Here is a 131,723-nt window from a genome sequence, read left to right on the forward strand (position 1 = left end):
AGACCAGGCTGACCTCAAACTCAGAGTTCCACCTGCCTCTGCCTCCCAAATGCCGGGACTAATGGTGTGTACCACCACCCCCTGGCCAGAAGCCATGTTTTAAGAACATTTTCTCTATATTTGGGCTGTTCAGCTGCCAAGTGCTATGCCTGAGGTGCCCTGTGACTCCTCAACCACACACACTGGAGCAGTCATGGCCTCATTTCCATTCATCTGGTGCTGAACCCCAGGAGTGGCATAAATGAGCCCCCTTCCAAGGGGCGTGGCCTCTCTGAACCAAGCTGCCGGTTTGGCTCTTTGAGGTATGCATGGATCATTTGTTTCTGCTGGCTCCTGACACCACCATATTTGATTCCAAATTCTAGAGTTTACCTCTTCAGCCGCTTCTTCCCTCCACCTGCTCGGATCTGCTTCTGTCTGTCCTCACCTACTTGATGATTCAGCTCTTACGTAGAAGAATAGACCTACTTTACTATATATGCAACTTGAATCCAACTCTTCTTTAGGAAAATAGAGGTTTTTAAATAGCAACCATGTGACTTGCCCCAATTGTAACTGATGACCTCATTAGCATGGAAGTAACTATGTGTTCCATTCTAATAAGTCACAATTAAACCCTTCTCCTCCAGCATACCTTGGAGCAGCCATGTCCTCACTCTCACTCACTGGGAACATATGTGTTAGTGTGGGGACTTCCCTCAGTCTTTTTGGGGTTGCACAGGCTCCAACATATGTAGCTTCAAACCAGTGAAGGCAGCCTCTCCTGGCCAACCTGGGTGTTTAAGATCACCCCCTCCCATGGCGGACAATGGGCTTCGCTTTCTACGTGACATGGCTGCACTTTGATCCTTCTATCTTCTTTCTTCAGCTGGCTGTGGTGGTGAATGGCTATAATTTCTAAAAGGTGGAGCCAGGACGATCAGACTTCAAGATCATCCTCAGCTACATAGTGAGATAGCCTGGGCTATCTCAGATCCTGTTTCAAAGTAAAAACTGAGCTTTAAAATGAAAACAAAAGCCCGCCCTTCACTCTTCCTTGTCTGTTTGCTCACTGCTCAGTCCCAGCACATTCTGAACAATTCCTCATTTCCATCAGGCAGGCTTCTTATTCTTGTCAGCGTTGGATTTACTGGGCCTGAGCTGGGGCCAGCTGGTGGCTATCAGGCAGTTCAGATTCTCTTTAAGCCAAACTCTGAATAAACCAGGCATAAATCATGCTTTAAAAAACAAAAAAAAGAATGGATAAAGCTAACACAACCTACTAATTTTCCAATTTTGATGTATAAACTAAGATAAGTCAGGACTAGATGGAATTGACCTGACTCAGACAAGGGGCCGTGACTTCTTGTTTTGCTTTTCTAATCCAGCATCAATTCCATGTGGTATCATTTAAATAGAATCCCGACACAGATGCTTGTGACAAAATTGCTAAAGAAAGCTGGAATCACAGATCATCTATAACCAATTTCAACAAAGACGATAAAAACACACTAGCTGGGAAGGTTTACCCCGGCAAGGGAAGGAACCCATGTGAAGATGGGTGATCGGGAGGTTGGCAGGAAGGACACGAGATCGACTCAGCTGATAATGTCTTGGCTGCATTCCCAGTTCTGTCCCTTATTCCTCTTGACCTGAGGCCAGTTGTTTTGGCTCATCTGGCTGGCTCCTGTTTCCTCATCCCCAAATGACCTGTGATGCTCACCGAATGGGTGTTGTGAAAATGGGGTGCAAGTGGTTTGGATACTTGAAAATACAACAGAGAGTTCCGATGATAAGAGAGAACAGTCTTCACGGATGACGAAAGACGGAAGGCATGTAGAGATCAGGACAAAATTTGGGTCAAATGCTCAGCTAGGGGTTTTCTTTAATTTTTTATTAGACATATTATTTTCATACTCATTGTAGGGGTGGCTTTAGTGTGATCAAGTTTGTCAACATAATATTTATTTTAAAATTCCTATCTCGAAAAATCCAAAAAAAAAATTCTCCAATATAACTTAAACATTAAAGGAATCAATATCTTTTTTTTAACTCAGCAGAATTCTGATTGTATTTATAAGGAATAGTTTATTTAAAAGAAGGTTCGGTACTACAACATATGCATGAATAATTTTATGACTCATGCTAGTGTCTAACTTTCATATCATTTATATGTAATTATATAAAAATTATGTAAACCATTTAGTTGTCTAAAGCATAATTTATCAACCTAATAATATTTCTGAGCTGAGTCTGAAAGACCCCAGTAGGGACCTTCCCTCAGGTGGAGACCCCCGGACCCAAAGACCAGGCCGAGACCACGGGTCGGATGCAAACTGCAAGAGGTTTATTAGGTAGACACAGGTACCTGCGGGCAGCAAAGTCTTTCGGAGGACTTGCGCGCCTGCAGACTGGGAGGAGGACTTTTTATAGGAAAGAGGGCAGCAAAAGCAAGTTTTACAGAAGCAGAAGCGTGGTTATCGGAATGAGGAGGGGGGGGCATGAATGTTTTTTCCTCTCCCAGCATGGATGTCTGGCAGCAGACATCCTGTTCTTATCTTATAGATATCCTACTTTGCAGTCATCCTGCTTTGTAGATGTCCTATCTTATAGATATCCTGTTTTCCTCTCACGAGAGCAGGCTAGCTGCTGATCCCGAGAATCTTTCAAGCAAAGAGGACGTTCTCCCGGGAGCCTGCTAGCTGCAGGTTCTGAGGAGGGGGTCTGTAGGGTCTTTCAAGTCTCAGATTGGAAGTCCATGTATTGAAAAGGTAAAATACTATATATTAATATGATTATAAAACTAAAATTAAGTTTATCTATGGTATATGCATGTGTGTGTATTTGGCATGTGTGTGCAAAGTGTGAGCACTTGTGTGTGGAGGCAAAATGTCTTCCTCTCTACCTATACACTTTATTTTTTGAGGCAGGGTCTCTCACTGAACCTGAAGTTCCCCCTGATGCAGCTAGACTAACTGTCCAGTAAATTCCAGTGATTCTCCTGTCCTCATTTCCCCAGGATTAAGATTTTAGGTGAGTCTCACCATGCACAGCTTTTTACTTGTGAGCTGGGATCAGAACTCAGGTCCTCATGCTTGAGCAAACTTAACTATAACTCTAGCCCCATAATATCCCATTTAGCCAGTGATTACAATATGGAAGTTTGAAGCCTTAGCAATGATTAAAAATGAGACGATACCTTTGTTTGTTTGTTTGTTTGTGGAGACAGGATCTTGTTAGGTTAGCTTGGCTGGCCGGATTTTTACTCTGTAGCCACAGTTAGTCTCAAACCTGCAATGTTTCTCAGCTCAGCCTTCCCAGTGCTGGGATTACGGGTGTGTAGCACTGCACATGGTCAAAGTGAGATTCTAAATTCTGATTCTATTTCCCTTTTCCCCCTCTGTCACATAAAATCCTTTTTACCAAGCTCATAAATCTGAGACAGCTGGTGGACACTGCTCATTCTTGCTCAGCATATGCCAGAAAAAAGTCTTCTATCTCGAGCGACAGTTTATCCTTCCATCCTTCCTTTTGGTGACAGTCTTGCTCTGTAATCCACAGCTCCCTCAAACTCTCTATCCACCTGCCTTAGCCTCCCAAATTCTGGGATTACAGGCATTGTAAAAACCATCAATTATGACTTAATTTATTCAGTCGGATATCTAAAATTTCAAGTGTGGGGCCTCCAACAAACAGACATAATAAAAAAAAATCACTACACACCTAGTAATAAGGCTAGAAGCTCGTCATTAAATAGAAGTTCTTTCTGTGTCATTCTCTCATAGGTTTAAGCTCCGTTCCCCACTGCTGAGAAGCACCAAACAGCTCAGATTTCTGCAGTCTCCTTTGTTGTGGCGTTTACCTGGCCCCCAGGGAAGTATCAGTTGCTAACCCAGGCTCAGTTAGCATTTCACAGGCTCCAAGCATTCTGTCTAGTCTGTTTTAGAAATCAGCTGAGCAGAGCGTTTAAAGTGCAGCTCAGTGGGATTATCTGCCTAGATGCCTCTAGGCTTAATCTTTGGCTTGGAAGTTGGGTAGGGAGTGGGGTAGGGGATCACTGAGAGCCTTGGGCTCTTAAGATCTCTTAAGATCACCAGAGACAAGAAACTTACTGTAGGAAATTTGGTGTTTAAACAGAGAGATAAGCTTTCTTGTCCCTTGGGAGACTGATCAAAAGGAGAGAAACTTTAAATTTAAAAAAAAAAGTTTTTATTTTTGTGTTTTGTGACAGGGCTTGTCTGTGTAACAGCCCTGACTGTCTGTCCTCGTCGTAGACCAAGCTGGCCTTGAACTCACAGAGATCCACTTGCGTGAAAAGGAGAGTTTGTAAAAGAGTAAATCCAACAAAGATCCTACCAGTGCTCAACACGGACTAGGCTTTCCTGTGCCCTTTGCCCTTTATAGGTCTCTACTCTTTTAATAAAGCCCCCACATACATGGGTTTGCTGCTGTAGCTGCAGAGGTGTGGTTTATTCCAGAAGAGTCAGGCTTTTTTTTTTTTTTTTTTTTTTTGGTTTTTCGAGACAGGGTTTCTCTGTGGCTTTGGAGCCTGTCCTGGAACTAGCTCTGTAGACCAGGCTAGTCTCGAACTCACAGAGATCCACCTGCCTCTGCCTCCCGAGTGCTGGGATTAAAGGCCTGTGCCACCATCGCCTGGCAAGAGTCAGGCTTTTTAATTTTTTTAAAGTTCTGTATATGCATGTGCATGTTTGTATATGCCTACAGGTTCACATTCATGCGTGCGTGCGTGTGTGTGCGTGTGTGTGTATGCGCAAGTGGAGGGCAGAGATTGACGCTGGGGGGTCTTCCTTGGTTTTGAGAAGTGGTCTGGGGCAAGAGTACTCTTTCACTGAATCCAGAACTCACCAATCACCTAATACTGGTGGGTCAGTGAGCGTGTGGGTTCTACCTGCGTCTAACCTCCAGGTGATGAGATTTAAAGCGGGAGATGACAAGAGCACACACAACTGTTGCAACCATTGTTAAGTCAGAGTCTGGGCCCTGGCAGTCTTAACAAACCAGGACCAAGCACCTGCCCCCAACAGGACTTTTTTTTTTTTTAAAGATTTATTTATTTATTATGTATACAACATTCCTTCCATGTATTCCTGCATGCCAGAAGAGGGCACCAGAGCTCATTACAGATGGTTGTGAGCCACCATGTGGTTGCTGGGAATTGAACTCAGGACCTCTGGAAGAGCAGTCAGTCCTCTTAACCTCTGAGCCATCTCTCCAGCCTCCCCAACAGGACTTTATACAGAGAAGAAACCGTGACACACGAAGAACCGTGTTTATTCAGCGTGGCCACACTGGGAAAAGGAACAACGAGATCCGGTGACCTACTCACCCCAAGTTTACCTTCAGGCCTGACTTGAGGTTTAGGTTTAAATGCAGGGCAAGGGATATGCCTAAGCAGTCCTGGGTAGACTGTGGCCCCTTCCATCACTGATTAGCTGGCTCTCTCCTACAAAGTGGTCTGAGTTGTCGGAGCTGCCTGAAACCTCCGTTGGCTAGCACCAGGCGTCAGCCTTTCCCTTCCCTTGTCTGAGACTATGGAGAAATTCCAGTTTCTTGAATACCATTGTTTTTTAATAGTTTGATGGCTAAAAGAAGGAACATATATTTATCCCTTTGGAATCTATCTTCAGTCCTGCCAGGATGGTTTATATAGTCATGATTAACTGATCAGCTGAAAAGAAACACCTGCACACGATTTGCTAGGAATATGTGATGTAGGTGAGGAGCCCGAGTAATGTAGCAAGAAGCATTCAGACAAAGGGTAACCCCGCACCTAGCAGGTGTATTAATGGAGTGGACGGCGTCGTTAGGGCTTGGGCTGTGGTGTTCGTGGGCCTATTGGCTGTCTTCACCTTCATTGGGAAGGCTGGTCAAGGCTTAACGGATACACATAGGCCCACATCTCATCCGCCAGTTCATAAATCTGGGAGGGAAATGTTCCTCCTTAGTCTTTCTCCCAAAGGTCCTTGTTTCCCACGAACACCGTCTTTGGTGCAGAGCGCATCCCACGCAGGGGACGCAGTCCTTGCCTTATGCTGGGTCCACCAGGGACAGTGACTCGGGAGGGAGGGCCGGGGTGGGGACTCTGGCACTGAGTGCCAGCACCAATCAGGACGCGCGGCGCTCCAGGGGCGAGGGCTCTTGGTTCCCCTGCTCCGCGCGCAGCGCCGCCTGGCGAGTTGTGCACCGGCGGGCGGAGCCTGCAGGGGTCTCGGGGCGCACAGGGCTGTCGGGATTGTCCTCGTGGGTGTCCGCGGTCCGCGATCGCCGCGCGTCTGTCACCTCTTTCCTTCACCCTCCGGGCCCCGGGCGCTCGCATCCGCCGGGTAGTCCGGGGTCTGTGCGGGGGCGGCGGCGCCTCTCCCTCAGGCTCCGCGGCGGGAATGCGACTGCCGTGGCCAGCTGGGCAGCGGGCGGCGGCAGCAAGCGGAGCCCGGGCGCATTCGCCGCTGGCCGGGACGCCGCCCTGGCCTGCGCTCGACTCCCGAGGCCGCCGCTGCGCTCCCTGGCTCGGCGCGGAATGAGGTGCAGGCCGCGCGCCGGCGAGCGCCCCGCTCCGCAGCCCCCAGGTTTCCCGCGGCCGCCCGCGCCCTGCGTGCCCCGGCGCCCACGCTAGAGCTCCGCACTGGCTGCACTCGCCCGGGCGCAGGCCCGCAGAAGTACGCGACCCGGCCCGGGTCCCGATCGCGGGGACTCGCCTTTTGGACGCCGCCCGGGCTGCGGGGACCCCGGCACGCTGCATTTTGCGGGCCGCGCTCCGCAGCGTTCTAACCAGCCTGGCCCGCGGCTTTGGCCTCTACGGTGCCCGGTCCCCCGGCCTCCCTCCACCTTTACCCGCATCCTCCCTCCACCCTCCCCGCTGCTCCGCCACCTCCCATTCATTGCATCCGTTTCCCCTTCCCGGCTCGGTTCCTACCCTCCCCCTCAAAAGCCTTCCCGGCCGGACCCCGCTACCCATTTGGGTTTCTCGGTACATTCATGGAAGTTTAGGGCCTGGACCGTGGCCCCGAGTCCGCCCTGAGAGCGCAGCCCGCGCTGCTGGCAGGACAGAGGAAGATGTCTGCGCTCAAGCGGATGATGCGGGTCTCCAATCGTTCCCTGATCGCCTTTATCTTCTTCTTCTCCCTCTCCACGTCCTGTCTCTACTTCATCTATGTAGCTCCAGGCATAGGTAAGCACCCGGACACACCCTCACCACCTATGGTCAGAAGGAAGGTAACTGGGGTGTTGAGGAGTTTGGAAGCTGAACAAAGCATCTGATTTGACTTATTTCAAAACTGTCGGAGAAACTGCTTGACTATGTTAGCTTGATTAATCAACGTTTAAAAGAGCTTAAAAGATAGCATTCAGTGGATGTAGGGAATAAGGGCCTGAGAGTTGGGGGTAATGGTGGGGGTGGGGTGTCTCTTGTCTCTTTCTTCAGTATTCATGATAACTTTGTCTATCAGATAAGTTCAGTGTTTAAATATAGTTTTATTCAGACATCGTTTTCTCCAGATGTAATAACAGGTTGTGAAAATCTGATGGGGAAACAGGAACTGTGAGGAAGGTCAGGAGTGTGTGCATGCCTAGGTCAACAAATCTTTGCTCCGTACTTGAGACATTTTAGGGGCTGAGTTATTGAAACAGAGCTCTGTTATGTGTATCTTGTCGACTTGAGTCTTCTTGTCAGTCAGCCTCTGTTTAACCTGTTAGGATTCCTGCTCAGACAAAATAATGATTAAAATAATTATGCAAGACAATTTGTGGGCTTAAATTGTTAACTTCCTGTTAGTTGCTTTTGACTTTTGGTCCCCAATTCACTTTTGCATGATCTTGGCTTCTTTGAAATAATATCCCAATTCCTCATTTCTCCTGCTGTTGGCAAGGGGTCCACATGGCCTTGTTTCAGTGAAGGAAAACGTCTATGAATTTATGTGGCTGTTAAAACACATCCTATTCTCTAAACCTGGCTGAGCTTTCTTGTCCTTCAGTAATGCTGAGTGACGTGTTAACAGTGCACCTTCTTTCATTTCTATTAGATATTCAGTTGTCTTTTCTGAGTCAGTATTTCTCCCCTGAGTTAGCTAAAAATGTCATCATGTCTTTCAGACAGGAAAAACACCTGCAGAATTTTGAAGTGAAATTCTTATCCTTGCAGAGGTGTGTGTGTGTATGGGTATGTGGGTGTGTGTCTGTGTGTGTATATGCGTGTATGCATGTGTGTATATACCTGTGTGTATGTGGGGGGGGCATTTTGTAGGGGGGTATGTGGGTGTGTGTATGTGTGTGTATGCATGTATGTGTGTATGCATGTGTGTGTATATGCGTGTGTGTGCATGTGTGTGGGGGGTATGTGTGTGTATACCTGTGTGCATGCATATGTGGGGCATATGTGTGTGTGTATGTGTGTGTATACCTGTGTGTATGCGTGTGTGGGGCATATGTGTGTGTGAGGGGTGTGTGTGTATGCATGTGTGTGTATATGCATGTGGGGGGTATGTGTGTGTGTATGTGTGTGTATGTATATGAGTGTGTGCATGTGTGTGTGGGGGTGTGTGTATACCTGTGTGTATGCATATGTGGGGCATATGTGTGTGTGTGCATGTGTGTGGGCGTGTGTGATAGATGATGCTGAGGAGTGTAGGGAAGAGACTGTAGCCTCATCCAGACTGATTTCTCATGAAAATATTTATTACTGTATAACCTTTTCCTTATTGGATTTAATTAGAAGGTATACAGTCAGATAATGATGCTGGGAAAATCTTTGATTTATCATTGTCAACTAGAAGTTTAGGGTAAAGTTTGAAGGAGCATGAATGTTTTAACAATTTGGTCTTTTAGTTTGTGTTTTTCTTTAGGCAAACAAGAAACAACAACAACAAAATTCTCTTGAAACTTTTGATACCTATGGCAGCAATTCACATTTTAGCCTGGATTAAGAATTGGGCAAAATTTCATACAGCTGGGAAATAAGCTATATAAGATTATTTTTTTATTGGCCTTAACTTGGATGTTTTGAATCTCTTTCATTAAGAAGTCTTTATTAATTCTGCCACACCAACTAGTTTGTAGATGTCAATTTTTTTTTTTCGGTTTTTTGAAACAGGGTTTCTCTGTAGCTTTGGAGCCTGTCCTGAAACTAGTTCTTGTAGACCAGGCTGGCTTTGAACTCACAAAGATCCACCTGCCTCTGCCTCCTGAGTCCTGGGATTAAAGGCATGCGCCACTACCACCTGGCAATTTTTTTTTTTTTTACTATCTTTTCTGTCATTTAGTAGATTGGATATTATTTAGGACATTTAGGAAAAGGTTATAAACAAGAAAATTCTTTCTTGCCATCTTAGACATACAAATTATTTACTTCTATAGAAACATTTTACTTTTTTATAATTACTCAAAACTTGGACCTCTTTGGAGAATATCATTTTTATAAGAATATTTTTTCCAATGTAATATTTTTATTCATTATTTGGGAATGTCACATAGTGCACCCTAATCACACTCACTTCCCATAAGAAATAATTTAAAAAATCTCTTTATTGTGTTTGTATATATTGTACAGGTGTGAGCGTGCAGGTGCTATGGCGTGTATGCAAAGGTCAGAGTACAACTTGTAGTCGTCTTTCCGTCCACTGTGTGGGTTCTGGAGACCAAGTGCAAGTGGTCAGGGATGGCAGCATGCAGCCTTACCTGTTTAGCCGTCTTGCTGGTCCCTGACAAGATTTGATTTTTTAGACTGGATTGCTGTATGTAGCCCTGGCTGGCCTGGAACTCTCTATGTAGATATAAATGCTGAGATTAACGGCATACAGTACCACACCCAGCAATGCATTTTTTGAATTTATAACTTTGGAAGTCCTTTGCTCTCTTGTTCCCCTTGGGACGCTGGGGATGGGTGGTACTCAGGGCTGCGTGTGTGCAAGGAAAGTACCGTGTAACCGAGCTAACTCTGGGTCCCGTTTCTTCATACATTGGATAACATGCTAAAAAGTCAAGCAAAGGAAATCTGAATGCCAGCTTTATACTGCTCATATGCCCTCTAGTTGTTCAAATTCAGGTGATGTGAAAGCCTGGAACATTTTTCTCATTTGAGTGTGTGCCATAGAGCAACCGATGATTAATGTCGTAAAAACTTGTCTTGGAAGCAAGTAGGTCATTGTGGTGGTTTGAAAGAAAATGGCCCCAAAGGGAGTGGCACTATTAGGAGGTGTGGCCTTGTTGGAGGAAGTGTGTGTCCTGTGGGGACGAGCTCTGAGGTCTCTTTGCTCAAGCTTTCCTCAGTGTGACTTTCAGTTGACTTCCTGTTGCCTGCAAGCTATTCCTCCAGCATCACATTTTCCAACATGCCACCATGATGATAATGGACTGAACCTCTGAAACTGTAAACTAACACCTCAATTAATGTTTTCCCAAGAGTTGCCACCATGGTCATTGTGTCTCTTCACAGCAATAAAAAACCCTAACTAAGACAGAAGTAATAATTTAAATTACTCTATTTTGAGAACCTTGTAATTAAAAATGTTAACAGTGAAGCCAGGAAGAAAAGTAAGTTAACCAAACATAAATGCTATGAATTTGTTAGACCAGTGTCTGCCCCCCCATACTCTTGTGATATGGGGGTGGGGTGGAAGCCAGTGTCCTGTGGGCTATTTGGGGGGCAGTGTTTGTGCTGTGGTAGGAGACCAGTGTCTGTCCCCCAACCCTTGTGCTATTTTGGGAAAGGTTGGGGGGTGTTTTTCTCATCCTTCTTTAAGTTTGGCAAGAACTTTTCTTTTCGTTTTCTTTTTTTCCTTTTGGTTTTTCAAGATAGGGTTTCTCTTTGTGGCCCTAGCTGTCCTGGAACTCACTCTATAGACCAGGCTTGCCTTAACTCAGAGATTCACCTGCCTCTACCTCCTGCATGCTGGGATCAAAGGTACACATACTACCACTGCCTAGCTGGGGAAATGTTTTCTAAAATTCAAAGTTTGCTAGAAAATTCAAATTTTGTGTTTGGTGACTCAGGTTGTCTCCTTCCTTCCTTCCTTCCTTCCTTCCTTCCTTCCTTCCTTCCTTCCTTCCTTCCTTCCTTCCTTCCTTCTCCTTCCTTCCTTCCTTCCTTCCTTCCTTCCTTCCTTCCTTCCTTCCTTCCTTCCTTCTCCTTCCTTCCTTCCTTCCTTCCTTCCTTCCTTCCTTCCTTCCTTCCTTCCTTCCTTCTTCCCTCCCTACCCCCCTCCTCCCCTCTCTCCTCCCTCTCTCTTTTCTTGTGTTTGTGTGTGTGTGTGTCAGGTCACTTTCTTTCATGTCTCTGGAAATGCAGGTCAGACACACAGGTCTAACCACAGTGTGTCAGCTGTTTTCTGAAGTGAAAATGATGTGGAAAATGTGGTCAGTTGAGTTCCCCGTAGAGCAGCCAATTGCATAAGTGCTTTTCCTCGAGGCCTCGCTGCTGCATTCTGCCCTCTCCTGGGCCATCCCTCACGGCTTTATAATTTTCATTGAATATATATCTCGCAACACTTAATATTCTCACCCAAATTACATCTTGGAGCCAAATTTCCTCCTGGTTGAATTATGCTACACAGAGGTTTCTTTTTTGAATTTCCTTCTTATTTTATGTGCATTGGTGTCTGCTTGCCTGTATGTCTGTGCATCACAGGCCTGCAGAAGCCGTAAGATGCTGGATGCCACGAAGTTGAAGTTGCTGATGGTTATGAGCTGCCATGTGGGTACTGGAAATGGAAACCAGGTCTTTTGGGAGAGCAACCAGTGTTCTTACCCACTGAACACCTCTCATTTCCTTTCTTCCCCTCTCCCCCACTCCCCAAAACAGGTTTTTCTGTGTAACCCTGGCTGTCCTGGAACTTGCTCTGTAGACCAGACTGACCCAGAACTCACAGAGATCTGCCTGCTTTTCTCTCCCGAGTGCCAGAATTAAAGCGTGCACCACCACTGCCCAGCTCCAGCCTCTCTTTTCATTGGTTTCAAAAAATTGTTTCAAATCTACTCCATTAAGTCCTTCTGAGCCACATTGTATCAACTTGTTTGCTGGCTCTCTGTATTTCTCTACCTTTGGGGTCCAGACAGTTGGTCACTTATTTCATCCTTTAGTTTACTGTTTTTGGGTCTCTATACCTGTGCCCATCTCCTGACCCTCTCCCTTCTGAACTGAAGGGCCACATACTGTAGGCAGCCAGTCTGGAGAGTTTCCTGTTGTCCTGATGCCTCTCTGCAGTCTCTGCACTGTTTTGGTCCTCGTCTAGAGTGAGTTCAGTAACACTCAGAGCTCATTGTTTTAAGAATAAGTTGAAACATTTTTCCTGATACTTCTCTTGGGAAACACAAGATAGTGTCTTTACAGTAGGAACTGCAGTGTTGAGAGGAGCCAGGCTGTAGCTAAATCTCTGGAGCCATCCCACAGGAAGTCTGTGGATACTCTGCCCTGGCCTTCCCAGCAGAGGTGGGAGTCGGGCATTCTGTTTTGTGCCTTCCTCTGTGTGTGGTTGCCAAGAAATGAGTGCAGCGTCCTGCCAGGGTGTTGAGCTGGCTGTATCGAGAACAGACTTCCATTTATTAAGAAGCCATTTCTAATATAACTTCCCCTGCAACACAATCATATCCTGTTGTATCAGAGGGCCAATTGGTTTGACTGGAGCACCCAAGAGAAGCTCAACAATGGGGCCTGGAAGTCTTGAGAGGTAACAGCAAGGTCATTTGTGGAGGTTGGCTCTATGAGGGAGCTTCAGTGCACACGACAAAAAGCACATAGAGAGAGTGGGGGCTGCTTATAGATTCCTAGGATGGGTAGAATAAGATTTGTCTAGACAGAGCACAGAAAAAGCCTCTAGAATATAACAGTACTCAGGTTCCATGTGGCTATTCCTTACGGTGTGGAGAGGCAGATTGCAGAAAAGTCTCAGGGCTCCACATCCAACCCAGTGCTCGAGATCACTGGCCCCAAGGATTTATCTAAATGATGATAAGAAATAGATGTGCCTGCCACCACAGGGGCAGTATTAGAGGGAAACTGCCTAACTTCCTTGGGAGTGGGGAGGTTATTGCCCTTTTGACTCCTGGGCAGGCTTTCTCTGTCTTTGGGGACAGATTGTGGTTGGCCACTTTATCTCTTGGTGTCTTGGGCAATCAGGGGAGGCCTGGTAGAAATGTTGGAGTGGGTGTTTGTGGGAGGCAGCTCAGGTCTTTGCTCAAAGGCTATGTGGTATCTTGTTTTTGTTTGCTCTGGGTTATCTCAGCAGGTAGCTACTTGTCTTGCAACTTTTTTTCTGTGCCCTTCAGCCTCCTAGCCTCAGGTACCTTTCAGGGCCTTTCTGCCTGACCTTCTGTGCCTTTGGAGCTGATTTAGCCTGCTTTGCGTTGAAAGGGCCCTTTGTTTTTGTTTTTGTTTTTTCTCTCAAGTTCCCTGTTCTTCTTTGGGGGCCCTTCCTGCCGTTCTGGTCACATTTCGCCTCTGGGCCTTCCTTGCTGTCGCCTGCTATTTTTGTTCGGTGAGTAGCAGGACTCAGCAGGAGTTTTGCAAAGGGAAATGAGACAGCCCTTTGTTTTAGAGTAATCCTAGCGAGAAGGATGGGAAATGTAGGGCAGCGGAGGAGACAGGGAGCCCAGGTGGGAAGCTGCTGGTGTTACTGCTGGTGGTTACAGCAGTAGGAGGTTGGATCCAGGATAAGAGCAGGCGGCCCTTAAGAGCGGTAAGGCTGGCAAAGGGACAATTTTTCTGTGATGCTCAGACTCTAACTTAGACCCCAGGTGACCAGTCACAGATGATGTCCAGGTGCTAGAATTGAGCTAGCAATTTTGCCTTTAAGTTTTGGGAATTGGATGCTTCTGGACGATCTAGGAAGAATTTGTCAGTGGCTAGGTAGGTAGAAATAAGGGCCTGGAGCCTAGAGGTCAGGTCTGGGCGTTGGCATCCTCCAGGAGGATGGTGTTTGTCCCTGTCTTGCCCCTCACAGTTGAGAAGCCATCCCATTTCTGCAAGTGCAGTGTACACCCCAAGTTCATGACTCCTAAACATGGCCTCCAGGTTATTTCAGGAGAATACCCAGAAGGCTCAAGTGCACCTTGGAATTATTCCCAGAGGGTCTGCCACCCTCTCACTTCCCACCTGGAAATGCCCACAGGAATGAGTGAAAGATTTCAGATTTGGGCCCGAAGTGGGGACAGATGGTCCTGTGGGTAGGATTTATTGGATACAAAGAGCTACTACCACCATGGGGATAGAATCAGCAGCATGGCAGGGGCTTCGAAGAGATCAGACCAGAGTGGAGATCCCATCTTAGAACTCTCATAGAGAGGGAGTGGTTTCATGTAGGCATGTAGTCAGGATGCATCCACTTTTCCAGCTGGCAGAGAAGGGCAGGGGCCTTACACTGCCCCCCCCAACTATAAGATGTGGGGGAAGAGGAGAGGGGTGACACATCTAGTTGAGGGTACCCATTATGGAGGGGGGGGGATGTGCCCTCACTAGTAGCCTTCTGATTGATGTCTTAGCATGCAGGTAACTTCCCCGAGGAAGTGGCAATGAGGTCTGTTATTGTCTTGGAATTTGAGCACCTAGGATTATGTTAAAAGGTCAGAAGTTCATCCACAGGTCCTTGGTAGGAAGCTTGGGCGGTCCCTTTAGGGGGTGGCTGCTGCATGTTGGTGCAGGTTGGTGTGTGCAGCCTGGTTTAGATCCTAACAGTCCCATAGGCCCTTTCCTTGCTCATCCACAAGCAGCCCCTCTGAAGGATGGCTTCCAGCAGTGGGGCCACCACTCAGAAGTGTTTGTAGTTCTGCCCTTAGTATCAATGAAAATGAATGTCAACCTCATGGCCTTGTGGGGAACTAGATAATTTATTGATTCATAGAAATCTGGCTCAGCCAGGTGCTCTTCTCCACCTTTTTTGGTGAGTGTATCTGGGAGCTGGTGGATCTTCAGGGTGGGATGCACAGGTGTGTGCATTCGATGGTGAGTGTATCTGGGAGCTGGTGGATCTTCAGAGTGGAATGCTCAGGTGTTGTGTGCATGCTGCAAACATGCTTTCCATTTCTTCAGCATTTATCAAAGATAAAAATAGCCACACCCGTGAGTGTTTAAATGTAAAAGAGAAGTCCTATCTTGGGCTGGTAGGTGTCTATGATCGATATTTCAAACATCATTCACAACTATGGGAAGAGGTTTATGTTGGGAAGTTGTATAAATATGGTAATTAAATATGGTAGTTAATTTTTTGAATCTACCTAAGCCATGTTGAATGTAGTGTTTCTGTAAAACAAGGTCTCTAGTTCAGACTAGCTAGAATTCTCTCTGTAACTAAGAATGACTTTGATCTTCTGCCTCCCCGTCCTGAGTTGCTGGGACTACAAGTGTGGGCTTTTGTGCGCAGTGTCTGTAGTGTTGAGGACATTGTGCTGGATCAGCTGAGCTGCTCTGTAGTCCTAGGGTGTCCTGTTTCAACAACCCATTTCCTCTATCTTATCTCTGAAGATCTTGGTTCTGATCACTTTAAAAACATAAGTCATCCCATTTAAATGACCAAACAGCTTTTTAAGCTTTGGACCTCATGTTCTGGTGGTTCTGGGTGTGGCTGTCGACATCACAGTTCCCACATTTCGTTCTCTGTGCAAGCCTGTGGAGCCATGAGAGCCTTGAGCGTAGACGCAGCGGTGTCTTAGAAGCCACGATACTTGGTGAAGAAGTATCAGGAACAAAACCCCAAAGTAGCCCATCATTTTGTCCATCTCAGAGTGACAGTCAGTGTGGCTGCAGTGTTTGCTGAAAGGGGGAAGAGACACATCATCCCCCACTCCAAGTTTCATTTAGCATTTCTTTTTTCTTTTTTATTGCTTTTTATTTATTGAGCTCTACATTTTTCTCTGCTCCCCTCTCTGCCACTTCCCTCCACCTCAACCCTCTCCCAAGGTCCCCATGCTCCCAATTTACACAGGAGATCTTGCTTTTTCTACTTCCCTCGTTGAGCATTTCTGAAAGAGCTGAAATGTGTATGTTAGGATACCTGAATCCGGGTCTCTCTCTCTCTCTCTCTCTCTTTCTCTCTCTCTCTCAGATCAGTTGGAATAGCTTTGTGTAGATGAAAAACCAAACACTTTTGGATAGCCTTAGCAGCAAGGGTAATTGCAAGACTGATTTTAGGCTTATAAAGAAACATCCTGCACACATGTAGGACCCCCCCCCATGTACTAAAAGGCCTGAATAAGTGCCCTTAGAAGCACTCTATTTCCTTTTTTTGTTCAATTTACATATATGTATTCCTTACATAGTTCAAATGATGATGACCAGCATTCTGGGACTGGAGAGAACATGGAAAAGGAGAAGCCCCTAACACGGCCTGGAACATTTGTAACTTGGTGCTGGGTTGGCCTGGTTCACTCCGGCTCCCTGTTCACGGACTGGCCTGTTCTCACACCTGTGTTACACACACACAAGGTTTGAGTGTCTCCCTTCCTCTCCAGGGATGGAGGAGGGTCATCTTTCTATCTGTTGCTTTCATTGGTTAATTAATAAAGAAACTGCCTAGGCCCATTTGATAGGCCAACCCTTAGGTGGGCGGAGTAGACAGAACAGAATGCTGGGAGAAAGAAGCCGAATCAGTGAGTTGCCATGATTCTCTTACTCCAGACAGACGCAGGTTAAGATCTTTCCTGGTAAGCCAGCTCGTGGTGCTACACAGAATATTAGAAATGGGTTAGATCAAAATGTAAGAGCTAGCCAATAAGAGGCTGGAACTAATGGGCCAGGCAGTGTTTAAAAGAATACAGTTTCCGTGTAATTATTTCGGGTAAAGCTAGCCGGGTAGCAGGACGCATCCCTCCGCTCCATATAACACTCCAGCCGCCTTTAGGGCCTTCAGCAAACATGTACATCTTTAACAAGTCAAAACAGGGTCTTTTCCAATCAACTTAGCTTATATCAAATGTGTTCTTTTATATAGTTTTCTAATGTATGTGCTGCTCGAGCAATACATAATGAACATACAACCTGTAGTTTAGTAGAGCCCAAAACTTATTACATCTCATTCAGTTAACTTCAGAAACAAAAAATTGAACAAAAAGCTGTATTAATTACCTGGGAAGGTGGAAAGGGGTTGGTTGCAGCCCTATTTAGCTTTCCATTGCTATAATACGCCATTCTGACCAAAGCAACCTGAGGGCAGTCAGAGCAGACGCTCAAGGTAGGAACCAGGAGGAACACAGCTTGATTGATGGCTCCATCGCTGACTTTTTTTTCTTTTACAGAGCCCAGGCTCCCTTGCCAGGAACGGCACTACCCATACTGAGTTGGTCTGTTCTGTACCCATTAATAATCAAGGCAGTCCCTCACAGACATGTCCACAGGCCAATCTGATAAAGACAATTATTCAACAGAGATCTTGTCCTTTGATTCCAGGTGAAACTAGGGCAGAGGTTTTTAACCTTCCTATTTCTGTGACCTTTAATACAGCTCCTCATATTGTGGTGACCCCAACCAGAAAATTACTTTGTGCTATTCCATAACTGGCATTTTGCCCCTGTTATGAATTGCAGTGTAATCCATACGCAGGATCTCTGATGTGTGATTCCTGTGAAAAGGTCCCTCCACCCCCAGGTTGAGAATCACTGTTCTAGACTGTCAAAGGACAGCTACGCTGACAGGGCAATCGCAGGCTTAAGGTTTGACGTTACTAGGCACAGCTTCATCAATCTATGGCTGTGCCACACAACCGGAAGTATAATGGCCGACATGAACATCCTTTTGGCTAACTTCTGATCCTTTTGGCTAACTTCTGTTTCACCTAAGCAGGGTTTTTGCAGTGGCTCAAATCAAATGCTGCCAAACTCTGTTATGACCAAAAAGCAAATATGCCCACAGGAGTCTAACCATAAAACAGCAAATCAAACATGCCCACAACACACCACGGACAGACAGCAGATAGAGCTCCAGGAGGAGGAAGCACACATTTTCCCAAGGCATGTTCAGAGGCAGTGTGGCACCCTGAAATGTCTGCTTCCTTCCTGGAATGACTTGGTCTTCACGGCCAGCCTCGGGATTACTCACACACTACATTCTTTGTTACTGTCCTGATAAAAGACCTTTTAAATATTGTCATTACATCCTGCAGGAACTAAAAAAAAAAAAAATCAGAGGGGCAAGGGAGTAGAAGTGCAGACAGATTGTCCTGCTTCGTGAGGTGTTCTGTAAGGTTAGGCCAACTTGGTTACTGGGAACACAAGGCCTAAAGGATTCCCAAATATGACTCAGGAATCCAAGCCCCCAAATACCCTCTGCAGGTCCCTCCAACCTTTACCCATTACTAGTTATGTTTTGAAACTATTAAAAGTGACTTTCAGATGTGAATGTTTAAACCTTATTTAGGATGGTCTGTTTTAATGGTCTTATTTCCCAGGAATATCTCCAGATATATGGTTTTTCCTTTTATACCCTTTACTCCTTTTTGTCTTTATTGAGACAAAGTCACATTCTGTAGCCTTAGCTTTTCTTGAACAACAATACAAACCAGGCTACCTTGAACTTACAGAGATCCACCTACCTCTGCCTCCCTAATGCTGGGATTAAAGGCACAGCCACAATACCTGGCCTTACCTTTTTTTCTTTTATTAGCTTGTGTTTGTTGTTCAAGATAATGGTCCCCTTTGCAGCTGTTGTATAATATATATATTATACACACATATAAAATGAACCTTGATCTTAGAGCCTTCCTGGAGCACTTTTACTGAGAGTTCCTTCTCCCGACATCTCTCAGTAGAGCTTCCAATTGCGACTCCCATTCATTTTACACAGGAACCCAGGTAATTCTGCAACCTGGAGGCTATACCTTCTCACAAACACGTAAGTGCCAGCCAGCAGTGGCGGTGGGTGGTGAACAAAGTCCTGGCTAGGTTGGCTTTTGTTTTGTGTAGTCGAGGATGACCTGAGGATGACCTTGGAATGCGGATCCTCCTGCTTCTACTTTCTAAGTGCTGGGATTGTGAACATGTTCAATCAAGTTGGTTTATGCAGAGTGGGGATTTGAACCCCAGGTCGTATATCTGTGGGGGCCAGTGCACTACCAATTGAGCTACATTTCCTACCCCGGGTTTACTTTTCTGAATTGATCATCTGATGCCATTGGATAGTTCACAGAACTAATCCTAGTTTTTAAAAACCAGACTAACTTGTTTTAAGATGGAAGTGGCTGACTATCATGATGAGTAATTTTTTTCATCAAGAGAAGTGGATAGATAAATGGAGAGTGACATATGTTCATTTATAGGTTAGCAGTGACTAGGGAGTTTGGTCATAATTGACCCTAAATATGTTATTTATCATTTTTAATTATTGGGAAGATACGCAGCAGTTCTTTAACAAAATTAATAAAAGTTCATAAAACATAGCATTACAGTTTTCCCAATAGGCATAAATTTAAAATATCAATTCCCAGCATTTGCCTAGAAAAACCTTCTTAAAAATCTTTACAGTATGGCTAGAGAGATGAGTCCGTGAGTGGTTAAGAGCACTGACTATTCGTGCAGAGGACCCAGGTTCAGTTCCCAGCACCCACATGGCGACTCACAACCATTTATAACTCCAGTTCCAGGGGATCTGGTACCCTCCTCTGAGCTCCCCAAAACACCAGGCACCATGTGGCACATACACACGCAGGGAAAACATTCATATTGACTCTAAAGGAAAATGTAAAATATCTTTACAGTTATATATTTGCTAATATTAATATAGCATTGACTATATCATAATATTATATATATTATAATATTAATATAGCACTGACTAAAATCACCTCAGCTGCCGAATAAAATGTTACATAACTGAGGAGCTGGTAATTTCCTGTATTACCAACCGTTTTGAGAAGCCTGAGTCAGGAGGATTGCTAGAGGCCAGGAATTTGAGGCCAGCCTTACAATATAATAAGACAATTTTTTTTTAAATAGAGGAAAAAGAAAAGAACAAGGAGAAAAGAAAGTGTAACTTCTCAGTCTAGTGTAATTTCCAGTCTGACTCATAGCAAGGACGAGGAATTGGACCGCTTTCATTTGAGTCAACAGGGTAAAGAGACAGAGCTGGTAGTGCCTTGTTTCCTGGTCCAGAAATATCCTTTGGGCTTAGAAGTTGCTAAAATTCTGGGTTGTTTTTGTTTTATTTTGCCCAGTGTTCTCTTCTCTGCTTTTTTTTTTTTTTAAGAGTCACTCTCTTCTTGTAGATAAGTTGAAATTCTAAAGTTTTAATCATCAAAACACAAAGTGGTCCGAGTTAGCAAACAGCTTATACCATGCTTACTTTGTCTTTCTGTTTAATATAATGCTGAAGTGGGTAAAGATTTGGTTCGTGCTCATCTTATGGCTGTCGCTAATTTTCTAATGCTTTCCAGGCATGTTTATTTGTGGCTTTGTCTCTGTAACATCACTGAGTTTCCTGATTAGATTTTACAAATCTGTTCCTTGCTGTCTTCCTTTCCTGAGTCCCTCCCTTCCTCCTGGTTTCATTTCCCCATTAGCTTTGTTACCCGCCCCCCCATACTAGGAGGAAGCTATGCATGCATTCTAGGCGAGCACTATTGTGAACTGACAAACGCAGGACATGCAGCTGGCACAAATGCGGGACGTGCAGCCATCACAAACGCGGGACGTGCAGCCGTCACAAACGCGGGACGTGCAGCCGTCTTTGGCCTTTGATAGTTTTTTATGCCAGTAGGCTCCAAGTGTACTCTTTGACATATGTTACATTTAAACTGTACCCGTGCCTGGAAGCTTGTTTTTCTTTGAGATTTTGATTCATTCCTTTCTTTCTTCCTTCTTTCAGATTTATTTGTAAGTGAAGTAAAATTTAATTTATTAATTGATTTTTAAGGTAGGGTCACTATGTAGACCAGGGTGGCCTTGAACTAACTCATAGAGATCTGCCAGCCTCTGCCTCCTGGGTGCTGGGATTAAAGGGGTGTGCAACACCTTACACACCTTGTGATTTATTTCATTTGTGATTATGTATATGTGTGTGTCAGTGTTGGAGTGTTCGCATGTGAGTGTGGGTTCCCTTGGAGAACCGGACATTCCTCAGATCTGTAGTTACAGGCAGTTGTAAGTCATCCAGCATGGCTGATGGAGGTTGAATCTGGAGTCCTCTGCAAGAGCGCTATGTGTTCTGAACTGCTAAGTCATCTCTTCAGCCCTCTTTTGTTTTTGAGATAGGATCTTATATAGTTAGCCCCAGTTGGTCTTGAGACTGTTATGTAGCCAGAGATGACCTTGAACTTCTGATCCTCCTCTCTCTGCTTTTCAGTGTAGACCCTGGTTTATGTAGTACTGGGTATGGGACCTTTGTTCCCACTAAGCAAGTGAACGCCACAGTGAAGCCTTGGCCCACCATCTTGATTTGGAATCTATGTGACCCCTTAGTTTCCAGCAGGGCTTGGTAAACAGTAGGCAGTAAACACCTGCTGGGTAAACGTCCTCTACCCTGACCAGCTTTAATACAAAGCTGCTGTGTTTAAAAATGACAATTATGACCAACCAGTCTTCACACACATTCCCTCCAAGCGAAATTATAGCCGTTGGCGGCAGCACGGGAATGATAGACATGCCGGGAAGGCCCTCCGGTTAACTTTCAGTGCCTGTGCCATCAAAGCAGGCGCTGGTGGATGGGACTCTGAACACAGAGTTCCTGCTCTCTTCATGAGTCAGTTCACGACTGACTTGGAAGATGGAGTTGATACTACAGGCTAATGGTTTTCGCAGTTGATTGCCTTGAGGCCATGTCTGAATTTCCATCTTTGTGTTATGACTTTCTATAATACTTTGGCCTCATGGGAATTGTTTATCAGCCTGGCACAATCTCAATATTTATTTTTTGGTTTTAATCCTTCCTCTTAAGCAGTGGTTCTCAAACTTCCTAATGCTGTGACCCTTTAATATAGTTCCTCATGTTGTGGTGACACCCCCCAACCATAAAATTATTTTCATTGCTATTTCATAACTGTAATTTTGCTACTGTTATGAATCACAATGTAAATATCTGTGTTTTCCAATGGCCTTAACTGACCACTATGAAAGAGTCATTTGATCCCCAAAGGGTCGTGATCCTACAGGTTGAGAACTACAAAGTACCAACCATGTTTTATGCTTGGTTTGACCTAATCCTGGTATTAGACCATAATTATTTTAAGTGTATTTTCTTTTGTGGACATGGATGAGCAATTTCTGGAGGTTTATTTAGCCTGGCTCTGACGTGCAAAGAAGCTCAATTCCCAGAGCCTGAAACAGCTATTTAGAAGATTATCATAGTTCCTAGAAACCCTTAGCTGCCTGGCTCAGCAGTTAGCAGCAGGTACGTGGCACGGTGTGTTTTCAGCTCCAGCCTCCTTGTGTGTTCTTAGGTTGTGTGTGAGGCAGCTTCTCTCCTGTTGTTTTGTGTCTTTTTGAATTGTAGTCTGGGTTATGATGCTGCATTCCTCATAATTGCTTTCACATGCTTGCACGCACGTGTGTGTGTGTGTGTGTGAGTGTGTGTGTGTGTGTGTGAGAGAGAGAGAGAGAGAGGGAGAGAGAGAGAGAGAGAGAGAGAGAGAGAGAGAGAGAGAGAGAGAGAGAGAGAACGTGTATGTGAATGCCTGCGACTGCATGATGTGTGTGGAGGTCAGAGGATAGCCCTCCAGAGCTTTCTTCTACCCTGTAGGTTTTGGGGATCCAACTCAGGTCATCAGGCTTAGAAACCCCCCACCCTTACCCCTGGTAACTTTTTGTCTTGAAGATTTCTTTTTGCCGGGCGGTGGTAGCACATGCCTTTAATCCCAGCACTTGGGAGGCAGAGGCAGGCGGATCTCTGTGAGTTCGAGGCCAGCCTGGTCTACAAGAGCTAGTTCCAGGACAGGAACCAAAAGCTACGGAGAAACCTTGTCTCGAAAATCAAAAAAAAAAAAAAAAAAAAAAAAAATTTCATTTTGTCCTCACTTGGTCCCCTGTATCTCTGCTGCATTGCTTCTAAATCGCTGTCCCTCGGGCCCTTCAGATCCACTTGTAAGTTACCTCTGGGTTTTTTTCCTTTTTATTTTTCTCTTTCTGATCTCATAGTGAAGAAAGCTGACTCCCTCTCAGCTAGTACATTAGTTTTCGAGGTCTGCACACCTTCTGACACCCATGGCCTAAAACACTGGGAATTACCCCTTCCCAGGCTTGATGCCTGAAATGAAGGCCTTGGCAAGATGTTTCATCCTGAGGTTGCAGGTACCTACCTGCTGGCCTCCTGGTCTGGGAGCACATGAGTTTCTGCCTCTGTTTCCATGTGCTTTCTGTGAGTGTGAGTCCACACCCACACCTTCTTTCCCTTTCTTTCTTTCTTTCTTTCTTTCTTTCTTTCTTTCTTTCTTTCTTTCTTTCTTTCTTTCTTTCTTTCTTTTTTTTTTGGTTTTTCGAGACAGGGTTTCTCTGTGGCTTTGGAGCCTGTCCTGGAACTAGCTCTTGTAGACCAGGCTGGTCTCGAACTCACAGAGATCCGCCTGCCTCTGCCTCCCAAGTGCTGGGATTAAAGGTGTGCGCCACCACCGCCCGGCCCCTTTCCCTTTCTTTCTATAAGAGCAACTGCCGCTGGATAATCCGTTGACCCAGGATGGTCTCTTGGTCTCAAGATCCTTAACTCTGCTTTGCTGAAGGCAGGTTTCAGTCAGCCTGGGAGTAGCTTGCCCTCCCCATTCCTCTACACACAGCAGCTTCCCAGGCTTCCATGGTCTTCAGCCTTTCCTCCCCTTGTTCATTCACAGTGCATCCCACTCCAGTCTCGTCACTTCTTGCTCTGTTTCAGCCATCGATGCCCTGGGAGCTGTCCAACTTATCTTCCATCACTTCTGAACTCTCCAGTAGCTGAAGGTCATACTGAGTCCTCTTCCTCTGCTCCCTTCCTCCTCAGAGCCTCTGCTCACTCCGCCATCGGTAGAAATGCCTCTCTCCCCTTGGTCTTCATTCTCTTGAGTGCTGCAAACAGTTCTGCTGGCCTCTTCCTCTTGGGCCACGGGCATGCTCTCCCCCTCTAAGGAATCTTCTCTTCAACGCGCTGGCTGCCCACTTTCTTTTCAGGAAATGCACTGTCTGCCCAACTGTTGTCTACTCTTTCATTTCTAAAAGACACTGCTGTCTCAGAGGTCAGCAGGGGCCTCCTCATAGCATGTCAGGAGGCGGAGAGCTGTGATGGTGACTGCTTCATTACTGCAGTAAGGATGTGGTTTTCTCAGTGCCCCACCTCAATTTCTTTATTAGTCAATGGGAATACTATTAGTACCCATGGAGCTGCCTGAGAGGATTAATGAAGATGACATACATAAGGTATATCTAGTGATGTCTAGCAAAGCACATCTTAAATTATGCTTTTATTTTATTGTACTTTTCTTTTTTAAGGCTTCCTTTTATTTAGCTGTCCACAGAAGTCAGAGGATGTTGTCAGATCCCCTGGAGCTGGAGTTACAGGCCCTTGTGGGCCATTTAACATGGGTGATGGGAACGGAACCCTAGTGTTCTTCAAGAAGAGAAGTGCTCTTAATCACTGAGCCACCTCTCCTGCCCTCAAGCTACCATAGTCTTTTCCGCTGTAGCATCTGCAGCATTTAACCTAGTTGGCTTCATTTTAGTCTGTGGATTCCTCTGAGATTAATTAATTTGGGGGTCGTTTAGCCTTAGTCCTCCTGTGTGTCATCTACGTATAGCTCATTCTATATCCATTCTGGATCGCTGTTCTGGAACAGTCTAGTTCCAGCTTCTGCGGTTACCCGCATGTCTCCTACTTGTGTTTCCAATCCCTTTCTTAGCAGCAATGCCATCATTATAACTGCAGCCAGATTCCCTTCCCCTCAATCCCCTTGGAAGCCCTGTTCACCTGACAGTAAAACTCTTAGCAGTCGTCAGGAGCCCAGGTGTCAGTGCTGGAGACCTCCCTGTCCAGTGACACTTTGCTGTCCCCACTCATGGTACAGTCTCTTCCCCAATGCTTAACGTTTCCCGTGGGAAGGGTAGTCGACATAAGCTTTTTTTTTTTTTTAAACAAATCTCTTATTTTTTTTTTTTATAGTGGAGAAGGAGGGGGGTTCATCAAGTCCCCATCACAAGCTTTGGATAGAGCACCTAGACGCTTTTGTAAACTACTGCCTTTTGAAGTTTTTTCTTTTTCTTTCCTTTCCCTAAGGTGTTTTTATGGTGTTTTCTTCTTCTGAAAGGAATAAACACGTTGGATTTATGTCTCATTATGTAGAGGAAAGTAGAAGATGGAGCTAATTAAAGGGCACAACATGGTTTTAATTAAGTAGTTTTTAAATATATATTCCTGAGTTTTCTCAAGACAGAAGGGCAAAGACAAGAAAGACAACCTTAATTATTTTCTAAATTATAGTTTCTTACAAATTGGAATAACAATTTTAGATAAGGACTTTTTCTTAAAGTCTTACCAGCGAAAGATTGCAATTGCTATTCGCGACATTAAGGTTGTGTCTGAATGCAGGTCACAGTAACCGTATGACGTTGGGGACTTTGTCCTGATGGTTTGTTTAGTGTGACTTGTCTGCGCATCACTGTGTCCCTGTGAGCTGCTCTGTGTTTAAGCACATCTTCATTCCCAAATGGGTTTCTGTCTTTAGGGACCACACCCAGGAGGGCCACTCACCCGAGGAATGTAATTGTCTTGACTGTAAATATTTACAGTGAGCTAATAGATTTCTTTCCACTCTTGAGCCTGCTCCCCAGCTCCTCCCCATGTCTCTTTCTCCATCCATGCCATGAATGTCAAACGCATTCCTTTGGTAAAAAAAAATTCATCTTCGTCCTGATGATTGTTTGTTTGTTTTGTTTTTTTTTTCTGAAGTTTTGTTCCTTGCAACTGCAAGTATACAACATTAACGTTTCTGTCTCTAGGACCCAGGCTAAGGTCCCTTGCATTCTTAGCATCTTGGCATCCACTCAAGGCAAAAGTATAAAATCGTGTGGTGTTTCCAGCTGTACACAATAAATGCAAGTCTAAACAAGTGCAGTTCAGTTATAAGACCGCTTCTAGAAAGCGTGAAGACACACTCTCTACATATGTTAGTGTGTTTATGTATGCATATGTCAGTGTGCACATGGGGATCAGAAGACAGCTTGCAGGACTCATAGTTTTCTTTTTCCACTTCGTGGGTCCTGAGGATCGTGTTCAGGTAATCAGGCTTGGTGGCGGGTGCATTTACCCTCTGAACCCCTTCACAGCCTGAAACATACCCCAAAAAGTATGATTGAGGTAAGGCTTATGAAACCCAGATTTCTGTTATTTATTTATTTATTTATTTATTTATTTATTTATTGTGAATTGAAAGTGAAAGAAAAAAGTTTGTAGTGCTGGGCTTGGGCCCAGGGCTTTCTGTTCACCGAGCAAGTACTCTCCGACAGACGTCCCTGCCTGGGCATTCATTGTGAGAGTGCCATTACTCAGTACCGACAGCTTTGCATCATGTGCACAGATCTGTTAACCAAGTCTTGCTGGCACCTGCCTTTGCTGTGGGAACGAACCTCTTCTCTGAATGGAGTCCTGAAGGTTTGGCTTTGTGATGAAACTGGTTAGCATGGAACGGGCTTTAGGGGACATCTAGTGCAATGCTGCCTCTTTAAAATGACAGAGCTGGCTGGGGTCCTGCAGGCTGGCCCAAATGGGGCCTCCCAAAAAGGATCTCCTGACTTAGCTCCCTGCCTGCTCAAGGGAGTGTAACACTTTAGTCAAGGCATTCTGAAGTCTGTCAATTTACTGATTTCCGAACAGATAGAAATTAGGGGCCTGCTTTGCAAACACCACAGAGAATTAAAGCTGCCAGCCTTAAACTGCACATTGATGGTTGATTTTTCACATTTTGTGTTTGAGAGGAATTATAGTACTTTGAGTAGCTAACTCATAGAAATGATCTAAGTGGCTATCAATTCTAAGTTATCCCTCTTTTCAGACACATTGAGGTCTTGTGGCACTCCAAAATGGTGACTCAATCCTGGTATTTTTGTGATCTGTAAACCCATCCTGGTGTTTTGGTGACTTTTAACTTAATCCTGGTGTTTTGGTGATCCTTGACCCTATCCTGGTGTTTTGGTGATCTGTAGACCCCATCTTGGTCTTTTGGTCATTTGTGTACCCCATCCTGGTATTTTGATAATCCTTGACCCCATCCTAGTGTTTTGGTGGTCTCTAGACCCCATCCTTATATTTTGGTGATCTTTGACCCCATCATGGTTCTATGGTGATCTTTGACTCAATCCTGGTATTCTGGTTATCCTTGATCCCATCCTGGTGTTTTGGAAACTGTAGACACCCCCATCCAGGAGTTATGGTGGCCTATATTTGATGTTAGGTAGGGGATTACCTGTATGGAGTTTTGGGTTTTAGGAAATTCATACAGAGTTTTAAAAAATGAGTTTTGAATTACAGGATTGTATCCTTACAATAAATCTCTTTTGAAATGACTATGTTTATATGAAGTTAAGAAATTTTACCATAATTTGTGTATTTAGTCTTGTTCTGTTAGCAAGATGGATGTTATCACTTAAAGTTTTTCCCTTTTATTTAAAAGTTTATATTTATAGCTGGGCGGTGGTGGCGCACGCCTTTAATCCCAGCACTCAGGAGGCAGAGACAGGTGGATCTTTGTGAGTTCGAGGCCAGCCTGGTCTACAAGAGCTAGTTCCAGGACAGGCTCCGTAGCTACAGAGAAACCCTGTCTCAAAAAACCTAAATAAATAAATAAATAAATAAATAAATAAATAAATAAAAGTTTATATTTATTTTTGTGTGTGGATGTGTATATGTGTGCATTCAAGTGCTATAGTGCACACATTGAGTTCAGAGAACAACTTTTGGGAATTGGCTTTCTTCTTCAACTGTATGGGTACCAGGGATCAAACTCAGGTCGAGATTGGTGGCAAGCATCTTTACCCACTGAACCATCTTGTTGGTCCCTATTTTAATTTTTACATGTCCATTTGTTCCTACGGTTTTTTTGTTTGTTTTTGTTTTGATTTTCGAGACAGGATTTCTCTGTGTAGCCTTGGCTGTCCTGGAACTCAGCTCTGTAGACCAGATTGGCCTCGAACTCACAGAGATCCTCCTGCCTCTGCCTACCTAGTGCTGAGATTAAAGGCGTGCGCCACCACACCCAGTGTTCCTAAGTTTTTTTTTTTTTTAAACAATTTGCAAGACTTTAGGAATCTTTTTTTTTTTTTAAATTTTTTTTTTTTTATGGTTTATTTAACTTTATTTTATGTGCATTGGTGTGAAGGTCTCAGATTCCCTGGAACTGGATTTTCAGACAGTTGTGAGCTGCCATGTGGGTGCTGGGAATTGAACCCGGGTCCTTGAGAAGAGCAGTCAGTGCTCTTAACCGCTGAGCCATCTCTCCAGCCCTGTTCCTAAGTTTTTAAAGCAGGAAATTGTCATATGTATTTTGTGTTCCCCTTCGGCATAGAGGTAATTGAGTGTCCACTTTTTGGGTACTTTGCTAAGTCTGAATGGAATCTTACTGTTGCATGACCTCCTTTCTCTCTTTTGTTTTTCTTTTATAGCCAACACATACCTCTTTATGGTACAAGCCCGAGGTATCATGCTGAGAGAGAATGTGAAAACAATCGGACATATGATCAGGCTATATACGAATAAAAACACCACGCTCAACGGGACAGGTAAGCCTGTGTCCCCCTCTGTTTGCCCTGGAAACTGCCGATCAGTAAACAAACCTTTTAATTTTAGCTCCTTTACCTGATCGTAACTTGCTGTTAAAGAGGGGGCCTCCTGCTAAGTGCACCACTAGATGATTAGCATCCCCTACGAAGTGTACTGCGAAGTGGGTGTCCTCTAAGTGTACCGCTCACTAGGTTAGCATCCCTACTAAGTGTATTCTAGGTTGGCATCCCCTACTAAGTGTATTCTAGATTGACATTCCTACTAAGTGTATTCTAGGCTGGCATCCCCTACTAAGTGTATTCTAGGTTGGCATCCCTTATTATGTCTATTCTAGGTTGACATTCCTACTAAGTGTTTTCTAGGTTGGCATCCCTTATTATGTGTATTCTAGATTGACATTCCTACTAAGTGCATTCTAGGTTGGCATCCCTTACTATGTGTATTCTAGATTGACATTCCTACTAAGTGTATTCTAGGATGGCATCCCCTACTAAGTGTATTCTAGGTTGACATCCTTACTAAGTGTATTCTAAGTTGACATCCCTACTAAATGTTCTTCTAGATTAGTAGGACTGTAATTTAGTTTTGAATGTATTTCTTTAGTAATTTTATGACCCTTCAAAGAAACAAAGGCTGTATTTTGTGAAACTGGAAATCAGCAACTGCTCTTTGTTGTTTCCGATGTTAACTGAAAGTGGACTCTCCTTTAGACTCACACAGGCTAATGTCATTTGACTCAACTAAGGACTTTCTGGTGGGAAGTAGTTGGTGTTGGTGGCTTTATTTCCCTGTTGTGGAAATAAAGTGTTTCCTGGGCATATTATGGGATGTCATATTGACAAGATCCATGATATTCCCTAGAGGCATTCTTAAGATCTTTGTTTTAAGTAGTTAAATGTATTAAAACTCTTTGTAACAAAGAGTAAACACACTTTTTAAAAAAGCCCATTTGTTCCTAATGTTTTTTGTTTGTTTTTGTTTTTGAAGATAGGATTTCTCTGTGTAGCCTTGGCTGTCCTGGAACTTACTCTGTAGACCAGGTTGGCCTCATCACCCTTGCCCCCCACCAGAAACTCCTGTCTCCCTCCATAGTGGGCTTTAAACTATGTCAGGTGGGTGGGAGTATTTGTCTAAAATTTCAAGCTGATGGGTGTACTTGTGGAGAATCCATCCTGTTCATGTGCTGGTTTCTTTGTGACTCCCCAGATCTAAGCACTCTTTCTTTTCTTTCATCTTCAAACCTTAATCTCATCTAGAAAGAGTGTCTCAAGGGAACTGGCCTTTTGCAAGCACAGGACACTCGCAGTCACTGGTCTCCTGCCTTAAGCTGGTCATATTAAAAGTATAGACATGGCAGGAGCTTCTGCAGGCCACGTTAGTTGGGGAAGTTGACTGTGAGGATTTTCACTGGAAGGTCCATTCAGCTGCAGTGTAAAGTATGTTGAGGTTACTGTATCTGTCTGTGTGGTACTAAGAATTTCATGTGTCTTTTTTCGCAATCTGGGGTATGAATAAGTTTTATGTGTGGGTGTTGAGTTTGGCTTGGGAGCAGTGATGACTTGAGCAAGCAGATGTTCCTCATAGCGCCCTGCAACAAACAAGGAAATTCTTTCTTCCCCTCTCCCAGCTATGGTTTCAATAAAGATGAAATGACTAGAGGATGCTTTCACAAAGAGTTGTCTGCTTTTGTGAGCCTCTTAGAACCTTCCGTGGGAGTCCCTTGCTGATGGGAAATGTATTCTTGGAAGACACACAAGACATTCTTTTCTGTGTGACGTCTTGCAAGCTGATAGCCCGTGGCTGTCAAGGAACGTCCTGAACACAAACCACAACATGTTTTTCTTTTTTCTTTCTTCCCCCCAATCTGCCCTTCCACATTACTTCCTAGTTAACGTATAGCCCAAAGTGGCTGCCAGGACTCCTCCAGTCCGCCACCTTTCTGCTTGTACTTGGTTCAGTGGGGGGGTGGGGTAGGGTGGGGACAAAAGATGTCCTCCTCTAAGGAGATGTCACAAAAGTCCCACTGTGTCCTTTTACCGCTCACTGACCAGACTTAATGGCTGCAGGGTGATGGGAATGAAGGTGCGAAATGTTCGGCTGTGGTTGTTACCCAAGGGGATGGGGAAATAGAGTCTGTGTTGGCAACATTAAGGCCGCACCGTTTAGGCAGCATTTATTGAGCAATTAGAATAGATTGCACATGAGTAGATATGGGGATGCATTGCCAGGGAAAACCCTTTAAGTGAGGAGCCTTTCAGGCTTCTGGGAGAGATGGAGGCATGATTACTAAAATGCATCTAATTATTTTTGCAAAGACGTAGATGATATAATTTGCCAAAATTAAAAAAGAGGCCAGTAAAATGTATAAAACTATAAGTGAGCACTCCAAGCAAACTGATTAATGTTTTTAATTTAACATGTGAAGGTAAATTGGTCATGATTATTTACGTCTGTTGGTTTGGGGTTTTCAGGACTGTGTCTGGCTTTTAGCACCATCGAGTACAAACAGAATACTTCCGTGAAGAAACCATACGTTCTCAGAATCACGTGCTGCCTTTCTGAGCAGCCTATGGAACTGACGAAACGAGGCCGTGAATAGGTGGTCAGAGCTGTGTCGGGTAGAGACGATGGGTTCATTACAATGAACTTTGTGCCCTTCCTTACTTAATCGGCGCTTCAGTTGAGGTTATCAACGCTAGCCATCTACCCGTGTTAGCGACAAGCACATCAAAGCTCTCTCTAATGGAGTTCCCTGGCACCTTCCAGGGTTTCCTCTTGCAGAAGTGAAGCTGTTGAGAGGCGTCCTTTGGTCGCCTTCTTTTCTCTGTTCTTTCCATTTGAAAGCGGTGTTGGGACCTGCCTAGCACCTTTTCCTTTGGAGTTTTCCATTTCTCTGGGTGTGGTTCTGGGAGCGGGGAGGCAGGCAGGTTGCCTGGAGCTCCTTTGGTTTCCATCCATTCATTAGATGAAATAATGTCTGCCTCGCACAGAAGCTGCGGTGAATCTCAAGAGTGTCTGTCCCACGTAACCTCTGGAAACTGTTCAGGGCTTTCAAAGTAGTGGTTGCTTCATGGATGGCGCTCACTCACTTCTTTCACAGGAAGAAAGGTTGCGGGAGGGTTGTCGGCATTGTTTCCAGAGCCTTAAATCACTCAGGCTGCTTTGTCAGCCACAGTGGGTTTATTTGCAGTATTTCCTTGGATGCCTTAGGTGTCTTGCTTACGCTGGACGTTAAAGATGACTTTAGCTCAAGGTGATGCTCAGGCTAGTGGTTCCAGCTGTGGTTAGGCTTGGCTGAAGTGGCACCAGATGAAGGACTTGGAATCTTGGAAACACTTATGCGAGTCTCTCAGTGACTTCCGCCCTTTATTGTTATTTACAGTGTTATGGGAGAGGACAGAGACATTTGTCTGGATCCTCGAAACTCAAGTCATTGCCCAGTGTTGAATGTCTTTCAGCACTTAGAAGCTATCGTTTGGGTTTATTAAAACTGATGAACATAATGATTGTGTTCTTTCATGAAATATATAATTAGTCTAGCCCTAGGTTACCCACTCTGGGCTTCTTTTAGTCCCCAGACCCCCTCTAGGGAGTGATGGTTAAATTTCTGTTATAGAAATAGCCAGAGAGCTTGAAATGTCCAGGAGTTGGATGTGGGTCTGTAGAATCATAGAATGTGGAAGAGGAGAGGCCCAGGTATTAGTGACAAAAATTAATCAAGTATGCAGTGTATCCAATTTAAATTAATACATGACATCAAGGAGTTACTTGGTGGGGCTGGAGAGGTAGCTCACTGGTTACTGAGAGCACTTGGTACTCTTGTAGAGGACCCCCGTTCAGTTCTCAACACCCACATAGGGTGGCTTACAACCTCCTGTAACTCCAGCTCCAGGGGATCTAATTCTCTCTTCTGGCCTCTGCAGGCACCCACTTGTGCTGTATGTTCTCTCTCTCTCCTCTCTGTCTCTGTCTCTCTCTCTCAAACACACACAAACACAAATAAAAACATTTGATAAAGAAGAAATTCTGGGTGAACTAGACATTGTGGCCATAGTTGTCCTCCCAGCACTTAGGATGCTGAGGCAGAAGTGTTGATACAACTCCAAGGCCAGCCTGGACTACATAGTGATTTGAGTTTCAGGCCAGGCCATCCTGACTAGAGTAAGACTTTACCACAGACCACCAAGTAACCTAAAAACAGACAAAAATATTACTTGAGAGCTGTATGAGAAACCTAGTCGTTTTCAGTCTTAGTATTATTTTAAAAACTGAGTTTGGGGAGCACACAAAAGCAGGACCCAGGATAGCTTTGATTTCCGTTTCCAATGATTGTGCACGGGCAGTGTGCAACAGGTGCTAAGAAAAATGGACGCGATCAAGAGCAGCCATTGACAGAGAGCTCGAAAGCCTTCTTTCTGACAGTGTGTGCAGAAGAAAGCTGTGAGGTGTGCATGTGCAAGGGGGTGGGCGGGAGAGAGACTTTGTTTTAACCATTGAGCTCATATCAAGAAGCCACCGTATAAAACACTTTCTTCAGTTTTCAGTCATTTCTTATTTTAAGGTAGGAGAGGATTATGATAAAATGGTTTCTGTCACCTCTCTCCCACTGAGCTTTCTGCCGGCTATCACTGGGTTTCCCTGGACTGCTAGGCACACAGTGAGCCATGCTTATGAAGGGTTCCGGCCTCCCCTGTGTCGGTTTCTGTTCTCCAGTGTAGTGTGCCTTTTAGAATATGACTGGAATTCTGGTAATTATTGTATGTAGACCAGAATTTTTTTTTCCCCCTTTCTGGAACCTTTGGAACTCTCCCCTCTTCCTCTTTACCTTTCTCCTTTCAAAGCACAATTAATTAAAAACTCAGAGACAAATATTGAGGTTCAACCTGAAGACCCAAAAAGCAAAGCAACCAGCCACTGCCTCTTACCTCAACCTCAATCCAAAATGGCGACCCTGCCTCCAGGAATCTCAGAATGAGCCTGAGATTGAGAACTGTCTCCTCCCATTTTATGATCCTCTCTAGTTCTGGGATTAAAGGTTTGCACCACTGGGATTAAAGGCACTGCCCAGTTTCTATGGCAACTAGTGTGACTACCGGGATTAAAGGTGTGTGTCACCACTGTCTGGTCTCTAAGGCTGTCCAGGTGGGCTGTTTTACTCTCTGATCTTCAGACAAGCTTTATTTATTAAAGTAAAAAGGAAATGCCACTGCATCCTTTAATCTCTTTTGTGCTGTCAGGTTTTACAAAGACCCCTCCCTTCGTCTTCTCTTATGGTTTGATTGAAGTCCTGACTGTGGGCACTTAGTCCTCCGCTTCTGTGAAGCACCCTTTGTGCTGACTTCTGGGTCATTTGTGCCCCCCCTGTTTCTAGTTCTCTTTCTCTCTACTTTCTAGGAGATTGCTTTGATCTGTTACAAACATTTGATATGGTTTAAAACCTTTTTCATAAACCTATCTGTAATTTTTTAAGAATTCCTTTTGTTTTCTTTTTTGATTTTTATTGTTATTGTTCTTGTTCCTACTGCTATTATTATTATTTGTTTTTTCTTGAGGTACTGTCTCTCTACATAGTTCGGGCTATCCTGGAATTCACTGTGTACACCAGGCTGGCCTCGTACTCACTGATATCCACCTGCCGCTGCCCCCTGAGTACTAAAATTAAAGGCAAGACCAGTTTGTTTTTCTAACCATGTATCTGAAATAAGAATTTCTTTCCTGTCAAATAAAGAAGAGAACTTCGGTTATATTTTAGTAAGCAGGAAATCTGTTTATTGACTAGCTAAGAAACTCTAGGTGTAAATCCAGGAGTTTGACAAAGACCTCCTGAACCCGTAGCAGCAGCACTAATCAAGCATTTGTAGTGGAGACAAAGAATTTTTTTCTTTTAAAATTTTACCTTTTTTTTTTTTAAAAAAAAAACTTCACTTTCATTGATTCTTTGTGGATTTCACATCGTGTATTCCCATGCTCCTCATCTCCCAGGCCTTCCACATCCTCCCTCTGCCCTTGCAGCCTCTCCCCAAACAAAACAAAGTTTAAAAGAAAAGCCAAAGATCAAATATAACAAACACAACAAACGAGAGAGAGAGAGAGAGAGAGAGAGAGAGAGAGAGAGAGAGAGAGAGAGAGAGAGAGAGAGAGAGAAGAATCTTCTCTTGGAAGCTGTGGTATGGTGTGTCCTGGTGAGTCACACAGTTTACTCTTTAGTCTCTTCATCTTTACTTGCAAGTGGGTGGGACTCAGCTCTCCTGGTCTCCTGCACTCGGGGCTGGCTCACCTGTACCCGCTACAACAGGTCAGCTCTAGTGTGCTGCCCAGGTGGGCTACAGGGTTTGCTCTCTTGTGTGCTGCAGCTGGTAAGGGGCAGGGCATTGGTGACTCTGGGGCCAGCTCTCTTGCCTGCTGCAGATAGCAGGGTCCAAGTGGGCAAGTCCACTGCACTGGTCCTCAGGGCCCCTCACCTGAGCCCGAGAACCTTTTTTCTTAAGATTTATTTTTATTTTTGGATTATGAGTATGTATGTATCTCTGTGTGGGCAGATGTGCATGTAAGGGATGTGTGTGCATCTGTGTGGGCAGATATGCATGTAAGGCATTTGTGTATATCTGTGTGGGCAGATGTGTATGTAAGAGATGTGCATGTATCTCTGTGTGGGCAGATGTGTGTGTAAGGGATGTGTGTGCATCTGTGTGGGAAGATGTGTGTGTATCTGTGGGCAGATGTGTATGTAAGGGATGTGTGTGCATCTGTGTGGGCAGATGTGCATGTAAGGGATGTGTGTGCATCTGTGTGGGCAGATGTGCGTGTAAGGGCAGGTGCCTTCCATAGGAGAAAGTAGTGCTAGATCCTGTGGAGGTGGAATTTCAAGTGATTGTTGAGTTGAGTTTGAGTGCTGAGAATTGAACTGGGTTCCGTGGCAGGAGCAGTATATGCTCCTAAATTCTAAGCCATCCCTCCAGCCATGTGCAGGCTCTTAAATCATGTTTAGAGCACCAATCCCTCCCATTGGGCAGAGCAGAATTCCTTGTAGGAGAAGAAATTATTTTAAAACTATGCTGTGCATTTGATAATCCAGATACATTTTTGTAAAACCCCTTGAAGGAATGCGCCTCCCTGGACCGCACAGCCCTGTTTTATGTGGAGTCTGGTGGCAGTCTCAGATGCACTAGGAGAAAGTATAGAATTTGGCCCCCAGAGGGTTTCTGTAATTTTGGTCTGCCCTTGGCCATATTAAATGTGGCTGCTCTATCTCTCCTGCCCCTTGGCTGAGAGTAGTTCCCTGCCAACTGCTTTCAGGGCTCCTCCCAAGAGCAGCCTGGGAAATCTTTCCCAGGGGCTCCCCATATCCGGGTGCAGTATGTTTATCGTGCTAGGCTTGCTTGGCTGTTCAGCTGATGCCTCAGAGGTTTGCTCCTCAGTTCATAGTGTGCATTTCCACCGAGGCTTCTGGGACTCAACCTTCTTTTTCGGACTTCTGTCTCTTCCTTGGCTTTGGATCCAGAGCCTTTGTCTATCTCCTCAGCCTGTGAGAATTCTCATCAGGACAGTGGGGGACCAGCCTCGACAAAAATACCTTGTCAGGGTAGAGGCGTGAAGATTCAGAAATATAGTAAAGACTATGAAGATGCAAATGAAAACAATAAAACGGAGAAACATAGGATAGTATCGGGAGGGAACTCCATGAGTACTGAAAATTCGCCCGTGTTTAATTTTCAACTGCTTAAAATATCCCTGACCCCAAAAGGTAGGAGTGAGATGAAAAACTACATTAACACGAGACAAGGAAATGAACAGACCAGCTGAAGGTTGGGGGCTACGGCCACAGCTAAACATTCTGTTGCTAGAACAAAACAAGTCATGTTCACACCCTAGACCATTCTGTAGGGAAACCACTCCCTGGGTGGAATCCCAAGTTATCTCCAGAAAGGAAACTAGAACTTAGTTGGATCCTTAGACTCTTGTTTGAGGTCTGTTTTTGGAGTACAAGGTCTAACTATTAGCCACACCTGTTGACAATAACCTTGAGAGAGCAAAACTCTCTCATCTACACCTAGGTGGGACCTTTGTTTGAGCTAGAAGCACAACAGCCTTAGAGAACTAGAGGTAGGTTCTGAGTCTCTGACCTTTGGCTCATATTTTCGGGTCTCCACACAGGACCTTCTTCCAGTGGTCCGGGGAAGGTACTGAAGCCCTGCTCAGAAATATCCCCTACCTCCCAGGCTGCAGCCCACCAACTCTGTTTGATGGTGACCATTTCTGTTCACAGGGGTGGTGCTTAGCTTTCAAATGGCTCTTCACAAAACCTTATATCCATCCCAGTAGCATTGTCCCATGGGCCAGAGGGTTTAGCTTTTACAGTGTTTGCATTGGGGCTGGTTGCGGATGACTGTAGGGGCATGTTTACATTTTCTGTGTCCATGGCTGGATGTGGCAGGCACAGCCGTTCGACAGTTATTTCTGTTTCTTATCTCTCTTCACCACTCTAGGCCATCTTCCTCCACACAGCCTGAAATGGGCACATCCTGTCCCTCAGATTTGCATTTCTCCTCTCTCCCCTAGAGAGTAACTAAATTGTGACCCTGGAGTCCATGTTCAAATCCTATGCCTGTGTCTGTCACATGTTGGGTCAGGAAGTCAGTCACTCACTCAGAACTAAAGCTAATGAATAGTTCCGTGAGATTATTCTCTCTAGGCTCTTGAGCATGTGTGTGCGTGTGTATGTAAGAGTTTGTCTAACATGCATGTCTTGTATGCACTTTCTCTTATGTGTACACACGGAGGCCACAGGTTGACATCAGTTGGGTGTTTTCCTCTGTGCTGCTCCACCGTCATCTTTTGAGACAGTCTGTCTTACTGAAGCTGGATCTGGTCATTTCAGCTGACTGGTCCTCACACCCTGGGCTGTATTTGCTTCCATCTACCTATCCCGGCGCTGTGTTTACAGACCTTTACATGGTTGGTGGGGATCTGAACTCAAGTTTTCATTGCTGCGGGCCGCGTTCCTGCCGCCTGGCTCCTGGCTGCCAGCTAGGTTATGCCCCGAAATAATTACACGGAAACTGTATTCTTTTAAACACTGTCTGGTCCATTAGTTTTAGCCTCTTATTGGCTAGTTCTTACATATTGATCTAACCCATTTCTAATATTCTGTGTAGCACCACGAGCTGGCTTACCAGGAAAGATCTTAACCTGCGTCTGTCTGGAGTGGGAGAATCATGGCGACTGCCTGACTTGGCTTCTTTCTCCCAGCATTCTGTTCTGTCTACTCCGCCTACCTAATTTTCTGTCCTATCAAAGGCCAAACAGTTTCTTTATTAACCAATAGACATATGACCCTCTTCCATCATTTCATCCTTGCCCGGAAGACCCTATCCATTAGGCCGTCTCTTCAGCCCTCTTTCGTTAGTTCATCTTTTTGAAATCTGAAAATGCCAATAGCAGATAGCCAGATGAGAAACCGAATTGTCCCTTTCTCAAATCGAGCACATGCTGCGGTGAGTCGAAGGCAAGCATTTGATGGTACTGTAGGCCATTGCTCGGTATGTGGTGGAACTTGGTGACCCTAAAGAAAATGAGCCTTATTTAGCAGTTCCAGGATCCCCAGAAGCTGCAGCCTGTAGAGTAAGAATGTGGCTGACTAGTTGGAAGGTGGTGGCACACGCCTCTAATCCCAATACTCAGGAGGATCTCTGTGAGTTGGTGGCCAGCCTGGTCTACAAGGCAAGCTCCAAGACAGCCTGGACTGTTAGACAGAGAAACACTGTCTGGAAAAAAAAAAAAAACCCAAAACCAAAGTAAAAGAGAATGTGACTGACTAAAGGCTTAGAGTGGGCTGTTCCAGAAGTAAATTGAAGAGTAAACCTTGGGTTCTCTTGGCTGAGGTCCAGGAGACGTCCCTGCAGCCCTCTGCTCTGTACTGAAGTAGCAGTGCACAGATGGTATGGCCACTATAAGGGGAAGGAGATCTTGTTCCTCCGGGTTAGACCTAGCCATGGAGGTGAGGGAGCAGATGCCTTCTGGCTGCAAAGGGCACGGTTGTGTTTGTGTGTAAGGTGAGGGCCTGCTGCTCTCCGCACCTCTCCTGGGAAGTCCTGCAGAGTGTCTGGCCTGGTTCAGGTGTGCTCTACTCAGACTCTTGCCAGGTTGTTGCTTGTGCATGCTTCTGCGTTGCAGTATACGGCATGCTGCAGCCTGCTTCACGCTGGAGGCTGAGAAAGACAATGTTGGGTTGTAAATTTCTTCTTCTCTCTCTCTTCCTCTCCAAGATTATCCTGAAGGCAATAATTCAAGTGACTATCTTGTTCAAACAACAACGTATCTTCCACAAAACTTCACCTACTTACCGAACCTCCCCTGTCCAGAGAAGCTGCCTCATATGCGTAAGTGGGAACTCATTTCTTTGCACTGGTGGATTGTGCCGTGATCATTTCTTTGCACTGGTGGATTGTGCTGTGATCATTTCTTTGCACTGGTGGATTGTGCCGTGATAGAAGCTCAAAAACCACGTGGTCTGAGATGTCATTAGGCGGATCATTATTGTGGGTGTTGACATTTTTAATATACTGCATGATTTTTTTCATTTTTTTAATTTAATTTTTTTGGAGGAGTACCGAACACTGATTTTGGTGGTGGATGGTTGAAAACTAAAGAAAAATGCAGAAGAAAAAAAAAAAGATAATGAAAAATTCCTGCATTTCTCCTTTTTTTTCTTTTTTGTCAAGGCGTGGTTTCTTTGTGTAGCCCTGACTGTCCTGGAACTTGCTCTGTAGACCAGGCTGGCCTTGAACAAGAAATGGGTTAGATCTGAGTGCTGGGATTGAAGGTGTGCACTACTACTACACCGAGCTTTAACTTTTAAATTCTCGTAAAGCAGATGACAAAGAATAACTAATATGTTTTCTCTCTTTGGATGATAGAACATTATAGATTAGCCCAAAGTCTTCTCTCCCATGTCTCCCCCATGAATTCCCCTTTCCTTCTCAGAAATATTTGATATGTGTACATACAGAGCACTATAAATTTAGTTTTACATAGACAAATGGAGAGAGAAAATACATAGTTTCAAAGAACTTAAGAATTTTCCTACCCAAGAAGCTATCTCCAGTTGACAGTCGCTTACAGAGAAAAAGTCTGTTTTCTCTAATGGAGTCACCCTGGTGTAGACACCACTCTTCAGAGAAGGGCCCATGCCCGGCAGTAGATGGCCGGTGTGAAAATGAACTGAGTGCTCTTTATTTATTTGCGTTACAATTTTTTGATTAAATATCATATTTTCCAATTTTGTGATTTTTGTGGAATTTCTGTGTGTGCAGGTGTGTCTGTGTCAGTACACATTTCTCATGCTTTTCTTTGGCTTTTTTCCCCCTCCTGTTTGTTTCTTTGTTTTGTTCGGTCCTGGTTGCTGGTTCTTCTTTTTGTTTTTCAATTAGAGTCTTGTTTGTTTAATGAGAGAAAGAAAAGGTGTGGATTTGGGTGGGTGGGGAGGACCTATTAGGAGTTGGGGAGGGGAAACCATGACTAGAATATATTGTTTGAAGAAAAATCTATTTTCAATTAAAAAAAAATGAGAAAGAAAACAACCAAAAACAAAAAAATTAGATGGTTGTCTAAATTACATGTTACTCTGTGACTGAATTTTAGCTTGTTTTTTGAGAATTACCCATGGTCTTCTATGTGGATCTGCATTGTGGTGAGAATGTCTGTATAAACATGCCATGTTTTATTTTCCAGATCTCACCCGATGGGCAGTTAGGTGGTTCCCACTACTCCCTTTTTAAAATCACACAACAGGAAAACAAAAACGCCTTCTATCTTCCTTGTCTAGAGAACAGTGTAGCTCGGCCCTTCCTGCTCCTATGTGTCTGCACACTTGAGAGTTGACAACTCAGAGGTTGCTTGCTGTTCCAGCTGCTTGAGGTTTTCCAGTTTCTCCCAAGTTTTTGCAATATGCAGGGCTTGTTTATATCACTTTGGTGTTGGTAGATTTTGTGGTTTTTCTAAAAATTTAGTTATTTATTTTAGCTATGTTGTGTGCGAGGGCTTGCTTGTGTTCACGGAGGCCAGAAGACAGTATCTGAGCTCCTGGAGCTGGAACCACAAGGGTGGTTGGGAGTTTTCCCGGATATGGGTGTTGGGAACCCCCAGTAGGAGCGGGAAGCATTCTTAACCTCTGAGCCGCCCCTCTTCTTTGGGATATATATTTTTTTAAGTGATCAAACAGAAAGAGTATCCCATTATTTACGTTTTTGCTTACCTCCTTACTAGTGGTTTGGCTCTCTGCCCCTCAAGGCTCGGCCCTTGGTGACTGCTGGGTCCTATTCACCTGCAACAGATACTGATATTTCTGAAGTGACAGTTGTCAGTTGTGTGTGCTTTGAATGTCTATTCACAATCCTGGGATTGCTTTCTAATCCTTCTTATGAAGTCCTTTTATTTTGTGAAGTTCAAATTACAGTTTTTAAATGGGTCACTCTCTAAGACTTTGCCTTTTTCTTAAAGAAGGCTTTTCTTACCTCGACACTGTACAGATATACCTTTATTTTCTATTAACGTTTTGATTTTGTTTTTATATTTTGCATCCAATATGTAGTAGTGACCCATGTACTATAATTCAAATATATTTTTTAACCACTATTTCTCCACCTTGTGAAGCTGAGATGCTGTCTTCCAGCTCTCAGAAGCTGCCCTCCTGTTACTGCCCTTGGCCTCCACTTCTCTCTTTTATGAGTAGTCTCCATATGCTACTTCGTGTCTTATCCCCATGCTCTATTGACCTTAGTATTTAAGGGTGCTTTTTGTTTCTTTGTTTTTTGAGACAGGGTTTCTCTGTGGCTTTGGAGCCTGTCCTGGAACTAGCTCTTATAGACAAGGCTGGCCTTGAACTCATAGAGATCCACCTGCTTCTGCCTCTGCTGGGATTAAAGGTGTGCAATACCACAGCCTGGCTTAAGGGTACTTCTTATAACTTTATTGAGGAAATTGCTCTCTGCAATTAAACTCAGGACCTCTGGGAGAGCAGCCAGTGCTCTTAGCCACTGCGCCATCTCTCCCGTCCCCATAGCTTTTTAGTTCATTGTTGGTAGATGCTGTAACGAACACAAAGGAGACAGGCTTTGTTTGCCACACGGCTTAAGAAGAGTGAAGGGACCCCTGAAAGTTCTAAGCTTTAAGACTCCCTTTCAGGACTCAATTAAAGACGCCCCGAGTGGCTAAAAGGGGGGCTAGAAATCTGAGAGTAAAGAAGTCTACTCACAACAGGCTCCGTCTGTCCATAATTCTTTATTCTTCCCGCTTCAATTCATCATCTCTCACTGTTCCTTCTTGTTCCCCCATGTTCCACATTGTTCTTCCTTGTCATAGAAAATCAGATAAGAGTTTTCACGTACGCACACAGATCCATGGGGTTGGGTAGTACAGGTCTGGTGGATCCTTCATGGAGAAAGTAAAGCCGTGGTGGCGCATGCCTTTAATCCCAGCACTCGGGAGGCAGAGGCAGGTGGATCTCTGTGAGTTCGAGGCCAGCCTGGTCTACAAGAGCTAGTTCCAGGACAGGTTCCAAAGCCACGGAGAAACCCTGTCTCGAAAAACCAAAAGGAAAAAAAAAAAAAAAAGAAAGGAATTAAATCATCAAGGAATTCTAGAGGGGAAGGTTAGTGTGCTATACATTTTAGGTGGTTTGCAAGGAGCTAAAGAGTTTATTTTCAGTAAAATTATGAGTAGAGCACAGAATGTTTGAATCAGCCTTCCACTTCTTTTCTCCCAGTATATGCAGAGGCTGCGAGGTAACCAGGAAACCTAGGGGAAGCTGATGGCTCTTGATCAGACAGCACATACACTGGACACTGTAATTTCTATGGGCCTAGGTCTGAGTTAGACTTACTGCTCTAAGCGAAGGAGACCCAGGCCTCTAAATTATCAGTTCTGGGCTCTGCTGTAATCAACCGTTCTGATTGTGGGTGCTGTAGGGTAACACCGGAGTAGCAGCGTGGACAGGTAGTAATTCTGTGTCCTTGGAGATCTGTGAATGTCTTAGATGGGATATTCTTTGCCTGCACCCTAAACTCTGACCAAATGCCTACTGGCAAAGGTAATTGCAGGAAGGCAGATCTCTGCGTTTACCTAGAGGAGAGGGACAGAGGCCTAGCAGTGGGAAACTGTTCTGAACTGTGGGAATTAATTTCCCAAAAGTGTAACCCAAATTAGTTAGCTACAGTAAAAGTCTACATCAAAGGGCAGCTACTTATTCACAGAGCAGTAACGCCAAAAAGCCTTGCCTTTTGGTTTAGCCTTTACCAGATCCCTTGGTTCTGATGAGTTGCTCATGAAAAGATGTCTGAGCAATTGCTATATAATGCTGTGGCTTGTAGCAGAAATGGTTTTTCTCCATGGAGGGTGAGTCAGAACCACCCAAAAGGTTCTGTAGAACCCTGCATCCCTCTGAGTTTCCTTTCAGAGGGAATTTTCAATTTAAAGTCCAGGTATAGCAGCCCCCGACCTAGATCCTAACCTCACCCAGGCTGTCTGGAAAAACTGCCTGGGGAGCCTCTGTCCTGTTTGGGCACAGCCCATAAGGCTCTGGTTTTATTGATCTAAACTATGCCCTGGAATTAGAAAAATAAACAAATGAGCAAGTGAATCTGATTGTGCTAGCTCTGTCTGTCCCACACGGAAAATGACAAGAAGTGACTCCTGTGGCCTCCTCCTCTGTCATTTATTAGGACAGCCTTGTTTTCCCACAATAAATGTTTTTGTCTGTGCAGTGTTGAAGCCACTGGGAAGTGTTCTGTGGAGTATTGATTACAGTCATTTCCCCTTCATAATTTGCATATTCAGGGAATTATAGTTGCAAGAAATCTTTGTCCTTAGTTTAGTGACCATTTTCTTCATTAGTGGTTTATGGATACTAATTAAACAGTTTGAAAGTGTCTGCCTGCCAAGCCCTCCTGCCAGCAGCCCTCTCCTGCAGTCCTAAAGCTCCCGTGGGGCGGCTTCTCTGGCTTGGTACTTGAGTTCAGCTTGGCTGCTGTGGGCTCCAGGGCTGCCTCTCCACTGCGCTGACAGCTACCCGTTTACAGCAGGCTTCAGCATGGTTCCTAGCTTAAAACTGAGCACCAATCTCATGTCCAGGGAGTCAGGGCAAGTGCATTATTTGACAGAAAATGTAGTCATGTACTGGTGATATTTCACAATGGGAACTCTAAGTATAGCCAACATAATGAGGCTTCTGCAGAGAGGGTCCTTTGAAGAGAGAGAGAGACAGAGAGACAGACCTTTGCTGGTAATGTGACTCTGCCCAGGGCATCTCTGTATCCTTCTGTAACACCCGGATTGCAGTGCCACCTTAAGTGTGAATGGGGGTGAATCGCAGTATGGCGTGTAAAACTCAACCAATACTAATTGGATTCCTTCCTTCTTTCTCCCTTTTTTTTTTTTTGATGGAGCCAGACTTTGTAATCACCAAGGGGATGAGGCATGTGTGTCATCCTGAGGCTTTATACCTAGCTGTGCAGCCTTAGAACAGCTCCCTGGGGCCACAAAGAGCAGTGCTATGTGATATCTGAGTGCAAAATCTTGTAGTACACAAAATAATTGAATATAATACCTTTCTAAGATGTTGTTGGATGCAAAGCATTCAAATATGCGTGATCAATAATTTACCTGTAGCTGCTAGCTGTGATGTGAACTGATGTCGCTGTGCTGGATTAAGAGAGTATAAGTCTCCCTTCTGGAGTCTTCTGGGGTCTTCCTTAGTGTTGCCATAGGATGGCCAGTCCCAGATTTCCATACTGTGGAGTTTGAATTTCAGCAGTGTTTGGTATTCGATAGTGGCCAATCACACTACAAAGTCTATCTTGATTTGTGTTGTTTGTATGAAGAGGGCTAGTGATATATCCTTGCTATTTAATATTTATAGGCTCTCCAGAGGGCGAATCCACTCTCGGCTCTTTTGAATCTATACTAGACTCTTGTTGATAACCAAGGGAAATAGAAATCTGCCTTCCAAGAGCATAAACACAAGTGCTTAGTACGGATGTTTTGATTTTTCTGTGGGGCATAGCTGGAAAATGTCAGCTGTGCATGCTGCATAGCAATGAAGATGGATTTAACTTCCGTCCGATTGTCTGATTGCCACTCAAATAGAATGCACCGGCAGTGACTTTTCCTCATCCTGTCTTGCCCTGATAGTCCCCGAGCTGCAAACCTTACCAACGCAGGAGCTCGCTGAGATGGATTTTAATGAGTGGATTGAAATTCAGCAAAGGGGAAAAGCAAGTAAACTTTAGAAGAGCTCACACAATGCTTAACACAACAAGCTGTCAATCATGTGGATGTCTGCTGTAAAGAGGGGAGGGGGGCTCCCACAGGAGCACAGCTAGTGCAATCCAGAAGAACTGGGAGGAGCAGGCAGCACCCAGAGAAAAGCGGTGTTCTGTCCTCAAGGTGAGGCGAGAGACGGAAAGGAGAGTCTCAGAGGACTTCGGAGCTGGGTCTTCAGGCCAGTCCTGCAGGAGCTGAAAGAATAGCCTGGGGCTGTTCCCACAGTGGGGAGGGCACTCCAACTGGAGGCACTGTGAGTGGGTGGCTCTGAAGATGAGGCTGGAGTGGAAGGGTCTGTGGATGCTGCTGGGGAATCCGCAGGCAACCACGAGACGGCTTTCGAGGGGGAATCTGGGGCCACGTGCAAGGGGAAACGAGACCATTGAAGGTTGGGAGATAAATGATAGACTAAGTCTATTCTTCGTGGAGGTGTTCAGATGAGAGTTTCAAAGGGGTTAGGGAGAGGGTGGAGTCAGGTCACTGGTGAGGCATGTGGCAACCTTGGCCAGGTGTCATATATGCCTAAGGGTTGTCTCACTTGGTGCTCCTTTACTGAAGCAACAACTCAGATAAGTATCACGGTGGAGAATGGGGAAATTCAGTTGGGCATGTTTTATTGGGAGTTCAGGAGACGTAACTTGGGGTCTGAATTTTGAGAGGAGCGTGGCTGGAAATAGGAAGTGAGACAGAAAGCAGGCTGAGGACTGGGCTCTGAGAGGCCTGCAATTAGGGGGTGAGAGGTGATTAATAGAGGGAACTGAGACGGACACATGGAAGTGAGGACAGAGTCCCAGGGATCAACTGTTCCCGAGAGCAGGTGGAATGAGGAACTGGGTAAAGGTTGCTGCACTCAGTGAGTAGAAGATCTATGCCAGCAACTAGAAGAGAAGTCAGTCAGGGTTATAAACCTGAATGATCTTCAACCTTAGGTTTTTTTGAGACAGGGTTTCTCTGTGTAGCCCTGGTTGTCGTGGAACTCCCTCTATAGACCAGGCTGGCCTTGAACTCGTGGAGATCCTCCTGCCTCTACCTCCCGAGTGCTGGGAGTAAGGCACATACCAGTACCACCCAGCTCCAGCCCCTCTTTTCATTGGTTTCAAAAAAAAAAATGTTTCAAATCTGTTCCACCTGGATGATTTTAAAAGATAAAAGTTTATCGGGCTAGAGGATGAGAACAAGGGTCCAGAACCTGGCTGGTGGGCTCAGAGACCAGGAGAGCTGCTCACCAGTGTGGCTGGAGCACTGCAGAACAGAGAAGAAGCCTGGGAGATGTTGAAAAGAATGGATTCTGTAGAGAAACGGAAGGGACACAGGAATGGCCTCAGGTTGATGAGCTAGCTGTGGGGAACAGGGAGGCTGGTCCCCAGAGGCTCCATGGTGGACAGTCCCTGTAGAGATGAATCTAGAAACTTAAGGCCTTGCTTCCATGATGTTTGGTGCAATTAAGAGGTCTGTATATGCATGAGACAGAGGTGGTGGAGATAGTAGGAAGAGGAGGCAGGAAGGGAAGGAAAGAGAGAGGAAGGGACAGAAGAAGGTGGAGCCGGGCGGGGGAGAACACAGAACAAACAAGCAAGGAAAGACCAAGTGCCGTGAAAGGTTGGAACAGAATGGAACGTGGAGCCAGCTAATCACTAATTAAAGGTGACTCACCAGATCAGCGCGCTCACAACATGACCCTTGTGTTTGGACGAAGGTGGATGTGTTGGAGGCCTTAGATGGTACTGTCACCTCATGCTGGCTTAATCTGTAGTTTTCTTCAGTGCTTTGTGTTAGGTGGAGAATTCTGGTACACACAGCCCTTGCTTCAGGGTCAGATTTGAGTCCAGCTGTGAGAGGTGCAGAGAGAAGCCAGCGTTGGTGAGGGTACTGTGATGGGACTCAGGCCATCGGCTGTGTTTCCTGGGTTCACAGAGGACAGGTAATCAGCTGGGCTGTTGTTCAAACCCAGGCCTCCACCAGTCAAACAACACAGACCTCTAAACAAAGGTCCAGGTTCTTTGTTGCAAACCACACTGTATGTGGCTTAAGAAGACAGAATCTGTGGAAAAATACTAGAGATACTCCAGGAAACCTGGGTGGCCAGTTAGATTGAGAGTTAGAGGAGCACAAACAAGGCCTAGCCCACACTGAGAAGTGCCTCTTGGTGCCGCTTGGCAGAGCTCACAATTGCCCTCAGCCACACTCAGATCTGGAGACAGACTTGCCATTGCTCGGTACCCTCAAGCCACCATGTATATGGCAAGGCATTTTTCAGAGTAGCCTGTCTTTATACTGTTTATTGCTTTTCAGTCTTTTGTAGTCACATGACTGTCTTTTCCTGAAGGCTGGATTCTAAATTCTTCCTTTGGGAGGTCAGACTCAGCAGCCAAAAATATACACAAATAGAGCTGGTAACCACAGACATGACCCGTGGGCATCTCTTGACACAGAGGTGTTGACAGTAGGACCCAAAACGTACATTTTAACACGAACACCCCCTTCTTTGGCAAATCTTTTTTATGAAGCTGGATACTGAGGTGATATTAAAACAGGCAAAAAGAAGACACTACAACCAAGAGGCCATGGAAGGAACTTGCAGGAAGGGAAAGGGGGTGAGAAAGAAGGAGACTACATGGGAGGACAGTGGATGCCAGAGAGTGTGCAGGGCAAGAGGCGCTTGTCAGGGAATGGAGCTGTGAACTGGAAGGTGGTGTGGCTGCGGGCATAGACTGAAAGGTGTTGTTTGTGGTGCAAGGAAGCAGACAATTTGGTGAGAGGAAGAGTGTGGATGCGTTCTTCATGCTCGACTTTGGAGTGATGGATTCGGCAGTGTGAGAGCCTTGTATTCCGTACAGTTTGCAAGCAGGAGAAGAGTCTCTGTGAGGTGAGCCAGAAGGGCTGACGATTTGTGCAGACCATTGGGACACACGCGTGGGGATTTCCTAGTATGTGTGTTTCTCCGGGAACACATTTGAAAAGGAGAGGCAGATGATGAGCTGGATTTTCTTGATTTCATTTGTTTCGTAGCTTTTTGGGAACAAAAAGAAGCATTGCATTTGAACCCTCTGCCAAAGCAGAAAGTAATGATGGATGTGTGTCTCAGATGCAAGGACAGAGAGCAGCAGTGGTGGCAACTTATGTCCTCCAAGGAAATTCTGAGGCTTTTTATTGTTGGGGGAGGAGAGGACAATTTGGAAGCATCTGATGAAAGGTGTGGGTCCTCCTAGGAATTCCCAGAGTTTACAGAGTGATTACAAGGTAGAACCGGGATCAGAAGCCGTAAAGATTGGCTGGAGGTTCAGTTAGTTGGTAGTTTTTAATTAGTTGATCAGAACGAGTCAAGGAAAAATATAAGCAAGAGAGAAAAATGGCGTTAAGAATTGTGTACTGTTTAGAATAGAAGACAAGGACCTGGGCAGTGATGGGGTCTGCCAGTTTGAATCATTTACACATGTGATATTTTTGGTACAAGTGTTTTTAGAGATGTGTTGTAGCACCTGGTTGAGTCAGAGAATACAAAAGCACAAAAAAAAGGACATGGTACAACAGCTTACTGCCACCATGCATGCATCCACCCACCCACCCATCTATCCATCCATCTATCATCTAGTCATACATCCATCTGTCTACCCATCTATCTATCCATGCATGCATGCATCCATCTATCCACCCACCTACCCACCCATCTATCCATCATCCATCCATCCATCCATCCACTCACATTTATCCACCTACTCACCCATCTTCATATCTATCTATACATCTACCTACCCTCTCCTACCCACTCCCTCCCATCTACCCTTCCATCCACCCACCCACCTCTTCATCCACCAATCTACCCATCCACCCATCCATCCATCCACCCACCCACCCCTTTCATCCACCCGTATGTCCAGCCACCCATCCATCCATCCGTCCACCTATATACGCATCCACCCGTCCATCCACCCATCTATTCATCCACCCACTCACCCATCTACATATCTATCTACCCATCCACCCACCCACCATCTGCACACCCTCCTATCCACCATCCATTCATACATGCCAAAGGCACTGCAGTTAGCATTGGGATTTGTAACTGAAAACTTACATGCTTAGAAAGCTCTGGTTTGGTCATTTCAAGATTAGCTGAGTAAGAAAATATTTGTTAAAACAGTTATGGAAATTCTAGAAGTCAAGCAGTCTATGTGAGGTATCTGAAGGAGTGCCTGGTGCGAGCCTCAGAGAGGACATAGGTGACCGATGGCAGTGTGAGTCATAGCCATTCAGCCACAGAGCTAGACCGGGAGGCTCAGGAGAGTGGGGGAGAGAACAGCCTTCTCACCAGACTCTTGGGACTCTTTCACACTGTCCCTTGGGCCCTCGACAGGGTCTATCTAATACTCTGGAAGCAGAACAGTCGCAAAGGGAAAGAACCAGGAATTAAACCTTTTACATCAAAGACTGACAGAAACCCCGTGTGAGTGATGAAATCGTTTCGCACTGTTGATTTATGGGAAAGAGCAGCCGTCTACAGATTGTAAGCCTTATATATTTTACTCGAGCTGTAAGGAGGATGCAAGCTTGAGTAATTCACCTGAGTTGTTTGTGATTCTGAGAACTGTGTTTAATAGAAAAAATAAAGTAACAGCTCTGGATCGTGTCTGGGGATATGTTACAGTTCACATCACCATACGCCTGTCTTTTTGGTCCTTGAGAGCCTAACAGGCTTTGGGCCCATCTGGTCCAGCGTCAGAAGGCATTGTTTCCTAAGTGCCTGTTCAGGAGGCTGGAGTCTTTGTCAATAGCGGAGCAGCTACAGTATTCTCATTCACCACAGTCCTTGGGCTTGTGGGCGTGGCTGCAAGACTGACAGGTGGCTTGCCTCAGCCAGGTTTCCCACCCTTCCTCTTTGCCTTCCAGTGCAGGTGCTTTGTTGCTTGCTCTGTACTTTCTGACTCTAGCCCCACCCTCCAAAGAGGGAAATTTGTTGTGATAAATTGTTTTATTTGTATTGTTTGCTGATTGATTCTACTTCTGAGTAAGGGCAAGTGGATTTTAGTGAGTGTATTTGTTTCTTTGATCTTTCAATCTTTAACAGCAGACAGAATTCACTTATTGGCTGGAGAAGAGAAGGAGTTTAGCCTGGACCGGTGAAGGTGCCAGTCTCTGGGAAGCTCTGTCCACCCACTGCAAATAAACTCGAGGGCTGGCTGGCCTGGCTGGTGGCTCCTTGTACATGCAGTTAAGGTGAAGGGTGTGCACACACTCCTGGCTCCTTAGCAGGTGGCTCTCAAGTGCTTTTGTAAAGCACTGGCACTCTTTTTTTTTTAATTCATTTTTATTGAGCTCTACATTTCTCTCTACTCCCCTCCCTGCCTCTCCCCTCCTCTTTAAGCCTCTCCCAAGGTCCCCATGCTCCCAATTTACTCAGGATATCTTGTCTTTTTCTACTTCCCATGTAGATTAGGGTCCTCATCTTGGCACCGACACTCTTGTAGGGACCAGCAGTATATAAGAAGTATAAGAGGCTTTCCTTAGGAATCAGAAGACCTGCACCCCAGAATGGTGTTGCTGCTGTGACTGGCAGGATGGCTTCATGTCACTGGGTCATCTCTGCCCTTCAGCTAGTAAGGTGTTAGGATTCCAGGGCATTCCACATTTCCTGTGGGTACACAGAAAAGCTGATAGTAGGTGATGTGGGTTACCCATGAGGAGGCAATCAGGAGGAAGATGCAAACAGGTCACCTCGGGTGCCAGACATCCTCTAGGCAGCCAGCAGGAACCCAGAAAGCCTGACTCCTAATTTAGTGGACCATGTATATGCATTGGAAATAGAAATTAAACTGCAAAGGATGCTGGGGGAAAGCTGATGATGATGATTACAGATGCTGAGCCAAGAAAGCTGGAGAAAAGACAAAATGTTGTTTAACAGTGCAGGAACACAAACTTCAGTTACTTGCACAAGCTGCTTGTAATTTAGCCTGATCTCTATCATTTTAGTAACGTGCTTTTGAAATGCATCTGACTTATTTGTGATTTCTTTGTTTCGTTTTTTTCTTTCTGACACATCACTTCTCTGTGTAGTCCTAGCTTTCCTGCAACTTGCTTTGTTGAGCAGGCTAACCTCAAACTCAGATCAGCCTGCCTCAGGCTCCTGAGTGCTGGAATTAAAGGCGTGTGACATCACCACCCAGCTATTTGTGTGATTTTTTTATTTGATGAGTTTTTTGTCATCAAGTCTTGGTATTTCAGGCCTGATGTCTACCGTTACTCTTATATTTGACTTGTCTTTCTAAGTTCATAGGCTTCATTCTGGTTTACATACTGCAATCTGACCGTTTTAAGATCAGCCACTTTGTGATTTGTCTCACTGAAGTGTGGGGATTGTTTATATATTCATCAGTAGAGCAGGCTGCATTAGAAGATGGATTTCCCTAGCTTACTCTGGGGAAATGATTCCTGCAAATGATACAGCAAATGATTCCTGCAGCCTCTGATGGGCCTGGTTCCCAGGTCAGGTGGGGTGGGAGCAGAGGCTGTGGAGAGACCTGAGCATCCAAAGGAGGGAAGGCAGGGGATGTCTGGACAGAACCAAGTGTGTCCTGTGCGCAGTTGTGGCTGGGAGAGAGCTGCTGGTTTGTCCTTTATGAGGCGAGGAAGTTAGAAGGGAGAATTGACCCGAGGGCATTCTAAACTGTTTTGTACCTCTTTGGACTTGAGCAGGTGACAGGTTAGTGAACTGCTAAAAGATGACCTATGGTTCCATCTTCCTGGCTTCACTGGAGATGGGAGACATTGGGGGACGTTAGTGAGCAGCTGCTGTACAGTTCCAAGTCTTCACGGCTATCACTGGAGATGGGTGGACAGATGGGGGATGTTGGGAGATAGAAACTTCCAGCTCTTAGTTCAGGATTTGACTAGATTGAGAGGAATTCAGTCTTATTTCACAGTAGAAGCATGAGTGTTAGTTACACTGGAGAGTCAGTGCTTGCTAGACCAACAGCATCTTAGAAATTCCTGACTTTTCAGCTCTGTATAATCAGGGGCCTGATGCATGGCAGGCACTCAGAATAAATACGTTGGCTTATATTTGCAAATTTCCTTTCTTAAGAACTACTTGGAGTTGGGGCCTAGAATAAAGGACCCAAGTTTGGTTCCCAGCACCCACTTAAGAAAGCTTACAAGTGAGGATCATTTGGCTTCCAAGGGCAGCTGCTCTAATATCTCTCTCTCTCTCTTTCTCTCTCTCTCTCTCTCTCTCTCTCTCTCTCTCTCTCTCTCTCTCATTCACTCACACATACACACAAGTAAATGGAGAGAGGGAGATAGCTCATTTGTTTCCTGGCCACCCAGACCCAAATAATTATACAAAACTATATTAATTACAACACTGTTTGGCCTATTAGCTCAGGCTTCTTATTAAGTAGCTCTTACATCTTTTTTTTTTTTTTTTTTTTTTTTTTTTTGGTTTTTCGAGACAGGGTTTCTCTGTGGTTTTGGAGCCTGTCCTGGAACTAGCTCTTGTAGACCAGGCTGGTCTCGAACTCACAGAGATCCGCCTGCCTCTGCCTCCCGAGTGCTGGGATTAAAGGCGTGCGCCACCACCGCCCGGCTAGCTCTTACATCTTAAATTAACACTTTTCTATTAATCTGTATATCGCCATGAGGTGTGGCCTACTAGTAAGGTTCCAGCATGTCCTCCTACAGCAGCTACATTGCGTCTCTCTGACTCTGCCTACTCTCTGTATATCTCTTCCAGCCTGGCTATATTCTGCCCTTCCGTAGGGCAAAGCAGCTTTATTCATTAACCAATAGAAGCAACACATATACAGAAGGACATCTTACCCCCCACCCACCCCCACACACAAGTTTATAAAAGAAAAACGATGTGTCAGGGGTCCAGTTATGATGGCGCATGTCTAGAAGCCTAACCAGGAAGCTGAAGCAGGGAATGAGAGTTCAAGGCTAGAGTTGCACTGTAATCCCAACTCCTCGGGAGACCAAGACAGAATGACTACAGCTAAAGGACCAGTGTGGTCAACTTGGCAAGGCTTTTTTTCACAATTAAAACAAGCAAACGGGGTGGATGAGATTTAGCTCAGTGATAGAAGACTTGCTTAATGTGTGTCGTAGGTTCAATCACCATCACTACCAAACCCAACCAACCAACCCATGGAAGTTCAAGGCTATCCTAGGCTTCTACTTAGTGAGTTTCCATCTCTGTCTCCAGTAACAAACAAGTTGATAACTGGGTATTTAGCTCAGTAGTAGTATCAACATGAACAGGAAGGTGCCGTAGAGACCTCTTCTCAGGTAAGCCTGGTCCTTGACTATACTGCAGAAATGCGTTTCAGGACCAGCCAGAGTGAAGCAAAGATAGGCTGCGAGACATACAAGATAAGAAGACCAATTGTCTTTAAGAGACTATTATATACATGATTATGTGGCTTTGTAAGTTACATTGTTCTGCGAATATAATTTCCAACAGAGTTTAAACAGTTTACAAGTTAAGTAAAGTTTAAACATATATAAGCTGGTTTGCTCATTTTTCTTAAGGAATCTTTTCTTGCTTTTTTTTTTTTTTTGTAAGTAAAATTGTAAGGTGGTCTCCTGAGATGCAGGGTTTATGTTTGGGGTCTAGAGTAGTGCTAACAGACTACAACTCAAGCCCACAAACATTCTGGCCCCAAGAGAGCATCATTTGCTGTTTCACCGCCCTTTGGGAGACTTAGCACTGCCTTTGTAGCAAGCTTACTTTTACCAGTTACATTGCAGATTCTTGATTGTCAATCAGCAAGAAATGCAAAATAGTTAGGATGAGAAGCTTGTTTTTCTTTCTATGTGTCTTTAATTTTTCTGTCTTTCTCTCTTTTCTCAATACCTTATATGGGTCCCTGTGTTCTCTTTCCAGGGGCTGGAGGATGGGGGAGAAGGTTCGTAAATAATCGTGATAGCAACCAATACTTCCTGAGTATATCTAGTGTCTGTCCTGTCCCTTATCCTTCCTACAGGTGACAATCCTCTCTCAGAGTCCGTGGGGGAATTGATTTCAGGACCTTCCTGTCCAGTGTGCTCTAGTCAGTGGACACCTCAGTCCCTTACATAAAATGTCATATTTGCATACAACCTAGCCATGGCCTTGTGTATGCTTTTCATCACCCCGGGAGTGGTAATAATACCTAACAACTGTAGGTATCATGTATTTTGTTTGTTTAGGGTATAATGACAAGAAAAATGTCATGTTTTGATGTGAGGTCCATTTTATCTGTGGCTGTGGAGCCTGCGGATACTGCTGGCTTTTGAATCAAATGGAAGTGATCATCTTGGAGGGCAAAGCATCATTGCACCCTTGTAGCGATGGGGGAGCTGAGGCAGAGAAAGCAAAGCACAATGTCCCCTAATAGACTCTAGGATTCAGGTCCCTCTGATCACTCGTTTAACTCTCCATTCTTGCGTAGTTTTAAGGGCTAGGAAGATGGATGATTTGGAGAATTTCTGCCTCCCAAGCTTGAGGCCCTGAGTTTAGGCCACCAGAATGCACATAAGAAGCCAGATATGTTGGTGTGTACATGTTACCTCTGTGATGAAGTGATGAGAGGCAGACACCGTGAACTCTGTCCCCTTGTAGCACATTTAGCCTATAAACTGCACTTCCAGGCCAATGAAAGACCCAGTATCAAACACAAGGCTGAAGGTACCTGAGGACTGAGACCAGAGAAGTTATCCTCTGCCTTATATGCATACACACCATTCATGTGCACACCCATGCGTGCACACATACTTGACACACACACACATTAGAGTATGCTGTGTTAGAATGAGGTTCAACATTTTCTAAATATATTAAATACATATGTATTTTTACTTAGAAGTGTTTTTACTAAAAAGTGAAGGGCTGGAGAATTTTACTCTCTTCAGCCAATGTGCCAAATATAGTGGGGTAGCCATACAAGTTACCATCTAAAAGTGAAAGGAGGTGTTGTTCAATAAGTACATGGTGATGACAGGAATAACCCGTACTGCCCGTCACTCTATGACTGATGCTGGCCCTTCGTGTGTTTTGACTTGCAGGGGGATTCCTCAGTGTCAACGTGAGTGAGATCAGTTTTGATGAAGTTCATCAGCTCTTCTCCAAGGATGTAGACATTGGGCCAGGAGGCCACTGGAGGCCCAAAGACTGCAAGCCCAGATGGAAGGTGAGGCATTTTTCCTCAAAGGCTGTGTGACAGTGACTAAGGATTTAGGGACAAGGTGTGCTTTGTTCAAAACAGAGAGTAAAATATTTCTTAATTTTTGATAAAATGAAAGCATCAAAAGGTACGTATTTAATGCCCAGACCTTTATAGTTTCCTTGCGATCAGCACTGTTCTTTTGAAGACTGTAAGGGCATCTATACCTGCACAGAGTGTGCTCCCATGTTCAGGGTCCCAGGGTTTCTGGTAAAAAGGTGAGACCAGATTAACTTGCAGAATGGATTTCTTTTTGGTACTACCTTGTTCAGGGGAGAGGCCGTTGAGCCAGTGACTGCTGACGCCTGTAGGTATTTCCCACGTGTTTCTGGAATGGAGAACTCACAGGAAGGATGCTAACGTCCTTATTTTCAGTTGGATTCAGCTTGGGACTGCCAAACTGTTTCTCAGTCAGTCCCCAGAGGCCTCTCAGAGTTCATGGTCAAACTTGGAAGGGAGGGCTTCGAGCTCTTTGCTTGGTTTTCAGAATTCTATTTAATGGCTTGTTTGAAAAATCGTAAGGGAGTGAGTCAGCCTCTTGTGCACTAAAACAAACAAGCAAAAACAAAACAACAGCAAAGAGAAGTGGTTGGAAGTTGCTGTGAAGTGACCCTAAAGGAAAATTTGTATAATGGTGTAGTGTTAGAGTTCAGCATGGCACTGTGTACTGGAAATGAAAACCAGCTGTCATCAAACAGGTGGTAGACCCTCAAGATTTGATGTGACTTTAACCTGGGAATAGCCCTTTTAAAAACAACAGTGTTCTTCTAACATATTTGTATGTTAGTATCAAAGCAAAATCCCTAGTAGGAAGGAGAATGATGTGTTGTTCATCATCTGATAAAGATCCTGTGACATCGTTGACCTGACCTTGAACTCCTTCTGTTGAGGGATGCATGCATTTCTCCCGCATCCCTTATGTAGCAGAGCACTTTGCTTGAGGTAAACAGCGCAGTTTTGTCAAGTTGGGTTTATGAGGTTAATAAATGCCTTTGGGGCCTTATTACAAATGAATAAATAATGGTTCAGTTTTCTCATGACCTCAAGCAACTCAGAAAGCTGCCTCAATGCATTTCAGTGCAAATTTTAGGGGAATATTTTATAATTGCTTAAATGAATTTTCATATTTCTTTATAGGTCCTTTAAGCACTTGTATCTACACGAAGCAGTCTGCTTTAGAAAATGCTCTTGGAAAATGGGTTGTTTTTATTACTTGAGTGATGAGTGCATATGTTGAATGCTATGTAAGAGAAAAACATAGTCAGGACAGCTGAGGGATGCCATGGAGGCCGATGTTAAGCCTTAAACAGGACACAGGACGTGTGTCTCGTACTGGTGGCATAGTTAGGATCAGAAAACTTGTTCAGTCTGCTTACTGTGGTTTGTACTGGATAGGTCTTCACTTTTCTAGCGTATTTTCTTCTATTTTCTGGGACAGCTGGAACCACAGGGGTCATTCTTAATTAGAGCTGTTAGTGAGCTGTATGCTCATGTGACTGATTAGGATTGGAGGAATTCATGGGAGCAAAGCTATTTAGGGATTAAAAAAACTTAGCTCCTTTGATGTAGGGCCTGTATGATAGCCCTCAGATCAGCTTTGAGCCTCTTAGTGAATCTGTTAGTCAAGGTTCTCTAGAGGAACAGAACTCACAGGATGAATATATGTATTCAACCACACAAGGCAATTCTTGAACAAAGTCATCAGACAAGAACTGCCTCCTCCCCTCTTATCAGGCTGAAACTTGATCCTGTAGGCCTTGGAAATAAGGAAGAAGGGGAAGGTAGCTAAAACCCCCAGCGGAATGGGAGCTCAGTAGCTCTTGTGTTTCCATCTAATTCAGTGGCAACAGCTAGCTGGGCTCTAAAGCAACCTGGTGAAAAGCTGGTGTAAGCGGTGGAGTCCTTCAGAGCGTGTGCCAGGGCGGGGCCTTGCTGGGTGAAGTCTACGAGGCAGACGTTTTCTTGATTGTCTCTTCATTGTGTACTTAGGAGGAAATAAACAAGGAGGAAGTGCACAGATAAATCAGTAAGACTAGTGCTTTTGAAATGGGAAGTAACTGAATGGTGTAATTTTTCTTGAACAAGAGGTGGTGAGGAAGGACTTCTGTCTTCCCTGCTGCTTCCACAAGAGAGGAACTTCTGCAAGTCCACACCTGTGGAAGAAAGACCCTCAACATGAATAACCATGGGACACTGTGCTCTCTTTCTCGATAACAAATTATAAACTATTAAGAATATTGCCCCACATATATCACCAAGTTAATTTTAAAGATATTATGTAGCTTTATTTTAATGGAAATACATACACACACATACATACATACACACACGTGCATACGCATGCACACACAAAAATAGCTTTAGGCCTGTCACTTCAAACGTGATAGCGTCTGCTTGTCTTTTGGACGTGCATCTACCATTAAAAGTTTCTTTTGTTTGCCAGGATGCTTTCTTTAAGAACATTCCCAGTTCCTTGCTAAGACAGAAGACGAACAACAGCAACAACAAACCTCGGAGCCCAGCCTCTTGGTGTTTCATAGGCTCTACTGAAGCACTCTTTGTATTAAGGCTGACCTTGGTGTTTGCTGATCCTTAACCTTTTCAGCTCCTCAACCTAGCTGTATTTACTTCATAGGGCTATCATTAATGGGTTGTCACTTATTTGGTGGCTTCTTCGCTTAAATATCTATAACTTGATTTCTTTTAAGATTTATTTTTCATGAGTGTGTGCATGTGCACGCATGCAGAAAAGAATGTCAGATCCCCTCATCTGGAGCTGGAGTTACAGGTGGTTGTGAGGCCCTTAAACCGTGTGTTGGGAATGGAACTCAGGTCTTCTGAAGAGCAGCAAGCACTCTTAACCACTAAGCCATCTCTCTCGATCCTATAATTTGATTTTTTAAAAATTTATTTATTATTGTGTAAATGCTGAGTGCCACATATGTACTGTGTTGTGGGGGAAGGGCCAGAGAGCAACTTTCAGTGCTGGATCCTCAGGCATTTTACCTGAAGTGTCATCTCCCTCCCTAATAGCTCTAATTTGCCTTAACTGCTTCTGGAGCCAGTTTGTATCAAGTCAGCAACTTGTAGCCAGAGGCAAAGCCAGGAGGGTAGATTTCGCTGCCGCTCCCACTGACCTGAGCTCCATAAGGGACAGCAAGGACTAGTCCTCACCGTCTGACTAGCTCTCCCTTGGACTTCCGTAGCCATTCCTGCACTTGGTGTGAATCAGGACCCTGGGAGCTGGTTGGCTGCTTATGATTTAGGAATTCCTCCAGTGTGCCAGCCATCCTGAAGCTCACCATCAAGTCCCTGCTTAGCATCTTCAGAGGAGGTCTTGGGTATTGCTGTAGCATCATCCAGATCCTCACTGTTCTGAGCTCACAGATATCTTCTGGGAAAATCAGATGGGAGTGGGATCCACAGGGCATCGGAATCATGGTGGTCCTGTGACTTACAGATCTAACACTGCCCATGGCAGCATGGGAATGCCAGCCACGCAGACTGTCTCTGTTCTAGCTATCACATCAGGAAAGGAAAGAGAAGTGTGGCCTTTCTAGTCTACATGCCCTCAAGTTTACTAAGCCCGATCTCCTTCTAAGTAAACCCTTGACTCAGCTTTTTCCCATTTGCAATTCTGGCAATATACATGGCTAAATGTCATTTTTTTGTTTGTTTTCTTTTTCTGGTGTTGGGAGCTACACCCCCAGCTCCATTGTTGATTTTTTTTTGTTGTTAACAATGCCTAAGGTCATGTCCTGATTTTACAAGTGAAATGAGTCCCAGAACTTAGCAATTTCAATTATTTGTAATTTTTTTTTATTCTTTTGGGTCAATATATTTGGTCTAAATAAAAGTTTTAACAAACTCCAGGTTTATGGCTCTTTCAAAATCCAGAATCTAGAGTGGTATAGATGTGTTTTAGTAACCTTTTCATTTTTTAAATTGTTTAAAAATTTGGTGATTTTTGAAATTTATCATGTGTAGAAAATATACTGTGTTGATTTCAAGTTTTATTGTCAAGTTAACAGCCAGTTTAACTCAGAAATTAAGGAAAGTGAATTAGAGGACACTTTAGCTTTGTGAAGGTCTGACTCTGATGTGTAAGATTTTCTCTGGTAAAGTTTAAACCCTAGAAGTTGAGGATGCATGTGTGTATGTGTGTGTGTGTGTGTCTGTCTGTCTGTATGTGTCTGTGTGCGTGTATGTGTGTGTGAGTGTGTGTAGGGGATGAGTGATGCTTAAGAGTGCTTCTGTCCCTGCTAGTTTCACAAGACTTAGTAGGTGTGAAATAATGGCCGAACCTGTGTGAGCACACGTGTAAGTCTGGTGAGAAACTCACAAGGCTGTAACGCGAAGGCACTGGAAGTTCCCAAGGCTCAGCTGTTGAGTGCACCTGCAGGGCTTGCTGCAACCCCGCCTTACTCATCTGCAGGTGTTCTGTTCTGTTTTGAAGGTGGCCGTTCTCATCCCCTTCCGTAACCGCCACGAACATCTTCCAATTTTCTTCCTGCACCTAATTCCGATGCTCCAGAAACAGCGGCTGGAATTTGCCTTTTATGTCATTGAACAGGTGAGGACGGTTTTCAGAATGCCACTAAATATTCTAGAACTTCAATTTGTGGTGAAGTTTGATTAAGAATACTCAGCCAAAGTCTGTCGGTGAGTCATCCTTGGATTTAGGATTGAATGAAATCATATTTGGGATTGAACTTGTATTTTCTTTTTAATAATGACAATCTGATCAAATGAATTGAGCAGGGACTATGCTTGATTTTGAGGTAATAGTTTTGATATATTTTATGGCTTTATACTCCCTGTTAGATTGTCAAACTGTTTTATAAGTACATGGCCGATGCTCATCCTACAGAGGTAAATGCTGGACTTGTAACATTATTCCACTTCTGTCTTCTTATCTTTGTGAATTTGATTTGTGCTTAAAAAGCTCCACAAAGGGCAATTTGCCTGGGAACATTGCTTCTTTTGTAATACAAGATACTCGAGAGTATTTAGTCCTGTGCACCTGCCTGGGCTCCTAATGGGGCGTGTTGGAATGTCATCAGTGTTCTGTCCTGCTCTGAATTAGGGGTGCACTCATCACATCACTGACCTCAGACACATCCACTGTGTTTTATTTTGAAAGTTTTCCATTTCTGACCTATGAATTTTAATACATAAAGGTTTCGTATTGTTGTTTCAATGTGAAGCATTGCTAATTCTTGATGGGGGAGTCCTTTGTCTAGGGGGTACTACTGCTGGCTAGCCTTGAAAGCTCATATTGCCTTGACCTTATTAGGTAATGGAGGGTGCCTGAGTAGAGCCAGGTAGTAGTCCTTAAAGAGAGAAGTGGTATGCAATGGTCATTTTCTGTTCTGTGTTTTTAGTTTTCCATTTTTAGTATTACATTTCTTGGTAGCAGAGCCTTGGCTGTTTCTGTTGTAGACACACGCGTAGCTTGTCAGCGGCACTTAGACTGATATGGACGGAAGAACTATCCCTTTCACGGCAGAGACCAGCTCAGTAAGGAAATGCCCATCCAGTGACTGACAGGTCAGAGAAATTACGTAGAGAATCATATCTATGGTGCCCAGGATCCCTTCCAGATGGGAGTCTAGAGTTTTTTCAGAACAAAAGATAAACAGGAAGAGAGTGGAATTAATTAAAAATTTTGGCAAAGCAAGAAACAAGACAAAAACTTTACATTACATTTGCTTCGAATGGATTCTATGTATGCAGGCTGACCTAGGCTACACAGAGTTGAAGTGACCTTGCAGTCCGTGCCTCTGTTTAAAGACTATACGTGTAATGAAAGAATTCATGATTTTATTTCTATTCTTTTCTAAAGCGCCGTCTCAGAAACCTAAAATAGTGAGCTCCCCTTGCAGAGAGCGCTCTCTTCTGACTTAGGCCTCTCTTTCTGGAAGCTCAGCGGTAGGCAATGTATTCTGTACTGACTATTTCATTTCTGTTGCTGTGATAAAATGCCCTGACAAAAGGCAACTCTGGAAAGGGCTTATTTTACCTCACAACTCCACGTTATAGTCCATCATGGCCGGGACCTAAAATAGCCATCACTCCCACAATCAGGCTGAGAATAATGACTGTGCTTACTGCTTCCTGGCTTAGCTCGGCCTTCCTTCTCCACAGCTGCAGACAGGCAGGAGGCAGTGCCACCTACAGTTGCTTGGCTCTACCCACACCAGTTACCGTAATTATGACCCCACGGACACGTGCATAGACCAGCCCGATATATAGACACTCCTTCCTTGAGCACCGTTCTCGGGTAGTTCTAGGTTGTGTCAAGTTGACCATTGAAGCTCGCCATCATGCTGGCCTTTCCGATCACATTACCTTCCTTCCCCTGCTTGCCTTGGTTGATGAGTCAGTAGAGTCTCAGTACTGTTCATGTAGATTAGCAAGTTTCTGTTTAATCTTTGTCTGTTACTTTATTTGAGGTATCTATTTGTTGGGCTGCAGAATTCTTTGTGTATTCTAGTCGTAGGTCATTTGTGAGTCATGCTTGGCAAGTATTTATCTTCAGACTGTGATCTGCCCTTTAAGTTCTTGATAGTGTTTTTCCCCCCTTCAGTGCTGGGATTAAACCCAGGGCCTTGCACCTGCTATTTAAATACTCTACCCCTGAGATACATCCCCAACCTCAAATAGGGTTTTATTGAAAAGTAAAGGTTTTCGTTTTAATCAAGTTCAGTTATTTGATTTTTTTTCATAGTTCCCGCTTCATAGTTGAGAGAGGTTCTCAGATACTTTCAGAATGTTTTTCTCCAGAACATTTGTGGTTCTAACTCTCCCATTTGGGCTAATCCCTTCCTCTGAGTTAATTTTTGTCTGTGGTGTGAGGTAAGGAGGAAGGGTTGGGTGTTTTTCTTTTGTCCTGTGGATTTTTAGTTATTTCATCAGCATCTATAAAACAGCTGATTTTTCCTCATTCACCCTTTATTGGGAGTGAGTTTATCGTTGTGGGTTAATCACCCAACAGACCTTTGTCTCTCAGCTCGTCTTCAGAGAGGAGGCAAAGCCATGCACACCCCTCGATTCTCTGGCTTTCTGGGGTGCTCTTCAGTTGTCCTGTACTATCGAATGTATGTTCCGGGTTTAGTATCAATCATGGCTGAGATTCAGACCTCAGAGACTAGAAAGTTAAAATGCAGATCTCAGATGCTCTGGTAGATGTTGTACCACAGCCGCGTAGTTGTTGACCAGCACCAAAGTCCAGAGAGTGCTCACCTCCTGTACACTATGGGTGAATGATGGTTCAAAAGAGAAGGCTAGCCGTCTCTGACAACGGTGTAGATGTACAGCTACAGCTGTTGTGAAAGTCGCTTCAAATCCTGACTGGTGATCGTTTCTTAGAAGGTCAGTTTTTATAGGATAAGTTGCTATGTTGAAAAGTACACGTGCTGGGGCCAGGTATCACTGCACATCCCTTTACTCTTGGCACTCGGCAGGCACTAGCGGTTGGATCTCTGTGGAAAGGCCAGCCCAGTGAGCACCAGTGAAACCAGGAAGAGCTACACAGTGAGGTCCTGTCTCAGTGGCGTGAGGTGAATACACAATACACAAGCTAGAGACATGCACATACACACCTGAAGGTCACATTAGCCACATAGTAAAAGCCGAGAAGGGTTTTTTTTTATTTAAAAAAATCAGAATAAATTACAAAAGAAAAATTTTTAATTGGATATTCTAATCTGAATAATTGCTATCAAAAGATAGCCCTTAGTAATACAAGTCAAGCCACACTTTGTCCATTATTAATTTTGTTGTATATGAATGGAGGAGAAATTTTTAATATATTAATGTATAACAAATATACCCACTCATCTGGAAGAACCACAGCAGAAAAAAATTGGGGGAGTGTGGAAGGAAGAGGCTAAAAAAAAAAAATTGCACTTTGTCCATGAAGTTTCTGCCCAGAATGTCATTTCAAGGGTAGACCATAGCATTTTCAGTCATTTATTGATGAAATATACAAGCGTACATACACACACACACACACACGCACATGTACACGTGCATGCACATGTGTGCGCACACATCTGAAAGACATACAACAGCAAATTAAGTAAGCCACATAAAAGACATGGGTGATCAAGAGTATGAATGAAGCAGAAGCCTCGATGAGAGTCACGTGGCTGCCCGTGAGGACGGTGGGAATTGAATTGAGGAGACTAGGAGCTGAGAGAGGATTTGAAATTTCCATAATTACATCAGTTACTAAAGGTGTAGGTTCTATCGACTGTCCTTTCTAGTTATACAGAAAGCTAGCTAATCTCCTTCACAAAGAAAAAAAGCAATTCACTTAGCACTGAGGAAATATTTGCACAGTGCTAATAATGTACACTTCATTAATTTAACCAAAAATCAAGGCAACCATGGTTAGGAGGTGGTATGATTTAACTCCTCTGCCTTAAGAATTCTAGAAAATATCTGAAGTTAGCAGAAGAAAATGTTAAGACCTTAGAAAACAAGTAGTTTAGCAAAACCGATATCAATGTGCCAATAAGAAGACTATAATTTGCTTCCTTTTCCTTATGAAAGCAATGTGCTTTGTGTGACCTCGAGTTTGTGGGAACCTGTGCCCCACACTGTGTCTCTCCCTAGGCCACACTGCCTGGCTCCTTCACTCCTGCCAAATCCCTTTTCTTAGGTCTTGGGGGATGATTTGTAAAACGCTAAGCATTTGTAAGGGCCTTAATCTTCAGACACTGAAGCAATCTTTGCTGTTTGCCGCAGACCACAGACTGTGGCGTCATTATGAATAAAGGAAAGGGGTTGCAATATGGGAACTTGGATTTTGTGTAATAAGTTCCTCTATCGTGTCCGTTAAAACATTCTTGTTTTACCATAAGCAGGAATAGAGAGTTAAACAAAACAAAACAAAAACAACCCAGTGTTGCCAGTGCACTGTAACGTAGGATGGCTACAGCAGGAAGGAAGCTGGTGTGCGCTGTGTGAAGCTGCTTTCCGTGTACTTCAGAGTCCTTCCAAGAGCTTCTGTCCTTCATGAGGACGCCAGTCTTTGTTGTGCAGAGAAGGGTCTGCTTGGGAGTCACCTCCAGTTTCCTGCCTTTATCCCCTCATCGCCCACAGCAGGGAGCAAATCCAGGATTCCAAGCATACTAGGCAAATATTCTTACCACTGAGCCACAGCCTCTCCCTCCTGTCTTAATAAAAATGATTTATTTTTATGATTTTAAGTGGGCATGTTGAGTGCAGGTCCTGAGGAGGGTAGAGACGTCAGACTCCGTAGACTGGAGTCCCAGATGGTTGTGAACTGTGTGACACGGGTGCCGGGAACACACCCGGTTCCTCTGTGAGAGCAGACAGGGCTCTTGAGTGCTGAGCCGGCTCCCTAGCAGAACCCCTGGCCTCATTTTTAATATCATAGAAAGCAGCAGCAGAAAGTACAGCACATGCTTTTTAAAGTTGTTTATGTGTTCTTTGATGTAATGCCTTTTATTATTTTATCTTTAAACTTGGTCATACATAGTCGGTGGTCTAGCATTTTTGAAGTAAAGCAGAAATACAAGTTGATGTGTTCATATCTATACAGTGTGCCAGTAGAGTCGATAGCAACAGTTATCCAGTTTTCTTCTTCGTATTCAAAATACATCATAAATAAATTTAAACAGCATGCAGTCCTATGCCCTGTAACAACATCAGTCAGTGGCATCAGACATGTATAACGGTGGCGCCCAAGGTATATATCTCCAAGTGATACAGCATCTACAATTTGTGTATATAATTCTGTAATAGCTGAGCTGTGTCGGTCACTCAATGAATGATACCTCAGAACAAACCCTCCATTGGTAAGTGGTACCTGGTTGAGTTTGGGAAGCCTGACATATGCTTCTGACTTGCTTATTTCTTTACCACGATATAATTACTACTTGACTATGATACAACAAATTAAGAAGTGGTGGAAAGTATCACATGACCAAGTCTGAGCGCATTTCTGGTTTTCTCTGCTCCGTGGAGACTGGCACACAACCGTTCAATCGCGCGATGCTCTTTAACGTGGGTTTCAAAGAGGCCATGAAAGACAACACCTGGGACTGCGTGATCTTCCATGACGTGGATCATCTGCCGGAAAACGACCGGAACTATTACGGCTGTGGAGAGATGCCGCGTCACTTTGCGGCAAAGCTGGACAAGTACATGTACATGTGAGTACTGTGTCCCCTCGTGATGCTCTGCCGTGTGCCTGGAGCGGCACGCTGGGCCTCCATCTGAGGCTGCTCGGGAGCCGGGACAAGGGCTGGTTTGTCCATTCGAGATCACACGGAGGTCGAATGTGGTGTGGTGGGAAGGAACCTGACTCCTGTAGTAAGCACGGAGATTTAAAAGTAGGTTCTCACTCTTTAGGGCTTGCCTAGTCACGTGTTCCTCTCAAGGTTGCTTTCGTCTTCCTTGCACAATAGAGTCCATTGTGGGGCTGCTTTCTGAGATCACATACCCTAATCCTGAAGTGTGCTGATGCCCCCTCCCTTCACCCCCTTCCCTACCCCCCTTAGGGATGGTTCAGGGTCCAGACCTGCCCTCCTGCAGGCCACCTGCCCTGTAATTGTATGACACAAATACCCCTCCGTGTGTGTGTGTGTGTGTGTGTGTATGTGTGAAGCCAGAACTTGCTGTCATGTATCCTCCTCAGTCTTTTTCCATCTTATTTTTGAACCTGAAGTGTGCCAATTCGTTTAACTGGATGGCCAACAACTCTTGGGGACATGTCTCATTCCCAGAGTTGGAACCACTGGCAAACACTTCTGTGCCCAGCATTTTAAGTGGGTGCTGGGGATTCAAGCTCGGTTCCTTGTGCTTGCATAGTGAATCGCCTCCTCAGGCCCCGATAAATACCTTTATTATGTAAGTAATTGTTGATCTAAGTATAAAATCTGAAGCTCTCAAGACATAGCTAATGATCCAGTATTGACAGAAGACTTGAGGAACACACACAGATGATTCAGATTAGTCCTTACCATGGGTAATACCACCTCACTGTAACCAAATACCCGCTTTTTTTTAAAGTGCAATTTTGATTAACAAATATCCATTGCACACACACAGTGACACGAAGGCATTTTTGTACAAGTGCATCACACTGAGGACCCTGTTCACCTTCCGGATTTTCTCATCCCTTCCCTCAGGGAGTTCTGTTCCCCCATAGGTGTGCTTTTACATGTCTGCATAAGGGCTAGGCTCCTGCAGCTGAAAGGAATCATGTAGCCTCTGTCTTTCTGAGTTTGACTTTCTTTTCTTAACATGATGCTGTCTGGCATGTCCATTTTCCTCTGAACCAGGGCTCTCAACCTGTGCATTGCCATCCCTTTGGGGGTCACATATCAGATATCTTGCATATTATATATTCACATTACTATTCATAACAGTAGCAAAACTGCAGCTATGAAGTAGCAATGAAAATAATTTTATGGTGGGGTCACCACAACATGAGGAGTTGTATCAAAGGGTTGTGGCGTTAGAAAGGTTGAGAACCACTGCCCTAAACAGTACAAGATTTTTTCCTTTATGTCTCACTAAAAACCCATTGTGCAGACTTACGTTCAAAAGTAGCAGCAAGTGCTGGTGAGGGTGTGGGGAAAGAGAAGGGAGACATTGCTGGTGGGCGTGGAAGTCAGCCCTGCCATTGTGGCAATGAGTAGGAGTCTTCAAATCCAGCAGTTTCTGACACGTAAATCCCAGCCAGCCCTTTGGAGCCACCCAGAGGTTAGGGTGCTTGGCTTGAGAAGTCGTAAAGTTACTGTAGAGGATGGTAGCAGAGGGGCGAAAGCCCCCATTCAGGGTCTGGGCAGGAGGACGCTCACACGCTCACAGTGGGGGCCGTGCCCTGACCCGTTGCCTGCTGGCTTTAGTCTCCTGTCTAGACAGTGTAAGATAAGCACTGTGAAGATATTTTTTTTTAAAATATTGATGTTCTTTAGTGTATTTGTGATAGTTTCACTTAACTTAGGCTATTTTCTGTTATGTACAGAATTCACCTCCCAAAAGTTGTCCCCTCCATGGGCACATACACGGATAAGAAAATGGAATAAATTTTTAAAGTGTTTCAGAGTTGATTGACTCCTTGGGATTTGAGTTAGAGAAAGTAGGGAAAATAAAACCTACATTAAAAATGGAGTGCTTTCTTCTAAACACTAGCCCATTAAAAATAAATATATTTGGAGCTAGTGAGCTGGGCGCAGCAGGTGAAATGCTGTGGCAAGCCTGATGCACCCACCTGGTAGAAGAGAAAATCGACTTCTACAGGTTGTCCTTGTACAAAGACTCCTACGAGAAAACCTGACCCTCTGCAACATGGCATCCCCCATAATAAATATGTGGGAAATGTTCTTAAAGTATATATTAAATATCTGAGTATTTTGTGAGTTTAATCCAAATAGGTAAAGTAATTTTAGGAATAGACAAGTTCATTTCAAAATTAAACATATATTTCTTCTTGATTTATATTTATTCTGTTCTATGTAACAGATAATATGCCTATAAAGAAGGTCAGTTAATAGTTTTTTTTTTAATTTATTTATTTATTATGTATACAATATTCTGTCTGTGTGTCTGCCTGCGGGCCAGAAGAGGGCACCAGACCTCATTACAGATGGTTGTGAGCCACCATGTGGTTGCTGGGAATTGAACTCAGGACCTCTGGAAGAGCAGGCAGTGCTCTTAACCGCTGAGCCATCTCTCCAGCCCCAGTTAATAGTTTTAAATGACTTTAATTTAGCAAGATCTAACACGCATTGACAGTTACTAACATGTTTAAATATTTTTTTTGTGAGAATATTATTTTTGACACAGGGTTTTGTTTGGGTTTTTTTTTTGTTGTTATTTTTCTATATAGGCTTTCTCTGTAGCTTTGGAGCCTGTCCTGGAACTTGCTCTTGTAGACTAGGCTGGTCTTGAACTCACAGAGATCCACCTGCCTCTGCCTCCCGAGTGCTGGGATTAAAGGTGTATGCCACCACCGCCCAGCAACATGGGGTTTTGAGTCAAAATAAAAGTACTATTAAGTTTCAATTGCCACATGTGTTTTTATTTTACATTTAATGTAAATACTTGCTTTGTTCTATGAGAATGTTTCATTTCTCTGTTCACATTTCCCAGAATGCTTTTTTGCCCTCTAAATCAGCTTGTTTTGTGATACTAGAAGTGTATGTCAAGCACACGAGAGGTGGAAAACTGTGGCCGGCTGTCCTGATTGATGGGACACTGCCATCTTCTCTTTTGTAGTCTTCCGTATAAGGAGTTCTTCGGTGGGGTGAGCGGCCTGACGGTGGAGCAGTTTCGGAAGATCAATGGCTTTCCCAATGCCTTCTGGGGCTGGGGAGGAGAGGATGACGACCTTTGGAACAGGTATGTTGGGGCACAAGTTGCTTAGTAATTGAGGTTCTAAATTCTGTCTACGTTTTGTAAACTTCTGCCTCTTCTAAGAAAGGGGTCTTTGGGCTGGGAAGTTTGGAGTTCCTAAATCTGTTTCTGTTCTGAAATTCATTCACTCCATTTTATGTTGCCTTGCAGAGTTCACTATGCTGGGTATAATGTAACCCGGCCAGAGGGAGACTTGGGAAAATACACATCTATCCCTCATCACCATAGAGGGGAAGTACAGTTTTTAGGGAGGTAAGTTGAATGGTCGTTTTGAGACTCAGGGCTTCAGAAGTGATATATACTGCATGCTAGAAAAATAAATAGAAAGAAGTCGCTTCCATGATTAAAAGTCTCTTTGGCAAATGTTTTTGGATTGCATTTACTCTGTTTGTGTGTGTGTGTGGTGCAGTGTGGTGTGTGTATATATAGAGAGGCAAAGACAGATTAATGTAGACAATATATGTCTATATTCATATCTAGTTTCCTGCTTTTTAGGTATAAATTACTAAGGTATTCTAAGGAGCGTCAGTACATCGATGGATTGAACAATTTATTATGCACACCCAAAGTACTGGTTGATAGGTTGTATACAAATATATCTGTAAACCTCATGCCGGAGTTAGCTCCAGTTGAAGACTATTAAAAGAAGTCTCTCGTGGGGTCGACCACAGTGCTGGATTGTGAACTTGGCTTGGAGCGTACTCTGCATGGAGGCTAGAGACTGGCACGTCTCATTGTCGCAGTCTGTGAAAAGAGCCAGCAGCCCTGATGTTTACAGCGTGGGCTCCATACCATCGTACTCCCCCACTCTGCACCCCATTTTGGGGCATCCTCCGTGGCAAGTATTGTTAGAGACCTGAACCCATTGCTTGGGAATGAAAGTGAAGAGAGCTCCCTACAAAGAGAAGATTTTTATACTGAAATCTATAATTTAATTCAAGAGAATGCTTTTATTTCCGTTCAAAACATATTTTGTACATATGTGATGTAAATTAAATGTGTTCAAATTGTTGAAAAATAAGATGTCACAATTTTGCATGTAATTGGTTATGCCTTCATTGAATTTTTATAGACTTTTTTTTATTTGCATGGGGAAAAAAACTATGTAAATCTATGTCTCAAAGCAAAGGTTAAGCCTTGTATGGAAAGAAGGGAGTGTCAGCGATGGACAGACAATGCAGTTACTGTTCTCCCGGTGTTCAGCTTTAGATCTCCCTTCAGCCTCATGCAGGCAAAGGCACAGCCCTCTGAGGGCTCTGAAGAAAAGAGGGACGATTGGCCCAGCTTTTCTTCCTGCCAGAATTACCTATTTTTGGTTTTTTATTTTGTTTTGTTTTGTTCTGTTTTCCATTGCTTGCAATCTCATCAGATTTTGCCAAGTCAGCAGCCATATTGTTTATGCATACTGCATGCGTATTACCAGGAAACCCTTCAAAGTCGTGAAGTGATATGCTCTAAAGGACTCTTCACGTTAAATGTCTCTATGTACCTCCGATGTAAGTGTCAGGGATCTTGTGCCTCAAAAAAAAAGTTCCCAAGGCTGTGTTTATATGCTGTATTTTTTTTTTCCCGTTTCATAATGAGCAGCATTATTGTTTCCAGTTAAGGAGAACCAAAAGAAAGTATCTTCTTTTAAAAACTTTTTTTAAGAATGAACTTACGGAAAAGCCAGTAGTGCTTCTACAGATGAATTATACTATTAGATGAGAAATTAGATGCTCTATTTTTATGAAGATAAATGCTTAGATTAAAATAAACTTCAACTTTAATTCTCAGATGACACAACTCCCTTTTCATATCAGCCAAACATTCAAACTATTCTTTTCCACTTTCAAGAAATCTTTGATGTTATTTTTCTCACTAAAAGTGAAATTTAATAGACCCTCCCCCTTTCTGTGGTGCTGGGGATTGAATCTGGGGCCTTTAGACTTACCTTGAAATCAGTTCATTGAATATGTGGATACTGTAACTTCTGAAATATGTTTCACTACCTAATGCCAAGTCCAGTCATCCTCGGTTTGGATGAGCTTTTCCGTGACAAAACAGCAAAGCCAAAAACAGTATTCTTACTTTGAAAAATATCAATTATAAAAAATAATTTTTTGAAAACAAATTTCTTGAAAAAAGTTCATATTCTTATTAAGATTTTATCTCCCATGCTTTCACAAATTTAAAACTGAACAGTCTCTCTGTCAAGTGAACTTTACCCAAGAGTGAGGGGTGAGAGAATTCTGGTTGTGAGAAAGTGTGGTCCCCTTCTCTAGGCGAGAGCTTAGCTTGCAGCTGTCATCTTCCATCATAATTTTGGTAAGGCTGATGGCCACAAACCCGATCATACAGTAATTAAAATCCTTACCCGATTCTGTCGTGACAGCGGTCTTGCTGCGTTTAGTTCTTAGAAGTGGTTCTGAAATAATTACCTTCAAACTCTTTTGCTACTCGAAATGTGAAAAATCCGAACTTCTGAAGATGAAGATCCTTGTATGCTAGTTCGTTTTCTACTTCTCGTGGCCGAGGCAGTGTTTAATTTGACGGAATGACAATGGGATGCAGTGTTCCTGTTGCTGAGGGTTTGTGAGACAGGGTTTGGTGGATGATGAACCCAGAGGTGGTCCTCCTCACAGTGGTGGGGAAGTTGACACCATGCTGTATCTTATTCAGGAAACACATTTTATATCGCTGGGCTGTCCACACTGGGATACCTTTTCACATTGGTACATAGTTCACTATTTCAGAAACATTCAGGACTCCAGGTGGTCTGCCTTACTCTTTTGGGTTAAGTCTGGCGTTGATTTGGCTTCAGGAATTGGATGTAAGTATTTTTTGTTGTATTTTGGTGTTGAATCTGGGATGCCAGCCTGTGAGAACCACCTCTGTTTTCTGTTTTACTCTTTTTAATTCAGACCCGGAATTATTTTCAGTTATGAACAGTGACCTGTGCATGTTTCCATGAATGACAGTTTCGCTCACTTACCATGGCCATATGACAATAAAGCTCTCCCTTATGTGTTAGCGGAAACAGACAGTCTGCTCCGATCAAATCTTCCCAGTGGTTTTCATCAGGTGTCTACTCCCAGTTGACTGCTTTGTTAACTGCGACAGTTTAAAAGTGGCGGTGGTGTTTCTCTAAACAAGTCAATTCAAGACAGTTGAAACTTCTCTGAATGAGGAAGGTACCCTCTGACCACTTGTCTGTCAGATGTCTTGGTCCCGCAAGTCCAGTGTGGACACAGTGATGCCAGGAGGTCCTCGTGACACAGGGGAAATCATTTGATGCCTTTGAACCAGAGAAAGAAATCATGATTGATGGACTGCTTATCAAAGAAAGGGAGACAGTACACGCATTCATTGTAACATCCTTTCCGGTTCTTAGTGAAGATGTCGTTTAATTCTTTGCCAAAACTTGGGTTTGAATGAGGTGGCTTTCTTCCTTTTTATAAAGGTATTTTCTGCTGTCTACCTGTGAGATGGCTCAGGGGAAAAGGTGCCTGCACCCAAACCTGGCAACCTGACCTTGATCCCCAGGACCCACAGTGTGGAAGAAAAGAACCTACCCCTTCAAGTTGTCCTTTGACGTCCATATGTGTGCACATGCACAAAGAGGTGCATGCATACGTGAGTGCTCACACAGGTTCACACGTGTGCGCACGTGCGCACACACACACACACAAAGTAAATCAAAATATAATTAAAAATTAAATTTCTGTTTGTATTTTATGAAAAGGTGTTCTCTAAGAAAATTTTATTTTATAAAATTTAAGTACAAAACTATCTATTAAAACCTTCCATTCCTATCCCAGCCACAGTACTGGTAGCCATCTGAAGACAAAATGGGAGCATAGCCAATACAACAGTCTCCTCTGGAGACAGAGTCGAAGCAGATTTTGTGTCATTGTACTTGGCCTTGTCCTCTTCCTTTATAGACCTGTCAGGTAAATAGCACTCTAGATTTCTTGCCTTGGGTTTGCAAATTTGTCATTTGAGAAGCAAACTGTCACAGTGTTGTTTTTCAGGAGGTGGAAGTGTACTTAAGATTATTTATTATAATATGAAATACTTCTATGTAAGTGCATTGACGTAAATGCTAGTGAATCCTTGCAATCCTTTTTTTTTTTTTTTTTGGTCTTGTTTTGCTTCTCATGGAAATGTTTGTACTTTTTTATCATTGTCTTTTATGAAATATAATGTTCTAAAGACTTTGTGTGGTGATGTCATTGTTTTTTCTCGGGACTTTTTGGGGATTATCTTTCCCCCCACTAAATTTTGGGTACATTACTGATGGCTTAGTTGATGTTAAGGGTGCACTGTATAGATATGGTGCTCTAAGCTTAAACACCCTCACTTAGTGCTTGCTCACACAAAAACACACTATTATTTAATTCTCATCCATACACTTGGTAATTCATAGTATCAAGAATTCCTTAGCCCAGGGTTGAGATGAATGAGTGAGTCAGGTGTTTTACCCCCACAGATCAGAGGACCTGAGTTTGTCTCCCAAACACATGTAATGCTGGACTTGGTAACACATCTCAAATCTCATGGTGAGTTGGGAGATGGAGACAGGAGAATTCCTGGAGGCTTGTGAGCCAGCTGGCCTGATGTTTGCAACAATGACCAATAAGAAAGACCTTGACTTAAACAGGGAAGAAGGCAAGGATCAAGATTTGAGATTGTCAGCCAGGCGGTGGTGGCGCACACCTTTAATCCCAGCACTTGGGAGGCAGAGGCAGGTGGATTTCTGTGAGTTCTAGGCCAGCCTGGTCTACAAGAGCTAGTGCCAGGACAGGCTCCAAAGCTACAGAGAAACCCTGTCTCGAGAAAAAAAAAAAAAAAAAAAAAAAAGATTTGAGATTGTCCTCTGACCTCTGCCTGCAGGGTCTCACGTATTCTAGGTTGGCCTTGAACTCACAGTGTAGCCAGAACAGCCTAGAACACCCTATCCTCCTGCATCCACCTCTAAAATACTGGGATTTGGCTGGGGAGATGGCCCGGTTAAGGGCACATGCTTACCCTTCCAGAGAACTACCAGACCTCTGTGTGCCAACATGCCCAGCCTTCAGACAGTCTGAAGATGTATTTTGATGTCCTTGAAGCATATTATTAATTTAATCTTCAGTACTTCAACTTGTGTTCTAGAGGCTTTTGTAGGGGGCAGCAGCCAATCTGATCCTCAAGAAGTATCCGTCTTCTGAGTAAAACTGATGGAGTGGGCAGACGTGAAGAGCACATGCCACCAATGGGCTCGCACTTGCTTGTGCGGGTTTTTGAGCATCACTGTCCGAGCGACTCTTCCATAGGTAGGCTACTTCCATGCCACAAACATGATCTCTGAAAGGGTAGTTGAAATGATTGTTTTTCTGCAATAAAGCTTAACAAGGGGTAGTAAACTTGGAGGATTTTGGCAAGACTCACGTATGATTAACAAAGGTTTGAGTTTGGGGGGTCACTTGTTACTAGCTAGCAAACAGTAAGCATTTAAAGTTGGGCGATTCTTGATTCAGTGAGCCTCTAGGGGATCGTGGGAATGATTAAATAAGCTAACACGGGAACATGCCTGACCTTCCCAACAAGAACTTGATTTGTCTGAAGTTAGCTTCTGACTTTGTGTTTAGAAGCCTTTCTTCCATGCCAATGGCTCTAGGTGATGTTTGAGAAATATTTGGCAGGGTGTCCTTTGATTTCTCAGAAATTTTTACAGTGGTTGTGCATAATTATGCAAACAATTAGTAAAACTGCCAAAGGCCCATGATCAACATATGTAGTAGTCATAGAAGAAACGTGGCAAATAACTGGAACAATACAGTTATCTGACCACCAGCTAATGTAAAAGGACCACGTAAGAAGAAAGGGAAAGAACATTTTACATCTTAACTGTGTCAAGACAATATCACTGCTCTAACATTGCATACACGCACACACACACGCACACACACACACACTACTATGGTGAAAAGGCTGAGACAAAGTGTTCATGAGTTCTTTTAGGTGTGACCCCTCTCACACCTGGCCTCTCTGATATTCTTATTTTAATGTGCTTTAAATATTTTATAGGATCACAGGGCCAACTTACAAAATGGTTAATGAAGAGAATATTACTTCACTTATTACATTCAGGTACATTCTCACATCTATTTAGGAGTGAGAGTAGATTTGGGAGTGAAAATAGATTTATTCTGCAGTTCCAAGAGAGGGTCCCAGTCAGGGGAAGGGGAAGACTCACTGCTAGGCACTCCCGCCTTTTCAAAGGGAACAGAAAAGGGGATCGTTGGGGGAAATTTGAGGTATTATAGAAGTCCACACACCCCAGAACGTAACAGCCTACAAAATCCTTTCTAGAAGCCAATTTGTCACAAGGATTTATTTATTTTTTTCTGGGGAAGATGTGAACAACATGCATTCCCTCTAAAGATGCTAATCACAAACCAAAGTACATTCTGCCTCAGTTTATCCTGGGAGCCAATGTGTTCATTAGGGTTACTTACATAACAGCCGTGATGAGTTACTAACAAGAGCATGAGTGACCCCCAAAGCAGCCACACTGGAAAGTCTCCACCCCATATGGATGGTGGGCCTTATTGGAGCCTATAGATAGGACCCTTACCCCTAGTTTTTTCCTAGTTTATATACTAGCTATGGGCAATTAAGGCAGAATTGCCTATAAATGGCTGGAAAGAGTGGTGACACTCAGGTCGAGGGTTCTGTGGTCATCTCATCCTAGGAGGGTGTTATCAGTCTGCCATGATGAATTCTGGAGACTGTAGGCATAGCTGATCTCAGGAAGACGGTCGCAGTTCGACTCAGGATACTATCTTAGGACAGTTTATAACTTTAAATTTTAAGTCCAAAGAAGCTCAACATTTATAAAGGTTTTACCCATCCATGGGTGTGCACACACACTGAGTATATAGGGTGAAGGGTTTCAATACTTCTAAGAAGAGATAATACGGCATTGCTTGTACAGAGAAAATTTTTTTAGAAGGAAAAGCTATTCAAAGGACCATTAGGAAAAGTGGAGGAAATAATCAAGTAATTATTTGTTAATAATGAGTTTTTAGTAGCTACTTATCTAAAAAATTCTTTTAAAAGTCATTACTGGAAGTGGATGTGATTTCACTCTGCCCTGAAGCTAAAGCCTTATAATTACGAATCCCACTGAGGAACAAATTGAACAGGTATCATGGAACCAGGGAGGACACTTTCAAGGCATTCAATTCACTTCTTTTATTTTTTTATTAGAGAAGAAATAGAGATAGAAAATCTCCTTCCTTCCTCCTTCCTCCCTCCTTCCCACCCTCTCTTTCATTTCCTTCCTTCCTTCTTTCCTTTCTTACTCCCTCCCTCGCACTCTCCCCTCCCTCCTTCGTTTGTCTTGTTATGTAGCCCAGGTTAGACTGGAGCTTGCAATCCTCCCACCTTTCCCATGCCTCCTCAGTATGAACAGAATTGCTGTCTCCTCACTGGGGAGTCTACCAGACTCTCAGCACCCCTGATGCAGCCCCTCAGCCACAGGCTGAACTTCAAAAATTCCTCCTCACCTTCATTGCCCTGGATTTTTATTTTCTTACCAAAGCTCTCCAGACTTCACGCCCCAGGTTCTGATAACCCAAGTGCCTCCTTTCTGTGAATATTGTCCATCTCCATCTCAAGTCCTTGCCCTTTTACAGCTTAACTTTCTTTTCATGGCTGAGTTTTGTTTTTTGCTTTCTTAGCAGCTCCTTGTAGCTTCTAAGAATTAGCAATTTGCCCATCTTTGTGAGGTCCTCAGTTCTCAGGGAATCAGAATACACTGTTCGAGTTTGCTACTATTGGATTTAAAATATTTTTATGACAATGCTGACAGGCTCTTTGTCCATCGGGCCTGTCCTCTCATCTTCCTGCCTTTCTCCCACTCTCCCAGCCCTTGCCCGTGTATGTGTGTGTATGGTGGATGTAGGTGGATGTCTTCATACGTGTACACATGTGTCAGATGTCCAAGGCAAGTATCTTCCTCTCTCACTGGCCCCTTAGTTTTTGGGACAGGGTCTCTCCATGAAGCTGGAGCTCACTGACTTGACAACGCTACCTAACCAATGTGCTCCTGGTATTTTCCTGTCTCCACGTCCCTGACACCAGGATTATAGGCATGCACATCACACTCAGCTTTTATGTGGATTCTTGACCCCCAGCCTCAGAACCTTATGCTCTGTGACAAGGACTTTACATGCTGCACTGCCTCTCCACAGCCTGCTCCCTTCTTTCCTTTTTTTCTATAGCAATCCCTCTGAATTCTTCTGTTGAACTCCCTACTCCCTGGGCAGGTTTCAGTGACCTCAGTAGAGCTCCGGTCTGGACCCCACTCTGGGTTCCCATCTCATGATGCTTCATAGTTAGGCTTGGGACCAGCAGAAGGACTCTGCTTTTGAAGACTGGTTCCAAACCTCTCCACGGTCTTTAGTTCTCCTTTCGAAAGGAGAAACTCCTACTCTTGTCCTAGCCCTAGTCTGGAGGACATTTTTCATAGAGAGTTTCTACACATATTTTAAGTTCTTAAAGTCAGTCTGATGTAGAAACTGGCCCTGGTTCATAAAACAGGTTACCCAGAAGAGGTAGAAGATTTCCCACGTTTCCCTGGTACCAAGTCTCCCAGGTGTATGTTGGGGTGAAAACCCAACTGCTTGGTCACAGGAGGTGGAAGGCTCAGATTTGCTCACCTGGAACTAATTCTTCCGTTCATTCATTTGTTGGTTCAATCACTCATTCACTGCACATATTTGGAAGGGATGCTGCTCCCTGATGCTCCAACGTTTATTATACCCTATGTGATAGGCGTTATTTTCCAGAGCTTGGGAACCACATCTCATGTGCTTTCTAAACACGCTTTCCTGAGGAAACCAGTGAACCGTGTTCTTCAGCTCAGCACAAGTCCACATGTAGACGGCTGTTTTGGGTTCATCTTGTAGCCTCAGCCTTGGCCTTCCCTCCCATCATACCTTGTACTTGTGTTTATAATCTCTAGCTTCCCGGAAGTAAGTGGCAGCAAAAGCAAGTGGTCGCCTGCTGAGCTGTGGGCAGGGTGCACATCCCTAGGATTTAGTTAAAGAAGCCTGCATGCAGCTTACCTCCTTGCTCGCAGAGGTTCTGGAATGGACCTTCGGTATTTGCTTAGGTTTGCCAAAGATGAATTACAATCTTCTTTGGCTTAAAATTAGCTGGGGCAGCTCCAACCCAGAGAGCATGGAGAGCTGGGGAGATGGGATTGAGTCTAGGCTTATTTCTGTTTTGAAAATCAGGAAAGAAAAACGAACGGAGCTTAGGGAGGCATGTGAAGTAAAGCAAGGAACTGTCTGGGAAACAGAGGTCTGTGGAGAAATGATTCTGCTTCTGCTACAAGCTCTTGGTGGATAACAGCTTGAGGCAAAAATACCCTTGGTTTTCTTGTTTGACAGGTGATGTCATATGTAGGTAGGACTTGAATATGATTATTCTCTTTGAGAGATGCCTCCACCCCTTGGTTATGTGTGTGTACACACTGTCAACTTTAGAGTTTAAAAACTGCTCTGATTACATTAAACTCTGTGGTTAAAATTGAGCTTATTCTCTTTGATGATAAATCTGGTTGTAGTTTTGTTTGTTTGCCTATATTACTGTGCTCATCCCTTGGCATGTATATGATATTATGTGTATATGTATATATAATACATATATGTATATATGTATAATATATAATATATCCATATAATATATATCCATATAATACATATATGTATATTTTATATATATATATATATATATATATATATATATATCCAGTTAAACATGGGGTTTGGATAGACTAAGTTGTTAGACAGGGCCTCACTATGTTATTGTGACTGGCCTGGAACTTGCTTTGGAGACCAGACTGATCTTGAACTCACAGACATCTTCCTGCCTCTGTCTCTGTCTCCTGAAAGGTGGGTTCTGTTTCTTACCTGATAAAACTGTTCTAAAGTGGATTAAAGAGTTAGTACAAGTATGTCCCTTTGTAACTTACTATCCTTTAAAAATGTTTTAGTGATGAATTTTGCTTTCTCCAGTTTCATACATGTGTACAGTGTATTCTGATACTCTCTTCCCTGCCCGCTCACCTCCTTTCCACCCTTATCGAACCCTCCCCACACTGCCACCATCCCATCTCCCTCCCACCCCTATCAAACCCTCCCCGCCTTGCCGCCAGCCCTCCTGGCTTCATGACCTTTGGTTTGGTTTTGTGACTCCTTTATTCACCTTGGCTTAATGTCCGCTGAAGCACGGTGGAGTCACCAGTGGATACACAGCTGAAGACAATGACTCCCCTCTCCCTGAATCTATCTGTAGTAAATAGTTCAGCAGCAAGGGGTAGGAACCCTGAACCCCATTTCCATCATGTCTGCCGATAGGCCTATTCTTGTGAGAGGAACTGTGATATCCCCCAAATGAGTAAAGCATTTAACAAAAATGCACCCAGACCTAGTCCTTAACAGTTTGTCTCCATCTAGTCACTAATGGTCTTAGAAAAATAAAGCATTTTATTTCCAGACCATGTCTTTGGATTTGCTTTCCAGTGTTGGGATTGAACCCAGGGCTTCGAGCATGCTCGAGAAACACTCCGGTGTCTTCAGACCTTTAGACCACGTGGTTTTAATATCTTCAGACCATTCCTAGCATGTGCCTAGCACTGAAAGGTTGGCCCACTCTGCTTCCTGATCCATCTGCCTTGAGCCAGTTGCCATGAGCAACCACGAGCTCCCCCATGACAGACAGGGTCCCTTTAAACCGTGAGCCAAAAAGATTTCTTTCCTTAAAGTAAGTTCTAGTCAAAGATTTTCTAGAATTTTTTGCTGATTCTGTAAGATTTGGGTTTTAGGGGCAGTGGGGGATAATGAGGGAATAAAAAAGAAACAAAGTTTGAATGAAACGCCAAGTGGTTTAATAGGAATGTTTCATGGCGTCTTTGCCAAGTTACTAACACAGTTTATCGAGTGAAATCACTGCTTCAGTGCAAACGGGCTGCCACTGCTCTGCCAGGATCCTGGTCCTGCGGGGCCAGGCACCTCAGTTCTGGGGGTTGCTCACCACGGCCGTGGTGCTGTAGGAGTAGGGGCTGAGCAGGGCCGCGATGGTGTAGCGGCGATGACCAGAGTCGTTGGCTGTGAAAACCACCTGGGAGAAAGGAGAGACAGTTGCTTCAAACAGAGCCCAGAGGCTGGAGCCACGGTCAAAGCGTTCCCTGAAGTTCAGTGCTAAATTGATAATCTTCATGTTATTACCTGATTTTCAGGGGGACGAACAATTAGAACAAAATCAAATACGCTGCCTAGCTAAGTCTTCCGAGCCTTGTGCAGCCCCAATAGAATTGCAGGGGCCTCTCTTTGCAAGTTTGTGATCAGTGTGAGTGGTTCTGGTCACACCAAAATGAGTCACAGAGAGCCTGACAGCTATTGTTCATTTTCTTGGGCTCAGAGAAAAGTGGGGAGAAGGGAAATACCTACAGACAAAAGACCCGTGGGGAACAGTGGTTGTCACCCCACCGCAGACTTCCGGAGTTAGAATCCTGGCAGGAACCATCCTCCTGCTGACCTGCATGCTGGCGTCTGCCTGTGGTCTGACCTACAGGGCCAGCCCCACCAGGCAGGAAGGCTCCTTGTCTCCAAGTCCAGGGATCTCTCTCCCTCTATGTCCTTGCGTTTTCTGACGTGAGAAGATGTGTATTTTCAGGTAAGTAACAATGCTGAGGTGTTGGGGGAGGCATAGCAGACTTCTCTCCACAACACAAGCTGCAGAAATGTGAACGAAAGCTTTGGCGCTCATGGAAGGTCTCCAGACAAAATGTGGATTTTGCAATTAGCTAGCCACATCTCAAATCACTAGATCGTCTGAGACACAGGTGCCGCAACACCCAGGTGCTGGCGAGGAACATCCAGAAGGAATGGCGGGCAGAGAAGGTGTGTATAATTTTACTCATTTTGTGTGCAGGTTTTGGATAGAGCTTCGAACACACCTGGAATCAATACCTTTTGTTTCCGAATGCAGAACAAAGAAAGCTTGGATGATAGAGTAAAACAAACACAAAACAACACCCAGAAAATGGAAGGGGACTCTTCTCAAACTCCATTTTATGTATTTATTATTATTTATAGTACTATGGATCAAATCCTGTGAATGCCAGGCAAGCCTTCTGGCACTGTTATAGCCCTAGCCCCTGGTCTAAGCTGGCCACTAACTCCTGATTCCTCTCCCTTTGCCTCCCAGCATTAGAGCACAGCATATGCCACTGCGCCCACTCTGCCAAGCTGCCTTTCTCTGTCACATTGTCATCCCGTCTCATAAGGATATTATGGGATTAAAAAAAAAAATCCACCAAGCACTAGGCAGTGGTGGTGCATGACTTCAATCCCAGCACCCAGGAGGCAAAGGGAGGTGGCTCTCCATGAGTGAGAGTCCAACAGACCCCTCCGGTTTGTCTGGTGACAGAAGTCGCTCAAAGAACTGAAGGACTCATCCACAGCCAAGTCACAGAGAGCGGTTCCCTGTCACACTTCGCTGGTCACGTTCTGTCAACGTGATACCAACTAGAATAACCTGGGAAGAGGGAGCCACCGCTGAGGAGTCGCTTCCATCGGATTGGCCTGTAGGCAAGCCTGTGTAGCATTTATTTTGATTAATGATTGGTGTAGGAGGGACCCAGTCTACCGTGGGCAGTGGGCACTTAGACCTGGGCTGTATAAGAAAGATAGTTAAACCAGGGGTGGTGGCATAGCCAAAGCTACACAGAGAAACACTGTCTCGGAAAAAATAAATAAATAAAAATAAAAAAAAATAAAAACAGAAAGGTGATCGAGTAAGCCAGGAAACCACCCTCCTCTGTGGTCACTTCTTCTGTTCCTACTTCCAGGTTCCCACCCCGTGTTTACTCCATGATGGACTGTAACATACAAGATGAAGCAAACTTTTCCCTCCCCAACTTCCTTTTTGGTAATGGGGTTTATCTTAGCAACAGACAGCAAACTAGGTCACAAGCTGGGCTATTTTTGATGGAATTCATTATCTCCAGTTCTGACCAAGAGGTCTAGATTCTATTTCCATGACAGCCACCTGTGTGAAATGACAGAAGAGCCAGGGAGATTGAACTCAGAGTGAAATGAAGGTTACTAATGTGGTTTTGGTTTGTTGGCTTTGTGTTTTGATTTAGCTCAGTTTCTTAGAGAAGTTGGCTAAGGCAAGGAAGGCACACCAACCAACACAGAGCCCAGCTCCAGCCTGTCCATCGGCAGGCTCCTGCTCCTTCCCTTACTCACACGCGCTGGACGCAGCATGCTCCTGGGCCTGGGTTCCAGCGGTATGCTCCAGCCTGGGCTCCAGCGGCACGCTCCTGGGCCTTCCCTTGCTCAGACGTGCTAGCTATGTGACTTGATGGGGTGTTTAACTTCCCTCAGCTTCTTTATTGGTAAAATGGGGTAAGACAAGGCTCACCCTCTGTAGATTGATCATAAGAATGAAACAGTTTTGATACAAAAACCCCTTTGCCGTGTAGAGTGTAGTTGGAGATTTAGCTATTCGGGTGTTATGGCTTTGAATGTATTGTCATTCTGTGCATTGTCAGGAATTGTTTACCCAAATCTCTGGGGCACTAGTTGCGTTCTGGAATAACGAAAATGCCAGAATTTAGAGAAATAACACAGGGAAGGAACCCTCTCTTTGGCTATGAAATATCCTTGGTGGTATCTGGAAGCTGCCTCAAAAGCAGACATTAATATTCCTTCAACAGAGAAACAAATATTCATGTAATTAGCTAACCATAAGTAGCGTGAGCAGGTTTAGGCCGTGTTGCTGAATGTTTCCGACAAACTCAGAACATTTACTTCTTTCAGGCTGTAGGATGGGAAAGGGACCCGGCTTTCTTCTCATGCCCAAGAGCAAAGGGCATTTCCTGAGACTGAAAGCAAAACCCAAACACCTCGATGGGTCCACTCACCTCTGCGTATTCGTGGAACGGGGAAATGCCAAGGGCCTTCCAGTAGGATTTGGTGTCCAGTTCCACTCTGTACACCCCTTCTACGAACTTCTCATCTGTGGTGAGCCCGTGCAGTTCTCCAGATTCAGCAGTCTTCCTGGAAGGCACAAAGGTCCAGGTGAAGTTAGGGGAAAAGAAGGGTTACCACATACAAATAGGTGTATGTATGTGATTGTAACATGCATGCGTGTGTGTGTATGTACATGCATGTACTGTGTATTTCATGTCTATCAAATGAATCAAGGTGAAGGAAATTCTTGTGTTTGTAATAAAATAGTAAAAAAATGGTAAGAAGTTTGTAGAAGCTTTGCATACAGTTTATTATAGAGATCTGTCTCATGACAATAACATACAGTAGAATGTTTACCTTAAAAGCCTTAATCCAGGCATGTGAGGCTCACCTGTTATCTTAGTAGGGTTGCTGCGGGTTTGAGGGCAATTTTGGTTTATATAGAGAGCACTGGACTAGATAGGACCCTGTCTCAAAAATCATTAGTTATATTTCTTTAAAAGAAAGAAAAGGAAAGCCTTAATGCCCAGGTGTGTTGCTCAGTGGTAGAGTTCCTTCCTAACATTTGTATGCCCCCGGAATCAGTTCCCAACAACAACAACAACAACACACACACACACACACTGTTGCATCCTAACATTTGTATACCCCTGGAATCAGTCCCCAACCACACACACACACACAATAGCATTCAGGGTTAATGACTTGATGAAGTTCATGACTGTCCCTGAAAGTGTCACAAGCTGTTCTAACACTGAAGACCCCTGTGACAGCAGAGTGACAGAGCAGAGTGACAGGCCAGTGTCCCACAGCGTAAGGGTAACTTGCAGGGGGTGGTGTTGTTTGTCAGCGTACAAAACCTAATAAACAAAGAAGAACTTAACTGGCTTTCTCCTTTTCTTTTTTTTTTTTTTTTTTGGTTTTTCGAGACAGGGTTTCTCTGTGGCTTTGGAGCCTGTCCTGGAACTAGCTCTGTAGACCAGGCTGGTCTCGAACTCACAGAGATCTGCCTGCCTCTGCCTCCCGAGTGCTGGGATTAAAGGCGTGCGCCACCACCGCCCGGCGGCTTTCTCCTTTTCTAAGTTTAATCTGCTTGGCGATTCTTTGCCAACAAGAAATACCAAGTGGCTTCCATTTTCACGTAGGCTCCAGTTCCTCATGGAAATGTCAGAAACTGCTTCCCATTTAGTTACAACCAAGACAGACGAGTGGCAATTGTCTTTAGTGACTCTAGCCATGCCTGTCCCCTTCTCTCTAACCTCCCTCTGGTATGTGTACAAAAAAGAAGGTCCCAAGAAAGTTTGGATATTTGGGTGTTGATTCTATGTCCACTTAGAATTCTCTGACCACTTTGTGTGCTGTGCTCGACACACATATGATCACAAAGAAGTTAACGAACAGAAACTCAACTAAAACTTCACTGAAGAAAATGATCTTCCCAGTGATTAGAGAAGAAATTAGTACATCTTGGTATTCAATTAAAACTTAATATAAAGTCTTTACCCAGGAGACATAAGGACTTTGTCGTTCTGCTAGGTGTTGAGGGTGTCTTAGCTGCTTTTTCTTTTGGTTCATTTGTTTAGGTTAATTAGTAATTTATTTGAAATTCTTGTGGTGGTCAACACACACACACACACACACACACACACACACCTGTGGCCTGCACAGGTGGGAAGTCATTTTGCCATGCTAGTGGGCAGGTGTGAGATTGCTCAGCCCCTGGCTTTTGCCTTGCAGATCTCTATAGATGTGTTTCTTATTACGCGTGGTGGCTGCTAGCCTTACACAGAGCTGTTCTGTTCTGAGTGTACATGAAAAAAAAAAGTCCCTGATTCTGGTTAATGCCAGTAAACCCCAGAAGGGTGCTTCGTCAATTCCTTTCATTTCAATAATAAATCAGCACGTGTACATCCTTCCTAAGATTCTAAGACCAGCACTCAACGCTTTGAGCATCACACACGGCCCCTGGGATTCTGAAAACTCCCAATTTACATTTCTGAAAATTACACACACACACTCTCTCTCTCTGTGTATGTGTGTATCGTGTGATTGGGCGTATTTTTTTATGTGGTGTCTGTGTATGTGTGTGCACATTTGCATGACATGAACTCAGATCTGGATGTCTTCCTCGACTATTCTACCCCCTGTTTTTGGAGACAGGGCTCTCACTGAACCCGAATCTACCCATTCAGCGTGACTGCTTGGCCGGTAAACTTCAGGGTCCTCCTGTTTCTAAGCCCCTACCCCCTGGCTGGTGTTTCTAAGCATGCACTACCATGGTGGGCTTCTTACACAGAGTCTGTGGATTCACACTCAAGTCACCGGTCTCCTGAGCAGGCACTTTATTGCCTGAGCCATCTCCGCAGTCCCTAGAGACTAGTTTTCATCACCTTCCTCAAGTGGGCTGTGATGGAAAGGATTGCAAAGTCCAACTGAAGCACAAGAGTTTCTGTCTCTCCTTTTCTCTCCCTTCAGTCCTAGCCTGTGCTAAGCAGAGCAAAAAGCCAGCTTTCTTAAGAAAGCTCTCCCAATTCCTTTAGCCTTCTAACAGAATCTTTAGCTGACAGTTTTTTTTAAAAAAAATAATATTTGTTTCCTTTTACTTTATGTGTATGAACTATACATGGTTCATATGAACCACACATGGTGGTCAGAAGAGGATGTTGGTTCCCCAGAAACTGTTGTTACAGATGATTTTGAGCTGCCATTTTGGTGCTGGCAGCCAAACCTGTGTCCCCTACAAGAGCAGAGAGTGCTCTTAACTGCTGAGACATCTGTCTTAGCCCTAAAGCTGGTCCGCTGTGTGTGCTCACCTCTCATGAGCAGAAGGGTGACTAGAAAGATAGAACCAATCACACCGCAGGATGCTCTGCTAGCTTACCCGGAGGCAAACGGTTCCCAGGTTCCCTGAGCTGTCTTTTTGAACACTTGCACGGCCACATCCACAGCAGGGCTTCCTCGGACAGCATCCAGGACTTTGACCATCAGAGGACACTTGGATGTTCCAGGGGCCTGGTCAGAGAAAGGACAAGAGAGGTGTCAGTGAAATTGATCCGAGTAGAAGAGCTTGTTCTTTCTGGGGTTAGAATCTGGAACAAAACCAAAAGTACATGCTGATCCCATTGCGATAACGTAAGTGTTGACAATTAATGAGCTTCTTTTGCAGTCTGACACAGGCAGCATTATTTTCAAAGCAAGAGCAGCCTCTGCCTCCAGACACGCTGCTGCGCACCAGGGACCTGTAGAATGCATTTCCAAAGGACAAACAGGCCTCTGAGAGCTGTCGCTCTGTTCACCTCTCCATCTGAATGGAGACACTGAAAAGGTGCATGGTACAAAAAAAGAAAGACTGGTCTTTTCCTCGAGATCATTTTAATCAGCTGCTGCAGTAGTAATTCTCTCCATTGTAACCTAACCCACGCACTTCCGGACCCATTTAACTGTACTGATTCACTCTTCCAGAGGACTCTGTCAGATACCAGAATAGAGTGTTGCTTCCCCCAAGATAATGATCAATAATACATTTTGATTAGCTAAAGAACCAAAATATAACCTTATACAATAGGTATACTAAATATAATATCTACTAAATATATTAAATATATTTTATGAGAATTCAATATTAACAGCCCCATGGACAATGCATTTTTTTCTACAGTCGAAGGTTGAACACAGGCCTTTCCACATGTTAGACACACACTGAACCACTAAACTACCTCCCCAGGACTTTTATATCTCTATTTCTATGTTATTTCATATTTTTATTATCTAAGGACATCAAGATAATGAGTATTAGACTCAATGCGCCAACACAACAGAAGAAAGAGTCAAGGGTCTAGACCCCAGGTCTCCCCTTTGGAGTTTAATGGGAAACATAGATTCTGGGCACCCCTGACCTAATAACACCCACTAGTTACCAAATCTGGAGGAAGCTACTCCTCCTTTATCCAAGGTGCACCCGCCATGTTTGGAAAGACTTCCACAGGACACTTACCGCAGGGCCAGCCTCAGACATAAACGCCAGTCCAGCGAGGCAAAGGAGGAAGAGATGAGGGGAAGCCATTCTGCTAGGAGCCAGTGGACCTCTGTGAAGGCCGTGTCCAGCTGGAGGGGCTTTTATACTCCTGCCTCCCAAGCCAGGCTGCTGATCCCTGCCAATCTGACTCCAAACCTGCTGATTCTGATTATTGACTTAGTCAACAAAGGGAGAATAAGTAACCTACACAAATATGAACCTTGTCTAGGGAGATTAGAGCAACGGAACACCACTCTATGGAATATTCTTGACTGGTCATTTGACCAGTTAGATCCACACAACCAAGTAATCTAAACCAAAGGAAAACAGCCTGTTATTCTGGCTGAATGGAGTCGAATTCTTGGGATTTTTTTTCCCCTTATTGATTTCTGTGCATCTTTTTCAGTTTCCATACATGTTTATCTTTGATTTTATATGATAAATATAAGTTGTATTGATTTATTTCATGCTTATTGACACCTGGCTGCCCAGGTTTAGCAGTAATGTATTAGGTAATAACACTGCATTAGGTTATGAGCCAACAAGGAAGACCCCCTCGGCAGTTAAAAAAATTCTGTGGTAGTCAAACTAAGTTCCTTGGAAGCTTTATTTTTTGTCTCTGTGTGCATGTGACACCATTTCTCCATTCCTAGATTGGGTTCATCCCAACTCCAGGAATAATGGTGTGTTTCGGATTGCTTTTTGTGAGGTTAAAAATGCAGAAATTTGTACTGAGTCTCCTCATTGAGAATGCAGGAAACAAGACACTGCCTGGTTTTTGTCAGAACTGTAATTTCTGGAAGGAAATGGAGATGGCTGTGAGAAGGAGATGCTGTTCCCAATGACATCAGCCGCAGTGACAAATCCAGAAAGTCAGAGATTAGATGATCCGCTGATAAGGCACTTTGTGTGTGCGTGTGTGTATGTGTGTGTGTGAATGTGTATGTGCGCATGTGTGTATGTGTGTGTGTGAATGTGTATATGTGTGCACATGTGTGTGAGTGTGTATTGCATGTGTGTATTTGTGTTTGTGTGTGTATGTGTGAGAGAGAGAGAGAGAGAAAGAGAGAGAGAGAGAGAGAGAGGGAGGGAGGGAGAGAGAGAGAGTAAATTAAGGCAGGTTTTTATCCTTACAGGGATTTGTACCAGGTACACAGAAGATGTTTGTTTTGGACGTATGTCAAGGGTAAGTAGAGCTTGGGACACTAGAGTTGGGGAGACAATCCCATGGCTGAAAGAACCAGGTTAGAAGAGGTTTCATCAAGAAACCATGAAGGGTCCTAGCTTGCAGGGAGATGTGAAAGGGACAGGAAGGTATCCCGGAATATAAAAATGTGCAGAAGCTGTTGGGAAAGAAGGCAGCTATAGGACAACAGCTGTGAGCAGATACAGCAAGACAAAGCCTTCTTCCGGACCCTCAGCTTAGAGTCTGACAGGGTTAGAGGGTCTGACTCAGCCAATCCTAGACCTAATCAAAGACTTATTTGCTTCTGGAAATGGTTTCCTCTCTATGTTATCAATCCACATGTTTGTAAATCAGAAACATCCGCATTTCTTCTTGTAGGGCTGTGAAATGATATAAATGCACCTTATCACCTGGAGAACACAGCTCTAGCATCATATAGTTTATATGTATAGAATGTACTGGAAAGCCATTATCTGTGCCTCTGGAGGAAATGCTTTCTCCAGCATCTCATGCATTGTCACCTGGGAGTGACTTCATTATTTTCCATTGCTTAGAATGTGATAGAAAACTCTTCTCCATAGAGGAATCCCAAATAGTTGAAGGTTCTTTCACTATCCGGAGAAATCTCCCACCCATGTGAGTTAACTCCACAGATTGTTGAAACCAAGAATCACCTCCCCGGGATCTTATAAACTGACAGAGCTGGGCTGCCACCTGCCCACACCCTCCACTGCTTCTCTCGAATTTTAAAATATTTGCAAAATTATGAATCGAACCATGTTGCATTCAGAGCTGGACTTTTGGCTCACCTTGAGAAACTGGAAGATGGCAGCAATTGGCTTACATCCCATGAACAGAATCCGTGAGGTCCCATGTTGGGACATGTCGGTTTCCTGAATCCCCCAACTCTGAGACCAGACGACATTGCTACTGGCCCTGTCATGCTTCAGGTTTTGTTTTGTTTTTGAATGCACAGTCTGTAGCTCCGATCCACTGTAACGCCCAGCCTCTTTATAGATTTATTGTGACTGCTGGTCTTCTGACAGCATATTTTCTCCTGCCAAATAAACATGCCTACTTCTTTGAGAGATTCCTCTTCAGACCTAGGACCTGGGATCCTCTGGACCCAGGACTTTGTCCTCTGGCTTCCTCCCCCTGGTCATTCTCTTCCAATGTGATGCACTGAAACGGATGGACACTCTAGATAAGATGTCAACCCTGAGGACATGGTGATAAGGCTTCAGGCTCCCTGGTCAAGGGTGCTCTGCGGACAGTGTTGCACCCTGAGTGCATTCATAACTTTATTCCCTGTGACATCCTCCTACCCTGCATCCAACACAGCCATGGAGTAGTCAGCATGAGCTCTACTCATTTACCAACCTTGTTTGCTTTGATTTGCTGTAGCTTTAGCTGGCCTGGAGCTCACTATGTAGACCAGGCTGGCCTTGAGCTCAAAGAGATAACCCATCTCTGTCATTTATGAATTTTAATCTAAGTATTGGAGCCCAAATGTATCTCTGACAATTAAATATGCTTCTGACCTACCACCTCATCTTGCTGACTTTTGATAATTGATTCTACTAACCAGTGAATTAAAAAAAAACCCAGAGACTTTCATTTTCTCGCTCTTTGAACCAGTGGTGGCCTAGAAACCATCGTCTTTAAAGTTTAATTTGAAAGAGACAAGGGTGTGAAGAGGAGGGGGGTGATCTGAACCAGGGGAGGGTGTTGAGTGTGGTGGGGAAAGCTACTGATGACCCTTACAGAGACGGAGATTATTAAGCGTGTTTGAACAGAGCCTGGGAGATCAGCAGGTAGACTGTCTGCGGTCTGAGTCAGAGGTCAAGCAGCGTTTTATGTGATGGAGCAGAACAGAAGGAAAAATGGACAGAGTAAGAATACATTCTTTGTCCAAGGCATGCTTGTCCCCTCACGGATGACCACCTAACGCTTTTTGCCTGCAAGCTCACTCGTGCATGCTGGGAATGGGCTGCATGGAGAAACAGCATTTTCTACGGACAGGAGGGCAATGCCTTTTGGTGTTCAGTTGAATTTGTCAAAGCTCTTCATGGAGGATGGTTGCAGGGATCCGTCAAGAGGGATGAATTCATTCCAAAGTTGCAGACGTTGCATGGTCTGTGGTAATACCAACAGCAGCTAAGATCCGCAGCTAGAGAACGCATTTGGTGCTTAAGTTTTTAAGTTACAGGTTGATAGCTTTCCTTAGACCTTTACTGTTTTTTTTTCACGTTCTGGCTGTGGTGCTATAGCCCACATGCTTGACTAAGGTGAAGACTAACTTAATGACAACATCTCTCTTCCTACTACCAAATACATGGTAGTTAATGAACAACTCTGGCTGGCTCGTAGCTTGACATTTCTCTGCCTTCTCCCTTAAAATGTACAGCCTTATTTGACACATCCTTTCATCTCCTAAACAATTTCTTCATTTGTTTTCCGAATGTGCACAGCCAACACCTAGCCGGTAGTCCATAGGCCCTGGAATGCATGCTAATACTATTGCAGTAAGCGGATTAGCAAGAAGGGGGTTGGAGGGCCAAGTGCTTGGGCTGCACCTCATGGTGAGGGTGTTAGAAGGAAAGAAATAACAGTGTTTGGATCTTTGCAGGTCAAGAATTCAATTTTGTTAGCTCACCTTGAGGTGGAAAATTCTGGAGGTTTGATTAATGCTAAGCAAATCATAAAGTCTCATTTTAAAACCGTAATGCGGATTTAATTAATAGTCAGATGGTCTTCTGATAATCAAGGATTTAGAGCAAGAGGGCTTTGCATGTTTTGTGAAGATGTTTTCTAGGTGGGAGAACCTAGCTAAGCTTGCTTACTTCATTATTGAATATAATTTTTTTTGTACTGAACATACTTGTACCCACCTCGCCTAGCGTGTCTTTCCCCCTGGAAGCTGACCACATAATAAAAAGGTCTTTTTCTTTTCCTCTTCCTTTCACTGTCTTCTAACCATCCAACTGAAGACTAATATTATCCAGGATATGGTCATTATATCACATTGTAGTTTTGGTTCATTGTAGTTTCACGCCCATCACTGGCCATCCTAGCTGGGAGTAACAGTTGAGAACACCCTTGTGTAAGAATGTCCCTCTTCGCCGGGCGGTGGTGGGCACGCCTTTAATCCCAGCACTCGGGAGGCAGAGGCAGGCGGACCTCTGGGAGTTCGAGGCCAGCCTGGTCTACAAGAGCTAGTTCCGGGACGGGCACCAAAGCTACAGAGAAACCCTGTCTCGAAAAACCAAAAAAAAAAAAAAAAAAAAAAAAAAAAAGAATGTCCCTCTTCTCATACTATGCATGCTGCCATATACTGTATTGGTTGCTGTGTTCACACATAATTACTTTATTGTTACATAGACATAAGATGTGATTAGCGTTCTGACTTTTAGAACTCTCCGAAGATCTTCCTCCTAGGCTTTGTGGACAGAAGGGAAGGTTCAAGACCCTTTTGTCAAGTAGATGGGTTTCCTTTGGTTTCTCTTTGCCATCCCTTGCAGTTTTCAGGTGGTTAGTGAGTCCGAACAGATTAAGATTGCTTGGCATTTAGACCTGCTTGGCTACACTCTGTGTAGGGTGAGCAGGAGCTATGGAACCCATTGGAGAGGTGTAAAGACTAGATGTCTTTCCAGTATAAATATGTCATTGGCTACTTCATAGCTTAGCCTAGTTTCCAAGGAGACTTCACTAGGCTTGGGACAACAGTACCACCAGCTAGAATGAAAGATTTGACTGATCTTTTGTCTGTACTCACATCTTCCCTAGAATTACCTGCCCTGGTCTGTGGTCATAAACCATCATCAAGGACTCAGGTTTTGGTTTTGGCCACTGCTGGTATCTTCTGACTTGGGAGGTATGACTGATGAAGAGACGTTGTAGGTTCAATTGATTAAAAAGAAGTACACAAGTCAATGTGAAACCTGCAGGTTGCTCTTGGATTTAAATCTTTTTTTTTTTATTTTGGTTTTCTGAGACAGCGTTTTGCTGTAGCTTTGGAGCCTATCCTGGAACTAGCTCTTATAGACCAGGATGGCCTCGAACTCACAGAGATCACCTGCCTCTGCATTCCCAGTGCTGGGATTAAAGGTGTGCGCCACCACTGCCTGGCCTTCATTTGACTCTTAAGGAAAGATTGAGCTGGAAGCAGTTGATGAATGGCCAAGAATTCATGGACAGGAGTGACTTTGGGTTCCTGAAGGGAGAAGATTTTACTTTTATTATCAAAGATAACAGTACCAGGCTGGAGAGATGGCTCAGTGGTTAAGAGCACTGGTTGCTCTTCCAGAGGTCCTGAGTTCAATTCCCAGCAACCACATGGTGGCTCACAACCATCTGTAATGAGATCTGGCTCCCTCCTCTGGTGTGTGGGCATACATGGAGGAGGAATATTGTATACATAATAAATAAATAAATCTTAAAAAAGATAACAGTAACTAAGTATAAACTAAGTATATACTAAGTATAAAAAAAGAAATTGTGCTTGCAATTCTTTCCTCACTTGAGAGAAGCCTGTGAGTCTCCAGCTGATGAAGGGGAGGGGGAAATGAATGGTCTGTAGGGTGTGGAAAGGAGGAAAACTCAACACCTAGAATCAGGAACTGAGAATAGACTCTGACAAAAGCATCAGGTTTTTTTCACCTCCGTTGTTACTTTGTATGCACTCTTCTGTTTATGTGGAGGTCTTTTGTCAAACCCTGGGTATTGTTCCTCAGGTTCCTTCCACTTACTTTGTTTCAAGACAGAGTCTCTGACTGGGACCTGGAACTTATCAATTAGGCTGAATTAGCTGGTGGCTGAACCCCAGGGGCTCCCTGGGGCTCCCTGTCTCCTCTGCCCTGGTGCTGGAGTTACAAGTGCTTCCCACCTGGGTCCTGGGGATCAAACGCAGGTCTTTGGGCTTGCATGGCATTTCCCTGGTGCCAACAGCATCAGCTTTGCAGAGAGATTTAGAGGAGGTAGGAGGCAGTGGAGTAGTAATACAGCAAACAGAAATGGGGAAGTCAGAGCCATGCTAGAGCCTGGAACCTTATGGACTCCAGACAAAAGTGGTTTCTGGATTCTGCAATTCTTCAAGTTTCCATACATAAGACCAATCATGTACTCAGGGGCGTGGAAAATCCTGCTCATGTGGAAAGGAGCACAAGGAGCATAGCCATCCCAGGACCCATCTGACAGTTGTGTCACGATGAGGACCTTTTCTGGAATAGGAAAAAGTGGTTGAAAGGCTTCTCACCAATATGGCGGAAAGTGAGTCCATCAGTCATTCTGATTAGGTGTGGTTGGGGAGTTTCTAGGGAATGTTACCATCTTGGAATTCTTGTGTGCTTTAGGGTTTGTGAGCTTGTTGAGTTTATCTCTCAAGTTTCTGATGAAACTGGTTCTGAGCCTGCGCAGTGGACCTTGGACATTGCTCAACCTAAGCAGATTAGTAAATTCACCCAGGGGACACTCGCTAGGCTCAGTAAGACGGCTGCACTGGGAGACACTCGGCCTTTAGTGACCTTTGCTCTTGCAAGGTCAACAGTAGTGACCTGGGCTGGTGGCGAACCTTTGAGTATAACAGAACTGGAAGACACCAACAGACAATGTTCGACAAAGTCCAACGCCAGAGGGGCAAGGCAGTGAGGAAGAAGATTGTAGGGGCCAGTGTAATGGCTCAGCTCAGAACCTACGAGAGTTAGAGCGTCTCTGACAGAAAGCCATGAAGTGAGTCAGACGGCACTTGAGTAAGCTGTTTATCAAGAGGGATGCAATGAGACATTCAATTTTCAAATTAAATTTTGTTATTTTATGTTCATGTATATTTTGCCTGCATGTATGTTAGAGCACACCACACATGCCTCGTGTCTACAGAGGCCAGAGGAGGGTGTCAGAGGCCCTGGAACTGGAGTTATCAATGGTTGTGACTGCCATGTAAACGCTGAGGAGTCAAACACAGGCCCTCTGGAAGAGACAGTGTTCTGAGCTGCTCTTCTCCAGCCCCAGCAATTAAGGCAGAAGTGAACGAGGTGCAAGTTTTACATTAGTTAGATGCTCCTGCAGTGATCTCAGGCCCTGAGTGTCCTTAAAGAGATAGTTTTGGACAGATGGGTGTGAAAATGCAATTTTTAAGTTGGTGTGGTTCGTCAGTTGGACACAGAGAAGCAAGCCTGATGTTTCCAGTTGTCTGGATGCTAGCACAGAGTGACTCAATAAGATTGATCTGCCGGCCAGGCGTGTCCCTTCATCTCTGCAGATACAACTGTCCCTTGTCTTGGATTTCTGGCCTTTCCACTGAGCTGTGCTTCTTAGTATTCAAGTTGTCCCCCTCTCGTCCTTCCAATGAGTTCAGACAACTTCAGAGCTACTGTGTGTGAACTTCCTCCTCAGTCTACGCCGAGCCCTCGCTCTACTGCTCCTTGCTAAGTGGACCTTGCTCCCTACCCACAGTGGTGTTTCCCTGGGGCACACTCCAGTGGTACCTGTTCCCTGCTCAGGGCATTCATCATTCCCGGTGCGGGTCTTCCAGCCTGTGTCCCCCTCTCGGGTGTCTGGTGACACACTCTCTCTCAGTTGACGTTCTTTAGTCTCTGTTTTTCCCTACCCTGGTTGTTTGTTCTACTCTCTGATTAGAGCGTATCCATGAAAGGGGGCAATGTGCAAAGCTCACCTAAGGGGAATATCACAAAATCATCTTGATCCAGCTCTAAAAGAATTGGCTTTCTCATTTGGTCTTCTCAGTACTGCTTGGCAATTTGTGTATCTGCATGTGTACTGTGTTCACTGCTCCCTGCCCCGTCAACCCACTCTTAAGCTTTCTCTACGAACTTCCGTTTCTTTCAGCTTGGCATTTTCCTTTAGCTTTGCTCTCCATTTAGAAGGTAGTCCATCCATTCTTCCAGGTTACCCACGCAATGATTAATAGCCATTGTCAACTTAATTGAATTTAGAATCACCATAGAAACACACGCCTGGGTGTGTCTGGGTATGTTTCCAGAGAACTTTAAACCCCTCTTTCCCAATATGCTTCTGTTGAGCATTTTGCCATAGTTCTGGGGAAAGTAGCTAATAAACCTGGTTTTCATTTTAGACAATGACATTCATCTGAGATCAGTTATTTGCTGTTTATTGAACCTTTACCTTCCTCCCACATCTTCACTTCCTCTGCCTATAACTTACCCAGCACCATTCCAAAGTGCTTTGCTCTACTCAACCTTTCTATAGCTTTTGCCTATGGCTCCATCGCCCTCAAAGACTGCTCTATCTTGTCACTCTCGTGCTCGTGACAGTTTACTTCCTGTGACCGCCCCCCCCCACACACACACCTTGTTTTTGCTTTAGGAGAGTTGGTCTTCTCATGGCTAACTCTGAAGTATTCTGTAAGTTTCTCACCTTGGTGACTTATTCCCAGAGCTATTGCCACCTCTTCTAGGGTGAGTCACTGTGCTCCTCCTGGCACGGCTCTGCCCTATGACTCTCCCTGTGCTATTGCCATCATGACATCCCCAAAGTCAACATGTCTCAGTTGGACCTTGGAAATTCCCATTTCGTAAACTTCTCGTGTTCCGTCCCTCTTCACATGCCATCACCATTGCCCTGGGTCGGAAGGACTGAGACCCTTGGGAGTTAGGTCGGAACTCTATTTATTCTGTCACCAGCCTTTAAAAAGTAGTAAAAAGTTAGTCATGGTGGCACATGCTGTGAACCCAACACTTGGGAGGCAGATGCAGGAGGATCAGAAGATCCGGATTATACATGGGAGAGATTTTGTCTCAAAACTAAAATGTTTTTTAATCTCCCAAACAGTTTTTGCTTTCTGTTTCCATAGCAGTCAGTTCAGTTCAAGTCTTCATTACTAATCACATAACCTTCTATAAGCATGCCACAACTGATCTCCTGACTTTTAATCTATTTTCCAAATAATCTTTTCCTATAAGCTGTTGCCAAATTAATCTTCTTAATGCATACCTCTGATTACATCACATCTCTTTATAAAGGCTTTTTCTCACTCCCCTGTGGCCAGCCAAATAAAGCCCCGTGTCCTTTGCTTGACATTCAAACGGGATCATGACTTGACTGTGCACCATCCTTGTTGTTGCTATGGTTCTTCAAACACTAACTGAAGGACTGTGGAGGTGGTGCAGTGGACACTTGCCACCAAGCGTGCTAACCTGAGTTTGATCCCTGAGACCCACACAGTGGAAGGGGAATGCGGACTCCCATAGTTGCCCTCTGCCCTGACATATGCCCTGCAGCTGGTACATACACACATGCAGTAAACGAAATGTAATCAAAATAAAACCCAACGGAACTCTGGCAGACATTGTGATTGGCTACCCTTGGAGATACCTTTCTTATTCATTTTCATCCACACTGTAGTTGCCAGAAGAAGAAGAAAAAAAAACATCAATAAAGTGTTGAGAAGCAGCTATCTCTGAGAGAAGAGGCCAGAGACAGTCATAGCAGTAGAAACAAGAGGAACTTGGAGAGATGTCTCAGCAGGTAAGAACATGCACTGGTCTCCCAGAGGACCCAAGTCTGATCTTCAGCACCCACTTCAGGGGGCTCATAGATCCCTGTAACTCTAGCTCCAGGGAGTTCTGAAGCTTTCTTCTGGCCTCTGTGAGCACATACATTCATGTACAAATATGCCCACTCAAGCATATGCATAATAAAAATACAAGTCTAGTGACATCAGGACCAAAAGAGTGAGAAGAAAGAAGAAAAATGAGTTGATGTTTTATTTAGTTTGGGGGAGGGATTTGTCAGATAGTAAAGCCATTAGCTTATAGTTAGAAATACATTAAAAATGAATCTAGTTTTGGAAATGCTGATGTTACACATTTGTGTCTAGACAGCAGCTGGAAATGGTAGCCTGGAAGACAAGGCTTAGCAGACGCCGGGCTGCAGATTCACATTCAGCGACCTGAGCATGGGCCTGGATGCCAGCATTCAGAGGTCACCTGCATATGCTCACAGTAAGAGGACAACCAGTAACCCAACATTCAGTGATCAAGAGACACCAGAAAGAAGGCTTTCCTGGACAGAGGTTAGCTGCTGTGTTTCTCCTAAGCAGTGTGTCATTCGCGAGAGCTGTTCTCATGCCTTCTCTTGGGTGTGTTGTGCCTCCTCAGCTATGCGTCTCCAGATTCCCCGGCACAAGGTCTAGCCACAGGATATACACTGTCCACGCTTACTGAGCAATGCCATGGAAGCTTCCAGGCCTAGCACTAGATATGTCTGACCCTCACAGAGAACCTGACAGTGAGGCTGTCATTTTCCAGTATTGTCTGACCAAAGCCACACTGCTTCTGGGTCCCAGTGCTCCTCATTCCCCTTGTGGTAGCTACCCTCATATTCCTGCCTGCTCACCTGCACTGATCTCCCATTGAATGCAGGGATCCATTTCTTTATCTTGATTATACACTTTCTTTTAACAAGGTCCAACAGCATGGACCCCCTTACACACACAGACACAGACACACACACACACACATTTAATTACATTTGAAGACAAATGTTTATGGAGCCTGGAACACATTTGGAATGTGGAAGGGAACATGTTCTCCCCTGGTATCCTAGGTAACTCTTGTGTCTTTGAAGTCAGATGAGTTAGTCCCGATGATTTCACGACCACACATCCCATATGAGCTCTCCAAGTGGGAAGCCAAAACTAACAGCATCTCTGTTCTGTGCGAACTTGTTAGAAATTAAAATTCTAGGACCCTTCATTAGATCCACTGAATCTGGAACTCCCAGTAGAGCCAGCAATCTTTGTTTTATAAACTCTAGGCAATGTTCATATCTAGGCTTGTCAACCATTGCATTAGATTCAACATATGCTGTAGAGTAAAACTGGCCATGAAATCTTAAGTCTGGATTCTTTGCAAATGTTGCTGTTCACTCCCTGGGTACTTTGACCTAATCTCTTAACCTCTTTGTGGTAGAGTTTGTCCCCCAGAAGATAACATTTGAACCTACTATGTAGTGGCTTGTGCTTATAATTCCAACACTTAGAGGCCCACCTGAATTAGAAGAAAGCCAAACTGTTGTCAAATTATTCTCAACTTCTGTGAACAGTGCTAAAGACAGTAGTGGAGAATTTCCATAGTGTTAGCAGGGCAGTGTTTCATGGTCAGCGAGGTACTTTGTAAAGGTTGGACTGACTGGTAGCCATGAAATCTTGTTCTTTTTAAAACTTGCTATCTGTCTGTCTGTCTATCTATCGTGTGTGTGTATCATGGAGTACTTGTGGATATTAGAAGATAAAGGTTAGGAGTTAGATCTCACCTTCCACTATGTGGGGTCTGGGGATTTGAACTCAAGTCTTTAGGCTTGACTGCAAGTACCTTTACCTGCTGAGCCAGCCTTCTAGCCCCCCCCCCCTTCTTAAAAGCAAATGCATCTGGCTAGGCATTTAAGAAGCAAATACAGAACCTCCTTGCCTCAGTAATCAGGTGCCAGGGGTCTGAGTTGAAACAGACAAAGCAAACAATTCATGACCATGTGGGTTCATTTGAATCTGATGCTGTTTGGCCTACACTCAAGAACTGCCTGCAGATACCAGCAGCTTGGAAAAGCTGTTGAGCAGGTATAAGGGTCAACCCAGAAGTCACCATGAGAGAGGGTTACCCAAGAAGAGGCTCCATGCCACAGTGTCTTGTTGAATCCAGTAGAGTAGCTGCTTTCTGTGCTCTCAGTTTGAAGAGTTTCAACTACAAGACCACCCTCGTAACTAGTGCTGAGTCCTCTGAGAAGGCAGCCATGCCTCCAACTGCTGGGTCGTCAATACAATTCCTTTGGAGCACAATCTAGCGTCTGTTCTTTTAATGCGCCTTCATGCCAGCACTCTAAATCTTCAGTCCAGACAAATGTTTGCATAAAAACAAAATTAATTTATCTCTTTATTTGATTCACAAATAGACGCACTTGGCCTCTTCCCCACTTAATTTGATTGAGAGAACTGCTTTGAAGTCATCACGCTGATGAGCGCTATTTCTGGTTTTCCTGTTGGCACAGGCACAGTCAGCCCACAGCTCTGCAGCCTCGTAACCTCCATACACAGCGGGCTGAGGGCTGAAGCCAGTTCCTGGAATAGGTACCTGCTTTTCTTGCATCTTGCCATCCCCTACAGTCTTTGGCTGACTTAGTTTCCATCTGGAGACCTCAAGAGCAGCAGATGCAGTGAGTGCATTTGTACTCGGAGAACCAAATAGGGGTTCTTGCTGGAGCTTCAAATGTAGACTGTTGGCCTAGTTTTTTGGTGTTTCTGATGTGCACATATATATGTACATTTGCATGTATATAGGCATGTGTGTGTTTGTGTGTGTGTGTGAGTGTGTGTGTACACTTGCATTTATCTTTGTGTTGAGACCCAAATTTGATGTCAAGTCACCTTATTTCCTACTTTAGTTACTGAGGCAGAATCTCTCCCTGAACCTGGGAGCTTGCCAATCTTGGCCACTTTTGCTAACAAGCTTGCCCTTGATCCCATATCCCTGCCTCCCAAGTCCTGGGATTACAGGCTGCTGCCATGCCTGCCTGACTTTTGCATGGGTTCACATGTTTGAGCAGTGAGTTCTTTATTCATTAAGCATCTTCTCAGCCCAGTGGCACATTTTTTCCCCTGAGACAGGATCTTATGTAGCCCAGACTGGCTTCAAAATTACTGTGTACCCAAGGATGACTTTGAACTCCTCATCTTCTGCCTTCAGAGTACTGTGATTATAGACATGTGCCACCATACCCAGTTTTTATGGCATATTAAAAGTTTAATTAATTTGTTTATATTATTTATGTGTGTTCACATGTGCCATGTCATGTGTATGGAGATCAGAGGACAACATACAAGAGCTGGCTCTCCCTACACCATGTCCATTCTGGGGTTCTAAGTTGGGAGGTTTGGCTTGGCAGTTTGTGCCCTTTAGCTCCTGCCTCATCCTTCCTGCTCCTCACGACACATTCTAAAAGGTCATCCTCTGAGTAGGTGGAACATACATGGGTGCATTAGTCTTGTTTTATAGAGGTGGCTGAGCAATACGGATCTACAAACTCAGCTCTCTTGTCTGATGGCATAGGTTGACTATTTGGTGGCGTCACTTTAAGACTCCTAAACAGCTCCCTACTTTCTTACCTGAGGCCATAGCTGAATCCGTCCCATTCTACCCTGACTAAGGAAGGGCTGCTAGGCAACAGAATAATGCCTTGTCTGAAAAGGCAATGTTGGCCAGCGGAAAACACACAGACTTTTGACCTTTGGAAAATCTTGGTTTAACTCCAAGTTTGTCAGGTAGTAATAGCTCTTTACCTGGGGAGTCTTACACAACTGACAAGACTTAGTGTCCTCTGCTAAACAACAGATGACAAGGACATCCGACAAGATGAGAACAGTCTGCCTAGGTGCAGGACTGGAGAAGCACAGCCAGATGATGGTCCAGCACGATTTATGAATGTTATTCCAGTCCTGGGGCGGGGGACCAAATGGGGGCCTGGCACAGACTCCCTCGTTTCCACTTACGTTTTTTTTTTTCCCTTCCATTGTTTCTTGGTGGGTACTTTACAGAGAAAGCTGCAGCTCCCTGGTAGCCTAGCGCCAGCCCTCAGGCTCTTCAGACAGCAGTTATCACGACTTGATGTGAGACTTATTTCATTTCTGCCCTGATAATATTATATTATCAAACTAGATGATATAAGTTCATTAGAATTCCACAGTTTTTACTTGACCAGCAGCTACTGCTTGGTGTCTGAAACATATAGAAATATAAGAAGTTATCATAGCACTCAGATGATACACCCATTTGCTCTGGTGAGCTGCATCTACACAGCAGATTATTTGCAGAACTAAAGGTAGAGAAAGGAGTTTTGGGGTGTCTATTAATGCTATGACATTTGATGATTTTTCCCCAGTTACCAGCCATGTAAGGGGATAATTTGCAGCCAGGAAGAATGGTTGGAGCTGGGTCTTTCTGTTTGCTACCAGCCAAAAAAGAACCCATTAAATCATGTTTCCAGTCAGTGTGGGTACAGCTTCTGACGAATTGGCCGAGGGTGGTAGTTGCATCAGCGTTTAAACTTTGACCCAAGCACTGGGCTTTGATGAATTCAGAAACATTTGGGCAGACTAGGTAAATGTGTGTAAATACGGAGCTGGACTCTGGGTGTGGGGCTCAGCAAGCCCTTTGACTAAATGAGCTGAGAGGAGACCGGCATTCGGATTGTGGTCCAAAGGTTCCGTCTTTTTTTTTTTTTTATTTGATTGGCTAAAATGGTTTTTCAGTGTCAACAGTTTTCTGTGGGCCTGGGGAAGTGGTTCACTGAGCAAAATGCTTGCTTCTTGAGGAGCTAAGTCCGATCTCCAGTGCCTACTAAAAATCTGGGGGGCAGAGACAGAAGGGTCCCTAGGGCTTGCTGGCAAGCTGGCCTACTAGGATCAGGGAGGCCCAGGTTCAGCAAAAGGCACTGTCTCAGAAAGGAAGGTGAAGAATTTTCTTAGTTAGTTTTTCTGTTGTGATGATAAAACACCAGGACCAAGGGCAACTCTGGGAGGAAGGGATTTATGTCACTTACACTTTCCTGTCACAGTCTGTCATTGGAGGAAATCAGGGCAGGGACTCAAACAAGGCAGGGTCACTGAGAAAGAAGGCATGGAGGAGTGCTGTTTGCTGGCTTGCGCCTCAGGGTTTGCTCAGTCTGCTTCCTTATACACCCCAGGACCACCTGCCTAGGGCTTGGCATGCTCTACATTGGGGCTTTGTCTGACCACTCAATCTGTAATTAAGACCTACCTGCAGGCCAATTGATGAAGGCATTGTCTCAGTTGAGGTTCATCTTCCCAAATTAGCCAAATTTAGCTTGTGCCAAATTGACACAAAACTAGCCAGTACAAGAATGAGGAAGACACCAGATGTCTTCCTTCACGTGTGTGCATGTGGTATGTGTGTGTGTGTGTGTGTGTAGGGTGCTTGCTGTACAAGTCTTAATTTCACCCCTGGGACTCATGGTGGAAGCAGAGAAAAGATTCTCGAAAGTTGTCCCCTGATCTCCACACATGCGTGTTGCCTGCCCCAACAACACACACAAAGAATAAATAGAAAAAATTATGGCAAGAAATTAAAGTCAGCAGTGACTTGAAAGGATTTGTATTTTATAAATCACACATGTTTGTGTGCAAGTGTGCACATGTGTGCCTGGACAACTGTGTGTTTGAAAAAGCAACGACCCATTTCTAGATCAGTAGCTTCTTTAGATCCCTTTTAATGCTTGGGTCAAGCACCTGTGTGACTGCTCCATTGATGCTCCGTCAGAGCCAGATGCTATCTTGGTCCTGATGGGAGATATTTTGTAGGTTGTCCTTCAACGCCTCCATCTAGGAGAGCAGGTTCTGGGCAGGGAGTTCAAGCAATGAGTCAAAGCTTGTCTTGAAGGTGAAACACAGCATCAGGTACTAACTGCAAAAGGAGTTTTATTGCCACCTGCCCATGAGCAACTGAAACCTATTGAGTGTGTGTCAGGAACTGAGCTCACATGCTTGTAACCCAAGGTGTGTAATAAAGTGAATGGCTATTGACTCAGACTCAAGTTGCCTGGTGCTCTTGGGAAACAGACATGACAATGTAGGGTCGAAACATTACTGAAGATCTTTGAAGGACTTTTTAGTGAGGCTTCGAGGAGATGTAGTCGAAGACCCAGAAAGGAAGAAAGGAGTGCCAACATGGAAAATTTCCTGATTATTTTCCATTCGAAAGCCTGGCTGCACCACACGCGTTCATGCACGCACTAGCACACACCGCTTCTTTTCTCCTTCCTTCTCACATCTGATCAGACAATCCTGAAGCATCACCTACCTTTTCTGACTTGCCTAGTAGTATCTGAGGTCAGAGAGTGGGAAGGTAGCTCTTTTACAAGTGAGTGTATCAAATCAGATACGATATGTCTCTGCTTGCTAGGAGGACAGGTCAGCACAGACTCCCGAATCCTTCAGACTACCCAGCTAATGTCCTTAGAGTCACTGCTCACCTTTAGCTCCCGAAGTGCACATAGTTTTTCTGGCAACCTGCTTTGGCTCCCTCTGGAAGGTGCTTCATGGTTTTGCCCAGAGCTATGTTACCCCATGAACAGACTCCCGAGATTAAGGTACAAACCATGGAGGCGTCCAAGCTGTGCCTCGTCAGGAGATACAGTTCCACAAATTGGCCCACGTTGGTTAGTTTCTGTTAACTTGACACAAACTAAAGTCACTTGGGGAGAGGGATCATCAGCTAGGAAATTGCCTTCATCAGACTGGCCTGTGGGCAAATCTGGGTGGGCATTTTCTTGATTAAGGGTGGGTGTGGGAGGACCTAGCCCATGGTGAGCAGTGCTGTCCCGCGGGAGGTGATCTTGTATTGTAATAGGAAGCTGAACAAGCTACAGAGAGTGAGCTTGTAAGCATCACTCCTCCACCAGCTCTGCTTCAGTTCCAGATTTTGGGTTCCCACCTTGAGCCCCTCCCTGTCTTGACTTTCCTCAGAACAGACTAGAACTCATAAACTAAAATAAACCTTTTCCACCCCAAGTTGCTCTTTGATGGCATTTTAGGGCAGTAACAGATCAATGAAGACAGAACAGGGCCTTTCCATCCTCTGAACTCTGGTGTCACTGGATCATCAGGAAAGCCTAGTAAGAGGCTTGCAGAACTCATCGCTCTCAGAACAGAATGCATCCTTCTCTGGGACCTTCTCATTGGGAGCCACTGTCACTGTGTGTATGTGGGATGCTTGTATCCCTCTCCGGGATTTCTCTCACTCACCGGCAGATCATCATGCTGTTCTTTTGTAGAGAGATCTAAGTAGCGGCCTCATGTTGTTGTTTCCAGCATTTCCATATCATCTTTTGTTCCAACTGGAAAGCGAACTGGAGTCTTCTAATACCATGGGCAAAGCGCTGAGGCTATAGATCAGCTGGTAGAATACTTGCCTAGCATGCGGGAAGTCCTGGGTTCAATCCCTAGAATTGCATAAAACCAGACATGTTTGTTCTTGTTTGTAACCCCAGAACTTTGGAGGTGCAGGCAGGAGAATCAGGAATTCAGGGTCCCCTTCAGCTGCATAGACAGAGGCCAGATGGGATATATATTGAGAACTGGAGAAGAAAAAAAAAAGAAAGAATGAGACAGACATGCATTGAAACCCTGCTCTTATCACCTTACAGGTTGGTGGAAGAAAATCCCATTTCTTAGAATTTCCTGTTTCTCATCTACATCAGTGAGGATGCTTAAGGAGCAGAGGAGAAGTGTCTGAGAAAAGTACCGGTTTAACAGAACTCCAGCTCTAAGTGGGTCCTTTTCTCCTTGTACCCAAGCAGCTTTGCCCAAGACCTCATTTTGTGGCCTCTGTCAGCTAGGTCTGCCCTTGTCTTAAAGAACTGTAGAAATTTGAAATATTTGGCCTGGAAACATAAGGCCAACCTCTCCATTTTACCAATTGAAAACTGAGGCTCAGAAGTTTGTATTAGCTTACACAGACTGATAGTTGGCAGTCTCAAGGGCTTTGCCCTGTGTTAGGTATGGCACACACAACCCTTGGCACCCATTTACAGCTTGAAAATAGAAAGTCCAGCCTGTGCAACCAACCTCTCCAAGCCCCATAGACCTCTGCTGAGGAACCTAGAGCACAGTCTCTAGGTTCATCTTTTCTTTACACTCAAGGTATTGTCTTGGGGCAGTCTATGCCAAGGTCATTGCCTTTCCGAGCTGTCTAAAGAAGTCGTTAATTAAACTCATGGGGACACCATCTACAGAGAAATCTTAGAATTTTTTATTTTAAAAACGCTTACTTGGTTATGGTTACTATTGCTGTGATGAAATGCTATGACAAAAAACAGTTTGGGGAGGAAAGAATTTATTCGGTTTATGTATCTTGAATCACAATCCATCGAGGGAGCCAAGGCAGGAGCCAGGTATGGATTGGACAGCGATGTCTTTGGACTGATGAGAAACACCTTTAAGTTCATATTTAGAAGGCAACCAGAATAAATCCAAAATTCTGAGCTTGTGATCCAAACAGTAAGTAGTGATTGTTCTATCAGCTTATAAGAATTACACCATAGAAAGAGAAAGAAATCAGAAACATTTTCCATATCTTAACCTGCATTTATATCTTAAATTATTTAGACCCATAATTATGAGTTTTTATATCTTCACACTTTTATATATCTTAAAACATTTTTTAAAATCAAGAGATCCAGTAGCTTTTAAAAAAACAAGGCTTGATTTCTATATATATAAAATGAGCTGACAAGCTGGCTATAGCTTTGTGGAAGGTTCTGGATACCTGCTGCTGCAAACCTGACAACATTATAGCTGACCTAGCCATCAATACCATCAGAAACCCCAGAAGGATAAATAAATTATACCTGATTACAGGCCAAGCAGCTTCTGAATCTATTAAAAATGACGGGGACCAGTGTCCATATATAGTTCTCCATACCCAGGTCTCCATAGCATTGGAGGCAGAAGTATCCAGAACAGCAGTCTTACAGTCTTAGCCAGGCCCAAGAGGCGATTTTTTTTTCCTGTGGAAGTGGAACTGACCTTATTTTGTCTAGGCAAAAGTGGTGCAATCAATTCTCCAAGGTCCTGCTGTTTGTCCACAGTCTGGACCAGGTCCTGGCAGCAGGTGTTGCACTGGGGCAGCTCGCCCAGTGGTCAGCATCATCATACTCCAGGAGGAGACACCACGGTGTCTCATAATCTTCTTCAGCGACTGTGGGTCACTGCTAGGCTCTTGGAGTCTTTGTCTAATATAAGCTTTTTAATCATCGTTTTAAATGCCATATTCTGCAGATCTCTGAAGTATGAGGGCTGCTTAGGTAATCTGACTAGACAAACTTTGTTTCTAGTTACTTGTTTTAAGTTTGACTTTGAAAACATATATAGGGAACTAAATAAGGCTTATTCCAGTAATTAATTATATCAGTACTTTAAAGATGACTGACTAACTTGTATTTCTTAACAGTCTATAATAAGTTATCGGCTTTCATAAGACTAAAACTTTACATTCTTTCAGGTTTAGCTTTAAAAAAAACAGTGATTTTGAATTGAAACTAATAAACAGTCATTCCAAAGCAAAGGTAAAAACTGAATGAGTTTTTATCTGGCTGTTAGTGCTGTCTCCTGTGAAGGCAAGGAAAAGGTCCTAGGGCAAATGGGAACAGGAGGGAGCCTAGGGGCTAGCATTGTTCTTAACAAGTTCTAAGGCACTACAGTCACATGTTAAGGAAGAGCCACAAGTTCTTTTTTTGCCAAAGATAAGGAGGGCAATACCCTTTTTAGGGAGTAAGAACTTTCTCCAACCAACCTGAGGGAAGGGGTGCTTTATCCAATGCCTGACTTTGGGAAAAGGACTTTGTAGTTTTATCTCTGTTAAATATGAGCCTTAGAAAACAAATAATAATTTGTAACTAACCCCTCTAAATGATGACAGAGATTTATAACCCATTGGATCTGAATGACCAACGCAGCTCTGGTGGAGGGAAGTCTGGCTATAGAGTCACGGCCATTGTAGCTTCACATCTATAGCCAGTGCCCTTGGCCCATGGAGCCAATCCTTGGTTAGGTTTGGCCAGAAGTCGAGGCACACAACCCCCAGGGCAGGTTTAGGGAACTCATCCACCATTGTGGAAGGGGGCAAGGTGGCATGCAGTATGGGGGAAAAAGATGGTTAACTTCTCCAGCCATAGCAATTAACCCCAGATTCTCTGCTCACTGTTTGAAATTCTATTGGGGCACATCTGCCCACTACAACTGTGGATGGCAGCCTTGCTACATTGTAACAACAAGGCTGTATAGCCCTGCCACCCACCCATACAAGCATGCCACCCTGCAGCCTCGGGCTTGTCTGGCAAATCTGCCTGTGTTACCCTCTACCCCAGCCCCACTACAGGCCAAGGCTGACTCCTTTCAAAGAAGTGTTTAAGGCCAATAGAGGTTATTCGTCTCATCCCTTTTAGGAAAATACACCCCTATGCTTATGGTCCTATCTCTGAAGTCCTGGAAGTGATCCAGTTTCAAAGTCAAAGAAGTTTTGAGTCTGTCCTATAACATCGGTCTCGTAGTCAGAAAGAGGATGCACAAAAGACAAAAACAAAACAACACACAACATAATACAGAGTTCTCCTGCCTCCTGGAGGCAAAACCGAACTGAAGACGACAGCCTCAAGTTGTTTTGTGGTGCGACCCGCCTGTCTGCCTACAGAACTGAGACGCCAGGAGCACCCAGTAATTCTGTCTACAAAAGCAAGAGATATCCACTCTCATGCAGAAGAGTCCTGAGACCCAGACACAGAAGGGCCCTGGGGACGTCTCCCCAGATTCCTCACCTGTGATCTTTTCGCATAGCCATGTAGATCGTCTACAGGCTCTTACAGATTCTGGGCCCATTTACAGAAGAATATCCAAAACAGAAAGACACAAAACAAAGCTCACACACAGAAAAGACAGAAAACTTACTGGCCCACTGAAGGCTCTACAGTGATGTGGGAGTCTTCTGTTTTGTGTTGATTTCATTGGTTAAATAAAGAAACTGCCTTGGCCCTTTAATAGGACAGAAAATTAGGTAGGCAGAGTAGAAAGAAGCCGAGTCAGGCAGTCGCCATGATTCTCCGACCCCAGACGGATGTAGGCTAGAATCCTTTCTGGTAAGACACCATCTCGTAGTGCTACACAGATTATTTGAAATGGGTTAATCTAGATGTGAGAATTAGCCTATAAGAGGCCACAGATAACGGGCCAGGCAGTGTTTAAAAGAATACAGTTTCTATGTAATTATTTCGGGTGTAAAGCTAGCCGGGTGGCAGGAAGCAGCCCGCCGCTCCTACTACACTATAGGGTGGTGGTCCTGGTGGGCTTGGGGGATCCCGGAGAGCCTCTAAATGTTATGCCTAGATTACGAAGTCCCCTCAAAACCAAGTAGGAGACCGAGTTCTGTATGTAAAAGCAAAGAGTATTTATTTTTACACAAGTTTACAAACTTGGACTCTCCATATGTCCATCATTGGAGTGGTCAGAGAGCCTCAAGCTCAGTTAGGGTTGGGTTTTTGTAGTAGCAAAGGTGGGGGGTGAGGGATTTCTAAAGTTCAGGACCCCTGATTGGCTGATATTTGTCTAGGGGTGTCCTGGTGAAAAGCGATGGGTATGTGCTGACAGGTGATCCTACCTACAATGGTTGGGACATTAGAAATTTCCTTTGGATGATCTGTTCCTTGGTGGTGCCTGGGTAATCTAAGTTTGTGGTCTTTCTTAGAACCAGGGTAAACTACTGAGACTCAGGCCTCTATTGGGCTTGTTATGGCTGGGTCCTACAGTTCTATGATGACAATTAGGGTGGTTATCAATCTGACTATAGGGAAGGCCAGTTCAGGCTCCCTCTCCACTTTGCTAGGAGTCTTAGCTGGGGTCATCCTTATGGATTTCTGGGAGATTCCCTAGCACCAGGTTTCTCCCTAACCCTATAATGTCTCCCTCTATCAAGGTATCTCTTTCCTTGCTCTCCCTCTCTGTCCCTCCCCCAACTCAAACGTTCTGTTCTCTCACGTTCTCCTCCCCTCTCCCCTTCACTCCTTCCCCTCCCAATTAACTCAGGTTATCTTATCTATTTTCACTTCCCAGGGGCATCCAATCATATCTCCCTTAAGGTTCTCCTTGTTACCTAGCTTCTCAGAGGTTGTGGATTGTAGCTAGGTTATCCTTTTCTTTACATCTAATATCTCCTGAGTGAGGACATACTGTATTTGTCTTCCCGGGTCTGGATTACCTCACTCAGGATGACTTTTTTCTAGTTCCATCCATTTGCCTGCTAATTTCAAGCTCTCTCTCTCTCTCTCTCTCTCTCTCCACCCCTTCTCTCTCTTTTTTAACCACTGAGTAAAATACTCCATTGTGTAGATATACCACATTTTCTTTATCAGTTCTTGGGTGCGGGGGTATCTAGGTTGTTTCCAGATCTGGTTATTATGAATAATGCTGCTATGAACATAGGTGAGCAAATAAATGTCTTTGTGGTATGAGTGAGCATCCTTTGGGTATATACCCAAGAGTGGTATTGCTGGGTCTTGAGGTAGATTGATTCCCGATTTTCTGAGAAACTTCCAAACTGATTTCCAAAGCATTAGCTTTCTTTTTTATAATACCCAGAACCACCTACCCAGGAGGGGCACCACCCACATTGAAGTAGGCTCTCACACATCAACCACGGATCAAGAAAATGCACCACAGGCTTGACTATACCTGATTTTACAGAAATATTTTCTCAGTTGAGGCTCCTTCTCAATGACTCTAGCTTGTCTCAAGTAGATATAATACTAACCAGCAGATATAATACTAGCCGCTTGTGTAAGCTGATATAATACTAGCCAGCAGAAACCTGCCGAGCAGGTTAATGTACTTGCTGTTAAGCTTGGTGACCTGAGTTTGGTCCCCAAGACCCACCTATGTGGTAGAAGGAGAGAACCGACTTCTGCAAGCTCTCCTCTGATCTCTCCACTCATACTGCAACATGGACACTGCCCCCAAGATAAACAAATTCTAAAACGTAATAAAAACCAGCCCCCATTATTGTGTGCTGGACTGGGTATGGTAGCATATGATTTTAATCCCAGTCAGGGGGCCCTGAGTTTGAAGTTGGCCTGATCAAGTTCTCATCCAGCCAGGGCTCATACTGACAAACAAATACAAAACTAACAACAACTGATATTTTTTTTTTTAGGATACTTTTAGGTTTACATGCCTGAAATGACTGGAATATAAGTACAGATAGAAGAAACAAAGTATTTGGAGAGCTCTGTCTTAACAGAGAACCAGTTGTCGCTGTCCCTTCCTTTGTCACTTGGAATGGCTTTCACAACCTGTTTTATCATATTGGCTGTCTTCAGCTAGGTCCCCTCCTTAATCTCCTATGGCAGTTACTCCCCCCCCCCCCGGTCCAGGTGTCCATAACAACCCACATTCTCCACACCTGGTGTTCGGGTGGTGCATCTGACAGTGCAACAGGGATGCAGCATTAACTGCAATGCATCTGCTACCTGAGCAGTCACTGTGAGGTGCAGGTTTTGGACAGGTATATTTTGATAATGCTGTATTAATGTCTTCTCGTGAACTGTGATGAAGGCAACTTAAGGAAGGAAGGGGTTATTTTGTTCACAGTTTGTGGTACAGTCCATTAATGTGGAGGAGGCTTGGAGGCAGGAGCGTGAGGCAGCTGGTTGTGTTTCTTCCCGTCAGAACACAGAGAAATGAGTGCTGGTCTTAGCTCATTTTCTCCCTTTTGTTCAGTCCTGGAGTCTAGCCCAAGAGATGGTGCCACCCATGTTCAGGGTGCATCTTACCTCCTCACGGAACCATTTCTGGAAACAGAGATACCACACGCGAGTTTCCATGGTGATCCAGACAAAGTTGATGACATCACCCCAGATTCAGCATTCCAATATGGTACCAAATAGGTCATTGTTCTTAAGGTCAACCATGCTTTTCTTGTTTACCCCTTCCATTCTGTCCATCTCTGTCTGTCTTTCCCATTTCCCATCTCTTCTTATCCCCTCTCTGTGTATGTGTGTGTGTGTGTGTGCACATCTGTGTGTCTCTGCTAATCCTTGGCAACCACTAACATTTTTTCCTGCCTTCATATTTTTGTCTTTTCCTGATTATCATATAGCAGGAACTACATGTTATTTGTCCTCTCCAGAATGGCTCCTTACATTTAGGAGTTTACCCTTATTATCCCTTATGTTTTCGTACAGTTCAGTAGCTCATTTCTTTTTATCACTAAATGATGTTCCATTGTATCGCTGTATCACACCTTTTTTATCCGCTCACCTAATGAAGGGCATCTTCCTTTCTTTCAACTTTTGGCATCAATTATGTTACAATATGAACAAGCCTACTATAAATATGTAGACTTTTGTACAGAATAAATGTTTATTGGATGACTGACCACACTTTCAGAATATTCTTAACTTCTCCAGCTCCCTTTTCTAGGTTATCTGCTCTGTCACATCCTTTGAGATGATCTTCCTCATTTACAAAGGAATATTCTGTATTGGATGAACTGCAGAACTTCAGGGCTTGGTGTACTGGGCGGTTTTGTATGTCAACTTGACACAAGCTAGGGTCATCAGTAGAAGGAGCCTCAGCTGAGGAAAGACCTCCTTGAGATCCAGCTGTAATACATTTTCTCAATTAACGATCAATACAGAGGGCCAAGCCCATGGTGGGGGGTGCCATCCCTGGGCTGCTGGTCCTGGGTTCTGTAAGAAGGTGGATTGAGCAGGCCGTGGAAAGCAAGCCAGTAAGTGGCACCATGGCCTCTGCATAGCTCTTGCCTCTGGGATCCTGCATTGCTGGAGTTCCTGTCCTCACTTCTTCAGTGATGAACAGCAATGCTGAAGTGTAAGCCAAATAACCCCCACCCCACTTGCTTTTTGGTTACGACATTTTGTTGCAGCAATAGAAAGCTTAACTAAGACACTTGGGAAACCTCTTGGTGGCTACACTTACACAATAGCACTAGAAATACTCAGACTCCATTAGGACGAAGGGAGCTCATCACCCCTAGAATGATCAGTCCTGTGAGGTCTCAGCCCACAGGGAGGTCTCTGGTACACTGAAAGTCATTGATGGTACTTTGGCCTCCAGGAAGTTTCTTAATGACTTTCAACCCCATTGTCCCATATCTTAAAGGTGTTTTCTGCTATTGTGATAAACGCTGAGCAGAACCAAGGTGGTAGTGGTGGTGGGTCGTCACTGAGGGATGTCAGGGAGGAACTCCAGGCAGTAGCCTGCAGGTAAGAACTGACACAGAGGCCAGAGAAGAGCGCCATTTGAATCCAAATGAATCACTAGGAGCATTATCTCCAGACTGGTATCAACCCCGCTGTGCTAACTGAAGATGACCTCCATGTAAAAAATATAGCTAGGACTGACATAGAGGATGCCATTCCTAGGATGTTGACAGACTGGGCACTGCTCTCCTCTGGGCATTGGATTCTTCTTGACACGAAATCTGCTCTTCAAACCTCTTCCCTCTTGACAGATTTAGTTTCATTTCTGTTGCTATGATGACATGTCCAATAAAAATCAACCTGTGGAGTTTATTTCCACTCACAATTTCTGGTACCAGTTCATCACTGGGTTCAGCCCCAGATGCAGGAACTTGAGGGAGCTTGTCATATTGTATCTACAGTCAAGAGCAGGGGAAAACATTGCCTGCTAGTTACTGAGTGTTAACTCTTCCATAGTGAAAGAGCTGGTCACACTGTATCCAACAGCAGTGGGAAACATTGCATACACACTAATAACTCTACTAACCTCCACTCTTCCATAGTTCTCCTGTTCTGAGTAGGAGTGAGCTTCAAGGCAGGTCCTGACTGGATAGGAAAGTACGAGTCTGACATTTTCATCTTTCATCAGTGAGAAAGGAAGAAAGTCCTCGGCATCTGCAAGCGCAGATTACAGCTCGGGCCTCAGCACTTTCAGGCTCTGGACACTAAGGTCTTGTTTGGGAAATCTTAAGCGCAGCCACAGTGAGGTTTTACATAGTAGCACGTGTGATTTCCAGTTGCAGTCCATCTTGGTAAAAAGAACAAATATCCTCATCTCATGGGAACTGTCGTTGGGAGATAAACAGGAAGTTTTATGGTTTCTTTTTCTTTTTCTTTTTTTTCCCCCAATTTCCTATTTCTGTTTCCTGCCTCTTCCCTTTGTGAAGTAATTGGAGCTACTGGGACCTGATTAAGAACACTCTGCTCAGGAGCAAGAATTTCACTGGTGAAGTTTGGGAGAGGGCGAAATGTTGATATCAGTCATAGAACACGTATACATCGTGGGCTATATCTGCTCAGTGGAGTCTCTGTCCAGGCCATGTGATGTGTCACATCGTGTGCCCCATGTCTCACAGCTACCAGGCGGTGGATGTTCTGGCTATCTTATGAGTTTTTAGAGGAAAAGCTACCGAGACCATTCTCGAAGTCCACCTTTGGATGGCTTCCTCGGAATCCAGCCAGCACGTTCTTGGCTCCCTGGTGAGTGCTTTGTTTTATGACCTTGAGGTGTTCTGCAGCTGAACTCGGCTGTAGGAACGTTGTGCGGAGTCTTCTTCACGCCATTCTTGACCACACTAGAGTCTGTGCTTTCCAGAATTCCCTTCTAGTTAGAGTCACCAGAAATTAGAGGTGCTCAAGGGACGTGACAGCTGTTTCCCCCTGGGACTCTTTGCAGGTGCGTATAGTGGCAGAAAGATGAGGGTTCCTAGGTTGTCCTTGCACCCTTCTTTTTACTGCACTTCTCTTCTTTCTGGCTGTTGGCCCAGAATGTGAGCCAACATTTGACTGCGACATGTCTCACCCACAAACACTCATTTTTACACACCCACACACAAACACACTCATGTATACATAATTCTGATAATGAGATGAATCTCTGCAAGAGAATATATTTTTAAACTTTCACCTGATAGTCAGAAGGATGCTGTGTCAGACACAGGGATAGGCAATGAATGCATTTTAATCTACTAAAAATAGTGCAAGATGCTGTGGCTTTAGCGTGCAGCATGTCCAATGTCCACAGTCAGGAAATCCTAACCAATCGCTTAGCATTGCAGACCCTGTAATATAGCTGTGGCTTCATATTTTTCTTGGAACTTAGGTTAACACGGAATGAAACCCAGACAATCCACACTGCTTCTACCAGGTAGGTAAAACAGGCCTTTATTTGTCTTCTTTCAACCAAAAGAAGAGATGAAATGAGAGACTACTACGTTTACCCAGAAAGCTTGCAAAGGCTCCGTCTCATGCTCTAAGTCGTCATTTCCAGCTCTTGTTTTCCTAAAATGCCTGTGAAGGCAGGAGAACACAGCCATCCCAGCTCTGGGTGGGGCAGACCTCTCCTTGTCCAGCTGTCCTTTGTGTCCTTCACGTCGCTTGCTAGAGAGGTTTCTAACTCCCTCTTGGTCAGGAAGCTGGGACCTGATGCTGGCCCCTAAGACTCCTGAGATTTGCCTGTTTGGGGGAGGTGGTCATGCCCTCTCTACCTCATTTCTTGACCCCATCTCTGATGATTGCCAAGTTCTGTCAGAATCTGCACACCATATTCTGGGCCCACTTGTAGCTTTCTGAATTCTACACCAGGGCTATAGGGAGCCAGGGAATCTACAGACAGGGCGGAAAAGGTTTTTAGATCTACCAGAACATTGCAGTCCAGAGTGGTGGGATGGAACCATGCCATGGGAGAATGGGGATTTAAAATAGTTGTGTCTAAGGGAGAATGAGTCCAGAAGAGGGGAGGCTCCCAGTGTTCCCCAAGTGGAGAAGGAGAATAGAGTGTATGGACGTGCTGACTATAGGCATCAGTTAGCATGACTGGGGGGCACTTTTAGGGGAGTCTACAGGGAACCTGGGAGCTTGGGCCAAAATTGGAGGATGTTCAAGGGAGCAGAACAACTGTGGGCCTTGTAAGTGAACCTCAAGAGCTCAAATCCTGGGCCTGGGGTCAAAGGTAAATCATTTCTTGAGCCGCATTTTCCCCAGGCAGTGAGAACTAAAATGGCATCAGTCAGGAGCAGGGATCTGGCACACTGTGATTGCCTCCATTCACCGCACTTGCCAGATCTCATTAGCTACTAAGTGCCAGCCAGATCAGCACTTAGAAATCAGCCCTAGCGTGGCCTGAAGATGATCCATTTCCTTGGGTCTCTAAAATCCACAGGGTGCACCTAGTATTGTTCTGGCCCCCAGTTTTGGCCCCTTTGTCTTCTTGTTAAATTGTAGCGTATGTCTGAATTGACACAGAAAGCGCCCCGTCTATCTCCGGGTGCGTGTGAAGGTACAGCACCACTTGGTGCTGCTTTCTGGTCTTGCTGTCCTTCCAGTCAGCATACCCATTCTGTGTCGTGCCGTGACACACCATCAGCGTGTCGTCTCCCACATCCTAGGGAAGCTGAGAGATATGGGAACTCACAGAACCTCATGGGGCCACTATCTCTTTAAATACTGCTGCACACCACGAGGACACAGGCTCTTAATGCTAGGCTCAGCAAAAGTCAAAGGGAATTGATTACACATGCCAAGTATGTAAACGACAAGTGAAATGTCAAGATGTGATTCCTTCATGAAGGTTCAAGAAGGAATTTGCTCGAAACAGAAGCGAGTGGGATTCCAGTAGTACTTCAAGAAGAACTGCCTCTCAGAAGCTAAGAGCTTGAAGAGTGGATGGTCAAGGACAGATGACTCTGATGTGATGGGGATGCCTTCTCAGCATGCTTCAACTCTTTGGAACCCTGAAAATATGTATATATTAGACTGCAAAGCATCTCACGGACATTTCTTTATCTAGGGCTGGTGTGGCTTTCTGTATCACTGAAAAATAAGCATGTGTAGAAGCTGAATTAGATTCAAGGACTGGGCAAGCAGGGCTGCCGCCGTCCGTACATTTTCCCTTGAATGATCACGGGAGTCCATAAACTGAATGAGCAAAATAAAATCAGAAGCAAACCCCTCAAACCAACAGCAGTGCTGCCTGAGCTCTGAAGGCCCATAAACCTCAGAGCCCTTGGGTTGCTCTTGTTATAGCCCCACCATGCTGCCGAGAAGGAATGCTGCCCAGCCCAGCTTTGACCTCCTCCACGGTAACCTGGTTGCTAGGTGATGGTAAGGATTAGCTTTGTAGTAAATGGAAATTTCCCCCTTGCATTGTTGCCTAGAGAGATGGAAAATAATTGAGGGCATTTTGGAGAAAAGCCTCTCCTATGTCTTTGGCTCTTGGATTGTTTGGGGGGTTAATTTTTATTTGTTTGTTTATTTACTTAGTGTTTGTGTGTGTATGAGTGTATGTGTGTGTGTGTGTGTGTGTGGTGTGTGTGCGTGTGTGTCTGCCCAGTGTGCATGCTGTGCTCACTGGCATTCGATCCCCTGTAACTGGAGCTATTGATAGCTGTGTATTGTCAGTGGGTTCTTGGAGCTGAACCCAGGTTTGTGGGTGCTGAGAACTGTACCCATACCCTCTGCAAGAACTGTATGCAGGTGCTCTTAAGTACTGAGTTTCCTCCCCAGCCCTCTGATTATTATCTAAAGAGTCCCTTTTCTCCTAACAAATCCAAAGACAGGACAGACAATAGATGGTTTTCTGTAGTCCCACAATGCTCTCATTCAGGGCTTTTTTCTTGTTCCTGTAATTATTTCTTTCTCAAGGAAAAAAAAATCTGATAATTCAAAAATGTAGGGAGGCTGGCTATGGTGGCACAGCCTATAATTCCTAGTGACTAGGGAGGTGGAGACTCTGCAAATTGAAGGTCAGCTTTGACTACCTATTGGGACCTTGTTGCTCTGCCTACCCTGTTGCCAAAAATGGAAAGGAAGGCGAAAGGGCAGGGACAGAGGGACAGAGAGAATATTGGATAGTTGCAGAGGCCTCCACCAAAGAAAGGGTCCTACGATGTCAGGCTAAGCACTGTGGATGGACAAATAGATCTTAGCACTTGAGAGGCTGAGGCTTGGAACTCACCTGAGCTCAGGAGCCTGGGGCTAGCCTTGGACAGCACAGCAAGACTGTAAACTCCACCTCCCAAACTAAAAGGCCAACTCTAGAAATTTTGAGAATATGAACACTCACCAACAATTCTTTCGAATTTGCTGTGTGCATGAAAATTTTCTCAAGATTTTTGGGAGGGGGAATGTGTCTACTGACACATGTAAGCTGTCAGCTACTTTTGGTCCTATTCTCTGTAGTTTAAGGACATCTAAGAACAAATTCCATGTGTGAAGTGTTGTGTGTAGGTAGAGATTCGAGACAAAGTGCACATAGGTCCATAAAGTAGACCCAGACAACACTGGACTGTCTGGAGCACAGACACGTGGACAGACATATGCAGCCGTCTGCTTTCTCTGTCAGTGTGAGGGGGCCCTTAAGTGCATGGCTATATGCTATTTTGATGGCTTTATATAAAAATATGTTCATAAATCAAGAAAAATTCTCTGGTCATGGGTATCTTTCAATTTGAGTTATAGAAATATGTGTTTACAAGAACTATATTTTGCCTCTGTTGGTTTTATGACTTTGTTGACATAACATTTGCTATTTACTTTAGAGCAAGGAAAAGAGCCACTGGGAATACATGGAAAAATCAATAAGATTCAGAGGAGAAAAAAGATGTTAATGTTTAACATTCCCAATGGGTAGTGTTGCCTTCAATCCCCTGACCACCTTTAGATCCTGTTGCCTCCGGCCCACCTACCCCAGAGCCAGAAGGTTCTTTCTAGGAGCTGCCTGCCAAGTCTTCCCAGAATGCTCTGGGCTGCTTCGTCACTCACAGCTTCAGTTCTGTCCACTGCCTCCCTGCCAGCCCCTGACCTGTGTGAGGCGAGGCTGATCTGGCTAGGCCCTCTCCTTGCTAATGCAGCTTTCCAGTTACCACCAAACCCTCCCCTCTCTAAAAAGACCCACATCTTCTCTGTCCCTTTGCTTCTGAGGGGCGGGCAATGAAAGGAGAAATAAATCACTCCGATAAGTTTTATCTCTTTCCTTTTCCTCTTCTCCCTTCCCTCCTTCTTTCTCCTTCTCCTTCCTCCTCTCCCCCTGCCTCTTATTGACCCCAGGGCCTTATACTACTAGACAGTCACACCAGTGCTCACTGACCCCCTCAGCCTCCATCTTGTCTTTGGTGGCTTCTTTATCAGAGCTGGCCTTGTTTTCAGAATAAGTTCTTATGACCTGTGCTTCCGCTCCACAGTGGGCAGGGAGGGCAAGAGCTGGATTTTACTCTTTAAGTCACGAAGACGCATTCTCTGTAGAGTGAGACTTAAGCCAATGTTTGCTTGATTGACTGCCTGCCTTTTTGCTGAAAAAATCAACATCTATTCTCAAAACGCCCCACCCCCCCAAGACCAGGCTATGTGTCATTTGTCTGTCAATCACTGTCATTTTCTTCAGTGTCATTTGAAAGGTAACCAGATGCCCATCATTCACCTTCAGAAAGCATTTGCTTTTTCAGGTTTTATTTGACTTCCATGTTTGGGGCTTCATTTCACAGGCAATTTGCTTTTAAAATATTTTTTTTTGTTTGCAGTGTGTGTGTGTGTGTGTGTGTGTGTGTGGTGTGGGAATTCAGGACCACACATGGCACTCACTGCCTGTGTGAGGTCAAAGGACAACTCAGGTCTCTCCTTCTACTGAGGAAGGAAGCCTGAATTCAGGTTGTCTGTCTGGTGTGACAAGGGCCTTTGGACTACGGCTCTGGCCCATTGCCGGCAATGTAAAAGCACCTCACATTATCTGGGAGGCCCATACTAAAGGAAAGCACCCACCAGTTTGCATTGCTCATGAACCTAGCAAATTGCTTAATTTTTGACTCCTAGGTGGCGTAGTGTGTGACTTTGCCTTTTTCCTGCATGCACAGTGCCATCTTGTGACCATGGCGAACATAGCCCCTATATTGGCTGTTGCTATGGAAGCTTGGATTAATTTTGTTTTCCCCATTCTGGTGATTGAACACAGCTCTGCTACTGAGTTCCACCACTGCCCTGGCTCTTTCATGGGAGTTATTTCTACATGAGGTAAATATCCTCATAGCTTACTGCTAAGCCCTCTCGAGATGGGTCTTACCTAGCAAGATATATTTGGGAGCATTCATGAATTTGTGTTTTGTGCATTTCCCACCTCTCCCGCGGAAATACCCCAAAACTATCAATTTAGTCTCTTTAATCCTATGTAAAACTCAGACAATGAAAGAGGTGGCCATCGAATGGGTGGAGTATGAGAAAACTCAGAAAAGTTCAACGCCAGGGGCGTGGTGAAAATAAAGACACTTGCATTATAGTATCGGTTTCTTTTCTTACTGCTGAGAGCAAACGTTTGAGCAGAAGAAACCTAGGGAGGCTCAGGTTTGAGGGTAAGCCCATGATGGAGGAAGTGAGGGCAGCTCTTAGCCATGGTGGCAGGAGCTGCTTGCTCAGATATCAGAGAGTCAGAAGTGGAGATGAGACAGGAAACTGGGTGAGTTATGAACCCTAAGATTCAACTTCCAGCCGGGCGGTGGTGGCGCACGCCTTTAATCCCAGCACTCGGGAGGCAGAGGCAGGCGGATCTCTGTGAGTTCGAGACCAACCTGGTCTACAAGAGCTAGTTCCAGGACAGGCTCCAAAACCACAGAGAAACCTTGTCTCGAAAAACCAAAAAAAAAAAAAAAAAAAAAAAAAAAGATTCAACTTCCAGTGACCAACTTTGCTCCACAAGGCTCAACTTCCCAAAGGTTTCACAAACCCCCAAAACTGGGAGCTGGAGATGAAGTGTTGAAACACATGAGGACATCTTATATTCAAACATTAAAGTAAAGGATAAGGCACAAGAAGCAAACACCCTTGAAATCCTTTAGCCATGTCTAATTGTTTTTTCCTTGTCCCTTGAGACAGGGGTCTCATTTCTACTGATCTTGGCCAATATTAGGGCTCAATGGGCACTATGTTGTCTCAAAGAAAGGTTCAGAGACACAAGTCACAGCAGGGGCAGGGACAGTTCATCAGGAGAGCAGCTACTTCCACAGGAGGAAGGGGGCCTGAGCAGAGTGTAGTAGCTTAGCGGCCATGCTGTGCAAAGAACTGGGACTTTCAGGTCATAGAGTGTGAGCTTTTTGGTTCATTTCAACAGCACTAGCTTCCTTATGTTTGTGCTCTGTCGGTTACCTGTAGTTGTACATAGAACTTCATACATTACATATCTGAATAGTGTCTTAGGTCTCCACCCAGGGGTGTGTGTATAATACTATAGTGAGCCACAGATTGCCTGGCACTGGAGTATCCTCATGCCAGGAAGATGTCACAGATTTTAGCAAGGGGTCAGGATTCCTCAATCTTCCTCTGCACCACTTTTCTTTTTGTCTGCTAATTTTGAGTATAAAGCACGGGCTGTCCTCGCCTCACTCTGCCCTGTTCTCCCGCCTTGCTACTTTTCCAGTCTTGCCAGTCCCTGGTGATGCCTTTCTGGGGTGGCAGTTGCATGCATGTCTCCATGTAGACCTGGACTTGGGACAGTGCACATGCTCATCCCATTTCCTCAGCCTTGCTGGTGGGTTTTGTAATCCGAGCAACAGTGCAAACTCATGCTCACCGCCCTGTGGGTTTGTTTCAGAAGCGTGATGATAATTTATGTTAGCAAGTGGAGCTGCGACGGGCTGCAAGTCAGGAGAGGCTACATCTGATTAGGTTGTAGGTGTGCGTAAGGAGAGTTTCATGGTGTGACCATGGTGGTAGCTAAAGACCTGGTGGAAAAGCAAGGTGCTCTGAGGAGAAATGTTCACAGCCTCCCTTCAGCACTCACGCTATCGCCACTTTCTGTGTTCAGTTAATGTCTCCAGGAGACTGCGGGAGTCCAGCCGAGTCTGACTTCCAAGGAAAATACAGAAAAAAATCTCCGTTATCAACTTGTCAAAGGAGTGGACCCAGGGATAAAGAACACTACCAGACCCAGACACAATCTTTTCTTAACATTTATTTATTTATTTTTTATGTATCTATTTGTTTTTATTTTATTATATTATTTATTATTTTTGAGACAGAGTTTCTCTGTGTAACAGCCCTGCCTGTCCTAGAATTCTTTTTTTGTAGATCAGGCTGGCCTCCAACTCACAAAGATCCTCTTTTTTTTTTCAATGTGGAAATATTTTATTGACTATTATTCCTTTACTATGTGTATCATATGTATCTTTTGATGCAAGCATATGAGCAAAGGGATGTGGAAAGATTTTACACATCTCTCCTTAAGAACAATTAGAAGATAACCAGTAGTTCCCATGTAGAGTATACTTGTTGAATTTGATTCAAGTATACAGGTAATTGGTTTTCTTTCCGGACTTGCTGAACATAATGGACAATGAGGACTACTGAGAACTCAAGAACAATGGCAATGGGTTTTTGATCCTACTGCACGTACTGGCTTTGTGGGAGCCTAGGCAGTTTGGATGCTCACCTTACTAGACCTGGATGGAGGTGGGTGGTCCTTGGACTTCCCACAGGGCAGGGAACCCGGATTACTCTTAGGAATGATGAGGGAGGGGGATTTGATGGGGGAGGGGGAGGGAAATGGGAGGTGGTGGCGGGGAGAAGGCAGAAATCTTTAGTAAATAAAAAGAAAAGAAAAGAAAAGAAAAGAAAAGAAAACCACAAAGATCCTCTTGCTTCTGCCTCCTAAGTACTGGGATGAAAGGTGACAAAATTTATTTTTAAATCACAGTTATTTACTTAGTGTGGAGGAAGATGCATGACATAGCCATGTATGTGGAGGTCAGAGGACAGCTTCTTAGAAAACCAGCTTTGGTTTATCCAGTCTCTATGCAAGAGATGCCAGGAGATGACAGACACCCCTAGGTTATCAGGAAGTTGAAGGGGATCCTATAGAAATAGTAATTTGAGGAGATTTAGGGAAGTGGCCATTTTACATGGTATGCATTCATCCTAGGTGAAGCAGATGTTAAATTCACAGGCAACTCAGAACAGAAATTTCCCCCAAGACTGGAAAGACTTGACACCAATAATATTGGAGGCTGGTCCTCAGTTACAATGGCAAACATTGTGGAAAAAGGAAGCTAGGGTCACAGAACAGTAAATAGGGCTAGAGAAATTAATGTTTCTCAAGATCAGTTCTAGATGAAACCCAGAGACAGATAATGGGGTCCAACCTGAAGATCAGAAGAACAAAGCAGCCAAGCCACTAGAGAGCTCTTACTTCTTTGAAATCTTCAGACTGAAAGAGTGGGCGTTACTGTCTCATCCCGCTTTATATTCCTCTCTAGTTCTGGGATTAGAGGTGTACACCAACACCGCACAGCCTCTATGTCTAACTAGTGTGGCTACTTGGATTAAAGGTGTGTGCAACCACTGCCTGACCTGTATGGCTGCTTTACACTGACTTTCAGGTAAGCTTTCTTTATTAAAACACAAATGATATACCACTTGTTGGTGGAGGCTGCTCATTCATTTCCCTGCCACCCAGACCCAAAATAATCACACAAAAACTATATTAATTACAACACTGCTTGGCTAATAGCTTAGGCATATTCCTGGCTAACTCATATCTTAAATTAACTCATTTCTATTAATCTGTGTATTGCCACATGGCAAAGTTCCGCCTGGCATCTGGCGCCTGTCTCCTGTGGCAGCTACATAGTGTCTCTCTGACTCTATCTTCTTTTTGCCTCTATCTCTGCTTGGAATTCCTGCCCTGCTCTATTCTGTGCTGCAATAGACCCAAAGCAGCGTCTTTATTCATTAACCAATAAAAGCAACACACATATAGGAGGACTTCCCACATCAACCACTATAGGTCAATAAGCTCAATTGCAGTGGTAACTTGAATTTGATGATCACTTCTTGACTCTATGTCATTTAGTAGCTTTAAATGCTTGTGACAAGGTTGAAGAATCTGGAAAGAGGTCTGAGTAATTTAGTAAAATTATACATGGCTCAAAAGAAGCCTTCACAGTTTTTTTTATTTGACTTCAGCTATAAATAGAATAGTATCAGATCCTAAAGTCAGACAAATATTAATCAAATTTTTGGTTTTTGAAAATGCTAATTCAGAATGCAAAAGGGTGATTAGGCCTTTAAAGGCAAGATCAGCACCAATATATGAATGGATTAAAAATATAGCTGATTTTGGATCTCATGCTTATGATGTTGCTTTGATAAGAGAAGTAATTTCTAAAAAATTTAAGAATAATCAAAATGTCATGTGTTTTAATTATAGTAAGCAAGGCCATTTGAAAAGAGATTGTAGGCTAGACATTTCTAAAAATAATAATTTTAGGTTCTAGGCATAGTGGCAGCTAAATGCTCAACATATTGAAGAATCAAGTCTTTGGAATTCTCATTAAAAATAAATCTGGAAAATGGAGAATGGTAACAGATCTGAGAGCTATAATTAAATTGCTTCAGCCAATGGGTCTTTACAGTGTGGAATTCCCTTGCCGTCCTTATTACCCAATGGATGGTTTATTGTAGTGATTGGTTTAGAAGACTGCTTTTTTACTGTACCTTTGCAAGAACAGGATAGAGAAAAATTTGCCTTCACAGTGTCTACCAATAATTCTTCTTAACTGGTTAAAAGGTATCAGTGGAAAATTCTTTTACAAGGAATGTTAAACAGTCCCACTTTGTGTCAATTTTTGTACAGTAGCTGTTAGGAATAATTCATAAACAGTTTCCTCAATCTGTAGTTTACCATTGTATAGATGATATCTTACTGGGTAATTCAGGTGAAGATGAAGTAAAGAGAATATTGCCTTGTTGAGGATTACAAATTGCTCCTGAAAAAATGCAGAGGAAATTCTATTAATTATCTAAGACGCAATATAGGTTTACAAAACACTTAGCCACAAAAAATACAAATCAGGAGAATTCAATTACAAGCTCCTAAGGATTTTCCAAAATTGCTGGGAGATATTAACTGGCTACAGCCCACAATTGGATTGACTGCTCAAGTGCTAAGCAATTAATTTCAAGCCTTATAACATGGTTCAGACAAAGAGTCCAAGAAAATTACCAGATGAGGCTGAGAATTGGCTCTGATAGAAAAGGAATTACAGGATGCACATGTGGATTGCTTGGATCCGGAGCTTGACGGTATTCTAATCATTTCACATTCTACTCATTCTCCCACAGGAATTCTTAGGCAGAGAGAAGATAATATCTTAAAATGAATATTTTTTTTAGCACACAAACAGTAAAAAATTAAAGACATATGTAGAAAAGTTTTCTGAATTGATTCTGAAAGGAAAAATGAGATTTCCTTAATTAACAAAAATTGACCTAGCAGAAATTGTGATACCTTTTACTAATACTCAAATTGCCTCAGTATGGGCAGAACATTGCCAAAGAGCTTGCAGCAACTTTTTGAGAGAGACTGACAACAAATATCCCCAAAGCTAGAAACTTCAGTTTATAAAAAGAACTAATTGGATTCTTTTTCATATAGTGAAATAAGCACTAATTTCTGGAACCCCTGAAATCTATACTGATGCAGATGCAAATAAATCAGGGAAGAAAGACTTTCTGGAAGTTAAGAAAACTAAGTAAAATGGCTCAAAGTCATTATGATTTAATTAAAAAAAATCAGAATTATTAGCTATTCCCATGGTATTAATAGATTTTCCAGAATATTACTCTTTCTTTCTTTCTTTCTTTCTTTCTTTCTTTCTTTCTTTCTTTCTTTCTTTCTTTCTCTCTCTCTCTCTCTCTCTCTCTCTCTCTCTCTCTCTCTCTCTCTCTCTCTCTTTCCCTCCCCTCCCCTCCCTCCCTCCCTCCCTCCCTCCCTCCCTCCCTCCCTCCCTCCCTCCCTCCCGTCCTCCTTCCTTCCTTCCTTCCTTTCTTTCTTTGTTTTGTTTTTTCAAGACAGGGTTGCTCTGGCTGCCCTGGAACTCACTCTGTAGACCAGGCTGACCTTGAACTCAGAGACCTGCCTGCCTCTGCCTCTCAAATGCTGGGATTAAAGGTGTATGCCACCACCACCTGACTCAGAACCTCTTAATGTAGTTACTGACTCTCAATAAGCAAAAAGGGTTATTTTACATGTTGAAACCACTGAAATTATTCCAGATGATTCAGAATTATCTTTAATTCAATTACAACAAGTAATTAGGAATAGAGATCATCCATTGTATGTAACACATATCAGATCCCATATGGGCCTACCAGACACTCTCCCATAAGGTAATAATGAAATTGATCTCTTATTAATAGGGAATGTGCTAAAAGCCTCAGAATTTCATAAGGAATACCACAATAGCAAAGATTTGAAGAAAGATTTTTTTATTACTTGGCAATAGCCAAGGAAATTATAAGGAATTGTCCTATTTGTTCTTTGTATAACCAAACTCCATTATCTGCAGAAAGTGACCCAAAAGATACTCAAATAGATAAAATTTGGAAAATGGGTGTGTTTCATTTTGCAGAGTTTAGAAAATTAAAATATGTGCACCGTGTCATAGAATATTTAGAATTTCAATGGCCAACTGCTTTGAGTTCTGAAAAGACTGATGATGTTGATTGCTTTTTTTGCTCTTCACTCTTTTGGGGCCGACTACCCAGATCCCAAATAAATACACACAAGACTTATATTATTTATAAGTGCTCGGCTCTAGCTTGGCTTATTTCTATCTATTTTTCTTAGATTATGCCGTCTACCGTTTGTCTTTGGGCTTTTGCCTTTCTTTATCACTGTATATCTTTTCCCCCTTTTATTCCGTGTCTGGCTATGTAGTTGTGTGGCTGGCCCCATGTCTCCCTCCTTCTTTTCTCATTCCTAGGTCGCTCTCTCCCCAGAGTTTTCCTTCTGCTTATTCTCTCCGCCTGCCAGCCCCACCTATCCTTTTTCCTGCCTTGCTAGTGGTCGCTCAGCTCTTTATTAGAACAATCAGATGTTTCAGATAGGCACAGTAACACAGCTTCACAGTTAAACAGACGCAGCATAAAAGAATGAAACAGATCTTTGCATCAATAAAAATATTTCACAGCATAAATGAATATAATACACCTTAAAATAATATTCTAAAACAGGCTAATTCTGTAATTACACATTTATCAGAAGTTATGGTTATTATGGGGATACTTGTACAAATTAAGACTCACAAAGCTCCAGCATAGGTCTCTAGTAAAATGAATATTATTTTGCATATTATAACTTAAAGCATATTACAGGTATTACATATTACACATATTACATTTTATACAGTCCTATAGAACAAGCAGTTATAGAAAGAGCTAATAACACTTTTAGAATATGCTTAGAGAACAGAAAGTGGTAATAAAGACTCCACAAAATAGATTATACAGTACTTTATTAATTTTAAAGTTTTTAAATGCTAATTAAAAAGGAACAAAGGTTGTGGAGAGACATTGAATAATATTTTAAAAATCTGCTGAATTAAATCAGCCTATATATTTTAAAGATGTGTTGACCTCAGAATGGAAACCAGGATATGTGTTATGTTGGGGAAGGGATTTTGCTTTTGTTTCCACAGGAGAAGAAAAGCTATGGATACTGTCAAGATGGGTAAAGATTAGATTTGAACAGGAGAGACGTCTTGAATAGGGAGAGGCAATAACTGATCAGACAGCTTGGTCATTCAGTCCAAACTAACTTCTAAAGGCCAACAAATGCCTTTCATTGGGTCAGACATGAAAAAACAAAAATAAATAATATTTTTGAATGATAATTTACCAAATGCATAATTGCCTTACTGGCATAAAAAGAAAAAGAGGTTTTCTTAAACTACATGTTTTAATTCCATCTTAGAAATGTTAGACTATAGATTGACATGTGGTTCATGCCATTTTGGACATCATATTTTGAATTTTTCTTAAGAAAAAGGGATATTTTTGTTGTTTAAAAATCCAGTTAAGAGGTTTAAAATGTTTTAAATAAATTCAAAGGGTCACTACAGTTCAAGCTTGTTTTCTAAATATCTAAGAGTTAAAACAATTTGGAGCTGAGATAGCATGTTTGAGCAGGGCAGTGATAGTCCATGCTTTTAGTCACAGTAGAGACAGATGAATCTCTATAAGTTAGCTGTTGTCTAAATTCTAGAGTTACAGTAAATAAGGTGATATACCATATGCCTTTAATCTCACCACCCAGAGACAAAATTCAGGTTCAGTTCCTAATTGGTATGCTTCTATACTAGAAAAATCACACGTCATATTTCCAGATTATTACAAAAAATCCTCTACAAGGTTACAAGAAAGATAGGCTAAAATTAAAAATGAATGTCCTTTGTTATCTAAAAATAATATATGAAGTATATATATTATTGAATATATATGAATATATATATTTATCCACATATACCAAGGTACATTTGATTTCAAATTTTCAAAATAATTTTTAAATTAAAACATAATACTTTTTCTGTTGCCAAAAACTGTCTTACTTAAGCAAAGATATAACCTGCCAAAAAAGGAACTTCCAAAAGTTGAGGTTAGGGCAGGGTATTGTTTTTGTCTTTCCAGGAGAATAAAAGCATCCAACTAAGGAATCCAGAGACCACTGGACAAATGAGACAGCTGAAGAAGGGCAGATCATCAAGAGAAAATGTCCCAAGAGAAAAGAGTAAATCCACCTTCAACAGAGTAGAATTTCATAAATCTTCCCAAATACTTGTTTCTGCTGTTGTTTACAGATATAAAAGGCAAATGGTCTTTTTGTGGTCTCAAGTCAACTAAAAATTAAAGTTGGCTTTGGAGTTAGAGTGTGGCTCTTTCCTTCTCTAAACGCATGCATGCTTGTTAAAGGAAAATCCAAAATCTTTGTCTTATGTTAAAAGAACCACTTGACATGGGACAGAAGAAAACCAAAAATAAGTGTTTGTTCTATTGCCACCAATCTCATAATCCTTTGATTTTATTTTGACTCTTTAAAACTTTTTTGAAGTTATAAATATTATCTCAACATCTGTAAAATTTTTATGCATATATAAACTTTCTGTCATGATATTAGTGGTCATATAGAATACTGACTAATTCTAGAAAAAAGACATCTTGCTTCCTGTATGTGTTTTCAGGGTTTGAATCTGAAACAGGTAACTAGAAATTAAGTTTGTGTATCCTGAATACACTTAATAGATTGTAGTCCTCTAACCTTTTGGAGATCTATTACATCTGGCATTTAAAATGCATAAACTTTCTGCAGACCACTGTCTTTTTTGCACGGTCATGCAAACCATGACCATTTCTAACAGTGACCTTTGAGGTCTCCAAAAGGATGACAGGGACCTACAAAGACAAATCCACATGTGATGTGGAATTCCCCTCTGTATGCTGTGAATACCATTGGTTAATAAAGGACTGCTTTGGACCTATAGCAGGGCAGAACTTAGCTAGGCAGGGAAAACTAAATTGAATGCTGGGAGAAGGAAGGTGTAGTGGGAGAGAAGCCATTTTAGCCCTGCTGGACACAGATGCTGGAACTTTACCCAGTAAGCCAACAGTCATGTGGCAATACACAGATTACTAGAAATGGGTTAAATTAAGATATAAGAGTTAGCCAGAGCCGGGCGGTGGTGGCGCACGTCTTTAATCCCAGCACTCGGGAGGCAGAGACAGGCGGATCTCTGTGAGTTCGAGACCAGCCTGGTCTACAAGAGCTAGTTCCAGGACAGACTCCAAAACCACAGAGAAACCCTGTCTCAAAAAAAAAAAAAAAAACCAAAAAAAAAAAAAAAAAAAGAGTTAGCCAGAAATATCCTTAAGCTATTGGCCAAACAGTATTGCAAATGATATGGTTTCTGAGTGATTATTTTGGGGCTGAGCAGCTGGGAACTAACTAACAGCCTTTCTACAACACACATGGATTGTGACAATGACATTAAGTCAACAAACACCATCCAATGAGTGGTTTTGGACTACAAACTGCTCAGGACAACTTCAAAGCAGCCAGATAAGATGGTCCAGACTCAGACTACTCCAGACAGGACTTCAGATCAGCCTTGCATGTTCCTATCACACAGAGATTGGACAACAAATGATAAAGCTAGCTCTCCCAGGACTTGGCCATTATCCCAATTTTGTTAGGGTTCTCTAAGGATACTACCCTCACCCAAGATAACAGGAATCAATTTTAAGAACATGATGCTCACATTCCCAGAGGTAGGATAGGTCATTGGGTGTGTTTTGGATGTTTGTTGTCATTTAAAAGAGGTTTATTACAAGTTGTTCCTGACCATGACAGTCAGGGAGAAAACTAAACAAATGAAGTTAGATTAAGAAATTTCTTTCTTTTTTTTTTTCTTCCATCCCCCTTATTTAGACAAAGAGGGGATGAGGAATGAAATGAAAAATGGGGGATAAGGGATGAAAAAGGGGGAGATATAGGAATGATAGAATAAAAGGGTAAATTATTGAATCTACTCTTGAATTAAAAAGTAACTACTAGCCTCAAATATTTTACATTAGAATGGCTTTTTGTATATTGATACAAATTTAGGTTATTTTTGCTACTATGTGTGTGTGTGTGTTTGTTTCTACTCTTGTTCAAGCTATTGTACCTATGCAGTGCATTTAAAAATGTAAAGTTCTAGTTCTTGAAAGTTACTATTACAAACTATTTAGGATAATTAAAAAATGCAGGTTAGTAGTTAGTTACCCAGAACAATCAAACTTGTGGTCATGTTAGGTACATTTTCAAGCTTAAACAGAATTATCTTAGATACATAGGTGGTCTTCAAACGCTTCACAGATCTATAGAATATGGAATTTAAGATGTTTTAATAACATAAGTCTTTTCATGACAGTGAGAGATATCTGCTCTTGGCTGCATCAATCTACTTCAAAGAAGATGATGGTCATTGAAGAACCTCCTTATAGAGTTCATTCTAAAGACACTGGGCAAGAAACTTCCTTTGACTCAACTGCTGATAGTATGTTGTCTAAATTGGACAGGCAGGAAACAAAAAAGGTCAACTGCTGAACTTTACCAAGACAAGATAGGCCAGTCCTTCAAAATTCCTGCTCCACAGGAAAGTCTGTCAGATATTCTAGGCCTGCAGGCAAAGATGATGTTCTAACATTTCAGAGGAACCCTGGGTGATGCTCAAGGCAGCCAAATGTCTCTGTCATTTTATAGTTTTTGAAGTTGCTTGCTCTTCCCTTCCTGTTTACTCAGGTAGTGTTTTATCCTTTTCCAATCTCTGATGTGGTTGAAGACTAGATAGCTACAATTGTATAGTTTTTCTTGTTACCAAATTAAGAAAACAAACTCGCAAAGGAGATACAAAGTTTATAACAGTTGAGAGACATAAAGCTTAAATTGTTTATCTAAAAAATGTTTTAAAGTAGAAAAAGATATTTTTAGGTTGGTAATACAAGTTATAATAAAAAGTGATTTAGGTACAAAACCTTGGATTCACCAATAAAGGATAGATAATAGAATGCACACACATACACATATATAATATGTATATATAAAACTATATATGTACATATAATGTATGTATCCAAACACATATTTTTAAAATGGTAAAATTAGTTTCTTTCTCTATGGAAACATTTTAGGTTGGTAAGGGCATTTTTTTAAAAAATTATTTTCCCACCTCCACCATGCCATATATGGTGGCAGGGGCAGGACTAAGCAGGAGCCATCAGGGGCCTCTAGTTCCAGGCCTCCACACAGCAATCGCAATAGTTCCTTACCATGCCGTGCAGCTGGCGTGAGCAGGACACAACCACGAGCTGCCAGAGGACTCTAGCCCTGGGTCGAGACAGGGCAACAGCTCCGTGCCATGCCACACAGCTGGCAGGGGCAAGACTCAACTAGGAGAAAGTACAACATGGCCATATGGGAGAGAGTGTGACAGAATGCGCAGGGGGGAAATGCAGATTTGAAGAGAGGAGGGAGTGAGGAATGGGCTGATGCAGAGGCCCTACTGCCTAGGGTCAGATATCTGGGTCTGCGCTGCTGCAAAGGGTCAGGACTTGGTCCGGGACCCTGATGAAGGCAGAGAGGATAGGGCTGAATGGAGTAGGCTCCACCCCTCACTGAAGCATCCAGGAGAGCAGGTCCTCCATCTCACCTCAGCAGCACAATAGAGCTGACCCTGTTCCCAGCGGCAGAGGTGAGCTGGCCCCGAGGCCATGAGAATGGGAGAGCAGGTGGTGCCCCTCTTGTCTGTCATGTGGTGATGTAGGCGAAAGTAAGATGCCCTCCTCTCACTCCTCAACCCCTGCAGTCAGTGGAGGAAGTGATCCAACCCCTCACCAGGTGCAGTACTCGGGAGAATGGGCCCTCTGCCTCACCTGGGCACCATTGTAGAGTTGGCCGTGTAGACAGGGGCAAGGATGAGCCAGCCCTGAGGGTGTGCGAGGGGTGTAGCTGGTACCACCTCCCTTGTCTTCTGTGTGGTGGTGGGGATGAGGGAAAGATGCCCTCCTCTCTTGCCTCTACCACCTCCAGCTGGTGAGCGAACTGATCCCTTTGTCGGCTGCATCACTTGGGGAAGAAGGTCCTACACTTCATCTGGGCAACACAAGAGAGCCAACCCTATTGGCAGAGGTGGGTGAGCCAGCTCCAACGCTCTGTGGGAGAGCTGTCCCCATTACTTGTCAGGTCTGGAAGGATTTGCACAAAGCCCTACAAAATTTGCAAACTGAACAAACAAGTTGTCCAAGAGGAAGGCTAGAAATCCTTGCCAGGCCAAAGTTTGTGGACACAGAAGTGGTCCACAGTGTTCCAGAGTGACCTACAGTCCACCCTAACACCTAAATGCACACCCCAACCAAAGGCTGCTGGTGAGGTATGCTATACGCGAAGTTACATGTAGAGTTACATACAGCACAGCATGCGCCAAAAAAGTTGTACTGTGCAAATGAGCCCAAGGTTTGCGATAAGGTGACGTGAAAGATGCAGCCAGGCCATTGGGTATCTCCTCTCACAGCAGCAGAGCTTCAGCAAGGGTCACAGATGTGAACATGCCTGAAGGCGGGAGTAAAAAAGCTGACGAGGCAGAGAAAGTCAGCACCAAGACGGAAGAATGAGGCTCAGCCGCGTGAACAATCGCTACAAAGCCTACCTACACGCCTTTGACACGGTGTGTGCTGGAGGCATAGACAGACTGGCAGTGAGCAGGAGAACCAGACAGGCAAACCATGGAAGCACTGGGCTCCAGAAAGCCGGCTGGTCATTTTAATGATGAGCAAAGTCAATTTTAAGGGAAACAAGAAGACCAGAGATACAGTGAAATAATGCACAAGGCTAAAGAAACCCATTTTAAAGGAGCATTAGTTAACTAGTTCTAAATCTCTGTGCCTGGTAACAGCACAGATAAAAAGCTTCAGAATACAGGAAGCCAAGGCAGAACCATAGGTGACAGAAGCAAAACTGAAAGATGTTGGTGATTTTAATAGTTTCCTTCCAACCACACATAGGGTTGGAAGAAAACATAAAAGATACATAATGTTTAAA

At 43.9% G+C, this 131,723-nt stretch overlaps 2 protein-coding genes across 2 annotated transcripts; one reads left to right on the plus strand and one right to left on the minus strand.

Annotated features, from left to right (window-relative positions):
- The first annotated feature begins 7,033 nt into the window (after positions 1-7,033).
- On the plus strand, positions 7,034-72,743 carry B4galt6 (beta-1,4-galactosyltransferase 6). Its single transcript, XM_057788779.1, has 9 exons — positions 7,034-7,168; positions 28,516-28,632; positions 38,899-39,012; positions 54,989-55,113; positions 59,603-59,719; positions 65,146-65,333; positions 68,407-68,529; positions 68,695-68,796; positions 69,040-72,743. Exons 1-9 carry the CDS (start codon positions 7,054-7,056, stop codon positions 69,185-69,187), a joined length of 1,149 nt encoding a protein of 382 aa, XP_057644762.1. The 5' UTR covers positions 7,034-7,053; the 3' UTR covers positions 69,188-72,743.
- A 6,708-nt stretch (positions 72,744-79,451) lies between these two features.
- Ttr (transthyretin) lies at positions 79,452-86,709 on the minus strand. The gene is made up of 4 exons (XM_057789156.1): positions 86,557-86,709; positions 85,444-85,574; positions 82,514-82,649; positions 79,452-79,701 (listed from the first exon to the last, which is right to left on the minus strand). The coding sequence occupies exons 1-4, from the start codon at positions 86,623-86,625 to the stop codon at positions 79,594-79,596; spliced, it is 444 nt and encodes a 147-aa protein (XP_057645139.1). The 5' UTR covers positions 86,626-86,709; the 3' UTR covers positions 79,452-79,593.
- Between the last annotated feature and the right edge of the window lie 45,014 nt (positions 86,710-131,723).

The sequence above is a fragment of the Chionomys nivalis genome, chromosome 14 (assembly GCF_950005125.1).
Source record: "Chionomys nivalis chromosome 14, mChiNiv1.1, whole genome shotgun sequence".
Taxonomy (NCBI): Eukaryota; Metazoa; Chordata; class Mammalia; order Rodentia; family Cricetidae; genus Chionomys; species Chionomys nivalis.

What these genes read in the sequence shown, in the direction of transcription:
- B4galt6 (XM_057788779.1), top strand. Translation starts at nt 7,054, where the DNA reads ATGTCTGCGCTCAAGCGGATGATGCGGGTCTCCAATCGTTCCCTGATC. An exon ending in ACTGCAAGCCCAGATGGAAG is followed by an intron (nt 55,114 to 59,602) that starts GTGAGGCATTTT and finishes TCTGTTTTGAAG; the next exon opens with GTGGCCGTTCTCATCCCCTT. An exon ending in GATGACGACCTTTGGAACAG is followed by an intron (nt 68,530 to 68,694) that starts GTATGTTGGGGC and finishes GTTGCCTTGCAG; the next exon opens with AGTTCACTATGCTGGGTATA.
- Ttr (XM_057789156.1), bottom strand. Translation starts at nt 86,625, where the DNA reads ATGGCTTCCCCTCATCTCTTCCTCCTTTGCCTCGCTGGACTGGCGTTT. An exon ending in TGTCTGAGGCTGGCCCTGCG is followed by an intron (nt 85,575 to 86,556) that starts GTAAGTGTCCTG and finishes TTCTCTGACCAG; the next exon opens with GCCCCTGGAACATCCAAGTG. An exon ending in CGTTCCACGAATACGCAGAG is followed by an intron (nt 79,702 to 82,513) that starts GTGAGTGGACCC and finishes CCTTTCTCCCAG; the next exon opens with GTGGTTTTCACAGCCAACGA.